The 144179-nt window shown below is 41.1% G+C and overlaps 4 protein-coding genes across 11 annotated transcripts; 3 read left to right on the forward strand and 1 right to left on the reverse strand.

The window, feature by feature from the left end:
* Positions 1 to 3776: 3776 nt before the first annotated feature.
* tmem184c (transmembrane protein 184C) lies at positions 3777 to 11433 on the forward strand. The gene is made up of 10 exons (XM_076294225.1): positions 3777 to 4458; positions 4553 to 4683; positions 4821 to 4857; positions 5266 to 5471; positions 6242 to 6316; positions 6663 to 6756; positions 8391 to 8503; positions 8673 to 8772; positions 9235 to 9406; positions 9585 to 11433. Exons 1-10 carry the CDS (start codon positions 4342 to 4344, stop codon positions 9875 to 9877), a joined length of 1338 nt encoding a protein of 445 aa, XP_076150340.1. The 5' UTR covers positions 3777 to 4341; the 3' UTR covers positions 9878 to 11433.
* Positions 10998 to 28314, reverse strand: prmt9 (protein arginine methyltransferase 9). 3 transcript variants are annotated; one of them, XM_076294222.1, is made up of 13 exons: positions 28054 to 28314; positions 27624 to 27823; positions 24974 to 25122; positions 24502 to 24738; positions 24089 to 24256; positions 23535 to 23637; positions 22291 to 22400; positions 21756 to 21948; positions 20567 to 20750; positions 17390 to 18092; positions 15555 to 15708; positions 13596 to 13718; positions 10998 to 13312 (listed from the first exon to the last, which is right to left on the reverse strand). In XM_076294222.1, the coding sequence occupies exons 2-13, from the start codon at positions 27819 to 27821 to the stop codon at positions 12893 to 12895; spliced, it is 2742 nt and encodes a 913-aa protein (XP_076150337.1). In that variant the 5' UTR covers positions 27822 to 27823; positions 28054 to 28314; the 3' UTR covers positions 10998 to 12892. The 3 variants fall into 3 exon arrangements, with proteins under 3 accessions (XP_076150337.1, XP_076150338.1, XP_076150339.1); XM_076294223.1 differs by lacking the exon at positions 28054 to 28314 and having other exon boundaries at positions 27624 to 27957; XM_076294224.1 differs by lacking the exons at positions 27624 to 27823; positions 28054 to 28314 and adding an exon at positions 25913 to 26059 and having other exon boundaries at positions 24974 to 25219.
* Positions 28315 to 32417: 4103 nt separating this feature from the next.
* Positions 32418 to 77386, forward strand: LOC143134110 (CD48 antigen-like). Of its 2 annotated transcripts, XM_076294228.1 has the most exons (8): positions 32421 to 32533; positions 45302 to 45601; positions 67574 to 67837; positions 68940 to 69103; positions 69220 to 69261; positions 69386 to 69478; positions 70800 to 70862; positions 74579 to 77386. In XM_076294228.1, the coding sequence occupies exons 1-8, from the start codon at positions 32482 to 32484 to the stop codon at positions 74630 to 74632; spliced, it is 1032 nt and encodes a 343-aa protein (XP_076150343.1). In that variant the 5' UTR covers positions 32421 to 32481; the 3' UTR covers positions 74633 to 77386. The 2 variants fall into 2 exon arrangements, with proteins under 2 accessions (XP_076150344.1, XP_076150343.1); XM_076294229.1 differs by lacking the exons at positions 70800 to 70862; positions 74579 to 77386 and having other exon boundaries at positions 32418 to 32533; positions 68940 to 69123; positions 69386 to 69472.
* On the forward strand, positions 70824 to 99113 carry LOC143134111 (SLAM family member 7-like). Of its 5 annotated transcripts, none has more exons than XM_076294232.1 (7): positions 70824 to 70898; positions 96395 to 96700; positions 97119 to 97364; positions 97458 to 97577; positions 97661 to 97698; positions 97908 to 98003; positions 98606 to 99113. In XM_076294232.1, exons 2-7 carry the CDS (start codon positions 96442 to 96444, stop codon positions 98711 to 98713), a joined length of 867 nt encoding a protein of 288 aa, XP_076150347.1. In that variant the 5' UTR covers positions 70824 to 70898; positions 96395 to 96441; the 3' UTR covers positions 98714 to 99113. The 5 variants fall into 5 exon arrangements, with proteins under 5 accessions (XP_076150347.1, XP_076150346.1, XP_076150349.1 ...); XM_076294231.1 differs by having other exon boundaries at positions 70832 to 70902; XM_076294234.1 differs by lacking the exon at positions 70824 to 70898 and adding an exon at positions 84791 to 85725 and having other exon boundaries at positions 97290 to 97364.
* The last annotated feature ends 45066 nt before the right edge of the window (positions 99114 to 144179 follow it).

Raw genomic sequence — 144179 nt, forward strand, 5'->3', positions numbered from 1 at the left:
ACAGGCCAGTAGACACACTCGTGCAGCCTGTGCCAGAGTCTGTTTGGCAGATGTGTCCAGGGAAACAAAAGAGAAACAAAACTGATTTTAGTTTAACATGTGTCAGGTTTCATTGGTAGAATTTGTTCCAGATCAGCAGTTGTGCACCATAATGACATCAAGAGAGAGTCCAAAAGTTACTTTGGTGATTGCTCCCCAAACCAAAATTATATGCTTAATGTCCTTGCTAAAAAGAGTATGTTATCAGTTTGACTGCCTTCATTTCTCAAGCAATTATGGTTTAGAGACAGTTTTCAGTGGCCAATTGTATTAAACTCAATACATTTGATAGGTATGTGGTATGTTAATAAATGTATGTATGTATGTATGTATGTATGTATGTATGTATGTATGTATGTATGTATGTATGTATGTGTGTGTGTATGTAAATATATATAAATTGATGGGTTGCTCCTGTACAACAACAAATATATAAATATTTTCTTAAAGATATGGCTAAACTCAACTTCAGTGGTGACTGCGGTTAAAGTCTTGCCAAAGATTCCAAAGGCACACTGCTTGATACAATTTAAAAAGCCTTTAATATACTGGGCTAACGCGTTGTGACTACTGTCTTCTTCAGAGTCTAAACACTGAAATATATAAATATAATGAGAATACATTTACAACATAAGAAGACAAAGAAGTAGTTTGGCTGATGTCTATTGATGATGAACAAAATTATTTTAGTTCAGAGGAATTTAGTGGGAACCTCTATCTTGCCAAAAAATGAATTCAATAAAGCTCAAAGGCAAACAGAAGACGGCCTTGGAGGGACACCACCAGTCCGCACAGAATGAAGAGTTCAGACAGAGCCAAGGCTGCTTTTGTCTCTTTGTGTGACAGGCCAAGCCACACTCAGGGAACCGCAGGGATACATAGCTGCAGAGACAGACGTTTCTCATCATCTCTATCACACCCTTCATTTGGTCACTTCACTGTCAGTGTAAACATATAAAAATGTAGTTGAAAATGATTCAAACGTATTCTTTGAGGGCTTTGTATTGTTTACCTCTAAGATAATAACATTAACAAATAAGTCAAGTGTAAGCATGCATAAGCACAGTTCCGATTTGGGAATTAAAGTAACTCAGACTTCCTTTAATTTGGTTTCCTGCAATGTATACTAATTATGTCCCACTTATCTCAAATGTCAAAAGTGAAGTGTGAGAAAATATCCATAAGGAGAGTGGTGGCTGCACATTCAACTGTAAACCAACAATTAGCAGCAATTATCAAGTATATATTATCCTGTATCATTGCTCATTAAGCCTCCCATCCTGTCCCTCAAAATGAGTTGGTTTGTTGCATTAAGTTAAGAAACATTTTTTGTTGATCTTAACTGACTCTGAGCCTGGTGTTTCTCATGCCATAGTGTTGAGATAAGCGCTGACCTTATCTTAAAGTTCCTTAAGCAATCTCCACACAACAATGGAATGCACTAGTGACAGTGTTCTAATTTCATTTCACATTCTTACGTCATAGATCACAAAAAGATCAGGTCCGCTGGACAAATCTGTTAAAAATCCTGGAAAGTTTCTCAGCTATTGGTACTGTCTATGTTGTATGATGACTCTATCACCTTTGCAAGGAGATTTCAGAAAATGCAGGTTGCTCTTTATTTGGGGAATAGAATCCATGCTGATTTATCCCAGAAAATTTAATCAAATTAGGAAAATATTTATAATTTATATTTATAATAATAATAATTCCTAATTTTATATATAACCTGATGTGAATACAAAATGTATCCAAATTAATTGGATAAGAAGACTTTCTGACACAGGACTCTAGTAAAGGTTTACAAGAGTTTTTATTTACTTTAACGTTCAAAGGTCGTCTTTTTAAACTTGAATTTTCCACAACCAATCAATGTAGGCTATTTGTCTCCTTTTGTCTTTACAAACATCAGTTCATCTTGGATCAATGAATAATGCATTCCATCGCTTCTTATCCCTAGGGGAATGAATGAGCAGTGGTCGTCATACTGCAAATGCACAAATGTGTTTCCAGTTTTCACAAACAGAATGTCTGTTTGTCTTCCCTGCCCCAACATGGGAGGCTCCTTATGCCATTTTGTAGCATAGGCCCTTGCAGCCATCCAGCAAAGAGGCCTGATTGTGGCAAGAGCATTCCTAATTTATAAAAGCCAAAAGGATCAATTTAATATTCATGAACAATCTGTCCCAGCCCAACCAGCTATTTCTGTGACTGTGGGGCAGTATGATGACAGAGCGTCACAAAGGAAAAAGTTATGCCTCACCCCATTGTGAAATTAATTCACCATCTGAACAAAGTGCACCTATGGTGTTGAACACCCCCAAATCAATAAACAAGATCTCCACACCCTCCCCAATCATCCTCAAACCATGCTTGATGTGTCTGTACTCATGTATTGAAAACTTTAAAGAACATGTCCTTGGCTGGGTTGGACGCTGACTCCTTCCCAGAAAGCTGATGAAAACAAGCTACAGCAAGCTGAACATTGTGTTAAATATGGGTGATGACTGCATAAAGGTTCATCATATTTGAAGAAACATTCTGGTCTTATGGCTCCACCAACCATATAAAACATAGCCTGTTATAACTGTTATAAGGTGCTCTTCTGACAGATATGAGAGCTTGAATCTGGTGTTAGAAAAGTATCTGAAAACATCAGATCAGATTAAATGCGTTTCACAAAAGGTCAATTTTGTAGCCTCAGTAGGCTAATTTTAAAGTACTAAAAAGGTTAAAATACTGTTTATCTAACAGTATGAGCTTGCTATTTCTATGGAGCGTTATGCTGAGGGAAGGCCTATATATATCTGGGATACACAAAATATTCTACACAAAACAGGCTGTCTAGGCCAATAGTAGGCTAAGCTAGGCGATCATCAGGCACGGCGTTTCATGATGCTAACAACATGTTTGGTGATAGGCTATTCACAATATGTTTGGATAGCCTAGCTTCTGTCATAGTGTAGACATTAGGCTATTTATTTGTGGTCACAGCTTTATAAAATTACCTTTCACTGGTTCTCATGTGTTAGGAATCTTAATTAGAAACATTTACAGGCTTACCCTTCTATAAAAAAAAATCTACTGACGAAGTACAAAAAAAGAAAGTAAGAAAACTAGACCTACACTTAATTTATTTCAAAGGTTATGCTGCTTTCCCAAATCAAATGTCCAGCCAACTGCAAAGTGAATGAGTGGTAGACTAGCTATTTTATTACCTATCCCTAAAACGTAAGATCATGGCACTAACACTAACTAATTTGGAATGTGTTAGCCTCCCCAAAATAGTTATAACATTTTTAAAACCGTTTAATTCCAGCTCCTCAAAAGCCCACTGAATTTAGAGACATGGACTTGGGATGCCATCTCCTGGTAGGAGCATCAACCTACAACATTGCATCCGTTCAAAATACAGTCGAGAGCAGGCCGGTCTCGCGTTTAAAAACATATCGTATCAGGTATTTGTCATTGAAAAATAAGTTAAAATAAGTGAAGTTAAAATTAGGTTTCAAACGTAGGGCGTAGGCTACCGGGTTTGCGAAGTCACTCAGCTCAGGATATGATTTCTCGATAAATACCTACACAAAAGAAGCACATTATTTTTAGTTTATTTTATTTTAAGTACACACAACGTTGAACAAGTATACACTTACGTTAAACAGTCTGGACTACATATTGACTGGAAACAACCCTTTTTACAGGCATTGGTCACATCCAATCAGATTCAGAGAGGCGAGGCATGAAAACAGGAAGTTTGTGGCTAGTCGCAATCTGAGAAACTTTGTTTACATCTTGTAAGACTAGTTTAGTAAGAGCCATTGTCAGTTAAAGCAATCATTTTCTGGGATCTGGAATTGCCTTTTCCATATTTTGCTAGACAAAACTATGATACAACGGTAGTGTAACTGGCAAACGTTTAGCTAGTCCAGGCATTGTCACACAGCTGGCTAGCTAGCTACTGGAATGGAGTAACGTAACGTTAGCGCCTGAGATCAGGATTTGTTTACAATGAATCAGCTGACTAACCTTAGGTAGTTAGCTAGGTGACTTGCGGACTTCATTCGTTGATAGGTTTAAGCTTACCATGATGAAATGCAGATATAATGTAATATTTCTTAAATAAACCTATTGCGTAGACGAACAGCATGCGTCTGCAACATTGCTAACGATTTAGCTAACGTTAAGCGTCAAACGCCTAAACTAGCTCGCCAGCTAGGATTGTTAGCTTGCAACTTATTAACAGGTAACTTATCGTTAAATGTACCTTCTGTTAGTTGCCTGGGAGATAAGCTTTGTTCAATAATGCCATGCACATGTGGGAATTGGAGGCGGTGGATCCGTCCCTTGGTAGTGGTCTTGTATATTTTACTCTTGCTTGTGGTACTGCCACTCTGCATATGGGAGCTACAGAAATCAGAGGTTTGTCTGAAACATCTTTTTGTCATTGCGTAGCTTCACTTACATGAGGATATCTAGCCTACTGGTTGTGTCTCATCCCATTTGTTTTCATCAGGTCGGCACACACAACAAGGCATGGTTCATCGCAGGTATTTTTGTGTTCATGACCATACCTATATCACTATGGGGAATCTTACAACATCTGGTAAACTACACCCAGCCGGAACTGCAGAAGCCAATAATCAGGTCAGTCAGGCCTACTCCACCCTTCATATAACATTCAACCTGTATAATGTCAAGTTGAGTATAAAATTATGGAAGGGCATGGATGGAAGAGACAGTGCTGTCCAGCTTATCTCTCTGACTGATTTTTTGCCTTGCAGGATACTCTGGATGGTTCCTATTTACAGTCTAGATAGTGTGAGTATATTTTCTGTTGGATACAAGTAATTTTATTTGGATGGTTCCTTAATAAGTACTGTACAGGCATGTTGGTTTTGTTCGAAGTTATAAGAGGCCCACTCATTGCTAATTGGATACTGAACCATTGAAAGCACATGATCCTCATCTGCATTATGTGGTTCACTGACTGAAAAAAGGTAGAGGGCTGTAGTCTCTGAATATGTTTGCCATTCTACACTAAATATTATAAACAGGCCAAAAACACATATTAATAAACTTATAATGAAAATGTGCGCACAAGTCTTGTCTGTAATATAAGCCCATTGTAGAGAGCTTCCTCCACTTCATGAAATGGATAGTTTTGATACCATTCCCTGACTATATATATGTTTAATCCTTTTCACTCTTATCTTTCCTGTCTTTCAGTGGATTGCGCTAAAGTACCCTGGTATTGCTATATATGTGGACACCTGCAGAGAATGCTATGAGGCCTATGTCATCTACAATTTCATGATCTTCCTGCTGAATTATCTTGGCAATCAGTACCCCAGTTTGGTCTTGATGTTAGAGGTTCAGGAACAGCAGAAGCACCTCCCACCTCTCTGTTGCTGCCCACCATGGCCCATGGGAGAGTGAGTCCTTTACCAAAATTTGGTTGTACAAAACAACTTTTGTATGTATCCCCATCAAACTGCAGATCATGCTGTAGGTTTTACTGTCCATAACTACTATTTATATGTTGCAAGCAGATTGCACTAATGCACATCACAGAACTTAGATACAAAGTATGAGTACAGAGTACACAGGAATTTGACTTGGTGATACAGCACATCATATAAACAGATATTAAAAAGAATAGTTTAGAACTGAGAACACAGAACTTGGACTACTCCCTTGTAGTTACACATAAATACATACCGGTAATCAGTTATTTCACTCAGAACATCAGTAGTGTTTACAGCATAAATGTGGTTGGATGTAGAAAGTTTCCAGTGAAAGTAGCCAGGTCTAAATAGACTCTAGTCAGGCGAACCCACTAATGAGAAACATGCATGCTCCTAATTCAGAGGTATTTTTGACATGGAACATTGTGTTACGGATTAAAATTCTTGACACCAAACCATGAAAGACATAACCAAGTCTTGATAATGTAGTAAATACTTGTTTTAAAATGTAAAACTATGTTTGAATTGACAAAATAAAAATTACAAATTACAAATAAATATAAAAGTAAAATACAAAATGTTTTAAAAAAAAAAAGAAAAACATCACTCCCTTTCAAAACGGGAAAGAATATCAATTTCTGTGTCACTGTATGAGCATAATAACACAGTCACAGTCATGCTCATAACTCCTTCTTACTCCACATCTCACTCCACATTCATAACTCGTCTTTCTACAGGGTGCTGCTCCTCAGATGCAAGCTGGGAGTTCTACAGTACACTGTTGTGAGGCCAGTCACTACAGTCATCGCACTGTAAGTTCACCTTTAGGCTCTCGGCCCCAGATTTCATGTTTCAGTATTTAGATTAGGCTTAGTCTGCTGTTGGCAAGTAAACCACAAACAGCTTGATCATGTCTATATTGGGTTAGAATGGTCAATTTTGAGCGGTTAAGAAACTAAACTAAAATAAAATAAAATAAAAAGAAGCACTTGACTGATTTGTCATGCTAGTCTGCTTATTATGTGTAGGTTGTGGATTATACGAGCAATTATTACTTTGACTAATTTTGCATAAGTATGTGACACAAATCAACCATGTATCTGCTGGGCCTTCATGGTGCTTCTGACTGATATCTGATTGGCAATTTCTCTTTTGCAGGATATGCCAACTTTGTGGGGTCTATGATGAGGGGAACTTCAGTTCAAAGAATGCATGGACCTACCTGGTTATTGTTAATAACCTTTCCCAACTTGTAAGAAAAACGTTTTTGTCCAAATAATATCATATCAAAATTTGTACTATGTACAAAATGGACTGTACATGTTATTTTACTCATTCAAAAGAAGCAATCCTCATTGTGCACTGTTAGTAGTGCAAATAAATTATACAACCCCAAAACAGAAAAAGTTGGGACGTTGTGTAAAATGTGAATAAAAACAGAATGTAATAATCTGCAACTTTCTTAAATTTATATTTCGTTGCAAAAAGGACAGACAACATATCAAATGTTGAAAATGACAAATTTGACTATTTCATGGAAAATATATGTTAATTTCGAATTTGATACCAGCAACATGTTTTAAAAAAAAGTTGGGACGGGGCTAACAAAATGCTGGAAAAGTTGTGTAATGATAAAGAAAACAAAAGGAGGAATATTTCACAACTAATTAAGGTAATTTGGCAAAGCACAATCAATTCTGAATGATGTATGGTTTTGAGCAACATATAATCCCATATAAATCCAGGCAATGTATTTTCCAGGGAAGACCTTGAATATGTCAGGAAAACAATGCCACAATTAATTCTGCACATATCTAAACAGTATTTCTCCATAGACGATGAGTCCAGGTGCTAAAATGGCCTGCGTGCAGTCCAGATTTGTCAAATTAGGTGCATAATGGAATGAAAAACATGACTAAGAATACCCCATACTGTTGAGCAACTGAAATCCTATATCGGGGAGTAATGGGACAACATTTCACTCTCAAAACTCTAGCAACTGGTCTCCTCAGTTCCTAAACATTTACAGAATTCTGTTAATTGAAGAGTTGAAGCAGCAGAGTGGTAAACATGCTCCCGTCCCAACTTTTTTTGAAACATGTTGCTGGCATCAAATTCAAAATTAACATATATTTTCCATGAAATAGTCCAAATTTTCATTTTCAACATTTGATATATTGTCTATGTCCTTTTTGCTGATAAATATTGGTTTATGAGACTTGTATATTATCACATTCTGTTTTTATTTGCATTTTACACAATGTCACAACTTTTTCTGTTTTGGGGTTGTATGTTGCATGAGTGTTGAATCAGCTTTCCCAAGTTTTTTAACAGTATTTAGTGTTTCTAAAAACCTTTCAACAGACCAACTAGTTGTTCTATAAAAAGTACCAGTGCCCCCATCTGGTTCCTGGTCAATTTGAAGAGGTCCTCCTGCAAAAACTTCATATCTATTAGTCACAACATGGTAGTAATAACCACTTAGTGACAACTGAATAACCATTGCAAGGTGTCAGAAGCACTGGCTGCAATGAACCATGCCCTGGAGCGCACACTGGTCCTCACCCTGGAGGGATTCGTAGTGGCCAGTAGATTTGTGTGTGTGTGTCAGTGACTTATCCGCTTGAGTGACAACTGCTTCTGTTAACACATTATGACTGAATATAACCCAGTGTATTTCTACTTTAGGTTGTGTGCCTTTACACAATGTTATTCAACTTGGTGTGTAGTCTGAGCTCACTTCTGTAGGTGGGCTTGCTTCTACTCATTTCCTGTTACATTTTATAAGCAACTGCCGGCGATCTTTAGAATTTCAAACAAGCTTATTATTATTGAATTACAAATCTTGAAACAGCATACGCATGTTTTTTTCTTGTCTGTTTCCAGTTTGCGATGTATTGTCTGGTGCTGTTCTACAGAACCCTGCGAGAAGAGTTGAGCCCCATCAAACCAGTTGGCAAGTTCCTGTGTGTGAAACTCGTGGTGTTCGTGTCCTTCTGGTGAGCCTGACTGAATTTTATTTCAGTGCTGATACCGGATGGCTGAAATTATTATTTTAATTTGTTATTTACATTACTGATTTAAGGGTAATCAAAAGTAAGTTGCTTAGGTAAAACTCTCAAACTATTGTGTTGCTCTAAATATGATTCCCCTCTCTCTTGTTTAAAGGCAAGCAGTTTTCATCGCTCTCTTGGTCAAAGCAGGGGTGATTTCAGACTCTCACACATGGGACTGGGACAGTGTTGAAGCTGTGGCCACTGGATTACAGGTGAGCATGTAGACCAACGTGGATAAATATACATGCTCAATTACGGAATTTGGCCTTGCCTTTCTTACAAACTATAATACATTATCATCTATCCACACTGCCAATGATAAGAGTAAAAAGAATAGTTTCAAATATTGATATTTGTTTGTTAGAACAATGTTTACACAGCATACTATAATAACTATATGAAGAATGATATCGCTGTGAAGAACTTTCAGAGTCATTTTGAGAAACCTGACAGGCAATTATAATACATCAACTGTAGAAATCACAATGAACATTTGTGTGAATGTTCATATATTTGTAGTTACGGCTGTCTTTATAATTATAGTTCTTGGTGTGGATGTGCTTTAAAATTCTAAATTGACTAGAAATCAAGAAAATGTGAAGAAATATTATGTCCCAACATTCACACCAATGTCAATGATTTTGACTTGAATATGTTGCGGTTTTGTTTCTTAGGACTTTATCATCTGTGTGGAGATGTTCTTGGCAGCCATTGCACACCACTTCAGTTTCACCTACAAGCCTTATATCCAAGAGGCAGAGGAGGGCTCCTGTTTTGACTCCTTCCTGGCTATGTGGGACATCTCTGATATCAGAGCTGACATATCCGAGCAAGTACGAAACGTTGGTGAGTGTCCTGCCTCCTACATGACAAACATAATGTTTACCACACTTAGCTCGTAGAATTGTGTATAGACCTGCTCTGTAATATCTTGACTTTCTTTAATAATGGTAGTGATATCAGTAGTGTTTAGGATGTGGTTCTCCACAAGCCCCTCTTAAGCAGAAACCGTGTTGTTTGTCAGGGCGAACGGTTATGGGTAGGCCCCGGAAGATGTACTTTGGTGAAGAGCCAGACGAGGATGAGCACAGAGGGCTGCTTTCAGCCGGCTCACAGGACCCAGTTGAAGCCTCCTCCACTCCTGCATCTCCAAAAGGCCGATACCAGGGCCTGGGGCGCACCCTTACCCCCCACTCACTGTCTGCACCTGCCAACCTGAGCACCGCGGCCTGGGACGGTGATGTGGATGACATCACACCCACCCAGCCCAGAGATTCTGCTGAGTCACTGAATACAGATGACGCTCCAGTGACTTAGCTAATTGTCAGCTAGATTGCTACAGTTGCTAAAGTAAAACAGCCAACGTTCATTAGCCTCTGTAGCTTACACACACACACACACACACACACACCCTGTAAGGGTAGCTAGTGTGTGCCAGGTCTGCCTCACTGACACACACAGTTCTAATGCAAAAGTAATGGCCTCTGAAATGATTCTCCAACGTGCTAATAAGTGGCCAGGGCGTTTGTGTGTGACTGACTGCTATGCATACTAAAGCCAGAGGGTACAGGCTCCTGACATGAGACCATGATTTTCCTTTGACTCAGCTCTCTGGCAGACATGACCAACTCAAACCTAAATATGAAACAAAGCACATTCTGTCCAGCAGAATCCACAAATGGCATTTCTAATGGATTTATCTCAGAGACAGCTGTTTGAATGTTAATGTGTCTGTTGTCCTCATGAAGCAAACAATGGTTTCAATATTTTATCTTGAGTTAGCCAAGTTACCTTTTTTTTACATTCAAATGTATCCATTTGACGGAATTCTTAGTTTTTATCAGTTTTATCACAATTTTATGTGTGTGGCTGGATGTCCATGACCGGTTTTTCATGTGATGACTATCTGATAATCTGGACCTGCTAATATTTTCTCAAGCCACCATACGCTCTCTTAACTGTAATATACTGTACATCCCCAGTATGTACACTGGCATATACATGTGTGTTCCACTAGATGACCTGGTCTACAATTCAGATTTCACACTACACTGTATTCATGATGAGAGGTTAAATATATATATTTGGGAGACGTACATGTAGTGCAGACACATTAAGCATAAATGGAGGCCAGCCATATTCCTGTTTCATGCGAACTCATACATGACAAATGTACACCACAATAGTGTTTGCATGCTCATGACAGACATTACAGAGATTACAGGAACACATGAAATTCACCTTCTCACTGTATTCTACAAACCACCACAGAAAAGTTAATTTATTTCCTGCACCTTTTATGTGGTGCTATCATAAAATCATGCATACTGCCTAGTTTTCTTTTAATACATGAGCATGTACAACCCAGCTGTTTTCTTTCCTTCTTTCCTCTTTTAAGTTGAACTGACAGCCAAGTGTCCCTCGATTCCACTGGCTATTTATGTTTTTTTTTTTTTTTTTACAAATTATGGAAAACCAAAACCTGGAGGTTCCATATTTCTTAGTTTTCTGCATTAACATTATATGTTCTGGACCATCTCAACTGACGTTTTAACCAAAGATTTAGTGTATTCACCTGTAGTTAAGTTTCTCTTCATTTGTTGCTCAATTTGCTGTAATAAATGAAGATGTACCAGTTTGGACATCCAGAGTCTGTGCATTGACTTACAGCTTAGTAGAAGAGGCTGCTCATATAGCTGTGGGCTCATGTTGTGCTCAAGGTACTACTGTATCTTCTCACTTTTTGTTTGGTAGCTCATCATATTTGCAGTACTGATCATATAAAATGTGATGTGTTTACTGTAATCATGTGCAGCTATGTTGCATTGCCTTATCTAACAATTGTAAAACATTAAATATTACAGGGAAATGGATTTGTAATCGACCTGTTTTGTTACTGAGCATCACTGTTTGGTTAGGTTTAATTAACATTACTGACATAGATGACCGTTAAATACTAGTGCCCTAATGGAAATTAGTTCATGATTTTATTTTAGAAAATATTCTCCTTTTGAAACATTCCTCCTCAATCTGGTGGTTCACAGCACTGGTTTGATTAAGCATAATGACTAAATATCTTGAGGCCACTTGGGCTATTCCGTGTCAATGAGATAAGGTTGTCGCTGCACCATCTCAGATTTTGTTACAACCTTGTCAGTCCCAAAACCAAGGTTTGTAAAATGTTTTTTTTATCTTCATCATCTTAGTATGACTGAACCATTAAGAGTTTGTACGGCATGCAAAAAATATATTAAAGGAATTATAAAGGGTATTTGATATCAACCACTATGTTTTCTTTAAATCCCAATAGTTTATTGTTATGTTGTAAAGATATCTGAGTTTTCCACATACAATGGGCACGAGGATGAAACAAGGGAAGGTTGTGTATTTTGGTCATTTTCAAAAGTCTAAAATGGTTTGTGGGGTGGTTAATAGGAACTTGAAAATCTCTGTAAAAGTAGCTCAATGCCTGCACATTTAGTATCAATGTTGGTGCCATTGATAATTAGATAGCGTTCCCCAGGAACAAGATAGATACAGTGTGTTTCTCTATGAAGGAAACATGGTCCAATATTGCGACTTCCACTAAATGAGAACGTCAATTAAAGGATTCAGTATTGAACTACCCCCATATAGATTTTCAGGTTCCTACTAGCTACCCCACATGCCATTTTTGTTCTGTAAAAAAATGACCAAAAAATGCAACCCCACCTAATTTAATTCACAGTTTCCCCATATCCATGTTATGGGTACCTCAAATATTGGCACAACATTAATAAAACATTGTATTTGCAGACAAAAAACAGATTGATAATCAAGCAGGCACAATTGTTCTATTATAAGTTTTACCCTGAATATCACTCTTTTTTGCACTTTGTTCCAAATGTAGAATCTAGGGCCTTATATAAAATCAATAGCCATGCAGTACAAAGTTTTAATGGTCCTGCCATCCTACAAAGTTTAGCACAAGCTAGAAATAATACTTTAAGATATTAATGCCCAAACAGGGCATCCAAGATCTAAGGGCAAAGAAAACATGAAAACAGTCTGAGACAGTGCTGCAACTATTTTGGTCAGATTTGACATGGAATGAGCCACCTTCTAAACTGGGGCGAGTGCTCTCAAGGTGTTCTACTGCTCAGGGAAAGTCAATGAACTGCTCATGAAGTAATACAAAAAAAGACACTAATGTTATTTTTTTTTGTTTTGCACAAAATGTCTAAGCCTCAGTTACACAGTCCCACAACATTCAAACAGTAGTCCTACGTAGCTCCTTTGATCTATCCAGTAAAATCTCCTGGACCTGATTCATCTGTAGGGTCAAGACTAGGATTAAGTGTTTGGAGGCATTGAGTTCATGAAAAACCCTTCCAGCCGACAGGAATCTGTGACAGCAGCTCCCCCTGTTGTGGGTGAGTATGTGAGAGTAGAGCCCTCCACCTTAACGGCAGCTACGGCAGCCCCCTCCTGTTTTGCTGTGTCCATGGCAACGATGTCCTCTGCCCTGCTGGCCTCCATGGCCACGGGTCCGTCCTCCTCCTTGGTGGCGTTGATGGACAGGCTGCTCTTGTGCAGTTGAATAGTGAGCCTGACCGTGTCCCCCGCGGTCACACACAGAGGGTCCTGCAACACCACAGCTGCCTGCTTCCAGTGAGACTCCTGACTGAAGGTGCTGACGCTCCACTCTTCATCCAGGTGAATCTGATACCAGAAGGGGATGGCGGTCACTCTGCCCGAGGCAGTGACCCGCACCTGAGTTGGACACATAGAACAAAGGGGGTTGAAATGAGGGGTCACCACGGCAACAACACACATCATTATTTGTTAAGTGAAAAGATTAATTGCGGAGGGTTTCTACTAATCAACTTTTCAGACACAATAATGCATGATGGCTTTTTAAATAGTAAGAATGAAGTGGAGTAGAGCTTGACTAAATACCGTCTGTAAAAAACACAATGTCTAGCCTGTTGTTTATTGACAGTTTCTCACGCACACAATCTCAACACACATTTTTTCTCGGTCTCTCATCACTCACCATTATTTCTCTGGCTGGATAATTGTTGTGTGTGTTCATGAGATCTAGAGTGAAGAGCTCTGCAGGCTCACTGAGGTATGTGCACTCCAGAGTAGAAAGATCCAGAAAGACATGGATAGGCACCTGCAACCCAGAGGAAGGATCAGTTAGTGTCTGTTCCAGAACAGCAGCATGACGGTTGAAGCTCTCATCTTCATCGGAATAAAACTCTGATAATTGCCATCTTCTGCACCAGTTGCATAGACTGTACTAAGACTATTTTATTAGAGGTCCAATTCCCTAATTCACGGGTATAATCGCAAGGCGCAGCCACAGTGGTTAACCCTCCACCTGGGAACATTTAAGTCCTCCATAAAATCCGAACACCTTTAGAAAGTGTGCACAGTTTGCAGTAATGCGAGGCCTGTATGGACTGCTGTCTAGAAAATGAGGAGTGGTAATGAAGCGGCACAACAGCATGTCCCTCTCTGCACAGAGAACAAAGGAGCTGTCAGGAGTAGGTGCATTCAGGAGCACAGAAGCTTTTGATGTGACTAATGTAATGCATGCTGATAGATGCAGGTAGAGGTTGTCCTATGCTGAGCACAGTGACGTTCTCCCACGCTGACAGCCAGTCGCATTTGGAGAAGTGCCCTCGACTGAGCACTTCAAAGACGACATCTGTTAAAACAAACGGCCGTCCCTCGAGTGCCTATCTGAAATTAGAACACAAACATGACACACACACACAAACGACAAAAAAAGTGTGTGCTCAAAAGGCTTCTCAGTTCTTCTGATACAGATGGAACTCCACATGAAAGTGAACAGGAAAAAAAATCATAAAAAGACGAGGCGAAATGGTAGAATACCTCACAAACTCCAACAACTGAAAACCTTGGTTTAAAAGATGTCACTTTAAATGTACGTGAATGTCACTCTGCTCCAGATACCATACTGCCTCTCAGGAATAAATGAAAAGAAAAACCTGTGGAATATACTGTAGGTGAACCTTGATGGAGTGTTATACCAAAGAACAAAAGTCATTTTGATTCACTTTGATCTCACAAATTAGCTTTGGTTTTGCCAAGGGGTGCTTCAGTGATTACGGGCATCGCCATGTCGCCGTTATATTTAGAAATGACCCCAGCCAGGCCAACGGCAGTGGCCCAAGGTGTCAATTACTGTATTAGTGTTTGGAAAAGACCCTGCTGCTCTCTGCACAAAATCAGCATACAGCAGGGCTCTTCTTGGGAATTACTAGGCCCTGAAATGCCACTTGCTATTGGTGGATATTTAAACTTCTCTGTTCTTGTGGCAGATCATTTCTAGATATTCTCCCATACTTAGGGTTGTTCAGCAGGTCCTGAAGGCTACATGGCAATCTAACATGACTTTTTGGACCTGTTTTGTCCTGACAGAAAACAAATATCATTAGAGAGACCACAATTGTCATCAATGGAACATATTTAGACCTCCTCCAAGCTGAAATGTATACTGACATGGTGGTAATAACTGAAGGTACACATGCTGAAAACCTTTGCTATAGAATATGCAGAATTTACTTTCTTTTTGACAAGTAAGCAATCTGGCAGTCTTGTCTGGGAAGAAATACTTGGCATACAGTACAATAACAGGCCGATGAGATAAGATGCAACTTTGTAGTACGGTGCCACAATGAGATATTGACCTGTATTATTATTCTAGCTGTAAGTATATAGATTTTGCAACATCAGGTTTTACTTTACTGTAGCCCAAATGCATCATTATTCAACACAAACATGCAATAATGACTTTCTAAAAGAAATGTGCCTAAAACAAATATGAGAGCATGGCCTGAATTAAAGTGCCTTCATCGTTTCCATCCATTTGAAATGAAAATAACAAGCAGACAGTTAACTGATTATCTGATGACTGATGGCAGCATCTGATGTGGTTTTTAAGAGTCTGCATCTTGTACCCCTAAGATTCAGATAAACATACTGTGAACTGGTTGATGAAGGGGGCGATGTTGAAGCCCAGTGTTGGCTCTCTGCCCTGGACTGCACTCTCCTGGAGCAGCATGTCGGACTCCACCAGCAGCCCGTAGATCACGATGCGCTCAGGGAATATACGGCCACCGTCCTCCAGCAGACACCTACGGAAATCACCACACGCTTCATCAACAGATGTGCACATGTAGAGTTTTCCAGCATACGGCAGAAAATAATAACTACATAGTGGAATAGCATAAATGACTGCCAGATTTAAATTACTGTCAAACTATTTAATATTAAATCTTTAATGAACCAGGGTATATACAGAAATTCTTAAGTTGAATTTAATACCTTTTAATACCTTTTTTAATACTTTCACAATATTTTTTAATACCAACATGACTTCGAGCTGCAACTAGTAGAGAATGCTGGAGAATGTGGGCCCCATGTGATAAAATACTTTTGGGCCTGCATGCTCCCCGTGACGAAAATTTTGAAAAATAACCCCTTAAATGATGACTTCTGGGGAATTTTGTGGAAACTAATTGATAAATTGACTTAAAATATATTATATTATAATATATTGATATTGAATACAGCCTATAAAAACCTACACAGGTTGTTATATTCAACTAATTTTAAGCAAGTCTATTGGGACTTTGATCTCATCACATACTACATCAAGGGAGTAAGCCTATAGCTCCTGAGCAAGCTTTGAATAATGTAAAGGTCACACCTGTTAAACTAAACTTAACATGACATTTACTGACAGTAGAACATTTTAAATCTTATAGCCTAAACCTTATCTTATAGCCTAAACAAAGCAACACTGTCAGACCTATGTTTTACCTCTATTCTGTAGTCAAGGCAGGGGTAGCTCATTGCAAATAACCCCCTATCTACATCTGTTTACAATGGTATATTCTTGTTTTTTTTCCCCTTTCATTTAATTATATACTTGTTTGAATGAAAAGGCCTTCTGCCTTATTCTGCCTTTATGGGGACTTTTAATTTGAAAAGGGGTTATTGTGATACTGTAAGTAGGCCTAGTTTAGGCTATGTCTGCTACTCTTACAGCCTGTGTCATTGAAAATGCGATGGCGCAAATTATTACTTTTTTGGATGACAATGACAACTGGTAGCGTAGACATACTGATAACTTTGATAAAGCCTCAATGACGCATATTTATATGGAGAGACAGTAGCCCTACGTGGCCAATGAGCCACTGAGCCAGGCAGTAGACTCTTCCACCTCTTACTACGTCCGCACATTCTTGTTTGCTGGCTAGTAGACTCCATACATTCACTCCCATCCAAGTGACATCTATTGTCAGACTTGGCAATAAGCCTCTTGGCTGTTGCCAACTAGCCTAAGCCAGTCTTTGATCTCGAGTCCTCTAACCAAATGTCCGAAAAATGAAATTTTCCCATGACTTCGTCAATAGTAGCGAACTTTTGGCAACAATTTTGGCAGCAAGCTAGCCGTATATCCAGTGAGTTTGAGGGGGCGCTAAAAGTTTTTACCGCGAACGCACACTGACATATCACTCAGGTCCTCGCACATATAATTAATATAATATAAATAAATTCACACGAATTTTAGGAGATAGGCCTGCACTTAACACAAATGGAAAACCTCATAGTTAGTAGTTTGAAAATGTAATACCTCATCAGATGACGTTTATTACCTTTTAATACTTTTAAATGGCCTTAAATTTGGCTAATTTCATTTACTACCTTTTAATACCTTTTACAACCCCGCAGACACCCTGTGAACAGCCGTATTAAATTCTCCAGTACTTGTATTTGTCAAGCCCAATGCATCAAAGGTTGCATCAATACCTGGCCAACGTGGCTTTCTCCATAAGCTTCTGTCTAAGCAGCCCACAGGTCTCCACACAATCCAGCACGATGGCACTCCACAGTTTCTCGGTGGTAGGCCTCTGAAGAACAGCTGAATCATCCTCCACGTGATTGAGCCAGAACTCCAGTGCCCCCACGGGCACTCCGTTGCCCTGCGCTAGCAGGCGCAGGATGGTCTGGTGCTGCTCCTTCTCCACGGAGCTGTAGGCCCGCACCAGGCCGCAGCCTGACTCAGACCCAGCAGCTAGGTGAAGACCGAGCTGAGCGGCGATGAGGGAGATCAGGGAGAAGCCCTCACTCACGTCCAGCACGTACAGTGGTTCTGAGCCCTCGGCAGTGACCGGTGACCCGCTGCGGGTCTCTTTGAGACGAGTCAGTAGTTTGTTCATAGCTGCCTGGAAGTTCTGGTGGTAATGTGTGTTGTTGAGTAAAGCGAGTTCTGAGCACTCCAACATGAAGGCCTCCAGGGGCCCCTCGGGGTCCGTCTGCAGACCGGCCAAAGCGCTGCACAGCTCCACCTCTGGGTTGGAGGCCGAGTCCGAGCCCCAGACGTCTCCTCCCTCCCAGCTGTCCAGTCGGAGCACACAGCCGTCCCTGACCACAGCCACGCAGCACAGGCGCAGGTACGCATCCTTACACGACACCTCCACCAGCAGCCGGTCACCAGGCTTTACTGCACAGTCTGCAACACACACACACACACACACACACACACACACACACACACACACACACACACATATTGACCTATTCATGTTTCCATGAAAAATATCTACAAAATATCAATATAATTATATCACACTACATACTAAAGACGCCATCCACAATTCAGCCAAAATAACATCAACAGCATATCAACTTAGACCCCTCCCTTCCGTGTTGCTGAAGCAGCGTGTCGATTGGCTGTAATTGAGTTTTGGGCACACCCTGGATGGACAGCTAGAGGAGCCATTTGCTGTATTTGAGGCAAGTGCACTGGATTCAAATAGACTGAGGTAGAAGCTTATCACCAGGAGGGTCCAAGCAATTCACATACAGTAACTCCAGAAACTCGTGAATATGGAGAGAAATTTAGAAGAGAATTACGACTACCACTTCCACTACCATTACTACTACAACTAATAATAATAATAATAATAATAATACTTTTATAATGATTTAATTCGTGAAAAACTATGTATAGAAATATATACTTAATTTAATTTCAAGCCTGAAGTGACATCTTGGTTAACTATCAAACTTTGAGGAGACAAATCCCAGGATGATTTTCTTCAGCAACTTTTTATTCATGAAGCTGAAAACTAGATCTGGCACAGAACAAGAAGCTTTGCCTTCTCCAAAAGGAGACAATAAAAGAGATAGGAAAGGGGGGGTGGGAGGCTGGGCTGTAGGCAAATGAGATTTGGGGCACTCAAAGTCGACTCCTTAAGGAATAACATCTGTTCGCATTCTGGCAGTGCTGTGTGTATGTGTGTGTGTGTATGTGAATGTGTGTGTGTGTGTGTGTGTGTGGCAAAAAAAAAAACATTTGTGGAAAATGCATATTTATGCCACATAAGAATTTCATGAACCCTAAAGACTGTCACAGGCAGTGGTGGTGCACATGTCACCACGTAGAGGGAAGAAAACGGATGTCAGTGATCATGTGTGCTGGGGAGGGAGAAGGAGGGCTGCTAGAGATTCCCTTGATGACGCCGCTGTCAATTAGTGTGAGTGTGACAGGAAACAGGAAACCTTATCAAAGCCTTCATCATAATGCTTGCCTTCATCTTCTGCAGCTTAGGCTAATACATGAGCATCTGTTCAGCCCAGTCAGAGCAGCATTAGGCCTCTATGGCTTCTTCTATCACTACAGCTCAATGCAAGTTAACAGCAACATCTAGATTTCTTAAAGAACATGTATGTATAAACAGGTATATATGTATACATACACAGAACAACACATTGCATTTATATAGCACTTTTCAAGGCTTTACATATAAACATGCATTAAAAAAACACACACAAAGACATTACAAAAATAGTAATTCAACAAAGAGTATAGCTTCCACCACAGCCTATACCTTACATACATTATACAAAACCTACAAAATCACTCATTGGTATACAGTGTGGAGTGTTGAAGTGACCAGAGGGTGTGGTCTCCACTCCAAAGGGTGTTTGTAGGGCTCATGGCCTGCACTAGAGCAGAGCGCAGCATTGGGTGGTTGCTAGCAGCAGGCCTCAGTGTAGGTCTGCACAATTAATGGATTTTTAATCAAACTCGCAATTTGAACTTTGCAATGAGGTTTATGCCAAACGTCAGAAGGCTACACCTGAAAACAGGTCTAATCACATCCGCATGTACATTGTACAAAAGCATATGAAGACCATTTTCCAATATAGCTTAAAGACTACCCTGACCTATATACACTTATTTATCATTATTTTTGCCGTCCATGTGTCAGAATCAACATTATCGCTCAACAAACAAATGTAATCAGACCTGCTTTCCGGTGTAGCCTTCTGGTGTCAACATAAACCGCATTAGCTAATTGCAAAGGCTGAGATTAAACGTGCAGCTTGCAACTCTGTCCCAATGATCTATGATTTTTATATTCAGGTCTTCCTCCTTGTGTGACAGCAGGTAGTGAAGCTCACCCAACAGGTATACTGTTCACTGTTCACTAGGCATGCTCACTAAACAGAAGTGGTCCCAACAAAGCAACATTTTGAATATTGAACTGAAGCTTGACTTTCAAAAATTATATCACAAATCAAATTGCAATCATAATATCTTTAAAGCAACACCAAAGCACTTTTCCTCTGTCGCACGCACGCTATTTGTTTATCCAGCACCCGCTTTGCAAATAACGATGTCCACAGACAAGGTAGAGTATGTTGCATGATTTTATGAAAGTATGAGGTATTGCGACATTAGAAGCAAGTTAAACGTGTAGTTTCTTATGTCTCATTCCATCAAACTACAGATCCGTTACCCGATCTGGCAAACTTGCATAGTGCGGTTATAGCCAATAGAGGGGCGCGAAGCAAATGCAGAAGTGCCATTCACCCTGTTACGAGTTGATGAACCACAGAAACAAAAAGCTCTTTGGTGTTGCTTTAACCCAAATGGTGCAGCCCAGTGTGGTGTGGGCAGTGAGGGAGGTGTCTCACCCTGTGGGCCCTGGATGGGGTAGATGGCCTGCTCCCAGCACGTCTTCTCCTGAGGGGCAGTGGACAGGCTGTTCTCCTCATCCAGGTGCAGTTGGAACCAAACAGCCAGGGCGTCCAGCACACCCTCCTGGGTCACGGTCAGACTCAGCCGGCTCACCTCTCTGGAGCACAGGCCCTCCAACTCCTAAAGGAGATCATAGGCCACAGGGGTTACTTTCCTAGGACATCACCTTCAGTTTAGTTACAGCATGAGCATTCTTTTTCAAAGGTCTGTGTGTGTGTGCCACATTATCTGTCGAACCGTTGGCTTGATTAATTTGAAACTTTCCAGGTGTCTCGCTACGGGCACGAGTAAGTGCAGTGCCAAGTTTGACATTGTTTGGGTAAGAAATGCATACGATAAATATATTGGTATAAGAAGCACACGGTTGGTTTTCAGCGCAGGACCAGAGACAGAGAGGGTAAGCAGAGTTTTGGCAGCAATGAATCAGGGCACAGCATGGGTCAAGATGTTTGGATGATTATCACGTCTGACGTCAACAATGAAGATTCCATGTACGCAGTTTGCTTGCATAAAATGATTCCATGGATTTTGCAACAACACGGCAACAAACACGGTTACTCGGTGGCTATTCAAAATGACGTAAAAATGATGTGCTATAAACTGACACTTTGAATAGCCAAACGGCGTTTCAGGATGCCACAAAGCTAGAATGACAGACAGAGCGACATGTCACTTTTGCTACCAAATACTGATTCTGAGTCACATCGTTGAAATTTTCAAATGATGATGCATCTTTCTACAAAATAGTTTGTCTTCTATATCATTAAGTTATTCAATAGGCTAAACATATAGCCTTACATCAAAGCTTTAAGCTTATGTCATTTCGATCAGCTACAGACAACAAGTGGCAGACAGAGCGTGTCACTTGAACATGTCACTAGTGATGGGAGACTGTTGAGTCACATCATTGCAAATCTCATACATGAGATGATATATGATTCCCCAAAATGGTTTGTCTTTTTTTATCAGGAAGTTATTTAATAATCTTAACAATAAACATATAGCCTTAACTCAAAACAGCTGTTAGTAATTTTGATCTGTAAAAATGTCTAAATGCCTAAATTCTGCTTACTAGAGCTGTAGCTGCCTGGCTGCTTTAGCTGTTTGGTCAGCAGTAAACTGCACCTGAGGGTCGTTGAAATCGATGTCCAGTGCTCGGAACGGGCTGGTGAGGGGTGTGTATCCTCCAGGCAGCCGACTCAGCCTCTCAGTGGTGTAGGGCTCAGTGGAGTCATCTGCATCTGCCGAACAGCTCACAGGGCTGTGGATCTCCCCCACTGCATCTAGAGCAAGGCCACCCACCGCAGACACACAAAGCCTGCATACGTGCGCACACACACACACACACACACACACACACACACACACACACACACACACACACACACACACACACACACACACACACACACACACACACACACACACACACACACACACACACACACACACACACACACACACACACACACACACACACACACACACACACACACACACACACACACACACACAGCATTTTAGCATTGGGGCCTAATGACCAAATGGCCACCAAGTGACAAGACTTGCCTTAAAGGATTTTGACCTGAGGTACATCAACTAGTAGAATAAAGTACTGGCTGGCTCACATCTGGCACGGACACCCCCACCCCCAACTCACCTGTGGTGTCGCCGGATTTCCTGGCACTGCACCGCCATTCCAAAGACTGTTGCTCCTGCAGGAATGACACGGCCTGTCTCCGAGGGGCTCGTCGGGGAATCCTGGGAATTCTATAGGACACATTTAGGGTCTTCAGTTACAGCATCACATCTTTTCAAATGTACATTCCTGTTGACCAAGAATATGCACTTTTCAATATTTCAGTTAACTAGCAAATGAAAAAAGGTATTTTAGTACAGCAGGCAGTCTTATATCGGTCAATGCAGAGAAAAATAAATGTTATAAAAATGCTGCTAAAATACTTTCAGACCATGTAAACCAAAATGGGGGGATTTGTTTGGAAACACCTTGTATTGGTTAGAAAACTATTCCTGAAAACAAGTGAAAAGTGTGAACTGTGTGATACTGAATTGTGGAGCAGATTTTTGGGCTGTTGTCTGGCCAGTCCTAAAAAGGGGTATTGATGATGAGATTTCCAGGCAGGCCACACCAGGCACGTAACTGAAGTGTTCTGTTCACAAAGTGTACATTCGTATTTGTGGAAACGGGTGCGCACATCCAAAATATGTTTTAACAGGTGCCAGATAACACGTGTCAGAGAGAGAGAGAAGGAGATGGTCTGCACACTGTATATGGGCTCCAAGAAATACTTTATTTATTCTAAAAAGGCAATGTTTCAATCTGAACAGATCTTCATCAGGCCTGATGAAGATCTGTTGAGATCGAAACAGAGATTTAAAGTCCTGCCATGTATTCCTATGCACTTAATTTAATATACTTGCCAATATTATCTCTACTCATTTGGATTTGTCTGGCTGGTGACAAACTCCTATATTTATTTTTGGTTCACAGGGTTTAAAAAAAAAACACTAAATGTTAATAGTGCATCCATGGATGCTTTTACAGTTCTCCCAACTATCCACTAGATGGAGCTGTTACTCAGGCCGCACATTTCTCTACTTAAGGTTCTGGGCTTATCAGTATTAAGATGGAAATACTCAATTGTCAGGATAACGTGTAATAGAGCATTTTATTACTAATACGTATTATGACGTTCTCCAATGAGTGAAGTTTCAACATGAATGAATGGGCACACATAACATTACAAATAGAATTTCCCAAACTGAAAAAGACACTGGTAACCATTTTCATTTTATCAACATACACACACAGAGACATGCAGACACACACACACACACACACACACACACAGTGTTTTAATCTTTTCTGCACATAAGGTTTACCTGAGGAGGCAGAAGGAGGTGGTTCCAGGCGTGAATTAAAGTCTCAATGATGCCTTCGCCGAACAGCCCTGCATCTACAGTCTCAGTGACAACTAATGACACCCTATGAAGAACATAGTAGTACAACATAAGAATGTAGGTTGAAGTAAGACTATCGTGACAAATGAATATGACATGTAGTCTACAGTTATGTTGATTATACAGAACTGATCAACTAGAGCAGAATATATTTTCTGAACGGCATTAATGACACCAAACAGGGAAAACAACAACTAAGTGTTTTTTGTTTTTTTTTACTTGTGCTAAACTTAATAAAATGGTGTTTTCGGGGTCTAAATTCTCAAAAGCATTAGTATATGTAAAATATAGTAAAGGCTTGTCTGTCCCAACTGTTTTGGTGCATGCTGCAATAAAGACACTGTATGTTGTAGTGTTCTTGATATGGTACAGGCTGAACAGCATTTATAAACAACTCCATTGTAACTCCACTAGAATTTTACAAACTGTTGGAAATGGAGTTACGCATAGCTGACAACAGAACCTCTAAATCCTACCTTTTGGGAATGTCTTTGGGAATCTCCATTTCCAGAGACTTCATGTGGAGGATTTTTATGCTGCCTTCCATGTCATTGGCAGCCACCACCTCACAAGCCAGCTCATACATGGTCTTGGACAGCTCACATGCGTACACCTCGGCTGCTCCAGCCTTCTTAGCACACATTCTGAATGCAGAGGAAATTTTACAGTATCACACACGTTCTACCAGTAGTGGAAGACAAGGAAATATATTTTCAACACATAGACAGACACCACTTTACTGTGAGGACATTCGTCTATGATATAAAAAAAAAAAAAGACATTCTCCTTTCTGCTCAAAGAAATATAATTTCTAGTGCAGCATTGTCGTGTTGAGAGACTACATATCTTTATTACCAAATCAAATCAGAGTAGCACAATTCAGTCTAACCCTAGTATGCCCGTGCCAGCGCCAATGTCAAGCACAGTACTACAGCCCCCACGCACTGCCTTCTGGATGGCCAGCTGGTACTTGTAATTTCGCCCACGGTCATTGAGCATCAGGAAGTGCCACCGCTCCACAAGCCAGTTGGCCACACGATAGAAGTTCTCTTTGGCCTCAGGGAAGTCCGGTCTCAGTTTCAGCGCTTTGTGAAAATGGCCGGCAGCCTCGTCTCTAAAGCCCATTCTGTGTCAGTGAAAACAAAGTCAATATTTCATCTTGCTGCCTTACACTGCCATGTGCATACAACGCCTCATGATTTATGTCCATCTCTGGAGAAAAGTTCTCCGCCTAGCTTCACTTTATTACTATCGCCCTTTACTTGAGATCAGGAAGTCCTCTATGGCAAACTAAGCTGTATAATATATTTTGTACATATTTTCTCCCTTTATTGCAAAGTGATATCCAATGTTAAAGTTACCTGAAGAGGTGCTCCCCCATACTATTCAGGATGACCTCGTCCACAGGGAACAACTCTAAAGCTTGCTCATAGCAGTCAAAAAGATCCTGAATCCGCCCCAGTGAGTCCAGCTCCTCTGCCCATTTGAAAAGAGTAAACCTAAAAGATTCCTAAAAGACAACAGAAAATGATGAGGACTGGGGTGGCAGGAAAGACAAATCATCTCATTTAGTGCCCATCAGGTACACAATACTGTAAAGGTGCCACCTGATAGCAATAAAATGTATGGTTAAAATGGATAATAATTTAACTTCAAGACTACTTTTAGTTAGCCATGTAACCCATCTTGGTTTTAAACAAAGACACTATCCCCTCCCCCAATGGAATGCTAATGTGCTGGTTTAAGGCCTATCAATTACACAAGACAAAGGATGCTTCCTTGATATAATGTATCCATGTATCATGAAATGTAAATGTATTCATGTCTGGTATCATTTTGATAGTCTCATTACAAGGATTGTAATGATGTGATTGTGAGAATGTTTGGAACATTCTATAAGTGATATTTCTGATATATAAGATATCTCTCCTCATGCTATTCTGACAAGAATTCATAGGTGTGAAGTGGGTGTGAGTAGGTGTGTCTGATACCAACTGTAGAACCAATCAAGTGGGCTTGTTCTTGGCGCCATTTTGTTCTTTGTTTAAACCATTTAAAAGTAACTAAACTGCAATGTTTGTGAGATCAGATTTTGGATTGTCAGACTAAGGATGTAGAGCGGAAGAGAGTAGTTGGCTCTAGGCCAACCTAGGCCTTTTAGGCCTGGGCTAGGCCTACATAGACCTTTTTTTGTACCCTCTTTGCCTGTAATAGAATAAACTTGATTCCTGAGTTTTTCCTGAAGTTCGCCAGTCTAAGATTAATTTTAAGTAATTATTCACCTACAATTACTTTCACACCACAATGCCAGCCCATTAAAGGTGCACTATGCAGGTTTTGACTCTAGAGTCTAGAGCGATATATTTATATACTGTAAATAGCAAACTTCTCGTGATATTGATATCGTAGCTGCCCTCATATGGCAGGTTCTTTATTGGTGTCCCAATGGATGCGAGGTGCTAAAGTTCATATTTGGGTGCTCTTTGGTTAAAACATGAATAATGGGTAGACTCAGTTGAGACACTTTTTGCCCACACAAAATAGATACTGAAAAGAAGTGATTTTCCACATGACATTCCATATGCCATTTCCTTAGTTTGTAGACTAAAATATTATCAATCAATAAGTAGTTTATATTTACCACAATTAGCTCATAAACATAAAGTGCATTTTTGTCTCGACTGTGTCTCAACTGTACCCATATTGAGTAGGCCTACAGTTGAGACAGTACCTGGTACAGTTGAAACACCCATTTTTAATGATGTATAGTTAACTAACCGTTCATTGCAAAATTGAATAAATAAAAACATAGCAATTGCAAAGTGTTTTTTAAATTCAGTGTAATTTAAATTCATTCATTTCATTTACATTAGCGTTGGTTAAAAAGGAATACTACATGAACAAAATATGTGACACAGGAAGGCACTGCTGATATGATGCAACACCTTCACCAGCCATCTTAAAAAACTTGTATCCTTGCAAAAGAAAGTCATACGGGCATACTGTCCTGGTCAGAGATAAATTGCCCCACCCACCCTCTATTCCACTGCTTTGAGTTAGTTACTAAGACTGGCTGAGCAAATGAATATCATAATGCCTGCCTTATGTTTCAAATTGTCAACAGGCTGAACTCTCGATTGAGTAGTCTTGTTCCCATCTCCAGCCCCCAGCACTCATACCAAACGAGAATCAAACCGCTCATATCAGGAAAATGTCGCCGACATGTGCGCGCCAGTATGAGTGTTGCCTGTAGGGGGCCGCATATCTGGAACGGGATTGATTATGGCCTCAAGGTGTTGCCCTCTATCTCCAACTTTAAAAGAAAACTAAAAAATAATACTAACTTATATCTAATATAAACTGTTTTCTCATGGACTACTATGATGTGTGTATGATTGAATGTGTATGTTATGTGTTTTGGTGCACTCTTTGCGTGCATTTACTCATCACTGTGTACACTGTGTACACCATTGTCTGTACCACTACCCTTTCATGAACCCTGGGCCCCCACCTATAAGCTTTCCTAGCTTCCTTGGGGGACCCATTCACTCTACCCAATTGATTTTGCATCCCAACTGTATTATTGTAATGTTTGAAGTGGTATTGTGAATAAAAAAAAAAGAATAGATATGGCAAACAGTACAAATGGAATGTTCAAGTAATAATATCAATACAATGTGTCTCAACTGTACCCCGCTGACTACCTCACACACTACCAGCGTGAAAATGCCATAATGCAAAGATGAAGTGCCTTTAAGCTGGGGGGAAATATTGTCCAGTGTTCAGAAAGTTGTTCAGTGCAGCGTAAGGTAATGTATTACATAAGATAAATTAAGATGTACACATGAATAGGGATATGTTACTAGAGCTGTTTAGGTATTCTATGCAGACCAGACCTGACATACAGTACTGCATGCAGGGGCCCTTTGAATGCACCCGGTCCCCTTCAAATGTTTGACCAACACTGACTAGATGCAACTTTTAGACAATTTAGGTTTTTAAACACCTTACCTTTGCAAAATCTTTCAGCAGAGGCTCCAGATTAAGGACCAAGAGGTAATGGACATACGCCGTGCCATAGTCTTGATTATAAAGGCACTGCTGAGCACTCTCCAAGGATCGCGACACCAATTCATTCCTTGCGGAATCTTCTCTTGGGGCCCGCCGACTGCGTCTTGACCGCTTGGGACGCGTCGTTGCGTTTGGCATTTCTGCAAAAATGTGTTATGTAGATAATATCTGCTGAATAGATAATCAGCCGCATGCATGCTAGCATTGCTTGCCAAAATAAATAACGATGCATGTGCGTGATTGCACATCGACTCTATAACGCCAACTGACAGTTAATGCAGAAAAAAATCACTCACACAACACAATAACCCAGTCACCGACCAAATGCTTACAATAAAGATTGCTAGCTAAATGCAATAAATTAACTTACTGTATGTTTCTTCTTAGCTGGTTGCTTTAACGTATCTAGGTTAGCAAGAGAGCTACATGTACTAACGTTACAAAAGACAGTCGCCTGTTTAAGTGGTCAAACATTGTCTCTTTAAATCGGGCATGGTTTGTAAAGACTGCATGCGGACATTTGTTATGAATATATTCTGTGTATTATGTTGGAGCTTCTTCGATTCAGGTAATAAAAGGCTGAAACAGCATGAGTTTTATTTGCATGCAAGCTAGCTGCAAGGTTCACTAGTCCGTGGTATAAATACATCCGTAAAGAAACAGATTTCAATCAGTGACTAGTTCCGACTCCAATAAATAAATAACACTAATTTCATTTCAACAGCCAAAATCTCGGACAATAATAAAAATAACAACAACAACAATAATAATAATAATAATAATAATAATGATGACGATGATGAAGCACTTTTCAAGCATTGAGCATAAATTGATTTAGCCTATAAAGACAATAAAATAAATAAAATATATACAGCAAATTTAAGAAAGAAAATTACATAAGATTAAATAAAACCCTAGTAGCTAGTCTACATGCTGGAGCAGCCAAAAGATGAAGGTTGAGGCAGAGATGGGCAGTATTTCTGATACATGTATTTCAAATATGAATGCAAAAGTTGCCGGCAAATGTTTTCACACAAGTTTTCTTAAAGAAAGTTATGTTTGACACCAGTAGAATCTGGAGCTGAATGTATCTTATGTTATGCTTTGAGAAGAACCATGCTTTGTGAATACCGTGGCACAACATTCATGTGCAACCGATGTACACAATAAAATCAAATAAATCCAGCAGGTTTTTTTTTTTTCAGTGTGGCCTCTGATGATACTCATAATTCATTTGAATTAGTCATTGAGCCATTGTTGCTGATGCAAAGTAGACCATCTATTACCGAACATCAAGAAAGTAAATTAAAATGTTATTACGAGTCATTAAAGGGATATCCATCATTTGGGGAATTACACTCATTTTCCACCTCCCCTTGAGTTAAACTATTGATTTTTACCTTTCTCAAGTTCATCTAGCTGTTGTTTGAGTCTGGTGATACCACTTTTAGCTTCAGCCTAGCATAGATCATTGAATCGGATTAGACCATTAGCATCTCACCTGCTAGCGTCACGTTTAAAAGTGACTAAGATTTCCGGTAATTTTCCTACTTAATACTTGTCTCTTCTCAAGTTAGAAAGTGTAATAAGATGGAAAATGAAAATGAAACGTGGCGGTTTTTTGGCTGATTTGACATGGAACTATACTCTCATTCCGGCGTAATAATCAAGGAACGCTGCGAACGTACCATGGGCACAGCAACACAATGATATCACGCAGCACCTAAAAAATAGTCCCCGTAGGCTAACTTCCAGCAACAAACTTGAGCTGCAGCAGGCGACTTGGTTAGTGACTGGATTATTACGCCTGACGTTGCTTGCTGCAGACATTGAAGGAAGTACAGCCTGCTCTGCCCTTTCTTGTAGAGTGCTTCAGTGTTGACTGACAAGTCCAGTTTATTGTCCAGGTGTATCCCCAGATACTTGTATTTAGCACCTCCACATTGACCCCCTCAATGGCGACTGGCAGCAGAGCGGGCTTAGATCTTCGGAAATCCACCACCATCTCCTTGGTCTAAGCAGTGCATGTAGGTGGTTGAGTTTGCACCATAGCACAAAGTCCTCCACCAGGCTCCTGTATTCATCCTCCTGCCCATCCCCGATACACACAACAATCAGTCAGTTAAAGAAACTTCGCCCTTGGAAGGCAGCCGGGCCTGACAGACTGTGTCCAAGGCTGCTCAGGGCCTGTGCTGCTGAACTGGGGGAGCCACTGAAGCACATCTTCAACCTGAGTCTCCATCTCGGACAAGTCCCAACACTGTGGAAGACATCATGTCTCACCCCCGTCCCTAAGAAGCCACACCCAAGTGAGCTTAATGACTACAGGCCTGTCGCTCTAACATCACACGTGATGAAGACAATGGAGCGACTGGTCTGGTGCATACTCAGACCCCAAGTACGCCATGCACTCAACCCGCTACAGTTTGCATACGAGGAGAAATAGGCGTTGACGATGCCATTACTTATCTCCTACACAGGACACATTCTCACCTAGACAAGGGGAAACGTGCTGTGAGAATCATGTTCTTTGATTTCTCAAGTGCTTTTAACACCATCCAACCCCTCAGGCTGGGAGACAAGCTCTTGCAGATGGGTGTGGATGCTCACCTGGTATCCTGGATTACAGATTACCTGACCGAGCGGCCACAGTTTGTCAGATTGAAGAACTGTCTCTCAGACACCATGATCAGCAGCACCGGAGCTCCACAGGGAACTGTGCTCTCTCCAGTCCTGTTCACCCTGTACACATCTGACCTCTGCTACATGCAGTCATGCCACATGCAGAAGTTTTCGGATGATACTGCAATTGTTGGGTGTGTCAGGGATGGGCAGGAGGATGAATACAGAAGCCTGGTGGAGAACTTTGTGCAGTGGTGCAAACTCAACCACCTCCAACTCAACACTTCGAAGACCAAGGAAATGGTGGTGGATTTCCGCAGGTCTAAGCCCGCTCTGCTGCCAGTCTCCATTGATGGGGTCAATGTGGAGGTGGTAAATACCTACAAGTATCTGGGCACACATCTGGACAATAAACTGGACTGGTCAGCAAATACTGAAGCACTCTACAAGAAAAGGCAGAGCAGGCTATACTTCCTGAGGAGGCTGCGGTCCTTCAATGTCTAAGTAAGCTTCTCAGGATGTTTTACCAGTCTGTTGTTGCCAGCGTCCTCTTCTATGCTGTGGTATGCTGGGGAGGAAGCACAAAGAAGAAGGATGCTGGGCGACTAGACAGGCTAGTAAAGAAAGCTGGCTCGGTCGTAGGAACCGAACTGGAGTGCATCACTTCAATATCAGATAAAAGGACCCTGAGCAAACTCGTCAACATCTTGGACATTGAATGTCATGCACTCCACAGCACTATTATAAAGAAAAAGAGCTTGATCAGCTGGAGACTTCACTCACTGCAATGCACAACTCACAATCTGTGATCGGTGGCGGGGTCTATTTGAGGGAGCCGTGAGCGCGCACTTATCCAGGATAGGTTTCACCTGGCTTGATGAATCCGTGTCTGCTCATCCTGGCTTGGTCTTTGTGCAACCAATTAAGCCTGTACACTCTTGTTTTGGATTCATTAAGCGCAGCTCAGTAACTTATCCCGGATGTCTTAATTCTGCTTTTGTGCAATAGGCCCCTAGACATTAGACCATTATCATAAAGAGAAAATAAGAAAATAACCATTGTTATCCACTGTGGCACGGCCATAAAATCCACTTATAGATATGACTCTGTGGCAACAACAAAAAAAAGTTCAATCCATTTCTCATCCAAGTTTGCCGACATATTTGCACATACGCCTGTGCACTCTGTGCAAGCTAGGGGAGCAGTCGAGACCAGTCGAGGCCAACACCAGCCACACCACTCATGTTACTCTCCACCAGGTGGCGACATCGTGGTCTCATATTGTTAGGCCCAAGTGATGATGGATTACTTCAAAAATTCAAGTTTTTGGACTTGGAGATACAAGGTTTCCACCCTACAGCAGCGACTGGTCTTGTCTAGCCTATCCCTATAATATCTGGCATAGCCTATGTTAATTTCAAGGGTTTCAAATGTATGAAAAAAGTAGGTCAATGTTTCCTCTCACCACATAATCATTTCATAACCTACAGTCAGCCTTTTGCACAATAGGGGAGTGCGGAAACACACCTCACGCCTTTTTCCCCATTGCTAAGTCTCTCTTTTGCTCACTCTTTAGTAGTGAGCTCCACTATTTTTTCCATTTCTCTTTTTTATTTCTGATTATTGTACATATCTGTCAAGACTGTTCTGGTGGTGCCAACCAATGACTATATAAAGGTCATTGGTCCCAACCCATCATACGTTTCTCTTAGCATTTGTTTATTTGTATTCATTGTTTAATGTATTCAAACTAAGATATAAAACAGTAGACCTATTGTGTAACATTTGTAAGTACGATATAAGTGTAAGCTGACTTTTTACCACATCTCAGAACAGTCTTAACAGATATGTCCAATAATCAGAAATAAAAAAGAGAAATGGAAAAAATAGTGGAGCTCACTACTAAAGAGTGAGCAAAAGAGAAACTTAGCACTACACAACATGTATTGTCATGTCTTGATGTCACGGTTACACTGGCGACTACGCCGCATTACATGGGACCTGTGTTGATGTTGTGTATGTCTTGTTTGTTATAAATTCTGAGTATAAGGCCTGGTGCTGCTATAGAGATCAACGCCACTGCAGCTTACTGCAAATGCATAACTTCCTCTGTCTCCCCCACCCCCATTTAGAGGAAACCGTTATTCTCGATTTAGTTAGTAGTGGTGTGTTCAGAATGTCGATGAGGATTTTGTGCTGTCTCATTCAGCTGGCCTTCGTTCATACAGGTAGAAACATTTAACTAACTGATGATTGGCATTATCTGGTACACTTAATTTTGGGGTGTTGTGTTATACAGTGTTTTTTTCCTTAAAGGACTAGGAGAAAGAAAAATAATTGTGTGTGAATCACCTTCACAGCTATAAATGCCCAGTTTTAGGGTCTAGGCTGCTTGCTTTTGATGCTTTCTGTACATATCCCATTACAAAAAATGACTGCAGTTTTTTCAGTAGTCGTTCTGTTATACTACAGTAGATAGTGCAGTATTTTCATGTCCAAAATACTGCATTTCTGCTGTAAAGTACAGTACTATGCAGTACAATGCCGTTTTGTTGTGTTCAAAATACTGCACAAAACTGCAAATATTTCATCCAAAACTGCAGTTTTGATACAAAGAAATCTGCAGTTTGACAATTGAAGTAGGCAGGGGCGTAGCCAGGATTATTTTATAGGGGGGGCCAGCTGGGTCCAGACTTTTTATTGGGGTGGCACTTGGGAATCAAAACTACTATTTGAAAACTACTCAAAAAGTTTTGAAGATTAGGATAGCCTATTTTAATAATGGCAATAAATTGTGCAAAGCCAACACTGATACACAGGTCAGTTTGTTGGCCACTCCAACATATTTTCCATAAATAGGTCAATGCCAATAAAAAATATTATGATAATGCACCTTACTTAATCAGTTTTACCAGTTAACTCAAAGAACAATAATAAATACTACAAATATTGTATGTATTTGATCTCATACTGATGGTGTGTGCCTTATGGAAAAAAATGCCATTTTTTTTATTTAGCCCTATGGCTACTCTATTTTTGGCCATTCTCACTACCTTTAGTTATAAGCAGTTATCCTGGTCATTGTAAGTGCCATTGACACAGTAATGAAAAATGCCCTTTCTGCACTCCATATCTGTGACACGAACTGATCTGACCTGTTCTGTGTGTACACTCATGATGATCCTAAAACAACCTTTTACTGCATTATCATGAACAAAGTGAAGGCAAAAAGGTGTTTCTTTGTAGAATAAATTGGGATGCAATGTCTCGAATTAGATGCCATGCAGGAATTCGCTAGGATCTTAAAACCGGATTATGAACATGCTTTGCCATAGAGAAACACATGATAGCGTTGGATTATGAAGGTGCTTTGCCACCACAACACACAAAAACGTGGGGTAAGTCGAGCTATATGAAGTTATTATTTTGATGTAATTTCGTCTGTTTTATAACCCAGACCGACGTACTTGGTACCAATAGATAGCCCTGTGTCTCCTCTTTCTTCTGATATGCTTGCCATATCTATGCGATCACGGGTTCGCGAGTAATTCAAACGAGAGTAATGGGTGCGCAGGTGAACTGTAAATATGAATCAATTTTATTTAATTACATGATATTTATTTTTATTTTCATACTTGATCGCACAGGCAAGTGTTTAGTCTCGTTGGAAAGCCCCACTTCTGCTCTGTCACGCAATTAAGGTTTCATCTCGCTGCAATGAACAGTTCCGGAGCAATGTAACAAAGAATTCAGGCAAAGCAGCCTGCCTCTGTCTGACCAGCTATGGGATCAGATTCCAAAAATAATTACTGTCTGTATAAATCGTCTTGTAAGTAAACTACCAGTGCTTTTTCAAAGTTCTCAATGTCTCGTTTTAAATGTCAGGGCCCTCGGAAGTCTACCAATGAAGTGTGGAGATACATTGAGCCTCGTAAATGGTGTAAAACAGTGATTTATTTGCATGGCTATGCCGATGCCGAGGCACCACTATTGACCGCCTTGTTGGTAGCATCGCTAACTAGCGCCAGATTTCGGAGTGCAGGGGACAAGCCGAGATGGGCTATGAGACATAGGCTACGTTCACACTCGGTATCATGTTTCAAAACACTTTAGGTCAAAATCACACCGGAATTCTCCTTTAAGTAGTAGGCTAGCCTAGTCTACTGTCAAGTGTTTTTAACAGATTACTTGAATTGTCCCGCTGCTGCTGCTGCTGCACTAGGCCTACTCACAATGTGATCAGAACCGTGGGCTACACTTCCTGACTGGGCCAATGGTCGTAGATAGCTGTGCAGTAATTGGTTCAGTCCCTGCTTTGCAAAGTGTTGTCGAAAACGGCAGCAATTCTTTTTCAGCAAAACTTTTCAGTGAATGGAGCTGGGGGGGCCTTCTTCTTCTTCTTCGTTCATTTCATGGCGGGTCATATCTTTCGTTATATACCGCCACCTACTGAGGTACTACACAGGAGTGTGTAAAATGAGCGTTGGCAATTGAGATCTCAAATCATAAAATAAAAAAATAAAAAATAAAAAAAAATATAAAATTACACTCTATTAATTATACCTGAATCAATTAGATACCTAATGAGATATCCAATTCTTAATCCTTGCATTCCTTGTTCCTGTAATATATTGTGAATGTCGTTTTTCTCATCAAGCTCTTTCCATACTTGTCTAAATTGTTAATATTTCTTACAGTAAAATAAAACATGAGTGACATCCTCCAAGACCTTACATTCAGAACATAAACCATTACTTATGCCCATTAAAGATAAAGTAGAATTAAGGCCATTATGACCCAGTCTCAATCTGGTTATGACTACCTCTTCCTGTCTGTTAAGACCTAGTGATGTAATTCTTTTACCTCCAATACTACTCTGATTATTATGATAGTATCTGCCTTTGCTCTCTGAATCCCATTCATCTTGCCATCTATGTGCAATTTCTGCTTTAATAAAGGCTTTAGCATCCCCTTTGCCTAATGGTGTATGAATTTGTATGATATTTGATTCGAGGGCTTTTTTGGCTAGTTTATCTGCAATTTCATTACCAATAATTCCATAATGCCCTGGTACCCAGCAAAACTGAATAACTAACCCTAGACTAACAATATTTAATAAGAGGTACTTTACTTCTAAAATCAGATCTTCACGCATAGAATTACCTGTAATAAAACTTTGAAGTACTGCCATAGAGTCAGTGTAAATAACTGTTCTAAGAGGTTTAACCTCTTCAACCCACCTAAGAGCAGTTATTATTGCTGTCATTTCAACAGAAAATACTGATAAATAATTACTTGTTCTATATTTATATTTTTTATCAAATTCTGGAATATGTATACCAATACCACATCTGCCACTAGGATCTTTAGAACCATCAGTGAATATTCTTAGATACCCATAATAGTTGTTCATATAATTTAAACAGGCATCAGTGAAGCTTTGTTTGGTAGGATGCTCATGCTTTTCTGCTAGTAAATCAACATTAACTTTTGGATCCGGAAGTAGCCATGGGGGAATGCAGATTAATGCTAATGCTGGGCCATACTTGATGTCTCTTAACCTATAGTCATTGATTAAACTGTTAATGCTCCAACCAAATCCACAGGACTTCTTTGAGTATTCCCAGCAATCATCTAGTACAGACATAGAAGGGTTGTTAAAACTTCCCTTTAACCTGACCCAGTAAGTCAAACATAATTGATCATATCTTAAATTAATAGGGGCTTCCTTAGCTTCTACTAATAAGGCACTAGTAGGGGTTGATTTAAATGCGCCTAAGGCAAGTCTTAAGGCCTTATATTGTATTCTCTCAATTTTCATGAGAGAGCTCTTACATGCGGAACTGTATACTATGCTGCCATAATCAATGGATGATCTTATTAGTGCTTTATACATGTTAATCAAGGACTGTCTGTCAGCTCCCCAATTATGCCCAGTAACCATCCTCATAATATTAATTACCTTTTTACATTTAGTTTCAATATACTCGATGTGATTTTTCCATGTAAGTTTGGAATCCAACCATACTCCCAAGTATTTAAATTTTTCACTTACCTCCAGTTGCTGATTATATAGTAAATATTTATGGTATTCATGAATTTTCTTCCTAGTAAAATACATCACCTGTGATTTTTGAACAGAAAATTTAAAGCCCCAGTCAACTCCCCATTGTTCAAGAATGTTAATATCCTTTTGTATCTTACTATTAACATATGAGATGTTGCGTCCCCTTCTCCAAATGACAGCATCATCTGCATATAGTAGACCATCATAATTATCCCCCAGATTCTCATATATATCATTAATCATTATGTTGAATAAAATGGGACTGATAGCACTTCCCTGAGGAATACCATTTTCAACAATGCATTCTGCAGATACTGCATCACCAACTTTGACTCTAATGGAGCGTTTAGAAAGAAAATCAAGTATGTAATTATACATTTTCCCATTAATACCTAGCTTTTTTAACTTAATCAATAGACCTAGAATTGTTGCCCCTTTCCAAATGGTTGGTAAATTACCTTCATTCCATACCTTATTAAATAGACTAAGGATGTTCTCTAATACATTGTCAGGAAGTTTCCTGAACATTACATAACATAAATTATCACTCCCTGGAGCAGAGTATGCAGTATTATTCAGTGCCCTTTTAAGTTCTGACATACTAAAGTCTGCATCCATAATAGACATATTTTGTTCTAATTGATTTAAGACATTCTTGTTTGCTTTCAATACTTCTTCTTTCCGTTTCTTAAAACGCTCCTCTAGATGGCTACCCTTGTGAATATCTGCGAATGCTTTATTAAGCATATTGGCTTTATCAATATCTGAAATAGCATTAATCCCCTCTTTCATTAGGACAGGGATATGAGGAGGCTTATATTTACCCACCATCTTCCTAATCATCATCCATACTTGATTTAGAGAGGTTTCCTTTCCTATTGAGGAGCAAAATTGTCTTCATGACTCTCTCTTAGCCTCCTTAATAACTTTCCTGGCTATAGCCTTCTTTCTTTGATAACTAATAAGATTGTCCATAGTTAGTGTCCTACGCAATAACTTAAAAGCTCTATTCCTGTCCTTAATGGCTTCTGAGCATTCATCATTCCACCATGGAACATTGATTTGTTTCTTAAACCTTTGGCTAATAGGAATACTTTGGGAAGCAGCAAGTAATATAGAGGAGCTCACTATTCCATTCATTTCATCAATTGATTGCTCATTGTCTATGGATAGGCTTCCAATCTCTTGACATAATTCCACATATTTCTCCCAATCAGCTTTTTTAAACACCCATCTATGAGGTATATAACCTTGTTCTATCTTAAAGCCAACATCTATTTGACATGTAATTGGGAAATGATCACTACCTATACTAGTACTTTGATCTACTGTCCACTCACATCTGCTAGCAATGTTCTTATCTACTAGAGTAAGGTCAATACATGACATTTAATTTTTATAAATATTGAGTCTAGTGCCATAACCATTATTTAAACATACAAGCATTTTATCATTCATCATTTCTTCAACAGCTTCGCCGTTCAAGTCTGTCTGTTTACTGCCCCATAAACTATTGTGAGCATTGAAGTCGCCACACCAGATCTCTCTGTGGCTTTTCGTAAGAACACTTTTTAATAATTCATTAGTAAGTGCTTTACATGGATTATAATAATTAATGATAGTAAATGTACCACAATCTTTATTAAAAATTTCAGTTATTACACATTCATGGTCTTTAGATTCAATGCGTTTGTACGCTATTCCTGATTTAATAAATGTCATACATCCACCACCTCTACCTTTTTCTCGGTCACATCTGATGCTATTGTATCCTTTTAGAATAAAGTCAAGGTGTGGCTTTAGCCATGATTCTTGGATACATATAATTTCAGGCTTCTCGTGTAAATTATGTATATATCTCTTAAACTCTTGACCATTAGCAATTACACTTCTAGCATTCCATTGGAGAATAAGAAGTACCATTAAGATTTTACTTAGTATTTTGACCAACATGTTTATTCATCATCTCTTGTATCTTACTTGTTTGTGAGCTAAATCCTAAAAGGTCATTGGCAGTATCCACAATTAATTTGATCTTATCATTTCCCGTTGTGAGATCTGTTACTTTAGTAATGACTGTACAAATAAAAGCAAGAAAGTCATTTTTCTTTATCAACAAAATGTCTTCTGACATCTTTTTAAATTCACAACATTCTGTCTGGAGGCGTTCAGCTGTATTTACATGTTGAATTTGTTCCTTATGGCTCCTTTGATTCTCTCTACTGAATGATCTTTGATGATTATCAGATGATCTCCCGATCGTTTGCTCTATCGGACAAGGGGGGATAACAGCGTTAGCTGGCATAACATAGCCTCTTTTCTCTATTTCAATTTTCTTAACAGCCTCTGCATAAGAAACTTTGTGTGAAACTTTATATTTCTGAACTTCTCTAGCCTCCTTGTGCTTTTCACATCCACCATAGGCTGCACTATGGTTTCCTCCACAGTTACAACATTTAAACACCGTTTCTTGATCGCATTTGCCATACTCATGTTCTCCCCCACATTTAGCACATCTTGGTTTTCCTCTGCACTGATTAGCAACATGACCAAACTGTTGGCAATTGAAGCACCTTAAAGGTGGAGGAATGTATTCACGCACTGCATAAGACATATATCCCATTTGGACTCTAGATGGTAGATTAATCTCTTTCTTAAAGCATAAGAGAATAGACAAGCTTTCAGTTTTCTCTTTACCTTTTATCAGTCGTTTGGCTTCTGTAACACCGTGTTCTTTTAAACTTTCAATGACTTCTTCTATTGTCACTGAGATTGGGATTCCAGATATTACCTCTCTATTCTTAGATGCCGCCCCTGGAATGTGAGAAGTTATCTTGAGATTATTAAGTGATGTTTTCTTAAGAATGTTGCTTTGTTGTTCTTCAGAATTAGCAAAGATCAGTAATCTCCCGTTCCCCATAAATCGTGCATGGTTAATCTTTCCAATGTCCTTCTCTATTGCTTTGGTTATATGAATTGGATGTAGATCTGGTCCACCTTTTTGTTCAAACACTATAACCACTTTCCAAACATCATCCTGATTTCTCAAAGGCTTGCTAGCTTTGCTTCTTTTCGTTACTACTGAAACTACTGAATCCCCTTCGCTGTCTGATCTTTGCCTGGCATTCTTTCTGGTGACTGTTTCCCAAAACATATCCCCATCATTAAGCATTGCGTCTAGACTTAAAGATGCAAAAGAACCGTCAGATGTCTCAGCCATTGTTCAATTTACATTCACTGTGTAGTTTACCGTAAGCGTTCAAACTTTCCGTAGTGTTTTCCACGCTCTCTCAAACGCCGACAACTCCTTCCTCCTTCCCAGCTGGGGGGGCCAGCAGGGTGGCCAAGCTTTGACCAGTGGTGGCCGTGCCCCCCCCTTGCCACCACGTAGCTCCGCCCCTGGAAGTAGGCCTAATCCAGTTAAGAGTCTGGCTGTGCTTATCGTCCGGGACCCCGAAACACCGGGGCACATGAAATTTGGTGGGTGTAGCCCCACTAAATTTTTACGGAAAATTTAGTTTGGTCCCCGGGGAACGTCTAATAAGGGTAGGATGATTTTCACTTGAAATGTAATTCCCATTTCTTCTTGAAGCCGAAATAAATCTGAGAATGTTTATCGGATATGCTTGGTTTTTAGGCCTACTGCAGGTAGGCTACGTTAATCTTATATACGTTATATTAATAGCCTAGGACGTAGGTAAAATAATGTTACCGTTAGCATTGGTTGAGTGATGGAGGCCAATTTGATTATTGATGTATTTGTAGAAAAACATAAATGCGGTTATAGGCTATACCAAGCAAATTGATAACAGCACTAATTGTATCTTTCGACTGTCATCTCATTCTCTTCTGACCATAACCTAGGCTACTAACAGGAGCTAAGTGAGTTAGCCACAATACGTTCGCTAACGTGATGGTTTTCTAATGGAAAATATATAGCACTACCTGAAAGATAACCTGTCTATGATGCATCCTAAACACCGGGCTGGGACATTTCTGCTCAAAGTCTCAAAAAGCATCTGAGCAAAGATTGTTAAGGCGGAGCAAGATACTTCATCAGGAGCCACTTCCGGGAACCCGGATCGCACGAGGGGGGGTCAAAATCCCCCTTTATGCAGAGCAGAGGCAGCGACTGCTCCATTGAAGTCTATGGGCATAGCTCAGAATTTTACCACATATGCTAAGGTCTTAGTTCTATAGAGTTAGGAATGTGAATTTCGGGCACGTTTTCATGATCCTCAAACCCTTGTGAACATTTCAGGTACATTTTTAGCAGTTTTGAGCATTCCAGTCTGGAGAAAATTGACTTTATATCAGGTGTGCGCCGGTTATTTATGCCGCTGCTGTTGGCGGGTTGCAACATACGCTCATCAATACGTCATCGACACGCCTCTTTATGCAGACAGGATTCGATCCCCATTTCGTGCCCATAGACATGAACTACGACGAAGTATCTTGCTCCGCCTTAACAATCTTTGATCTGAGTCAACGTTCATTCCCAAACACCCACTAGGCTACTTCAATCCTCTATTTTCAAAGGTGATTCAAGTAAGGAAGAACATGACTCAAAGTAAAGTAACAAGGACTGAAACTACATAAATTTGTCAAAGTGAATAATTTGTCTCAACTCGCCGCAATGTAGATTTATTAACGCACCTGTGATGATGATCTACATCTCCATTTAAACCAAATGTTTTACGGCTTCTACACACAGTTGCGTTCCGTCAACGCATGCCAGTGGGTGTTCCCGACGGTAGCTATGCAAATGACTTGAAGTATAACCGTAATTTGATTGGTTGGTGCAATCCATCGATTGGCTTGATTGGCCGGTGCCGTCTGTCGGTGCAGCAACAGCTGAACTTCTCAACGCGAGTGACGGGAGAAACGCAGTGGTGGCTAGAAGGGATACAGCTAAGGGTTACAGTACCGATCCACTTGCACGACCCGACATACGCATGGTGTCGGCGCTGCCTCCCCTCGTTCAGTCGTGTGTGGGCGTTTCGTTTAAAATGTCAGTTACCAGCTCATGTTTTTCCACAAATGGACCACAATTTTAGGCATGTACTTAACAGTAGGGGAGACCGGGGCTGGTTGGAACAAGGGCAGGTTGAGACACTGTTAATATCCAGGCTACTAGAGGGAGCTGCAACAAAATTCCAACACTAAACTGACGGCCTTATTGAGTAGTAAACTCACGTATGTAACTGGTCTCCAGGTCATTAACCCTTTAGGTGAGAACAACTTTTTGATTTTGTAGTGTCAAAACTTAGAATATGCACCTCCCACTAAATACATCCTAGAAGGGTAATAGTTAGGGATATATAAAAAATATTCATTATAATTGATTGCTAGGGGACTCATCTATAATTTAAAATGAAGTTTAAAAACCTGAGGTGACCGATATTAGCAGGCTAACAGCATTGGTGCAAAAAAGTTTGACCTAATGTGGGCGGGGCAGGTTGGCACACTGATTTTGGGGTTGGTTGGCACATACATTCTCTATGGCTATTTTGTGACAAATCTATAAACTTTGTATTTTACATATAAAAACATCATCAATCTTTATTTTAACATTGTTATTGTAATTACTGAACATAGTTTTACATTTTGAAGCATTTCAGACATTTTTAAACATTTGAAGTAAAAAAAAATCGGTAGGGACCAAATTGGTCTTGACGGTGGGCCCTACTGAAGAAAAACACACAGAAAAGAAATTAGCAAAGCCCTACAGGTAGTGATATAGATGAGCACTTCAAACAAAAGCAAAAGGAGTACTGCAAAGGACTATAACATAGGTGTTCCAACCAACCCCGACTACATGTGCCAACCAACCCCGTGCATGGGGCAGGTTGGAACACGTGCACAACACCACCTTAATCATATATAACTCAAAACAAGGGATCATTTGTTGACATTGAATGTATACATTTTGTAGCTGAGATCCCAAGCTTTCAGTTAATCACAATTTGACCATTTCAACGCATTGTAAGACGGAGAAATATAACCGAGAGTGAAAAGTGTTCCAACCAGCCCCGGTCTCCCCTATACAACACATTAATAGCCTAAACAAACTATGCAAGCCATTTCGAAATCTTGTTTTATTTAAACTACTCAAAGCAATCTCAAATCCTCACCAGAAACACCAACAGTCAATATATTCGTCCAAATCCTAGTTTCGTTTGTTTTATGGACTACTAGGTGGTCGTGGAAGAGATCGTTAAAACATTATTTGTCTTGTAAGCGGAACCAAAGTTTCACAGGCACCATTGTGGTAGAACAAAGGACCTACAAACTCGTCCTTTCATTGGAGAGTCGCCTCGCGTTCAACGGATTCATTTGCATAAAGCTGGGCATCGGCCAGCTTTTTGACGCACAACATTATTTCAAATGCAGCGCTGCCTTCCCAGAATGCTTTGCGGGCGCGTTAAAGTCGCTTGACGTCACCCATAGGACTAAAGTGGAATACGACACGACAAAAAGAAGTGTCGTGCAAGTGGATCGGTACCGTTAGGGTTAGGTTACTTCCTGTCCTGATACTGTTTGTTTCTATGGAGATTTTCACTATCTGTTACGTGACTTCCGTTCTTAGCTGTATCCCATCTAGCCACAACCGAGAAACACGACGCAACGGACCCACAATTCAGTTCGGCAACGGATGACATAAGCCCATGTAAAGTGAATGGGATGCGTCTCCAGCACTGCAACGCACGCAGCTGTGTCACACGCCCCTGACGGCTCCCACACACAGCTGCGTTCCATCAACGCATTCCAGTGGGTGTTCCCGACGGTAGCTATGCAAATGACTTGAAGTAAAACCGTAATGTGATTGGTTAGTGCCGTCCGTAGATTGGCTTGATTGGCCGGTGCTGTCTGTCGGTGCAGCAACAGCTGAACTCCTCAACGCGAGCAGCGGGAGAAACGCGACGGACCCACAATTCAGTTCGGCAACGGATCACGTGAGCCCATTTAAAGTGAATGGGATGCGTCTCCAGCAACGCGATGCACGCAGCTGTGTGTGGGAGCCGTGATCCACTAGCATGCGATGCGAATTCCCCAAATCGCGATGCTACCCTCCATGAAGACGCTTTGATGGGCGTTTCCTTTTGTAGATGTGTGGAAACGGCAGGGCAAGAGCAGGTAGCCTAGTAAAACAACCAAACAAAATGTTTTCCTCCACTATTTTGAAATTACAGAGGGAAAGTCACATCTATAAATTAGTTTGCAAGTTGGGCGGTCATTTCAATCATGAAGTTGAAGGATTCTAGCCACACATCATACAAACACGGGAATGTAGACACTGCTATTATTTTTTTCTCATCTGACATGTTTCTGTACGTTGGCGATAACCACACTACCGGAAAATTAGGTTTTGTTTAGGCTACGTGATGATGGACCTCCCCTACGTTTTGCTCTACTATTGGATACTTGCCTGGCGATGGACGGATTAATTTGCATAAAGTTAGGGATTGCTGAACTTTTTGATGCGCCGCAGCCACAGCACTCGTCGCACCGCATACCCAGAATCCTATGCGGGTGCGGAATTCGCTTCTCATAGAAATAAATAGGGATACTGCGTCGCGGTGTTTGCATCGCGTGCTAGTGTATCAGGGGCGACACAGTTGCGTTCCGTCAACGCAAGCCAGTGGGTGTTCCTGACGGTAGCTATGCAAATGACTTGAAGTATAACCGTAATTTGTTTGGAGTTTGAGACCCCTGGTGTAAGAGAAGCAGGATGAGACAGACAGAGCCAGAATGCAACTGGCTACACACTCATAATACTGCCAGACAGCATTCAAACCCCTTCCACCTCCCACAGTCTGTTTCACATGAGTTCTCTGCCAGTGTAGCAGAAGTAAATGTTTTCCCCGTCCCCTTCAGGCCTTGGCAGTAGATAGCTATACTACCAGGACGATGAACTTTAAAGCCAGGGCTGTATGTGGAAAGGCTGACCTGCAGCGCTGGCGCACGCGCCCACCCGTGGATGGTGATCATATACGTAGCTTCCTCTCTGGGAGAACAATGCTGGTCATTTGAATTGTTTGCCACATGGGTGCTTGTGGTTGTTGTTGGAAGAACATGGCTTTATTTATAATTCTAAGACTTCATTGCTTCTCTCGCACGCCTGGCCTGTTGGCTGTTGATAACCCGTTGCTTTTAAAGTGAGCAAATGCACATGGTGTCTGACCAATGTTTCCCTTGAGTTATTTGTTTTTTTGTATTAGTTCAGTTCAGGCTGTGAGAGGGCCATCCGTGGTTTGTCTGTCTGTTTGTTTGTTTGTAACTTAGTCTATATCCGTGGTTTGACTGTTATATTATATTCTTTTGTTTGTTAATTTTGCCTACTGCTAAACTACCCATGCCTATGATACCTAGTGGTGTACTGTGTTGCCTGTACTATTATAGATTATTTCCAAGACAAATTTATCTTAAGGTAGACAACAGAATGACATGGCAGGTCAAGGAAAGCATCAAGAAAAGCAAAGATTAAGAAATCGTTTTTGACATAGGCAACAAAGGAGGAGGAGACACTCAAAGTTTGAAAACTATGGATATTTTATGGATTTTATGGATGTTTTTTTTACTGTGATATGTCTGAAATAAAGAATTACACAATTGTTTTAGAACCAAAAACCTGTGTGCAAAAAGTGGAATTAATTGTCCAAAAATTTGAAGAAAATGTGAATAATGCGATAATGCGACATGCATACATGAACCGGTGATGTCTGCGTGTTCGTCAAGATCTTTCTTCATATTCTGTCGCTCACTGGTTCATGAAAATGTGAACCTCCGAGGGGCGGAGGCAGAGCAGAGCAATGTTTACAAGTAGGGAGGGCCTTGTTGAATATTCACTGATTTTATGCAAATATCACAAGTTGACATGCTCACCATCTAAACTGGCACACCGGCTCTGATTTTGTCTGTCTTACAGGGTCCTCTGTGTTCAGGCAAACTGGAGAATCTGTCACTCTCGAGTTCCAGCAACACCAGCAGCTGGAGAGGGAGAGTATAGATTTAATACACTGGTTCAATGGCCAATATAAAATAATGCAATATGCACCTCTAAGAGGCGTTGTTACAGTATTCATCCATAAAGGCAGAGTGGAGTTTAATAATGAGACCTTCTCTCTGGAGCTGAAGAACCTGCAGAAGAATGATAGTGGACTCTACAGAGGAGAGATCATTGCTGTACAGGGAGAAGTTAAAGTTGAGCACACACTCTCTGTTCTGGGTGAGTAGATGCATGACTTTCTTAAAGGGGACATATTATGAAAATTAAACCTTTTCAGTATTTTTACATGTGTAGTTGGGTAAACGGATGGCTAGTCTGGCTACCAATGCCAAAACATCAAAATAACAGTTGTTTATTTGTGGCTGCCTAGATCTGAAAACATGTGGTTCAGCAAGCCATCAGCTTCACTGTCAAAAGTTATGTCAAATCTACCAGACTGTTTAACAAATTAGGATGTCAAATACATCAGATAAAACAATTATAAATAAAATATAAAAAAAAACTGCATAAACGAGGCCTCTAAACGCGACTGAAAGACCCTGCAATACTTCGGGTAAGGATCGACGATGAATGGCAAGATTTTGCTAATGTTCAAGCTGCAACAGAAAGGATGAAAAATACATTTCAGGATCTTCAGCTATAGCTTAAGTAAGACAACAGAACTGGTATGAGCTGTCTCTTCTTCTTTTTCTCTTTTTCGCGACACCTAGACTCTGTCTGTTGCCTGTTAAGTAGAGACTCTTGGCCTAACCTTGAAAAGGAAAAATCTTCCATTTAAACAGGCTTACATGTGACCTTGTTTTATTGTTAAGTTAAGGAAGATAAGTTGGCTAAACTAAAACTGTAAGGAAACGTTCATTTCTGTATATGCCTATACATTTCGTTGACAAACTACTAGGCCTTACATTCCTTTTTTTAGGAATGCTTTTCCTTTCCTTTTTTATAGCACTACTGTCTCTGTTTAAAGTAATAGGCCTATAAAGTTAAAACATTAAAATAAAGATACAATGGAAAATAGTTCATTTATAGTTCAGTATTATCATTTTACATTTTATTTTCGGAATGAATGGAGAATTATAGACTCTTTTGATGGGGGAGAATGAGCTAATTCTTGAGCGTTACAACCTTTTAACTGGCTAATTGGACACTGGCCACCGGAAAAATGGCCAGCACCAATCAACGCCTTTATTGTATTTCTCCCATTTCTTTGTTTTTCCTTTGTTCACATCCCCTTTATGTATGTTTGTTTGTTTACTTGTTTTTTATTTTCTCTACTCTCTATTATGTTTGTACCGTCTTTACACCTCATAAAACACACTCTGGGAACACACACACGCAAAAAAGGCCAATCTTCACTTATGTTATAGATGGTTGAACCACATTTAAAAAGAATCAACTTAGTCTCTTGGAATACGAATGGTTTCAATCAATAAATTAAGTCCATTAAAGTTCTGACACATCTTGCAGATTTAAAAACAGATATAGCACTCCTACAAGAAACTAATTTAACATCTCAATATATTGGTAAATTAAAGAAAAAGTGGGTGGGACAGGTTTTTTCAGCAGGCTATAACAATAAGAGTAGAGGTGTAGCAGTGTTGATTCATAAAGAAATACCATTCCAAGTTAAAAAAAACTATAGAAGATTCAGAGGGAAGGTTCATCCTCCTAAAAGCAAGCCTCTTTAACAAACCAATAATAATTGCCAATATATATGCACCTAATGATAACCATCTCCCATTCTTTCATGAAACTTCTGTCAGCCTACAATAACATCTCAGTCATTCTTGGAGGAGACTTTAACTCGGTCCCTCAACCTTCTATAGATAAATCCAGTCACCCCTCCAAAAATGATTGGAAAATATCCAAAGCTCTAGTAGAACTGTGTAAAGGAATAGGGCTTGCTGATGTCTGGAGAATTACCGATATATATATATATTGAAATTGAGATAGAAACTACACATTCCATTTGAATGCTCACAAGAGCTACTCAATAATAGATTCACTATGGGTAACTCAAGATATTTTAAGCAACACCAATGACTCTAAAATTCATAATGTAATAATTTCAGATCATGCCCCTATCTCCCTGTCATTTTGCCATACAACCAACAATTTAAAATCTCCAAAATGGTCACTAAATAACTCTCTTTTGTCAGACTCTGACTTTAAGAGGATAATTACCAGAAATACAGAGCTTTTTTTCAAGGAAAACTTGACCTCAGAGATACGTTTTGCGGTTTTGGTACCATATGGGAAGCATATAAAGCGACTTGTCGTGGCTGGATAATTAGTTATTCATCTTACAAGAAGAGAGTGGCAAATTATCAGATGGAAAACTTGACTGCTATGTTAAAAGATCTGGAAAATAAGCATAAGAAATCACCTGCAAATGACCAATTATATAAAATTGGAACTAAATGCACTTTCTAATGAAAAACTTAAATTTTCTCTTTTTGAAAAGTAAAATTATGAAATTGGAGAGAAAACAGGTAAAATACTTGCTCAAAGACTTCAAAGACAAAAAACATCTCGAATCATTCAAGCAGCAAAATCAAACCATACCATTATAAAAGATCCTAAAGGCATTTACAAAAAAATCAAGGAATTCTATGAAGAGTTATATAAAAGTGAAGTTACAGCAACAAGCCAAGATTTAGAACGTTTCTTTAAAAGAATACATTTGCCAGCACTGTCCAAATCTCAAAAAGACAAACTGGATGAAGACATTACAAAATATGAAGTGATAAAAGCAATTCAATCTAGCAATAAAGCCCGAGGAGAAGATGGATTTACTACACATTTCTACAAAACCTTTGTTGATCTGCTGGCAGATAAACTTCTCCAAGTATACACTGAAGCAAAAGACTATAATGCACTTCCCCAAAATATGAATACCTCAATAATAACGTTGCTATGTAAGCCAGAAAAAGATCCATTGCAGTGTGGAAGTTATAGACCCATTCAGTTACTTAAAATGTAGACAATACAATTCTGGGGAAAATAATTGCAGGCAAAATGAAAGAAATACTGCCTTGCCTTATACATAAGGACCAAATAGGCTTTGTTCAAAACAGATTAATTGGTGATAATATGCGGAAACTAATGCACACTTTTCATTATGCGAAGACTCATCAGTACCCAGCAGTAGCCGTTTCTTTAGACGCCGAAAAGGCTTTTAATCGCATTGAATGGAATTTTTTGTTTAAAACCTTGGAAGCTTTTGGTTTAGGTCAAAATATTATTAAATACATTTCATTGCTCTATAGTAACCCAATTGCAAAGGTTTCCACAAATGGAATACTTTCAGAAAGCTTTTCTTTACATCGAGGCAAGGTTGCCCCTTATCACCTTTACTTTTTATTCTTTCTCTAGAACCACTTGCTTGCCAAATTCGATCAAATAAAGATATTTATTGAATTTCAATTAGAGATTTTTCTGTAAAAATATTCTTGTATGCCGATGATATCTTACTAACTGTACTAAATCCTGCCTGCTCACTTACATACACTCTAGAATTAATTAAAAACTTCAGTCAATTATCCGACTATAAAATTAATTGTGGGAAATCTGAGGCATTGCCACTTAACAAATCCTGCAATAAAGACTGTCTTGGAAATCTGCCCTTTAAGTGGTCTCCAGAGGGTATAAAATATTTGGGTATTACTCTAAATCCCGACTTTGAGACCATAGTTTCGACAAATTTGACCAACATCCTGAGGAAGATTAAAGATGATTTAGATAGGTGGAAGTACTTACCTCTCTTGCTCGCTATGGGGGAAAATAGATACAATCAAAATTAATGTTCTTCCTCGCTTAGTGTATGTCATAAATGCTCTTCCCATACCCTTTGACAAAGTTTATTTTAAGAAAATCAACTCTATATTCTATCTTCCTTTATATGGAATGGCAAGAGAGCGAGAATTGGTACACATGAACTATATCTCAGCCGTGACAAAGGTGGAATGGGCCTCCCAAACTTAGAGAAGTACTATATTGCCATAAACGCTAGATATCCCTTAAAATGGGGTTATAATTATACTGAATCAACAATTTGGGAGGACATAGAGTTCAAAAATGTTTTCAGACAACTACAAATTATTTCTAAAATGATTGTTGTTCAATACCAAATATCTGAGGAATGTGGATAATCCTATCATAAAATTCTCATGTGAAATAATAAAACTTCTACATAACATGCTACAATTTGAGCCACACCTCTCCCCAAATACTCCGATATGGGAGAATGGCGCCTTTACAGTTGATAAGAAAAACACTGCAAAATCAGGAGTGGGAAAGAAAGGGCTCTGTACACTGGGTCACCTTTTTTCTCAAGGCACTATTATGTCCTTTGAACAACTGAAAAACAATTTTGAACTTACAAACAACTGGAAAAGTGATGCTGTTACATCGTTAGAAAAGATCTGGGAGAAAGACAAATATAGATTCAGACAGTTGGCAATCAATCTGGCAGAAAATTCATAAGATATCAAATTCTGCACGCAATAAAACTAAAAATTTTAGGTTACTATAATCCAAGGAAACATGCACTTATGGGTTTACATAACGATGACAAATGTTGGCACTGTAACAAAGGGAAGGGAATCCGATCTGGGAATGCCTCAAATTACAAACATTTTGGAAGAATGTCATATTAAACTTATCTATGATTACTAAAGAAAAGATCTCTCTAGACCCTAAATTATGCATTTTTAATTATATGGACAATATGTACTGTATGTACCTTTCAAGAAAAAAACTGTATCTATTGGTCTGATGAGTGCCAAGAAGGTCATAGCAGTCAATTGGAAGACCACTATCAACATTAATGAAAGAACATGGCTACAAACATTTGAAACATTATTGAGTCTGGATGGAACCAATGTCTAACTCTATATACACAGGTACCCCAAACATTTGGCACAAAATTAAAAAAACAAATCTATAGTAATATTGCATGTTATAGTTAGATCACACGATAAATGCTGACTGTGATCTATGTTTCAAATGTAATAATGATCTGATGATCGCACATCTCATGTCTTACGTTAATATAATCAATGTCTATAGAAGAAGCATAGTCTAGGTATGTTTGTATGTATGAAGGCATCATGGTTCGAATTACGGGGGGTATTGAGGGGGTCCGACCCCCCTAGATGAGACTTGGACCCTCCCAAAAGGGATGAAAATAATAGTTTGGGGGGTACTGAAAAAAATTTAATAAAATGTAATGTTATCCAATATTGCATGTAATTAAATGCAGTATTTCCATCACATACCAACAATTCAGGATATAATCTAATGAAATACGATTTTCAAACCCTCACCCCCATTGGGCTGTACCATTTCCTTGGTACGTTCAGACTGTGTTCTTTGCTATGATATAATACTGACAAATTTAACCGGAGGTCTCCCCTCCACTCAGCAGCCAAGACCATCGCTGCTGGTTAACTTAAAAAACATTAGGCCTACAATCACACGCCATGTGAGGAGTTCCACTGATCAGGCAAATTTTTATCAGACTAATCAGGCGATTTATCAATTAGTGCAATTTCATTCTTAATGTCTTAACAAGAGGGAATATGCACTAATATTCAGGGAATTTCGCATGTACTGTAGATTAGTGGTTCTCAAACTTTTTTAAGCAAATGCCCATACACCCATAATTGCAACGTTACCTGCAGTTTGTTTGAAACGCTACGTGAACATATACAAAGTCAATTGGACCTGAAATGTCTTTCCTCGTTGGCATTATTATGACCGCCGCGCAGCGAAGCGGCGGTCATACAGTATAGGTTTAGTAAGATTTTTCTTTTTTTTTCTTTTTCGCATGCCCAAATTTCCGTCAAGGATTCCCGGAACACTGAAAGACCGGGGTACACGAAACTTGGTGTGCATGTAACCCCACATGGATAGCATGGAACCATCGTTTTTCGTTTTGATCTGTAGCCCCCCCGCTGGACTGGACCCCACGAAAGGAGGGTAGGGCAGACACAGTTTTCTGTGAATATCTCGAGAACCGTAGGCTTTAGGGCAGGGGTGTCAAACATACGACCCGCGGGCCGGATGCGGCCTGCTAGATGGTTTAATCCGGCCCAGACTTGTAGAGAATAAATTTCTGACTATGTCAAAAAAAAATCTCTAGCCCATTCCTGTGAGGAGTTATGAATTTTCAAAGAAATAACCGAAATGCTCAATTCAGCCGCTAGGCGCAGCCAAAAAACAAAAAAAAAGTTCGGAGTTGACTGGTCCTGTGCTGTCAGTTTGGCTACATTGTCGGGAGAAAAGCAGGCGTTGCGACAAAATTCAGAGACAAAGTGCAGCCTGCAAACGGAGGACAAGATGTTTGGGCATTTTATTGTATTTTGCACCAGGAAGTGTTGTGTTGTAAAACACTAAACTTGGATCATGTTAAAGTGTGGTTGTGCAAACTGTAAATTTAATCAGGTCGCGAGGTCTGACTCACCGTCAGTTTGACTGTTTTCTTAGTGATAATGGCATTCTGTCTGGCTTACCATACCACGCTGTAGTATGTAACTGTAGAATGTTATATCTGCATTGCATTGATGAGCTTTGATTGGCCCAATGAGCCACCTAGTCACGTGAGCAGGAGACCCCTGTTAGTTAGTTGGCTAGCGATGTTGGAACTGGTAACATGTACTAGCTGTGCAATGTTAAATAAAACTTCAAAAGAAAGCCTCCGTCTGAGCTATTCTACATGGTGTCAGAAGTAAAACGTCTACGTCGTACTACAAGTGGTTAGTGGAACGTTTGAATTGGGCCGTATATATATATTTGATGTTGAGTGAGACCAAAAGTAAAAGACATGGCTGATGGATTTCGCCGCCCAGATCCGCTGGTGTTCGATAACAAAATCGCGGATAACTGGCGGGTATTCGAGCAGGAATATGACATCTTCATAGCTGCAGCTCACGGTGACAAGCCAGATCGGACAAAAGCCTACATACTCCTCAATCTAGCGGGAAGCGAGGCTATCGAGAGAGAACGCACTTTCACCTATGCTGTGGCTCAGCTAGACGATGATGGCAACGTAGTCCGCCCAGCTGAATCGCGGGAGAATCCAGAGTGTTTGAAACGAAAATTCAGGGACATCTGCAATCCACAAACGAACATCACGATGGAGAGACATTCTTTCAACACAAGGAACCAAAAACCTGGTGAGACTGTAGAGTCATATCTAAGTGCACTTAGAAATAAAGCGAAAACGTGTGATTTTGGAGCACTGCAGGATGAACTAATTAGAGACAGGCTAGTCTGTGGCATCAACTCTGATGGAGTGAGGAAGATACTGCTACGAGAGTGTGAGCTAACGTTGGCAAAAGCTATCAGGATATGCCAGATTAACGAGCTGACTGAACAGCATACCAGAACACTAGCGGCTACTCCGCGCACCTCAACAATGAGCGTGGATGCGGTGCACCGAGACAAGAGATCAAGGTGCATCAGAAAACATCATAAGCTGCAGGAACTGTGGCCATGAACACCCCGCGAAAAAAGAACTTTGCCTCGCATATGGTAAACAATGCCATCACTGCAACAAATTGAACCATTTCCGTAGCCACTGCAGATCTGCATTTAAAAGCAAACAGCACAAGTCTGTGCACCAGGTTGCTCAAACCAACTCAGATAGCTGCAGTGAGGACTCTGAGTCATTTGACATTGATGGACTGTCACTCGTAGATAGCAGCGAAATAAATGCTTTAAATGAAAATAACAGGAATATCAAAGAATTGAACTGCAGCGTAAACGTCAATGAAAAAAAACTCAAACTGAAAATCGATACTGGCGCAAAGTGCAACGTCATCTCATTGGACACACTCAAGCAGGTCAGAAATGGAGAAAAAGTTGACAATAATAGGAGGGTGAAGCTGGTGGCATATGGAGGTACAGTGATAAACACTGAAGGGACTGTGCTGCTAAAATGTCAGCTGAGCAACCATAGATTCTACAGCCTACAATTCCATGTGGTAAACAGAAATGTCCAGACACTACTAGGGCTGCCGGCTTGTCTAGAAATGAATCTGATGACACTGAAAGATGAAGTTTTTCATGTAGACCTGAAAGAAAGACAAAACTCACAGCACAAGTGGTTTCATGAGTATGCCGACCTGTTCAGTGACGAAGTTGGCTCCCTTCCAGTTACATACCACATGAAGTTGGATCCAAATGTCACTCCTGTCGTCCGGCCGCCTCGTCGCATTCCAGTAGCAATGATGGACAAGGTGAAAACAGAGTTGCAGACCATGGTGAAATCGGGAATCATCACACCCATCTCTGAGCCCACATAATGGGTATCCTCAATGGTAGCCACACACAAAAAAGACACTGACAAGATACGGTTGTGCATTGACCCAAGGGACTTAAATGAAGCAATAATGCGCCCACACCATCCAATGCGCACGGTCGAGGAAGTGGCTGCCCAAATGTCAGGTGCAACAGTGTTTTCAGTGCTCGATGCCAAGAGTTCATTCTGGCAAATCAAACTAGATAGAAATTCCTCGTTTCTCACCACTTTTGCCACTCCATTTGGGCGTTTTCGCTATCTACGGATGCCATATGGCATCAGTGCCGCCTCAGAGGTCTTTCAGAGATCTATGGAGCAGATATTTGTGGGCCTCCCGTGTGCCATAATTGTCGATGACATCATCGTTGGTGGAAGAGAACTCAAAGAGCACGACGAGAATGTGCGGAAAGTGCTAGACAGGGCACGTAAGGTCCGGCTGAGGCTGAATCCAGAAAAATGCAAATTTCAGCTGAAGGAGGTTAGCTACGTTGGACACGTCTTCACCGAACAGGGGCTCAAGCCTGACCCAGCAAAGATTCAGGCGATCGCTGACATCCCGCCACCTGAGGACAAAGCTGCACTACAACGTTTCCTTGGAATGATTAACTATCTTGGAAAGTTTATTCCTAACCACAGCAACATTACAGCACCCCTACATCAGCTCCTGCACAAGGACATAGCATGGTGTTGGTCAGAGCAACAACAGGAGGCATTCGACACACTGAAGCAGTGTGTGGTATCACCACCTGTGCTGTCATACTACAATGTGCACAAACCGGTCACTCTCACATGTCACTCCATGTCGCCTCACAATACGGCCTTGGCAGTGCGTGCCTCCAGGATGGCAGTCCTGTGGCCTATGCCTCTCGTACCCTCACAGAAACGGAGCAAAGGTACGCACAAATAGAAAAAGAACTGCTTGCCGTGGTGTTTGCCTGTTTTAAATTTTATGATTACATATATGGTAAACCAGTTATCGTTGAGACAGACCATCAACCCTTGGTCTCAATCCTGAAAAAGCCTCTCCACACAGCACCAGCACGCCTGCAACGAATGATTTTGAAGCTCCACAAGTTCAATCTGACGTTGATCTACAAGAAAGGCAAAGAGCTCTACCTGGCAGACACGCTGTCACGTGCACCAAGAGAGACCACAGCACAACACCTCACAGAGCAGGAAGACTTCGAGGTGATGGCAGTACAGCGCATCTCATCCTCTCGCCAAGATGAGCTACGCAACCACACAATGGAAGATGTGTCTTTACAAACCCTGACCAACATCATCAGACATGGATGGCCAGAACGACTGAGCAGTGTACCAGCTATAGTGAAGCAGTTCTTCCCATTCCGAGATGAGCTTTCCGTGGAAGATGGAATAATAATGAAAGGGACAAGAGCAGTCATTCCACAAATGCTGCACAAAGAATACCTCACACTGCTACACAAAGGCCATCCTGGTGCAGAGGCCACCAAGCGACGAGCACGCAATGTGGTGTTTTGGACGACAATGACAAAAGACATTGATAACTTTGTACAGTCATGTAGTACATGCAATGCCTTGAAACCTCATCAGCCAAAGGAGCCATTGCAACTACATGCCGTCCCAGAGCTCCCCTGGTCAACAGTGGCAACAGATCTATTTGAATGGAACAGCCATCACTACCTCGTCCTAGTCGACTCATATTCAGGATGGTTTGAGATGGACCAACTAAAGAACATTACGTCACAGTGTGTGATTAACAAGCTGAAACGGCATTTTTCTGTTCATGGAATTCCCCACAAGCTATTATCTGACTGTGGCACACAGTTCACGAGTCAGACCTTTTGTGACTTTGCCAAAGACTGGGATTTCACTCACGTCACTAGCAGTCCAGAATACCATCAAGCAAATGGACTGGCAGAACGAGCAGTGCGAAGCGCAAAGCGCCTGTTGGAAACATCTAAAAGAGATGGGACCGACCTACTACTGAATCTGCTAAGTGTCAGAAATGTGCCAAGAGATGGCACCCTAGGCTCCCCTGCGCAAAGATTGATGTCCAGGGTGACTCGCACAAACCTACCAGTCAGCAAACACCTGTTGAAGCCAAAGCCATTGAACACTGGAACAGTCCACAATCATCTGTCAAAGAAGAGAGAGAACCAAAAAAAATTCTACAATCGTGGCAGCCAGCCTCTCACTCCACTCCGCAACTCCCAGGTGGTCCGACTGCAAACAGAGAAAGGACATGACAAAATAGGCATTGTAAAAAGGGGTGCCGCTGAACCAAGATCTTACCTGGTCGAGTCGGAGGGTAGAGAGTACCGCAGGAATCGACGCCATCTGCTGCCTGTAGCAGAACAACACCCTCAGGCCGTAGAGATTAATCCATCTTCATCAGCAGATCCAGCATCCGACAATGAAAACATCTGGAATCCACCCAGTGTCCCATTGTCTCCAGAGACACTGCCCTCCACGCACAATGAGCACTCACCTGGCCACTCCGGTGAGACCCTCATCCAAACACCTACCGAGTGCTCAACCCCTTGTTCCAGATATGGCAGACCCTTGAAGCCCAACCCCAAGTACAACACTTAATCTAACAGCAGTGTTCTGCCACTGATGTGTTTAGTAAAAAAAAACAAAAAAAAACAGATGTTACCATGCATTGTATGTGATATATGAATGTTTATGCTGTTTCTTAGCACATGTTCACAATGACTTGTCTGGTGTGTACTTGAAGACAGTTGTGATTTCTACAGGTAACTCTTTTAACAACAGCTGTTTATTCTGAGATTCTTTTAATGCATGTTTCCTGTTATTGGATGTGTTAAACTAAAGAAGGGGGATGTAGAATGTTATATCTGCATTGCATTGATGAGCTTTGATTGGCCCAATGAGCCACGTAGTCACGTGAGCAGGAGACCCCTGTTAGTTAGTTGGCTAGCGATGTTGGAACTGGTAACATGTACTAGCTGTGCAATGTTAAATAAAACTTCAAAAGAAAGCCTCCGTCTGAGCTATTCTACAGTAACCTAATCGTATCAGTTGATCGTATTGCTCATGCACTGCTAACTTATGTTTGTTAAATTCATTTTATTTTTCATACATTTGCACATTTACATTTTTAAGGCAGGATGTTAACTTTCTTCATAGCTCCCACTTGAGTTTAGTGTGGTGAGTTGGTTCAGGTGGTCAGATGTAAAAATGTAGGCCTATCCACTCAACTATAAAAATAAACCAGTTGTTTATGAGAGTGAAATGCATTTTATTTTTTAATTTCATTGGCCTCTCTGAATAAATGTGTAATAATCTAATATATTCCTTGTGATTATGTAGGCTACAAATGTAGGCTGAAGGGTAAAGCATAGCCTACTGAAAAAAACTAAGCTGGAGATTTGGAGTTGTCAAAGGATGTTTTGCAAACATGAGATCAGATGTGGCCCCTGAACCAAAATTAGTTTGACACCCCTGCTTTAGGGGGACCATTTTTTTTTTGTATGTTGAAGAAAGAAATCACGCTGAAAGGCCTATATGATTCTAACTGTCTCACTAAATTGCATTATCCACACTCAATTCTCACTGGTATCTGCTAGACAACAAGTACCAAAACATGATTAGTTCATAGATTTCACATGTAAAATTTATTTTATACAACCCCACCTCCATCTTGCCTGTTCATAATTCTGAGAAATTCTTGATTGTTTGTGTTATGTTTATGTTATGTGTGTGGGTGTGTGTGTGTGTGAGTGTGTGTGGGTGTGTGTGTGTGTGTGTGCGTGCTTGTGTGTGTGCCTGCGTATGTGCCTGTGCATGCAAGCGTACATATGTCTACTGTGTGAGTATGTGTCATACGTATGATTACTGTGAATGTATGTGTGTGTGTGTGTGTATCTGTTTGTGCACATGTGTGCACATGAATTGGGTTAACATGACCCCTGGAGGCAAACATACGGAAAAAAATGGTCATCCTAGGCCCTACAGTTCTCAAGATATTCACAGAGAACTGTGTCTGCCCTACCCTCCTTTCGGGGGGTCCAGTCCAGCGGGGGGGCTACAGATCAAAACGAAAAATGATGGTTCCATGCTATCCATGTGGGGGTACATGCCCACCAAGTTTTGTGTACGCCGGTCTTTCAGTGTCCCGGGAATCCTTGTTGGTGTACGTCACTAAATGTACACATCAATTATTTTATTGTAAGGCCCCCCATGAACGAAAGTACACAAAACTTGGGATACATTCGGAGGGTGTCATAATGATCCTACACTTTTAATTTCGTGCAGTTTTGACCTTGTCAGCCAGAGATATTGTGATGAAAACACCTAATTTTTTGCTTTTTAATTTTTAACTAGGTGGCGCTATACATGAAATAAGTGGTAATGGGTGGGTTGACATGCCCCCTTAAGACCAACATACATAAAAAAGGTGGACCTCCTAGGCCCTACGGTTCTCGAGATATTCACAGAAAACTGTCTCCGGCCACCTACAGGCCAGTTGGTGTATAGTAACATAAATTTATTTATTGTGTGGCCCCCCATGAACGGAATTCCACAAAATTTGGTGTGCATACAGAGGGTGTCATAATGATCCTACACTTCCAATTTCGTGCAGTTTTGACTATGTTAGGTCACAGATACCTTCAATTACAACACCTCATTTTTACTTTTACCTCATTTTGTGTTTAACTAGGTGGCGCTATACATGAAATGAGTGGTTATGGAATGGGTTGACATGGCCCCTTGAGATTAACATAAAAAAAAAAAATGGTCCTCCTAAACCCTACGGTTTTCGAGATATTCACAGAAAACTGTGTCTGCCCTACCCTCCTTTCGGGGGGTCTAGTCCAGCGGGGGGGGCTACAGATCAAAACGAAAAACGATGGTTCCATGCTATCCATGTGGGGTTACATGCCCACCAAGTTTCGTGTACCCCGGTCATTCAGTGTCCCGGGACTCATTGACGGAAATTTGGGCATGCGAAAAAAAAAAAAAAAAAAAAAATTCTGACTAAACCTATATGACCGCCGCTTCGCTGCGCGGCGGTCATAACAAGACACCTGATGAGATCTAATGTACTGCTTCAACCATCAAAATACTTGTGATTTTTTAAGAATTGTTATTTTCTGACCTTAAATTATAACTGATGTATATGATGTGATTCCCCAAGCAAAGAAAACTCAATAAAAAGTAAATAATAAAATCAAATATAAAGAAAATAACAAATTATGAAATAAGGAGCGACTACGCCTAGGTCTCGAACAGTTGGCTAACGTGCGAAGATGTTTGACCCTAGAGGTTATCTAGAGACACAGGTTATAGGCTACTTCTTGCTTAGGTTTTTAAAGAGTGGAGACCTTCTTACCATCCTTCAGTATAAAGTCACGCTGACCCAAGTCTTAGAAAAGACAGATGAATAACCACAGAAGAGACAAGTTATCTTACCCTCCTGCTGGAATTCGTAGAAAGACCAAGAAAAGACAAAAATACTGCTTGAAGAATTAGATGCCAAGGTTAAATAAGTTCTTTACTTTTCAGCACTTTGGTGATGATAACAAAATGCGGCGTAATATCCACTTGCAGGTTACAATGTTGTAGAAAATATAAAAAAGAGTAAATCCACAAAATAGGAAAATAGTAAATCCACAAATGGAGAAGAGATTACAATAAAAATGGTAAATCCACAAAATAGGAAAAGAGAATATAAGGAAAAAAAGTAAGTCCTCAAAAAAGGGAAAAAGTCAGCTGATTGTCTTCTGCAGTCACTCTCTGTCGGAGTAGCAGGTCTGATATCTGCAACAGGTTCCACGGAGTTTCGGTCCGCAACTCAGCCTGGCACGACGTCCAACACTTTGCTTCTCAACGAATTTCGGAGGACGAATTCTGACAACCACACGCGACATCATAAAGCAAAAACCCAACGAGTTGAAGGAAGGAAAAAAGAAGAAGCAGCCCCGATTGTCTAGTTCAGCCCTTATTTATACTAGGTAGACTTGACCTCCCCCACACATTCCTGAGACTAATCAATCCTATTTTCCCACGACAGTTTAGAACCTTCTAGAAGTTCCCACGAGGGCTGGGAATATTCTCACGTTAGCTGGGAATATGGCTGGGAATATTCTCACGTTAGCTGGGAATATAGCTGGGAATATTCTCACAATAGCTAATACATTCTAGAAGTCACTGATCTTCCTTCTCCGGGTTACATTTCGGAGATGATACATCACATTCAGGTTTACAGATAGTTTCCAGAGGTTACACAAACAGTTTACATTCAATGGCATTTTTAACCATGTGACACATTACATTTAGCAACATCCACTTTTACAGTCATCAAGAGAGATCGGTTACATTCTTACAGGTTACAAACACTTATGGCATTAACCTTCACACAATGCAATCTGAATACATTCATTTAAACAGTTTGAGGCACTTCATCCATTTCACAGTTTTGAGACCTACACTTCCTTTACATACATAACTCCCTAGACTTTACAAAGTCAGGCTACTAAAATACTTGTAATGATACATTTCATTCATCGCACTTTATTATTTATTATGAGGTCATTGTTTGCAGTTATGGTTCATTTTCCATTTTTTTATTCACATTCAATAATCATCAACTATTTCTGAGGTCAGGGTGATCTGGTTTAGTAATCCTGCACATTGTTCAACATCTGCTTCAACACATTCATTCACTTCCACGCTTTCAGGTGAACTTAATTCAAGATGTTGCAAGGTCATTGGTTTAACATTACGATTCAATTCCTGGTCAGTTTCTTTCCTAATTTGTCTAATCATATATTCTAGATCAGAGAGATTACCTTGATAGCTAGCGCTGAATCTAGCCTTTCTGCGTTTTCGCCTTGTAAGACGTATTGGTTTTGTGCTACTGCTCTGTGGTCCATACGGTCGGTGTTCTGGCAACACGTCAATACCAAACATGAATAGACTATCATTTCAAGGTCAAGGTGGTCAAGGAGAGGCCCAGGAGTTAGATCTTCAGCAGGGTGACGAGAACCAGCCAATCTGGTAACAGTGACCCTTAAGTTCAAATGTATGTATAAACAGGGGTGCTTTGATTGCAAAGTCTTTTGCCAATATGAGACTTTTCCACTGGTTTAGGTATGCAAATTGCCAGCCTTACAACTTCATAAAACTATTTCAAATTGTAGAAAGTGATCAAATATATCATCTTTATAACACTTACCAATGCCATTTTTTAGTTCAGTATTCTTCCATGTTTATATCAGGGTAAGTACGTTTATTTAGATTGTCATGTCATTTTTCATCTCTATACTGTTAAATTACTCTCATTTATTCACTCACTTCAACATCAGGTTATAGTTTTCTTAAAAAATAGTTAAATTACAAATGCTTCACTCACTAGCGATACAATAGCCTATATAGCCAATAAGAGCTAAGTGGTGCAATTTAATGCCAACATTACATCACATAATTTAATTATTGAAATTTAATGTCAACCTTTCAAACCCACCACACCTTCTGGCCCTGCAGCTGCATTCTCACACCTTCTTGTTGATCACAACTAATAATGCACACTGTGATCTCCCACACTCCTCCACCCTCCCTACCACCAACATGGCCCTTTCCTACATCAGAAAACACAGAACCCTTTCTCTAAGCCCCATATTCATGAAGGCCTGTGCAGAAAAGCTATGCGGATTCTGCAGTGTCTATTCATCCGAAGCCTGTGGCAGGAGAAGGTCCGGGCACTGTGGAAGACACAAGTACCCAAGAAGTTTTCTCCATTTGTCCTCAATGACTATAGGCCAGTGGAATTAACATCCCAGGGGAGGAGAATAAATCTGAGAGACAATGCACAGTTTACATTCAATTCTATTTACAGTTGTGCTCATAAGTTTACATACCCTGTCCCAGGGTTTCCGTTGTCCGGTAATTGCCGGATATTGGCCGGAAAAAAAATTCCGACAAGGTCCGACAAAATTAAATCTCTCAAATTGTCCGGAAATTGGTTAATAATCCCGTCCCCCTAACACAATCTGAATTTGAGAATAAACCTAAAATGTAGGCCTATACTAAAACAAGAATACGTCCTTCGGCTATGTTTGAAAAGAACAGGCTCTACCGTTTGAAAGTTATTAAACAACATGCATATGCTGCATTTAAAATAAAGTGTATGCCTAAAACGTCTGTTAAACAACGAACGAATGAGTGACAGTGTTTCCCATACATTGACTTATTTGTGGCGGCCCACCACAATATCAACATTGGCCACCACACAAAGATTTTCCAGGTTGTACTATTTCAATTGGATGGAATTCTTTCATTGTAGAGCTATGTGCATCTTTGTAAAGCCTCTCCTTGTTTCTCTGTCTCTCACCAAGACACTTGTCATTTTCCATGTAGACAAACCCATGGCTACACATGCAACTGTGTACTGTTCCCAGAGCATGCTATCTGTGTCTATGATCTGCAGGGTTAGGGCCTCCTCGACGAGGAGATTGCTTATCCGCAGATAATTTGCGGCACAATCTAATGGTATCATTGAACCGCGGACATTTTCCAGAATAGGAAATATTTCTTAATTTAGTGTATCAAATAAAGAGGCATAGCATTAGGTGGTAGTGGTGTAAGTGTTCATTCAATGTGTGTGCGCATCTGTGCAAGTGAAACTGTTGAACCACTGGAGATAACATGGGTAGCAGCAACAAACAATGTAGCCTATTTAAAACAACGAACGAAGCGGATTCTTGCTGTAAATGAAAACAGCATAGAGACTGGTTAGATTTTTAAATTGACACTAGTTAAGCATGTTTAAGTTAGGCTAATGAACATGTTGAATTCTATACGGCCTGATTATATAATTCTTTAAAAGATAATTCCGGTGTGATATTGACCTAAAGTGTATTGAAACATGATACCGAGTGTGAACGTATGTCTCATAGCCCATCTCGGCTTGTCCCCTGCACTCCAAAATCTGGCGCTAGTTAGCCGATGCTACCAACAGCTTTTTCAATGGTGGTGCTTCGGCATCGGGCTAGCCATGCAAATAAATCACTGTTTTACACCATTTACGAGGCTCAATGTATCTCCACACTTCATTGGTAGACTTCCGAGGGCCCTGACATTTAAAACGAGACATTGAGAACTTTGAAAAAGCACTGGTAGTTTACTTACAAGACGATTTATACAGACAGTATCTTCACGAAGTTTAGCGTTTGCAGCCATCTTGAATTTAGTCACGATAAGTCGAGCGACGAGTAAGAATGAACAGGTATGATAAGGGATCAGATTCCAAAAATAATTCAGTGGAAATGCATGGATTCCAGTTTCTTCCAGTAGCAGCAACTGGAATCCATGCTTATGGATTCCATGGCGAAACGGATACGGAAGCGGATACGCAAAGGGACCGCCGCGGTGTCTGATCGGATCCGTGAGCCGGCATCGCGGCGGATACGCCGCGGTGTGCAAGTGGACACAGTTTCGGATCCGATTTCTGGATCCGTTACGGAGTTCACCGTACCTCCGCAGCGGATGCGTTTCATAGTCCGTTTGCTGTCTGGGTAACCTTGCATGCACTCCCGCGACTGTGGTCCAAAAAATATCATGTGTAGTACCGTTGGAAAGCTCTGTTTTTCCTCTATCACGCTATGTGATCTATATATAGACACTTCCTTTGTATCAGCAACCAATCACGAAAGTTCAAAGGCGAGTTTAGGCTGAGAATGGAATCTCATTGGCTGTCTTTCAAGGCTTTTTTCTCAAAATGAGTTTCCTCTCCCACTCTGAGCACGAAAACTCTTGGTGCATTCATGGCACTTCGGAATGACAAGGGCCGCCACCGTGGCTACTTTGTTTTTCCCACAGCAAGTGTTCATGCGCTTTGCCGTCGGAATGTGTGACAAACACGGATGTCACATAGGGTGACCAGATGAGATTGGCTGAAATTCGGGACGTTTTTTTTCCGCGGGGGGGGTTTGTAGGCCTGCATAGACTATTGTAAAAGATAATGAATTTTCAAACCTGTACCAAAACACATTTTTATTCAAACATCAAGTCTGCCTCACAATACAGTCATTGTGAAAAAAATAAAAATAAAAAATGACTGCGTAGTGCAAATCAGACCTTTCAGAATAAGGATAAAAGCCTAACGCTAATAACAAGCCTTGCCAAAACTATGGGTCATTAAGTAAGAATACAAAATAATTGTTAGATTAAGTAGATTAGCCTAGGCTAAAAACGACATCGGACATTAGGCCGAACGTATTTTTTTTGCACACATGACGCCTCCCCTCCGTGAGAAACACCAAACTCTCTTCTACACACTTTGCAGAATGCTTTCATCTCGTCGCTTAAGGCTTTGTGAATCCACGGGTACCTCCACCCACTCCTCCCGGTACCTGCATAGACACTTTTGCTTTTTAGCAGCGTGTTGGGGTTCCGGTACATCAGCCATGTCAAGGAATGAATGAAAATGAGCTAAAATCAGTGCATATTCGCGCCTAATTATAGAACGTCAACAAAGTAGCCGGGGCTGCATCCAGACACTTAACTGCCGTTGGGGGCTGCATGCAGTCGACTCAACCTCTCTACGGACAGTTTTTAATGTTTATTAGAAAATAACTACTCAGTATTCTGATTGAGTATAATTTTCGGGACAATTAGGGCAGGATTCGGGACAACTGCTTGGATATCGGGACTGTCCCGAATTTTTCAGGACGTCTGGTCACCCTAATGCCACAACAAAGGTTAAAACATACACTCACTCATCCTAAATAAACAACTGTATTTGCTTAAAATATAGTTTAAGACGCTTGTGAAAGAAAGATATGCAGCTTTCAAGTGACAAAAACGGCAAATTCCTAAGTTCACATTAAACCTGTAGGCCACATGGACTACAAACGAACTACAACGTGACGACAAAAGTAATGACGAGCCCCTAACTGGGCAACTCTGTTAGCAAAATCTAGCCCCAGTTTCCGACCTCTGACTCACACATTACGTGACGTGAATGATGTTTTCACTCGGAAAAAGGTTTTTCCGAAGCCCATGAACGCTAGGTCTAACCTGACTCTCGCCAGATGAATTTCGTGCCGCCTAGCTCCACTCATCCATCTGGCATCGATCCATTGGAGTGGTGCTTCAGAAGGCTGGGCCTTATTAAAAAATCCTTGCATAAGATTGGATAAGCCACTTGTCCGTCATCTATTGACATGCTACTTCAACCACTCACATCGAAGCCAACCCGTGACGCTGAGAACAGTCTCACATTCGCTTCTACGCTACGTAGCATCTATGAAACTCCCGCCCTGCGTCCTGATTGGCTCTACCATACAATCTTGTGCTGAAATCACTTTCAATGGAACCGATCCCAGATGGATGTGAGTGGAGCTAGGCGGAGCTATAGGCGGAACGAAATTCATCTGGCGAGAGTCAGGTTACGAAAACTCCACTTCAGAAGCACTTACATACACCAAACTTTCTAGACTTATGCCTAACTATATGTAGAAGATTTTTACAAAGGGGTTTGTTGATATATTATTCCTAGCCTGACTTACATGACATTTTATGCCTAAAAACATGGCAAAAATAGATTTTTTGGGGGCTATTGACATCATATTCTGATTTACAGGATAACAAAAGTAGATATTCATAAATCTCTCTGTAAATTTTTCCCCATCTAATATCTGAACACAAAGAAAACATAATTTTGAACCTGGCTGTATCCAATGCTCAGGTTTCGTGCCTTAAAATGTATGCAAATTAGCACATATTTAATTAGATAATGCCTAATTTGCATTTGTAAACATTAAATTACAGAAATCTTGTAATATTAATGTAAGTAATCAACTGGGGAAGTTTCATAGTGATATCTGCTTGTTAAAAATGTTACCCTATTCACCTGTAGTGTCTCGCCTTAAGCTTCATAGCCTGTCTCCAGTTTTCCTCAACTTGACTAATTAAGAAGCGATAATAGGATATTTGACCGGCATATCATCAAAATGTCCGGAAAACGAAACCATTTTTTTCAAGTGGAAACTCTGCCCTGTACATACACATGCTGAAGTTGACTAAAAAGTGTCAAATTGATCTTAATGCCTTATTTAACATCATGAGAAAAAACCTTTAAAGGAACACGCCACCCAAAATCAGTAGTAATATATGTTCTTACCTTAACTTTCACGAGTTGAGTCATACCTCATACCTCATGCACTCAAACGCTCTGTCGCGCGGCTCGAATGTGTTAGCATGTTGCTATGCTAGCGGGCTCTGCCGTGGCCGTAGAGAGAGGAACATAGCAGTATTCAAACACCTCCACGTTTTCCCTACTTAAATACAGTTGCACGAGTAGTTGATAAAAATGTGTACGTCACACAACATGAAACGTGGCGATTTTCCAAGCGAATAAACAGGAGAACTACAATGTGTGGCGCAATAGCACTTGGGAGTACTTCGACCTAGCGTGGTAATATTATTAACACCTTATTGTAGATCCTATCCACCACAGAGTTTAGAATCCATGCTGGATCGACCCTCAGCCTCTCCCTCCCCTCTGAGCGAGAGAGAGGCACACATAGATGCGCTGATGGGCTATTATTTCAACCATAACTGCATAGCAAAACTTATCATCCATCAGCCATCCATCAGCACCAAAGTTTGTTGACCAATTTTCAAAACTGCACCCGCCCACCATCCGCTGGTTGTTTTAATGTAGGCTATATGGGTGATGCAGCGCTGCTGACGTGAGGCTAGAAAGCCCTTGCCTGTTCTAGAAAGACTGATCTTATGCAGCAAATATATTAAAAGGCAAAAGTCGTACATTGGCTAGGCCTATCCCCAGAATATCAGCAGCAAACTCAGTCTCTGTCGCGCAAAACAGTCTCCAAATAAAACGCACATCGGCCTGTTGCCTATTCTGCCATGCAGCTTGTGACAATATATCGTCCATATATCGTTCTGGGTGGCGTGTTCCTTTAAGGACACCAATTTTCTTTGTGAATGAATAATGTATCGTAAATAAATAAATGTTCTACCTCAAAAAAACAGGGGCCATAAGTATACACCCCTATGCTAAATTCCCATTGACGTAGGCAGATTTTTATTTTTAAAGGCTAGTTATTTCATGGATCCAGGATACTATGCAGCCTGATAAAGTTCCCTTGGCACTTTGTAATGAAAATAGCCCCACATCACCACATACCCTTTACCACGATTGGCATGGGGTACTATCCATAAGATATCATCTCTCAAACTGTCACGGCCCACAGACTCAGGACAGGGAGGTAGAGTTCCAACAAGATAGTCTTTATTTCAAAGGTAAACCAGAAGTGGGTTGTCAAACCCAGGCCAGTAACAAACAGAAGCTCCAAAGAGTCCAAAACACAGAAGAACAGTAAACTTCAGTAAAAGTCCCAAAACACAGAAGATCGACTTAACTAACTCCGGGGGTGACTCGAGGGGTCTGATCAGGAGGAGGCTGGAACAGGCGAGGGGAATCCAGGATGAGTACTCCTTGGGTGAGTCAGGCTGGTGGATAGCACTGTGGTGTAATCTCTGACGAGGCCAGACAAAGACTGAGGGGAGACTGGGGTTTAAGTAGGGAGTGAGGCTGATTGGGAACAGGTGCAGGTCAGTAGTAAACTGGGGAGTGTGAACGAGTGAGGGGAGCTTCAGGAGAGTGAGCAGTGGGTGTGGCTGGAACAGAACCTGGTGTGACTGTGACCAGCTACAGTATTAGGCTAACTGAAATAAAACCATGCCAATCTCTAGGTATGGTGAAGTTGAATTTAGTCAACTTTAGCGTGTGTATGTATAGAGTGTAAACTTATGAGCACAACTGTATATATATGTATATATAATTTCGAGAAATTGAATGTTTGCTAACTAGCCTGTGTGGATGTGTGTGTACACATTTTTGTGTGTTTCAGATCCAGTGGGGGTCCCTGTCCTGTATGTTGTATCTAACTGGTCCAGCAGTGACTCATGTAATGTGACAGTGACCTGTAGAGGTCATGACCTCTCTCTGAACTCCACCTGTGATATCAGAACCTGCTCTATAAAGGAAGAAAACTCCATAGACTCCACCCTCTCACTCTCTGTCAGAGATGCTCTTATCAGCTGTAACTATAGCAACATAGTGAGCTGGAGAACTGACAAGATACAGATCAAACTACTGTGTCCTTTTTACGAAGGTAAGCATGAGATTGATTAGACTTTAGACATGGGAACATGTTTAATTTAGTCTAACTGTAAAAATGAGGTGTGTTGTTGGGTGTGTGCGTGGGCACTGAATTATATATCACACTAAAATATCAGCTCATAATTTTCCAAGACTTATAGTAATTGACCTCTTGCCCAGGGGTTTGACTGACAGCCAGTCTGACCAGTCAGAGGGTGATGCCCCTTTATATGCACAATTTTGTCCAAAACAGTAATCAGACAGCATAGTATGTTATAAGGTAAATGCAGGAAAATTGTGAAGGCAACATGGGCTATATCTGATATATAATATCCTTGTGCGCTTTCTGACAAACTGAGATTTTCAATCTTGAATGAAGGAAGTGCATCCTTCATTAAATAATGCAACCCTAAAAATATGGTTTTGGCTCAACAAGAGGTCATGACATGAATTAATAATCTGAATTGTAATCAGTCCCTCCTTTTCCATAATGTCCCGACCGTGTTGCCAATTCAGTCTAGCCTACTCAAAGCATTGAGAGTGATGGACATAATTTCATTCTACTATAGTTTTCAACCTATATTTTTCCCCCACGACTTTCTATCTGTGCTGTCAGTTCAGTCACATACAGTACTTGAATCATAGGGAGAGACATTCTACACATTTTCACCCTAAAAAGATGGTGTGGGTGGTTGACCTTATTCAGAGGTCATGAAATCAAATATACTGTCTGCTGAATTGTTATCACTCCATTATTTTCCTTCAATGTAAATGTCCATACTAGTTAAGAAAGGCACATGAACAGTCTCTAAAATAAGGGCTTCCTTAGTATAGCGTCTTTGCACGTTCTTTTAAAACATGCATCTTTTGTTCTCTCTCGCTCTCTAGGTAGCCTGTCCAACCATGCTCCCTTTTTAGTCACCTATTCTACTCAAAGGAGAGAGAGAGGAAGATTTTCATTCTTCTAATTTTCACTCTATTAGTCCATTCTTAACCACACCTTCCCAATTGGAAGAGCCCATTCGAGAATGAGTGCGTCTTTAGTGGCGATATCTGTACCATCTGTCAGGGCAAAGTTGAAGACGGACATGATAATGAATTTGTTTTCTTCGCAGAACAAACTGTGGATCATTCAGAAAACTCAAACATGGTTATTGGGATTGTTGTACCTGTTGCACTCTGTGTTCTGTGTGTTCTTTCTATGGCTGTATGGAGGTGGAGAAAATCAGGTACATGGAGGCAGATAGAAGCCTCACAAACCACGTATGCCACGGTTGAGGTAACAACAATGTTTCTCAGGTCCATACAATTATTCATTGCCAATTAAAATATGACTTCTTTCCTATTATTGAGCTGCATGCTGTCAATTTCTGTATTCCGTCTGTCCATCTGTAGCGTCAACAAAAAACACCCAGTGGAGGAGAAGCAGCACATCAGGTTAATATCTAATGTTCAAATACATTATTTGTAAATAGTGTATGTAATATCATATGCACATATACTGTACATGTAATAGGCCTACCACAACACAATAAGCTATATTGCTATGTGTGTGCTACAGGGTTCTCCTCTGACCTCAAAGCCATCGCCCAACACACTCTACAGCCCTGTAGTGCACCCCCTTAAGCCTGTCTCAGCTGGTGAGAACCAAGAGGTAAGGACATGCTGCAGACCTGTGCAGAACAACTTAAAGTTAAAATATGAAACTTTCTCTTGCCCACAACACCAATAGAGTTCCTCGGGTAAGAAGAATATCATCAGTGGTTTGTAATAGTTGTTCATAAACATCAAACGTAAACAAAAGGCACCAGGAGAAGGGCAACTCCAGCAAATGGATTATCACAGTTTTTCTCGATTGCTTTGATACACTTCCCAGTGAAACTGATCCACTTGATCTTTTTCAAAGACTCCATACTCCATCGGATTACAGTTTTTCTCGATTGCTTTGACCTGCTTAGGGAAACTGGGACCCACTTGGTCTTCATGACCACATTTGCATTGGGTTCACACAGTTCTCACACCCTTTTGCAAAACAGTTAACACAGGCGTCATTCAAAAGCCCCAAACTCTATTGGTTTTCCCATGCTAAACAAAAGGAAAACATCTTTTCACAGGTGGTATAGATTCCTTGCATAAGTCTGAATCTCTGATACACCTGTGTGAAACTCCTTTGCACAATTCTTCAATCAGCAATCATTCATTATACATAAGAGATGTCTGTTCTGTGTTGCTATTTGCAAGTATGGATCTAATGCACATTTAGACAAAGTACTGTATTGCCTATTTGGTGGAGAAACAGTACAAAAGGTGTTTACTGTAGGTCTATTTCGATGATGTTCGAAAAATGACAAGTTGTAGTTTAATGGAATTTACTGTATCTTGGTGTTTACTGTATGTCTTACATGTCAATGACAGTTACATCTTGGGAGGAATGAATACATTATTTTTTTATTCAGTACAGTCTTTTCACAGTTTTTTTCTGATACCAGAAAAATGAGAAAGTAATCGAACAGACATAGCAAAAATGCTCATTTTGAGAACTAGATTTTGCATTTTGTTGTCCAGTGTGTAATGATTGATTAAAGAGTGTTTTTGAATTGGCAACAAGTTGTAGTGTTTGAAGGCAAGATTTGCTTTTGCTGCATGTTTTAAGTATTTTGAGAGAGTAACAGCCTTTAACAGCCTTTTGCTTTTGCAATTTTGTCCAGAGTGCTTTTGTTAACTGTTTTGAGAACGTGATGTCACAGGTATCAAAACGATCTTTTGATGGCAAAATCTGTTTTTGCTGCGTGTTTTAAATGTTTTGGGAGTGTTAGAGTCTTTTTCAGGCAAAATGTGTCATTTTGACCATGAGTGCCACTGTTTCGGCCAGTCTGTTAACTGTTTTGAAAATGTGGAGTTTGAGTTGATTTCTGGTTCTATAATAAACATTCAGAAACATCACTCACAGTGCTACTGTGCTCTTGTGTTTACAGAAATTTCCAGTTCAAGAGTCTGATGTCACCATCTACAGCACAGTGAATCAGACTAATGCTGTGGTGAGGGAGACATAACTTCTCAGTGTCATAAAAACTGTAGGTGTGTGTAAAATATATACATAGATTCGGATATAAAAAATAACATTCTTTTTTACCATCACAAAATATACATTTGAAGGTGGGCAATTCCGCGCAAAACGGTCACATCCATAGCGGCAACACAATGCCATGGTATTTCGTTGGCATTATGGATATGACAGTTTTGCGTGGAATTGCCCAGGTATTATTTAATTGGTTTTGCATCTTGTTTTAGGTCTATGTGTACTAAGCGGTTTTACATTTTCAAATATAAATCTATGGAGTCCAGGAAGTGTTTATACTGATAAAGCAAATTAGAAAGCTGGGGAATATGAGAACATTTTCTTTTACTTGCTTTATAACGGTGTTATTGTAATTAGGTAATGCATGCAGATTTTTACATCAACAACAAAAAGCTCAAATGGAGAATAGTGTTACAGTAGTTCAGGCAGGCAACGGAATCACGCCCAACAACTGGCTAACTGCTCAGCTGGCATGCCCAGCTGATTGATCAGCTGATCACTCACTGTTATTATGGTGGGGATCCTTCAGGGCACCTTTTTTAAGCTGCCATAGCCTGCCTACTTTTGACTCTTTCTCTGCAAGCCTTTTGGCAACCCACCTCCACCCCATCTCCTCATACATCTGACTTATCAATGTTTAGTTGTTGACATTGATGTCTGGTCTGTTCTGTACCCTATGGGGGGTTTATCTGGCTGCTCTCTCTGCCTTAGGCTTTCCATGTTTGCACACGGAATGGCAAGGAGCTCCCAATACAGGGCCATACCCCCAAATGACATTATGCAAATAGTAACTAGATTTATTATACGGCTCTTCACAATGCTAGTAGAACGCTCCATTGACTTGAATGGGATTTCCCAAAGTTCTAGCGGTAAGATATATTCATGTAATTACCGCTGCAAACATATAATTACCGCTGTCAATGGCAACGGGTTTTGTGCTTCTGACCCGTCTTTCATATCACTACGCAAGGACTGGAACTTCATTCAAACGTGAAAGCAGACGGTTGATCAGCTGTGTTCTAAAGAATGTTTGATTCAAGTTCAGCAGCGTGTGTTGTTGCGAACTATTTGTTTCTCAGCAAATGCCACGATGAACGGTAACAAATAGGCTAGGTTATGTAGGCTGAGTGGTATCGTGGGGAGTTTATTATTTCATTTTGGCAAGTAGCAAGCGGGATAATGTATAGAACGCCGGTCATTACTGTGAAAATAAGTCCCTTCAGGGCGGAACAAGACCCCTCCGCTGCGCGTCGGGGTCCGGTTCGCCCTGTCGGGACTTATTTTCCCAGTAATGACCGGCGTTCTATACATTATCCCTTACGTACGGCAGAGCTGTACACAATATGATCGCCGGCCAGTCCTGCACATTCTCTTAGCAGAAATAAATCACGCTTGTCAATTCATCTCATCTCCTACTCCATCCCCTACTTTTGTGTATGTAAATGAGTGTGTGCATAGTTTGTTTTTATGTATATGTGCGCTTCTGTGTGTGTGTTATTTTAACTAATGACATAGAAAACATCCCTAATTGCATTCACATATTCTAATGCACTATGCAAAAAAATATTTCCAATCGTAGCCGAAAACAGTGAGATGCAAGCCTTCCAATCCACTCAGAAATGTAATTAGGTTACTCTCACGTCCTTAAAGTGGCAGGCACTCAATTAGACTTACACACCACCAATACAATGTAATGACATTAAAGATAAGTGTAGCCTATTAGTTTACAAATCAATATGAAATATTGAAATTATTAAATACTTAGTTGGGTAGTAGTAATTATGCAGATCACAGAATATGAATTATTAAAAAGATATGAACTTAATATGAATTCCAAAATATATGACACATATATGAAACATACAGTGGGTCCCAGTTAAGTTTGGACGGGTTCCTTCAGGAATCACGCACCCCATTTTCTCAGCAGAAATGGCACAAACTGCAGTTGACACAAACAACCACAAGGTGTCACTTTGGAGTTCTGCCACTACTATTTTTGATGCGATCTGACTTACTGCTTCTATGATGCAGTTTCCAAGTCAGTAGAACAATCAGAGAAAGCTGAGCCATTACCAAACATATATGATAATACAATAGCGTGAGTTTATATATCTTATACCCTATTTGTCACGGTTACTTATAGATTTGATAGTGTAACGATAAGCGCATGAGACTTTCAGCGGGGGCACGGGAACTTGATCACGGTAGTTTAAGCTTACACTTGACAATGACATGACATGATGCCATCTTCTTAGGGGATGGCTGTTTTTTTTGGACAGTTCTAAAAGAGGTAAATACTGCTTTGTGAATTACCCTAGCCCAGGGGTGGGCAAACTGCGGCCCACGGGCCGGATCCGGCCCGCCAAGCACTTTCATCCGGCCCGCCGAGCATTTCATTTGGTTATCAGGCTGCTCGCTATTTTTCTCCTGCGATAGAGATGACGTTGGTTAGCTTTACTGCAAACTGCTTTTCACTCTCCTTAGAGAACGTTTACAATGTCAATGTCAAAACATCATGTTAAATAGAGATAACATCATGTTAAACTAAGTTGTCAAAACATCATGTTAAATAGAGATAACATCATGTTAAACTAAGTTAACTCTTAGTTATCTCGTTTGCAGCAGATCTAACGTGAACATTATGCGATCCATTTAATTGGGAACGCGTCTGCACTCACGAGAGGGAGAGAGAGACGCAGGTTCCAGCTGGCTTGTCATTGTTGATAATTGATATCTCCTTCTTATAAGAAACTTTTAAAAGGAAATCATGAAAGCAACAGTAGTTCCCACTACTGACCATTTAAAAACTGTGAGAGGGCCCAGCCATAGGTACAGCACTATAGCGGAGCAGGGAGAAGATCATTGAGAAATAAACGTGAATTAAAGCGACTGTATTAAAGCGACAGTGCACAATTTATACATTTGTTAAACAGCATAAAATTAGCATTTTTAAGCAATTCATATTTTAAAACAAATACTTTCCATACTAAATTATAGGTTATAAGAAATTTAATTTTTATGTGTGTGTTTTGGTGGTGGTGGTGGTGGTGGTGGTTGGAGAATTGGCTAATTTTCAAAACCCAATGTGGCCCTTGAGCCAAAAAGTTTGCCCACCCCTGCCCTAGCCAAAGCATTTCTTCATTTAGCTACAAATAAAGTACTAAGATTTTTTGTATTCTCAATAATAAGAATAAAGACCCTGTGCGACGGGTGGGCAATGGATCAAAACAAAAAACAATGGTTCCGTGTCATCCTTGTGGGGCTACATGTCCACCAAGTTTTGTGCAGCCCGGTCTTTCAGTGTTCCGGGGAATCGTGAAATAGGATTTATCAGTAGTGTAAGTGCATTGTACTAAGTAAGCATTTGTTTGCACAACTTGCAATTCATATTCCAGATTAGTCTGTAATTTCAAGGCAATCAGTTTGCATGCTTTTTGGGTTAACCAGCAGGTTAAGTAAGGCTGTGTAGCAAAACTTCAGCAAAACTTCAGCAGTTCAAGTATAGTTTACTTGATTGTAATGATCATGTTTACTCATGTTTACTTTTCTATCTCAACATTAAATTACATTACTCATTTTAAGCAAGTCAAAAGCCAAAATCAACAAAAGACTAAAATTGACTTATACTTACTAAACATGTTTTTTTAATTTCTGCTGTTTATGTTTGTGTTGCAGTGTGTAGTAAACCCCATCTACAGACAAGTGGAACATTGGCCACACACAGCTTGAGCGGATTACACTCACCAGAGCATACTTATCCAATAAAGCCTTCATTTGGGAATTAACTCTTTTAAATGAAGCTCATAACGGACGTGAATTCTCAGGGAACATAGCACTACAGTATGTCTTAGAGCAGTGGTTCCCAAACTTTTAACAGGCATGTACCCCCTGAGACATTAAGTACCCCCAACACCACCAATTGTTGACAAGTTTTTTTAAAATTGTTTTATTAATATTTATTTTTTATCAATTTTGTCGAGAATAGTGAATAGGATCATAAACATATGATACAAATCTCATCAATAGTCAACATATGATAGGCCTACAAATGTGCTGAATATAATGATTTTAAATAGATCTGCACCTAATCTCACACACAATCGTCTTGTTGAATGCAGTGATCTTATCTGCTAGGTGCTTGTCTTTGCCTTGTAACTGGAGATTTAACTCATTGAGCTTTCCAAATATATCGCTAAGATAGGCCAGCTTCGTCAAGAAATGTTCATTAGTCAGCGTTTCTCAAACTGTGGGTCGCGGAGACATGCCAGCCAGCGAACTGACGTGAAAAACAGGATTTTTAAAAAAATTTTTTTTATCTGTAGCCTAGGCCCAGGTAGCACCCGATGTGCAATGGACGCACTGTGTTATTCATAGGGAAGCGCTCGTGTCAAGGCAGCTTAGTTAGTCCCGACCTGAATGAGATTTTGAACGAGGTTGTGAGTGGTGAATTTCATCAAGACCCGGCCCTTAAAAGCGTGTCTATTCTCCGCACTTTGAGAGGAGATGGGAGCTGACCAAAAGGCTGTAATGTTTCACAGCGAGGCAAGGTGGCTTTCCCGAGGTAAAGTGCTGTCGCGTGTTTGAGCTCCAAGTCGCCTCTTCTTGGAGGAAGAGCGCATGTTTGAATCTGCAAGCACGTTTACCAATTTACCCTCTCTGTCTCCACTCTCGAATATTTTGTTAATGCGGAGAAAATAAGTTTTTAATGTGCAGTGCAAATGCGGAAGTTAAGTTACCAACGTGGGATAGAGAAAACATTTAAAAAGGCATATGACTTAGATATTTTTTCGCGTACCCCCTGAAATCAGTCCACGTACCCCAGTTTGACAACCGTGGTCTTAGAGCAACACACGATTGATATAATATTGATAATTGATATAATTTTAATTTCTTGTGTGATCTGCCTTTTCTATGTGTGTTCATCTCTGAACTAATTGTGCCTTGTGAAATGAGGAAGGTATGTGCCCACTGTGTGTGTGTGTGTGTGTGTGTGTGTGTGCTTTGAAGGTACAGTCAGCAATTATGCAGGAAGTCTTGTTTTTTATGTATATGTTTATATTTAAATTTGTTAGCAGACGGTTTCGTACAAAACAACGTACATTATATTTTAACCAAGGATCACCAGAGAGTTGGCTCACCCCTTCCTTCGGTACTCCACACAGGGTTTCGTTTTTTTGTTTGGGTGTTACGGCTGTATGTGTTGTATGATGTATGTTTGTTCCAGTGCTGTTTGTCCCTGTTTTCTCCCCTCCTCTCTACCTCTGCTCAGGTGCTCTGCTTGTAATGACCTTGATTGGCAGCACCTGGCTTGGTGATTCATAGGGAGTTAAAGGCTCCAGGATCCAGTTCCCGAAGAGAGGCTTTTGGTGTGGGGACTGCTGGCTGTCTTGCTGTCTCTCAGCCTGGGATATTGTCTCGTCTTTTGATTTGGACTTTGTGTCATGTAGGGATGTAACGGTATGAAAATTTAACCTCACGGTTATAATGACCAAAATTATCACGGTTTTCGGTATTATCACGGTATTTTTAAAAGTGTGTTCAATATGTTCAGAAAGCACTGATAGGCCTACACAAGCTGAAATAGTTTCAAAAAGTGTCCTGTTTTTCATGTTTAATTGGCTATGTGCTTATCGCTTAACTTACCCTACCATGACTTGGAGGTTGCTATTACTGTTATTTGGATCCAATGAGTGAGACCAGGCTTGGAATTTCACCATTCTGGGGGCAAGGCCACTTGGCCTTCAGTTGGGCATATTTGGTGTATATTTGGTATATATCATGTGTTAAACAAAAGGTTCGTGAAGTATTGCACAGAGAGGAATGGGTAGGGAGATGGACGCAAAACCTTCAGTAGAATTTATGATTAAATTGAATTATATTACTTACTTTTCTCGCGAACCGTTCACCTCAGCAATTCGCGGCTAACATCGTTTAAAAGCTGAGAAAAAGCTCTTTCATGTGATACTTGTGATGTCTGTGTGATGAGTGGGCTACTTCGCGAGTAGTTCAACTGAGAAGAATGGGTGAATTTAGACGCACTTTCTTTCTTGCGCTGTCACTTTCTCCACTGCGTAAAAGACTAAATTAATTTGCGCTGTGAATATTTTGACAGGCCATAGGCTAAATAAAAATCGCTATTAGTAGGACGCAAAGCAGAATATTGAAAGAAGGGCACCAAGGCCACCGTGGCCTGTACCTCTGATTTTCAAAGGGACATCACGGCCAATGCAAGGGGCAACAACGTGGCCGCCGTGAAATTCCTACCCAGAGTGAGACCAAATTAAGTGTTCAAAATAAAACTTTAGGCTAGCCTACTGTGTTCTTCTGATAACGTGAGTGGAATGGATTTAATGTGGACGCGAACATAAAAAGACACAGAGTGGCTAAATCATACAGTGCAAGTTTTGCGGTTAAAATGTTCCGCCTTTTAAAATCAGTTGTATCCTAATCCAAATAGCAGTTAAAACCATCAATTAGACAACAGAATCAGTAGGGTACCAAATTTGCTTCATTGTACCAGGCCTACTGTATGTCAAAAGCAGGCTCGGATGAAGCTGGGAAGGATTAAACACACGGTTTCAACACCGTGGTAATCAACCGTGATAATTATGATATTTCAAAAGAAAACGGTAATTGTTATCGTCAACATTTTTATCACGGTTTATCATTATACCGGTAATCGTTACATCCCTATGTCTCATAAGAGTAAAACATAATGATAGTATTGCACACTGCACTGTTTGTAACAGTGACTTTAGCATTGCTCATGGCGGGTTAAATGATTGCAAAAGACTTGTTGAGGTGAGTTTAACAAGTGTAATTTCATTTGCATATTACTCAGGCCTATACTAGATGGCTAGTTGCCAAGGCTACATGAAAAGGCCAAACTACCAAAATCTACATATTTTACTATCACAATTTCTATCAATAGGCCTTCCTTATTTGGTGTACTGACTAGACATTATTGAACAAACATCTGCATTTCAGTATCTAAGTAGGTTAGGTTGGGATGTCTGCTATACATTGTTGGCATTACTGTTAAAATGCACTTCCAGTATAGTGAGTATTGGCAAAACCGGTTATCATTTTTATGTTGAGGCGGTGGGGGTGTTGTCGGCAGCTGCTGAAAGTAACTAATAAAGTAACTTGTAATCTAACTTAGTTACTTTTAAAATCAAGTAATCACTAAAGTAACTAAGTTACATTTTAAAGAAGTAATCAGTAATCAGATTACTTTTTCAAGGTAACTGTGGCAACACTGTTTGTGTGTTACTGTTTTGTTTGTTTAGTCACAGCTAATTAATGGTTTTGTGACCTTTTGTGTAGGATATAGTCACTCTACAGATCAGTGGATCTTTTTTAAGTGGGTGTGGCTTCCCAATTTTGTCAGGTCACTGTGTTACAAATTCCCTCCAGTCATTACAGTAACTTGTAGATGTGGTTGAAGACCACATGGTGTCTATTTTGTTGTGGTAGTGGCAGATCACTTTGGTTGGGTCTGTGTTGCTGTGGCAGCCATTGTAGTTGGTCTACTTGTGTTGACCCTTTTGGTTGTGACTGTTGCACTCCACTTTTGTGTTGGTCACCTTTGTTGCTGTTAGGCCTGTCACGATAACAAATTTTACTGGACGATAAATTGTCTCAGAAATTATTGCGATAAGCGATAATATTGTCGTTCTGAGAATGTTCCTCGGGAAGAGGAAGACGGCCCACTTGCTGTGTTTTTTTTTTCCCAACTGGGAAAACTGCAGCGGATGATTGTGTTTTAGATGCATATGCGTGTTTGTTGTGTTGCCGCTTTTAATTGCGACTGTTTTCCAACAAATGCGACACACCGACTCGCACACGTTCAGTGGTTCACCACGGGCATTCGGTTTAAATCCGAAATGCTCCCACACTGCAGCTGTCGCGTTAGGCTTAGAAACCAATTCCATCTTTTTTGTCTTTATTAGGCGTAGCCTACTCGAACTCGCGACTAGCTTTCTCTATGCTTAGTGCCTACCGGTATACTTCTCACGCGGCTCTTTAGCTGCACTCTGTGGTAGGCTACGCCAGTAGTCCCGCCTCCCCACACACCATGCGACTGATAAGTGACTGACATGAGGGTTCACTCATCGTTACTCTAAGGCCCGAGAGAGAGAGAGGGAGAGAGAGAGACGAGGAAAACAAACAAGCATGCAAATGGCATTTATCGCGGCCAGACAAATTATCGAGCTAATTTTAATTATCATGCGATTAATTGATTTATTGAATATCGCGACAGGCCTGATTGCTGTATGTGTTACAGGAATGCAGTAATGTTTGTTTTGTTTGATTTTGTTATGTTCTGTTCACCTCATGGTAGGTACCCATTTTGTCTGGGAGTGGCAACTACCTCTATGGTTACTTATTTTGCTGCTCAGTTGTAGACCTAGTAGCAGCAGTTTAGTTGGCCCTTTTGTAAGATCTTGTCTAAATCACCTTGGCCCTAGTTAACACCTTTTTTCAGCAGCAGTCCCAGATTAAGTTTTATTGCAAAATGTTTGCTGAAGACTTGTCTCGTTCACATGGCGATTTTTGCTTTTGATTTTTTAAGTGTTGTTGCATGCCAGCCATGTTTGTTGTCGCCATTGGTCCACATGACCACAAGCTGTGTGGTACATTTTGTTTAGTGAACTAGTTAAAAGTCTGTGCCTTGTGTAATTATAAAACATAGCCTTCAGTACATTTTGTTTTTGCAATTTGTGAAGTTCCAAGGTGGGACTAATGTATGTTTGTCTGTCTTTCATACTGGTGGTGGTTACATGTTTTATGCACTTTTGTAGCTCAGGCTTAGTTAGTGCAGGTTTAAGAAGTGGTCCGGAAGACTACTCACAACTTTTTATTTACTCGGGAGTCAGGGAAGCTGTGCTAAACCCGAGTAAGGAAGTGTGAGTCCTTTGTTTTTGTTTTCCTGTTCTTTTATTGTAGCCGCCATGCTGTATTATTGGTTATCATTTTGGTGTCCTTTTAACCATACAGGCCTTGTGAAGAGCACCGATGAATTGTATCATGCAAGTTTTAAAGCCTTACAATGAATAAATAGATAGGGGGTACTTTTTAATAGTTAGTTTTGATGTATGTGCTACCATGGATTTGACTGTCCTTGTGAATTCTGTATGTAAAACTATGTATTCATTGTTTTAAGGGTGGGGGTGTTACGGCTGTATGTGTTGTATGATGTATGTTTGTTCCAGTGCTGTTTGTCCCTGTTTTCTCCCCTCCTCTCTACCTCTGCTCAGGTGCTCTGCTTGTAATGACCTTGATTGGCATCACCTGGCTTGGTGATTCATAGGGAGTTAAAGGCTCCAGGATCCAGTTCCCGAAGAGAGGCTTTTGGTGTGGGGACTGCTGGCTGTCTTGCTCTCTCTCAGCCTGGGATATTGTCTCGTCTTTTGATTTGGACTTTGTGTCATGTCTATGTAGTGTTTTGTTATGGTTTATCTTGATGTAATAAATCCCACTGGTTGGGTACATTTTAAAAGGTGTTCTTGTTATTTATTAGGATTTGGGGTCAGTGGTGGGTTTTTGTTCACCCCTAAAGGGCCACGTAAAGGTGGGGTGTAACATTGGGGGACAGGCTGCCCCCACTTTGTTCCCAGTTTTTGGAACCTGCCTACAGAGACTGGGTTGTTTTTACAGTGTAGGCCTACTCATGGAATGGGCAGCTAGCGGATCATGAGGAGATAATTGCTAAGCGTACAATCGCTACAACTTTAACCAAAAGAAAAGAATTAATGTGGAGTTTATCGTTTATTTTATATTTTCCATGCACCAATAAGTGAAAAGTCTGTAGTCTGTAGTTTCATTGCTTCTAAGCATAATTCTAATTGCAGATGGCTTGCCTTATCTTATTAACGTTAAATCTGCTTGCCATGGATGCACACACTGCCAGCAAGTTTATCCAGTGTGTTAGCAAATGCTTCATTAAATTGTACGTGTTCCCCCTTAACACGCAATGTTACTTATACCGGTGTTGGAGTGTTTCGATTCACAGTTCTAGGCCTGGCTTCTCTTGAGGCTTCTCTTGGCTCTCAATGAAGGTGGTCACATTTTCTCTCCCTCTCCTCCCCTAAATCTTCCCTGGTTTGCTCCTTTATCTCGTCTAGTCTACTGTCTCATACTTTGAGAGACTCTCACTGCTCTCCAAACTAAAAATCATGGATTTGATCAACTGATCTCAACGCAATTGACACCACCTGACTGCCCTGCCGCAACGTTTGCAGCTGGCTACTTGATGGACGCGTGGGAGAAGTGGCGGGTCGTGTGCCTGGCAGCTCTTTCTGTGAAAGACATTGAAGATATCTACCTATTCGGAACCATGATAAAAGGTCTTTTGCTGATTGGATTAGGCATGGTCCTGGTTTATCGAGGAATTCAGAAAACGGTGACAGCTGTTCAAAGCCCCATAAGGCTGCCCGTCATGATTGAAACAGTGGACAGAGCAGCAGTATCAAGCAGTTGATGGATACCAGGATGGATTTTATGGATACTAGGTTGGATAACATCATGGAGAAGCTCACTGCTTTACAAAGGCAATTGGATCAGAATGGACTAAGAGGGTAGTCGTGTAAATTGGAATGCCCCAAGACCAAACAACTACAATCTTATCTGCTTTCGGCCCCCCTCAACCAGCACTGGCCTCGGCCAAGGCCGCTGCTGGAACAACAACTCCCCCAAAAGAGCACTGCAGTGAGACGCTCTTGCGTTCCTTCCCCCACTTCTTACAGACACCTGCTGATTGTGGTCTATCTGGGACCTGATCAAGGTTGTCTCCATAGCAACTTGCTCTGTTATCGCTATGACAATCCTGCGGACTGAGGCACTGAGATTGTGATGCCAGGCCGGAGTGACTCTCCAGGCCTACACATACAAGAACTCCTAAACTCCTAATCCATACTTATCTATAGCTCTGTGCAGCAGACACCACAAACAGCCTCAGCTGATCACACCTATCTCACCTCCTCTCCTACCAGTCTCTATGCTGCTGTGAACTAGATGTAAAAACAGTGTTTATCTACTATGCCTTTTTACCATAATCATTTATATGTTTTAAATATATAGTATCACACATATAACGCCTCAGGTGAGCGCTTTTGAATTTAATTCAACCGTATTATATTTTTATTTGGTCCTATTTGGCATAACTAGGGGTTTGGTGTTACGTAGGACTTTAATACAGCAACGTCCATAATCTTACAAAAACATTTCATTGGGTGACTGTTTATGGTATCTGCTGCTTGGCTTATTTGCTCACATTTCTACACCTTGACTTTCACACCTTCAGAACTGTGACTGTAAACAGCCTACACCTCTTTTTTTAAGAACTGTGGTGAGCTAGTGGTTAGTAACAGGAAATAGACTATGTGCACGAAAGGCTGTGCACATTTCCTGTGGAGCGTTAACTGCATTGTAATGGCATCTTCTATTATATTCTGCTCCGTAAAGAAGGATTTATACGTGTTAAAAGCTGATTCCCTAGTGCAACACCCAACCAGGTCTGGGTAGACACTAATTACATAAACAATAGTGGCATGTTCAAACACACCTAGCTCCACCGGAAGGCCTTTCGTGCATGTAGCCTAGTATCGCAAGTTGACCTCCTGTGAAACCTATAAGCAGCAGCTGTTCTCATCTAATCTGTTTCTGTCTTTCACTTTAATTACTTCTGTCAGGGCTCCTACACACAGTTGCGTGCGTTGCAGTGCTGGAGACGCATCCCATTCACTTTACATGGGCTCACGTCATCCGTTGCCGAACTGAATTGTGGGAAACGCGTTTCTCCCGTCGCTCGCATTGAGAAGTTCAGCTGTTGCTGCACCGACAGACGGCACCGGCCAATGAAGTCAATCGACGGACGGCACCAACCAATCAAATTACGGTTATACTTCAAGTCATTTGCATAGCTACCGTCGACATGCGTTGACGGAATGCAACTGTGTGTAGAAGCCGTCAGTGCCCGATCCGTAACGCTTGCACACGCGCATAGCCTACCTGTTTAGTAGGAAACCTATGCAGAACAACACGCAGTTTATGTATAAAGTTTACTGCAAAGCTGCTTAATGATCTGCAAACATAAGCTGCCAGTTGTTCTGCTCCTCGGTCTCTGTTGGCTAATGTCCAGTCATTAATATTTTATGCTGATTGTATAGCATTTTTAGTATGTCCATCTCTCGCTCTGTCACACACACGCTCTCACTCTCAAGCGGAACAACAGGCAGTTTATGTATGCAGTTTGTAACACTGACTCTTGTTGTGAACTGCCAGTTGTTCCACATGGCCACCAAATGTTTTACTATGGTTTAAAAATTGCATTTGTGGTACAAATCGGGCAGGCAAATTGTTGAACATCCTAATACGTAATTATGCGAATGCGCAGAATAAATTGGACAGGTGGTGCGGATCAGGCACAGACAACCTCGTTGCTGCACAGCTCTTGTGTCTTTCCTTTCCCCTGAAATACTCAGTTTGTAATCCAGTGTTACCAGAGAAAAACCTCAGACGTATGATATTTTTATCAATTCTGCCACAGCACAGCCCCTGCCTGCTACATGTTCACAGATACAGCTTGGAAAAAATGAAAAATACACTGCACATTTTTCTGATGTCATCCTACGGTTGCTGACTGACATTTAAATGATTGTCAAATGGCTCTTTTGTCCTGCTTTAGATTAGGCCATTAGCTGGAGTGTCATGTCCACTATGGTGTACTAAGACACAGCTCCCTCAACCACCTCCCCTCACTGCACTGCACTCAGGGCACTGCACTTCGGTGCAATCCTTATTTGGATGTAAGCAAGCAGTGAAATGGCGCCATCTGGTGGGTGTGCAGCACAATAGATAAAAGGCAAAAGTAGCGCCATGAAATATTTATTTTAACAGGAAATTATGGTTGAAAATCTTGTTGTTCCCACTAATTATTCATCTAATCTATCTGACATATTGTGTTTTTCATTTTAAACTTTGTTACTTCATAAATTGTGATGTATCATCAGTGGTTAAAGTGGGATTTGGCAGGTATATAAGTATATAAGTATATATACTCTTTTGATCCCGTGAGGGAAATTTGGTCTCTGCATTTATCCCAATCCGTGAATTAGTGAAACACACACAGCACACAGTGTACACACAGTGAGGTGAAGCACACACTAATCCCGGCGTAGTGAGCTGCCTGCATCAACAGCGGCGCTCGGGGAGCAGTGAGGGGTTAGGTGCCTTGCTCAAGAGCACTTCAGCCGTGCCTACTGGTCGGGGTTCGAACCGGCAACCCTCCGGTTACAAGTCTGAAGTGCTAACCAGTAGGCCACGGCTGCCCCAAGGTGGGGGAATCCTAAAATCCAGTGTCGGTGCAACGGGGAAAAATGACTCACCGTTGGACAACATATTATTGTGGTGTAGCAATACTTTTTGGACAAGAATTGCTAGCTTCTTGGTCACCTCGGTTCAGGCGAAAAATTAACTCACCATTTAATTTAACAATATCATCGCGCTACATCGTTGGTATGAAAGAATATATTTATTATTAATTTATCTGAGGTGGCAGAACTGCGTTCCTCCCCCCCCCCCCACCCCCCCCTCACACACACACACTTTAACCCATGTGTATCATTAAAGGGATATTCCACCATTAGGGGAAATACACTCATTTTCCACCTCCCCTTGAGTTAAACTGTTGAGTTTGACCTTTCCCCAGTTCATCCAGCCATTCTCTGAGTCTGACAATAGCACTTTTAGCTCCAACTTATTGAATCAGATTAGACCGTTAGCATCTCTGCTATATGCTAACGGTCTAATCTTATTCAATTCAAGTGTTATGTATTGTGTGTGTGTGTTAGCGGCTACCCTTGTGTGTTCTTTGTGAACTTCTGACTTAATAAAAAAGCATTGCCTTGTCAACGTGTGTCATCAATCGCTACAGGAATATCAAATCCATGTGGGAATTGGACCGCTAATACTGTAAATTAAGCTACTCGCATGATAACCTGCCATCAAAACAATATGTCAATTATGTGCTCAAACTAACACCACTGACTTGTGCCAGCAACCATTTCACTTTGATAATAACCTACATTTGGTGTCATCTGGTGCACATAATTGACATATTGTTTTGATGTGTTGAATGGAAGTCAATGGGAGGCGCCACCAAACAACTGCTGTTTACAAGAAAATGCAATCTTTGTGAATGTACCCGAGTCAAACTTTCGTTTAAAAGCATAATTACGTCGGAAGCACCACTTTTAAGCTTGACCATATCGTCATTTTCGGGTCAAATGGCCTTTTGAATTGGAGTTGTAGGGGCACTACTATTTTGATGCATGACTATTTTGAAGGCTCGACACAACATCAAACTTTGATCGAAGTATCACCAGTGTCTCTACACATGAACTCAAGCATTGAGAACATTGTTTATGTACAGTTTACTAAAAAGTAAGGTTTTAAACAACTCACTTCTTGACTGGCAAGATGGCGGCGAGCACAAAAAGACCCTAGGTTGCATTTTGGCGAGAGTTAAAGAAGTTGAATACTAATGGGAAAATGCTTCTGTTACCTTTTGATGTATTTTGTATACTTTTGATGTGTTTTGTGTTTCGTTATGGGATATTCCTTTTTCTCAGAACAAATATGAGCCCTGAAACAAAACCTTAGTGATCTGTGAATCCACAATGTTACAGGAAGGAAATAAAACTCATGTTGAGGACTGATTCATTTCTGTAGTTCACTGCATTGCACTATGGTGTGCAGAAGCATGAGATCACCTTGGACTTTGTTTTTGGTGGTTCAGGCGGTCTTTCTTCATCACACAGGTAGACAAAATACTTTAATTTACAGCTGATTTAGCTTAAATTTATATTTAGTAGGCCTACATAATAAGATAGCCTAGGTCTACTGCAATTAGTGTTCAGTATAGATTCACATTAAGATGTATGTTTCTGTAATCAGAATGGTTATACTTGGATTGGGTGAATCAATTCTCAATATTTAACTAATCTGCTGTATCAGTGTATTCAGATATAGAGTAAAATACTGATGTACTCTGCGGTACCTGCCTTGCTTTCTAACATTGTAAACACAAGGCACTAAACTCAAGAGGCCTAGATCTCATAAGCAAATTCAATTCAATGTATTAATACCATGAATAAAGGTGACAGCAACTTTGGGGGAAACTCTCATTTGACAGAATATTTAGCAGAACCCAACTCAACTTATTAACTCACAGTTCACACCCCTGGGTTGATTGGTTCTATGACTAAATGGAAATCTATCCACATGCTACTGTGATGTTGGTATACATTTCCTAACAAGTCAAATACAGTATATAAATATTTACATGGATGCCCTGATCAAGGGTTTGCATTTTGTGTGTACATGTTGCTGATTGGATCATAAACAGTCAGAGTTAAATTGGATAGCCTAAATTAATAATAAATATACTCTTTCATACCAATGATATAGCGTGATGATATTGTTAAAATAAAATAAAGTGTTACCTTTCAAGAAACCTCAAAGTGTTACCTGCAAGAATAGATGCACATGCTTTTCGTACAGTTGCACAATTTTCATTAGGGCCTAATTCAAAGAAATGCCTATCAAGGAAGGTGCATGCTAGACAACCCAGTGAAATGCTCTTGAAGGCTGTTCTGTTGGTGAAGTTTTGTTAATGATTTGTGATTTTGTTTTTGATGGTAAATGGGCTCTGTGTTCTGGCTTACTTTAAGTCGGTAAACCAGTTTCCTGTCCGTTGACATTGCTGTCAACAAACACCTGAAGAGGACTTGGTTCAAATGTCAGCTATTGGTAAATACAGAGGAAGCATGGCTTCCCTTGGCCACTGGGAGAAAAGGTCACTGCATCAGTCATGTTTCTCAGTTCCTATGTGGCAAAACTCATACATATTTCCCTGTAGTTTTTCATACAAGATCTCCTAAGGTGTTGCTGCTTCAAGCTAAAAGTGTTTCTTTAAACATAATCTTCAGTGTCCCGCCGGCGGGACGGTTACCCCCCTCCCCCCAACATTCTAAATCAATTGTATGCACCATATTGCTATGTAGCATAGTAATGTTATACACCATTTCAAAGCTTTGACTTTTGGGAATCCAAAAATGACAATGTGTATAGTGCTTTACATTCTCAGATTAATCTTATTATGTCTCAATTAAATTTGATCCAAAATGCCCCCCTCCCCTAACCTGACCCTAGCCAGATGAATTTCGTTCCACTTAGCTCCGCCTAGCTTCACTCACATCCATCTGGGACCTCTTCCATTGAGAGTGATTTCTGCAACTGATTTTATGGTACAGTCAATCAGGACGCAGGGCGGGAGTTTCATAGATGTGACATAGTGTGGAAGCGACTGTGAGACTGTTATCAGCGTCACGGGTTGGCTTCGATGTGAGTGGTTGAAGTAGCACGTCAATAGATGACGGACAAGTGGCTTATTCAATCATATGCAAGCATTTTTTGATTAGGCCCAGCCTTCTGAAGCAACACTTCAATGGATCGGTTCCAGATGGATGAGTGGAGCTAGGCGGAGGGAAATTCATCTGGCTAGGGTCAGGTTACCCCTCCGCCTCCTCCCTCCGCTTTTGGTGCTACCCTGACTTCTGGCTGCAGTGTAGCTGCAGCACAATAAGTAGATGCAACATATTGGGTACTGAAATATTCACAAGAATCCATAGAAATTAAATCTTCATGTTGTATTATCCAATATTAGTTGTACAGATGTATAGTCTATCTCACACTCATTGAACCAACAAAGTAAATGCAAAAATAGAGACTTTTTTGTAATTATTCCATATTTTGTGTAGTCAGTCTATATCAGAACACCTGACATACAATCTAAATAGTCCACAAGAAACCTCAAAGTGTTACATGCAAGAATAGATGCACATGCTTTTCGTACAATTTAGAGGCAGGGTATTACATTTTGGCACAGATGGAAGGAACATTTGGACTTATGTATGTTTGTTACAAGAGTGGGAAAAGTGGAAAAATTACAATAAAGTCTCCTGTAGAAGCTGTCAAGTGATATCCATTACAAGTTGATGGAATGCAAACTATATCTATGTTTTATTGAATGTCAGTTTTTGGCAGCTGTGAGTTACCAAGATCATTAGCATCCCAGAGGGGTATTTCACAAAGGCAGAATTAATAAATAGTTATATATCTTATATCTAAGATATATCTAATGTTATGTAGGTTATCCTATTATACTATTTTATTTATAGTCCTATACTTTTTACCACAATTATTATACTATATCTTTTGCTATTTTATCTATTTTATTGTTACTGTAATCTTGGCTTCACTGAAAATGAGGACTACCCTCAATGAACCTCCGAGAATGAATAAAGGTTGAATGAAAGATACGTGATAAAGCCAGGCCTGACCTAGTATTCCTAGCTCAACAGGTTTCATTAACACCAATCCAGAAGTAGGACTGGGGCGAGCTGGGCGACTAAGTGGGCAGCTGTGGCCCACTGGTTAGCACTCTGGACTTGTGACCGGAGGGTTGGCGGTTCGAGCCCCGACCAGTGGGCTGCGGCTGAAGTGCCCTTGAGCAAGGCACCTAACCCCTCTCTGCTCCCCGAGCGCCGCCGTTGAAGCAGGCAGCTCACTGCGCTGGGATTAGTGTGTGCTTCACCTCACTGTGTGTTCACTGTGTGCTGTTTGTGTTTCACTAATTCACCGATTGGGTTAAATGCAGAGACCAAATTTCCCTTACGGGATCAAAAAAGTATATATACTTATACTTAAGTCAAGCCAGGTGTAACGGTAATTCAGGATACATGTGCATTCTCGTTTTTCCTCCAAAGAACCCACAGTTGAAATAAAAAAGACATGGAAAATAGCATCTTTCACACAAAGTCAACAACAGCTTTTGATAGACTAACACTGCATGAAAAGTGTGGTTTTCGTCAGTATGCGGCACTGTAGATTGTCGTGGAAGTTCAGGTTAATGGCTGTTCACTGGCAGTTTGCAGGCAATGCCGAAAACTACCATGAATTGTCAGAAATTGACGTGGGCCTTGCTTGGCAGTCGCCCCCCCATGACCCCCCTCCTCCTAATTCTAGGGGAAGCTTTAACATGTAAATGAAAATGCTGTGAGCTATACAAATGCAAATCAGGGTAGCAGGGGGAGTGAACTGTCATGCTGGCATGACTGTGGCCTTTGGTCTTGCTTAAACAGTGGATGTGTTAACCACACAACTCCCAGCAATAGGCTCAACAGGCAGAAATGACAAGTTATAACAATGCAGTGACAATTATAACAATGCAGTTTTTTTTTCTTTTTTGAATGGGCTATTTTGTCTACCTGTGTGATGAAGAAAGACCGCCTGAACCACCATTTCTGTAAAAAAGTGAGAGTAGGCATTGTCAGTATCCGATTCATACCGCCTACCCGATCCGTTCTGTGCATAATTATGCAGTTGAAAATGTAATACCTTCCCTGTCCGATTTGTACCACGCATACGTTGAAACACTTGACAGCCAAGCGGAACAACGGGCAGCATATTTTTGAAGGCTACACTTTATGCAATTTGTTTTGCAGTTCACAGCAAGTCTGTTTTTTAAAGATATTTAAGACAAGTACTTGTTGACACTGATCCAAAACACGTAGCGATAAACATTAGAACTAACTAAGGCTGGATGTTAGCCTGGTCCGGACAGAGCGGCAGAGCGACACAAAAACTTCAGGCAGGAAACTTGTCAACAAACATGTTGGTGGTTTGTAAAAGTACCAATTTCCGCCCCTTTCGTTCAAAAATTCTAAAACAAAGAAATAGAAAAGAAAAGTTTTTTTAATACTTCAAAATAACATTTGATAAATTAACCTAACATTTTTCAGTAGCCATAGGTGTGTAGATTTGAACAAAATCTGGTTTGATTCTTAACGGGAGCATTTACTGCCTTAAAAATCCGATTTTGTTTACCGTGCTCGGAGTTTGATGCTGGGCTAGTGGGTGCCTTATTTCCGCCCACTCACTCGGCACATCAACGGTTAGACCGAGAATTCTTACCCTGGAAATCCAGAGTTCTCGCGAGAGCACAATTTGCATTGTCTCTGCGAGACACTCTGGCAATGAGTAATGATGAATGATGAGGTAGGCCAGGGGCGAGCTAAACAGATGACGACAGCGCTGCAATTAATCAGTCAGTAAACATTGGTCGTAGTGTTATCCAATTGCGTCGAAGTCCGGAATCAGTCAGTAAACATTGGCCGTAGTGTTATCCAATTGTGTGCAGTGAGATTTTCAAATGCATGCTTGGTGCCATTTTGTTTCGAGTTGGGCCATTTTCATTATTCGTGGCCAGACCCTTATTTTTTCTAGATTACCAGGGTCTGGATTTTCCAGGCTAGAGAATTCTCATTGTGAAATCAAAATTCCACTGGAGGTCCAAGAGGATTTGAACACGCAACATTACAACACTGTTTACAGCTCTTCGAGTCACGGTAAAATGTCGTTTTTGGTACATAGCTAATTTAGATACACATATGGGGTGGGTGCTTGCGTCTCTTTAGGGATCCGCCATCTTGGTTTTTATAGAAATTAATATTAAGTGACACATGCACATAAAAGACTGGAAATAGGTGACGTTCCATAGCATTCATTGATCAGCGTTCAAGAGGTTAAAAGGAATTGGATTGGCGGCCGTGAGAGAGACTTTGCCGTCACTTCTCTATCGTCATCGTGTTAAACCCATCAATAGCGCGCCAGGTGGATAAGCCAGTTTGTGATTGGTCCCTGCAAAATTGTAAGGGAAACAGGAGAGAAAGATGCACAGGTTTCCAGCCTGAGCTGCAGGGCGAAAAGAAATCGCCGGCAGATCAGGCTGGGTTTACCCAGCCTAGGCTAAATTCAGACAGGATAACCAAACAATCCTAGCTCCTCTGGACCATTTCTCTCAGTTGTTCTCAGGGATGGATTACTGCACGGGCCTACCGGGCCCAGGGCCCAAGGGGTCAGGGGGCCCTGAAGCCCAAGCCTTTGCATGGAATCATTGCCTCAATATCAACAAATCAGGATGTAGGCTATGAATCTGATTGAATTTAGTTGACCATCCCCAAAATGCACCAGAATACAGGAAATCACATCAAACAAATTAAAAATTTTCTGGGGGAGGACCCCCAAACCCCCCCCTCCCACATATACGACAATAAGTGGGGGGGCCCTTAATACATCTGGGCCCAGGGGCCCGAAAGTTCATAATCCGCCCATGGCTGTTCTACGAAACTTTCAAGTAGGGCTATTCTAGAATAGAACACTAGAGCAGAGGATGTACGGTATTCAGACAATCCAAGCGCGATGTTCAGCAGCATGATTTCAACCTCTAGTAACAAAATGAGAATAGCCTGGTAGTTGGTAGGTCAGTAATGTAATATCCATTCTGTAATTAGGGATGCACGATATATCGGCGGCCGATATATTATTGGCCGATAAGTGAAAAAATGAAAATATTATTATCGGTCCGATAACAGAATTATGGCCGATAATTTGCGCCGATATTTTTTAAAGTCCTAATTTAGGTCTACGTAAGGTCCGTCTGGCTACACTGAGCTACTTGAGCTTGGTTGGCTATACTTTTCCCTCAATATGATGTCAGCGGTGTGAATGTATTTCACCACTCTGTGGATATTGCGTTCATTTGGGAATCTGTGCATCTCAAAATCCTCTCGTGAATTATCCGCCATTTAACCTTACCAGAGCGGAGCTCAGCCCTATCTAAAGTCGTCTTGTGCTGATGTGTTTGCACTTTACCGCGCTGGTCGGGGAAACAAATAAACAAACTCGTTAGTGGGACGAGTACATAAGTAGGCCTAGTTCTAAGTTGTGTTTTAGTATTATATTTGCATTACTTTAGCTTGGATTTTGTATTATTACCTAGAAATATGCTAACCATTCCTGCTTCAGTTCCAGACAGGTCATCATAATAAGTTATTAAAACCTTCGGGGCTAACCCCTTTCATTTCTGCTGCAGCAGGTTGTGCGCAACAGAGACGGACATAAGATACATTCTGAGGAGTTGCAGCTTTATTCAGTTACCCGCAGTTGAAACTAAACCTAAGTTTCCCTCACAAACTCTGATTTGGTCGCTATACTGTAGTTTATTCCCAGCTGAGCCGTTTATGAGTGTTTAGTCCTAAATGAAAACGATTCATACTCTCTAGCCACTCACTCGCAATTCACTGACGTCAGGTTCACTTAAAGGAGCCACACATACTGTAGGGCTAGGCTACTGTTATGTTGACTGCTGTACTATTGAGGACTATTATGAGTTCTGTCCATCATTTGGTGGTAGGTAAAATTACTGCAATAAAATTATGCTTATTAAATGCTTTCCCCAAATCACTTTTCACAATTTTTTTTCATTTTTTTTCAAGAGTAATATTATCGGTTATCGTATCGGTATCGGCCACAACAAACCAATAAATATCGGTTATCGTTATCGGCCCTAAAATTCCATATCGGTGCATCTCTATCTGTAATGAAAGGATAACTGCATCTGGACTGATAATACTACGATAATGGGAGAGATGCCCAAACAGAGATGCTTTTAATGATCACCAGAGGAACAAATGGAGCATAGCGTTAGTTCTGCGGATTGACCAGCTGATCACTTGCTATTATATATTAGTGGAGATCATTAAGGGCGCCTTATTGAAGTTGCCTTATCCTGCCTACTTTTGCCGGCAAGCCTTCTTGGAACCCACATCCACCCCATCTCCTCCTCGTACATCTGACTTATCAATGTCTAGTTCAGTGTTTCCCAGAGTGTGCGCCACGGTCCACTGGTGGGCCATTAAGGAGTTGCAGGTGGGCCGCAAGAGGTAGCCTACATAATTTATTTTTCACTTCACATTTTATTTATATTTCACTTCACATTTTGTTACGCGGTTTCTTAGCTAAAACATTTTTTGTCACATACAACAAGCATCACCTCACCATCCGCTAGCTGCCTGTCCCCTGAATACACTGTAAAAAAAAATGTGGTCTCTGTGGACAGCCCAGGCTCCAAAAACGGCAACAAAAACAGCCTGGTCCAGGAAACATAACAAACTGTTCCAGCCAATCACCGACGAGATGCACATTCAGGAAAGTTTCAGTTGCATGGGAGGGAGGAGGAGGGAGGGGCGAGCTAGCGCTCTGTTTTGTTTGAATGTCAGCAAAAGTGACGTTACCAACATTGCTTAGAGCACCTTTAAGAGACCTAAATTGACCCTTTTCATAATTGATCTGTCCTCTCAATGTGAAATTGATTACTTGGTCAAGTAGCATTGATTAGCCCAACTTCGTTGTACTTCTATGTCTTCTAATGGCAGTTTATTGCACTGCTCTCTGCTACTGTCTGTTGTTCAGTTGTGAGAAATGCAAAGTATGTTTGCAAAATGCTGAATCCATCAGAAGCTGTACAGGTTTGGGTGTGGTTGGGTTAGGGTTGCCTAGTGGCTGGGGCTAGAGGACTGCTGTACACTAGCCTGACGAGCCAGACCCACATTAAAATGTAGGGTCTGGGCACTCACCGTTCGCAGTGCTCAGTCCCAGGGGCGAGATAATCGGTTGTCTTTCAAATTCCCTCTGCACGCAATAGGACAGCGCTATGAGTCCCATGCATTTCCCACCAGCGGAGCTAGTTGGCTAGTTCACATTTTTACCAACTTAATAAAAGCTTAACTTGTGTCACACTGTTCGCCAACAGCAACATCCATCTTATTTGTTTTCAAGTAGCGGGGTATTCAAGCCAAACCGTTGCAACTCTGCCATCAATCAATATGTTAAGCCTGCCTAATGACTCTATACACGATTTGATTGGCCTGATAGAAGTTTAATTTGTCGAGCTCACAAGCCAATGGAGAGTTGCTAGACTTAGCCTGGAAACCAGACTCTCTGACTTCGCAGAGAGTCTGGCCTAGATCCATAGGCGTACGTTTATTTCCGGGTGGGAGGGCACAGTTTGAGGTTTAAAATCATTGGAGTTCCTTTGAACCGCTTTGAACCAATCACTAATAACCGGCGTTTCGTCATACAGAGAAGTTTCTCTGCAGCACGCCCATAACAAGCACGGGTGCATCTTATCAGCAAACAATCACACGTTTCATCTGCGTAACTCTCGCCAAAATGCATCATATAGTGTTTTGTGAATGTACCCAATTCAAACCTTCATGTAAATGCATAAGTACGTCCAAAGCGCCACTTTTAAGCTTGTATGCGTTGTCGTTTTCGGGTGAAATGACCTTTTGAGTAGGATTCCTATAGGGCCACTACTTTTTTTGATACAATTGCGTCAAAATCGCTATTTTTCAAACACTATGAAGGCTCGACACAACATGAAACTTTGATCGAAGCATCATAAGTGTCTCTACACATGAACTCGAGCATTGAGAACATTGTTTGTGTACACAGAGTTTACTAAAAGAGAGGTTTTGAACAACTCACTTGTTTTTTCTGCTCGCTGCCATCTTGCCATCTTGCAACGAGTGAGTTGTCCAAAATCTTTCTTTTTAGTAAACTATGTGTGCACGAACAATGTTCTTAATGCTCGAGTTCATATGTAGACACTGATAATGCTTCGATCAAAGTTTCAAGTTATGTCGAGCCTTCTTAGTGTTTGAAAAATAGCGATTTTGACGCGACCATGTAGCCTACTAAACTACAGTTTGACTCGGGTACGTTCGTAGCCTTTTTAAGTGACAAAATCTATGACTAAAGTTTAGCTGACGATATAACATCCTACTCCACTGTGACTTCGTTCGTGACACTCTTGTTAATAGGCTAAACTATTATTCACATTTGCTCAAAGATTGCATAAGTATAAGCCCTTTTTACGCCCTCCCTACGTTGATGTATTCCAAGCGATCTGCTTCGGGGGCGGGGACGTAGTAATTGAAACACCATGCCTTGGTACGTAATCGCTCTCAGGGACGCCGTCTGTTTGCTGGTTGGTCCAAAGATTGTTAAGGCGGAGTCGGCTGCCCAACTGCCGAAGTAAACGAGCGCAAATCAACCTATTCCAGACGGAGTACTGTAGGGAAAATAAATCGACCGGAAGTACGTAGACAGGCCAAGGCCAGGCTATGCTAGACTAGCCCTGGCAGCAAATATAATTTGCTGCCGCTAGGGTGCGTCTAGATTTCTAGGCTAGCTGCACACAGGATGGAGATGGGAAACATGAAAAACGGGGTTTACCTCAACGAATTGTGGTAGGAGACCGTTAGGTTACAGGATTAGCCCTCCTCTGGACCTTGAAGGGGCACCAACACTGGCACCAGTTTTCAGGATCCTGTCTAGGTTAGCCAAACCCTCATCCCATCCAGGTAACAGGTGGAGAGCAGGTCTACACAGGCTGTTGGCCGGATGTATCAGAAAGCAGAGAACATACTGCTAAGGGGGAAAGCACCAATCCTTACATTGTATTCTTTTTTTAGAATGAAGCTGTTAATTTATTCATTAAAAGACACTTTTAATCCAAAGTGATATATCAATTATATTACAAGGCCTTGCTCAAATAGCCTAGAAATCTAGACGCCAGGGCTAGTCTAGCAACTCTCCGTTGGCTTGTGAGCTCCAGAAATCGAAACTTAATCAGGCCAATGAAATTGTGTATAGAGTCGATGATTGATGATTGATGGCAGAGTTGCAACGGTTTGGCTTGAATTCCCTGCTACTTGAAAACAAATAAGATGGATGTTGCTGTTGGCGAACAGTGTGACACGAGTTAAGCTTTTATTAAGTTGGCAAACATTTGAACTAGCCAACTAGCTCCGCTGGTGGGAAACGCATGGGACTCATAGCGCTGCCACTGTCCTATTGCGTGCAGAGGGAATTTGAAAGACAACTGATTATCCCGCCCCTCGGACTGAGCACTGCGAACGGTGAGTGCCCAGACCCTACATTTTAATGTGGGTCTGGCTCGTCAGGCTATTGCTCAAAGGCACTAGCCTGGAAAATCCAGACCCTGATAATCTAGAAAGATTAGGGTCTGGCAAAGAGCAATGTAATGGCCCAACTCGAGGGGCGGCAACAATCATGCATTTAAAAATCTCACTGCTCGCAATTGGATAACACTTGACCATGTTTACTCTAAATGATTTCGGACTTCGACGCAATCGGATAACACGACCAATTTGTACTGTCCTCCAACGTTGCAGTGCTGTCTTCATCAGTTTAGCTGGTTCCCCAGAATGCAAGGGGAAAAAGTAACGTGCATCATTGCTCTTTGCCAGAGTGTCTCGCAGAGACAATTTCATTGTGCTCTCGCGAGAACTCTGGATTTCCAGGGTACAAAGGCACAACGGCAAAGCCGGAAATTGAACCCACAACTTTTCAGGCTACTGCAAGTTAGCCCAGCTCCCTAACCACTATGCTACCACCTCCCCACCCATACATGAAGCAATGTGTCTAGTATTAGTAACCTTGTCTTACCGTAACACACACATCAGAAAACAGCAAATAAAGTGTTTCTGTCCTTCGCAGCTGGGTCTCCTGTTTCTGTGTTCAGACAAACTGGAGGATCTGTCACTATGGAGTTCCAGCAACACCAGCAGCTGGAGAGGGAGAGTATAGATTTCATTCAGTGGCACTTTGGCCAACAAAAAAGAATGAAATATGTACCCCACAAAGACACTCTTACAGTATTCACCCATAAAGACAGAGTGGTGTTTAATAAAGGGACCTTCTCTCTGGAGCTGAAGAACCTGCAAAAGAATGACAGTGGACTCTACAGAGGAGAGATCAGTGCTGAGACAGAAGTTCAGGCCGAGTTCCATCTCTTTGTTCTGGGTGAGAGTGAAACTTTCTGCATCTTCCAGCATATGTATCTAATATATCCTAAATAAAATGAGTGTTGATGAACAGGATGTGCCTCTGTAAGTACTGAGAGATGGGGCAGCCGTGGCCTACTGGTTAGCGCTTCGGACTTGTAACCGGAGGGTTGCCGGTTCGAACCCTGAATAGGAACGGCTGAAGTGCCCTTGAGCAAGGCACCTAACCCCTTACTGCTCCCCAAGCGCCGCTGTTGTAGCAGGCAGCTCACTGTGTCGGAATTAGTGTGTACTTCACCTCACTGTGTGCTGAGTGTGTTTCACTAATTCACAGATTGGGATAAATGCAGAGACCAAATTTCCCTCACGGGATCAAAAGAGTATATAAACGTATACTTAGATATGTGCCTGTGCGTGTGCTTGCTGTTCCGATCCAGTGTCTGCTCCCGTCCTGACCATCCTGTCTCAGACGTCCAGCAGTGACCTCTGTAATGTGACACTGACCTGTAGAGTTCGCAACCTCTCTCTGAACATCAGCTGCAGTAACAATATCTGCTGGCCGGAGGAAGAAGCCTCCCCTGACTCAACCCTCACCCTCTTTGTGACAGATGACACCATCACCTGTAACCATAGCAATCAAGTGAGCTGGAGAAACGCTACCAGGAAAATCAAGACTCTCTGTGGTAGGATGTGTTCACGGTCTAAATATTTCTTGCCATCTCTGGCTAATTACTGTTCATATGATTGACAATGTCTACATTTGATATCCCAATTAGATCAGAAGGTGAGAGTGTTTGAGATCGGAACTGTTATCCTGCTTATTGTGCTCTGTGTCTTTGTTCTTGTTGTGCCGGCCATTGTTTTGGTTCACTGGATAAAGAGACGACAGAAAGCAGGTATTGCTTAACAATCACTTGCACTTTCATTTGGGAAGTGAAAACAGAGAAATAAAGGGAATACCTTGTTCATGTTCTTACAGCTGAAGCTGACATACAATCAGAGTACGCCTCAGTACAGGTAATCAAACTGTAAATCATACAGAGTATGTCATTGTTCTCGACCCTCAAGGTATAAAATACTAATGATAACAAAAGAGTTATTGACATGAAAGTCATTCCATCTCCTGCCATTACATTAAAGTGTCCTGTGTTCCTGATTTCTGGCACCTCTCCCTCAGTGCTAATACACACTAATACTGTGTATGTGTGTGTCCTGTGTGTGTACAGACTCCTCTGCCTCCACACTCTGTAGATCCTACTGTCTACAGCACTGTGCAGGCCCCGAACCAGGTAGCCTCAGCCGTGGAGAGCCCCTATTCTCAGGTGCAGGAAACAAAATAACTTTCAAACACACTGAAACAGAATAACTTTCATGCAACTTTCAGAATAACACAATGAATCAGACGTTGTCTAAATATTGGGGGCTAAGGCACACCAAAGGTCAAACCAAAATGCCAAGGCACAACAACGTATAGTTACTGATTATGATGACTGTCACACACATTAGTAAAGCCTTAGCCAGGTGTTAATTATCATATGCCTATATTTTTTCCATGCATACGAGTGGTCATGCACTGCTTCACAGATTGGGATATGTGATTTTATTAGTAAATCTCTGACTACATAAAACTGTTTTGAATTAAGAAGCTCTGTTGTTGATGCATTTAAAAAAATATCTCTTTAGCCTATTTAGCCTATGCAAAAATTAGCTATTGCTGATGGTTGTGTGTTCTAAAATATTTATCACTGATATTTGTGAGTGTTGCAGTCTGTATTAATCATTGCTGATGTACACTATACAATACCACTATACCATGTGTATACAATACACATGGTATTTAGTTGGCGTTATAGATGTGACAGTTTTGCGTGGAATTGCCATGTAGTCTAAATTACTCATTGCTGATGTTGTGTTTGTGTTGTAGTCTGCAGCAAACCCTATCTACAGCACTGTGCAGCAGACACCACAAATTGCCTCAGCTGATCATGCCTACCACACCTCTCCTACCAGTCTCTATGCTACTGTGAACTAGATGTAAAAACAGTGTTTATCTAAATGCCATTTTGCCATAATCAATTCTATTTCCATAATGTTTAATAGTATTGGATGTAGTTATATATGTTGTATTATTACTATGGAGGCTAAAGTTGACTAAAAAGAGGAATATAAAATCATTTTTTGGAAATTAATCTTAATGCCTTAAGTAAAAAAATGAGGAAATATCCAACCTTTATGGATACCAATTTTCTGTGTGAATGAATAATGTATCGTAAATAAATGTTCTTCCTTAAAGGAACACGCCACCCAATGTCAGTAGTAATATATGCTCTTACCTTAACTTTTACGAGTTGAGTCATACCTCTCCCGTGTAGGTACGTGCACTCAAACGCTCTGATTTGTTAATCGCTGTCATTCTCCTGCCAACAAAAATGTGTTAGGCCTACGTTCCAAGTAGCAGTGCGTAATTCTGCTTCATAAAGTTGAACAAATACATTTGGTCATATAAATAGCCAGTTTATGGTCTACAGTGTAGTTGGTAAGTTATGGTAGGCCAACTTGGAGTGAATACAGGTGGAATTCTTTGTCTAGCTGAGTAGCCTGGCAGGTGCGCACCTTTTCGGCCGAACACCGCAAGCGCTAATGAATCTTGCGCTCACGACAACCACGTCGTTAACTTAAATAGGCCTAGATTAACATCACTCTGAGTTTGCATTCAAGCAAGCAAAACGATGATTTGAATACATCTGTTTCACTGGAAGGGCAAGGGGTAACAACAGGACAACACAGAGACAGGCCAGAATGCAGGACTGTTATGAGTATTACAGTAGGCTAATATGGGATATTCTACGGGAAACTATTAAAACGGCAAGACAGCAGGGAAACGTTAAAATGATAAACCCGGAAAAAGTTGGCATGTTAGGTATTTTTCGGTCCCTGTGATTATTTGTGAAATTGTGCAAACGGCCTTTTCAAGTCATTTGAGAAGGAAGGAGTGTAGCAAGCTCCCAAATTGACGCTCGTCTGAGAAATTGAGTTTTGGATAATGTTCAGCTTCGGCAGCTTTACAATGACTGAGGAAGCCTAGAGACGAGTCCATAGCAACAAGTTCATGTGTTAAATTTGTTATTACCCAGTGTGCTTTGTTGAATGGTCTCAATGCTTTATTGTTTTATTTCATGTGAATACTTACTAGAGGAGTAACTTTTCAAGTAGGCTAATGCAGTTGCAGGAAGTGTGCATTTAGTTTCCATATTGTGTTTCCACAACAATGTTAGGGAGTAAATCTACTGAAATGGCCACCATCTTGGTGAAGTGTGATGTGTAAGATCAGAAAGCAGAGGTTGATTTTAGGACGGTAGCATATGTTGATGTGTTATCATAGCGCGTAACAGCGTGGGCGGAAGACATCAACAATTGGCCGGGGAGGGTCATGTCATTTTTGAAAATGCTGCTGGAGGGTCGTTGTAAATTTTATAGCAGGCAGGGGAGGGTCATGCAACTTTTGATCGAAGCACTCAAAATCCCTCCGGTGATCCCGTTTATAAATAACGAACGGTCCCTTATGTAAAGTACCCCATGCCAATCTTGAGACTGCAAAGCACATTGAGCTGTCCTGCATATGAAAATGGGGGGGGGGGTGTGTTAATCACAAAATGTACTTGCGAGACTCTGTGGCTGCGCATTGTGCACCTGGTTCCTTATTTGGGTTTTGGGTTGACAGGTTTTATGACACAAAGGTTTAAGTTGAAAGTGTGATTGTGTATGTGTAGGGTGTATTTCATACACATACATCTGGCAAACTGAGAAATGTCAGACTAACAGAAAAAATGAACGGATCAGTGATTTTAAAATTAAGTTTGATGGTTATGCAAATTACAGGAGTTTTCCAGGAGAAATAACAAAATGGGAGGGGATTATCCTGTACCCAACAGTAAACAAGGATGTGCATCAGACACAGATAAACTTGAACATTTCTGCACAAACATTAGGGTACAGATAAGCATTGAAAAAATGCCTCGAGGAGAGACATATTTTAATTCAATTGAACTTTTTGAAATATGTTATTTTCAGAGGGGTCTGGAGTACTGCAGGACTTTGGTACAGCAATGTCCATTATAAAAATACTTAATCGGGCGGCTTTTAACAGTGTCTACTGTTTATGATGTCTACTGCTTGGCTTATTTTTATAACGCTTTCACTTCACACCTGTGTCTGTAAAAAGTGCACAGATCTGTCTTTTAGTTAGCTGAACAGGACAGTCTCACAAGTTGACCTCCTGTGAAACCTATAAGCAGCAGCCGTTCTCATCTGTTCTGTTTCTGTCTTTCAGTTTAAACACCTCTTTGCAGCTCAGCCTTTCCCCTCAAATACTCAGTTGATAATTGACCTCAGACGCATGATGTTTTTGATCAATTTTGCCACAGCACAGCCTCTGCCTGTTACATGTTCACAGACTCATATGTATTTACTGCACATCTTCAGTGGGCCCAGCCCGGACCAGAGGACCCCTTTGTCCTGATTTACATTTAGCTGGAGCTTTGTCTCCACTATGGTGTACTAAACTAGCAACACAGCTCCCTCAATCACCTCAGTTCAGTCTTATAGCCCCCCTCCCACACACACACACACACATACACATAAAGAGGAAGTGGTGTAAGAGGCAGTGTGCCTTTTTTTTAACTGATCTAACCACTTTCAGTCTCTTAACCCTTTCATTTATTTGCCGGTTAAGTAGGACGTCTGTGACGGACAAGACAGTTATGTATAATAATAATAATATTATAATAATGAGTACATTAATGTAATGAGATCATTATAAGAGTAATGTAAAGGCCATTTGGAGATATTGGAATCCCTATGGGTGGAACATGGGCCAGCGGTGTAATGCACCTCTTGAAAAATCAAATCATCAGGCTGTCATCCCTTCTGGTATGATTATACTAAATACAGAGTAACCATTTTAAATAATCATTGTGTTAATATTTATGACTATTTTAAGCTAATATATTGTTTTATATTTCAACATTTATATATTACTGTACCTTCACATTTCTAAATTCTACATTTTTATTGATCTTAAATTATGCATTTATTTATTGACTTTTGTTTTTGATGCTATGTGTCTCTGACATATATGGACATATATTGAAAGATATACTGGGTCTCTGAAGGTCAAGAGAGTTAACTGAATTGAACGTCTGTGACAGCACTGCCCTCTACTGGCGCTATGTACTTATTGTACTCTCCCTGGCTGGCTACATCAGAGACTTTCTAATGAGGAGACACAGCACTCAAAAAATCCTCCATAGAAATGCATGGGGCTAGTTTCTACACATATCACACCCCTTCCTAGGCAAAACGTCGACATGTGAATACATTAAGCCAATCATGTGGTGTGATGTGAATACATTGAGCCAATCATATGGTGTGTTGTGAAGACATCGTGCTAATCATGTGTTGTCAACTCGCCATTGGAGCAAGATTGGTGTCGTTAAGCCTTGCGCACGCGCATTTCTGCCGAATAGGATGCCCGATGAGTGCCCAAAAAGCGTTGCAATATGGCCGCCGAGTGGAGGGACTTGCCCAAAAGGACTTTGGCTACATGCATGTTTCATGATTTTAAGCATTGCTCAGATTATGGTTTACTGTAATTCAAAACAATTAAAACCTACTTTATGGTCATCTTCCACTCAGTACTCAATCATGGAACATGTTTAGTGTTGTCTTAAATTAAATAAATATATGTACACTCATTAATTTGCTATTTGCATTCATAGAGTCAGGACAACTTGTCCCTACACTCAAAAAATGATTCTTGGTCCTAATAAACATTAAGAAACAGTTTTGTAACTGAAATACATTAAGTAAAACATGTATTTATGCAAAACACATAAACATAATGTAAATGCACTCAGTGTCAACTGAATCTTAACAAATCAGGTAAACTTTATTTGACTATATCATCTAAGGTAGTGTGTGACATGTGTGTGACACTCCAGTACAGTAGGTGGCAGCACTGATTTCCATACAGTGTTTTTTATGGACTAACTGAACTAGCATCCAAGAGGCAGATTTGGTGGGCATAGCCTACATAGACATAGCCTACACGAGTGATACTCAACCTGGGGTCTGCGACCCATAGGAGTTCCACGGAGATACTGCAGGGGGTCCACCAAATTATTCACCTCCAATTATTTCATCTGAAGCATTTTTTTCCTCTTCCAAAAATAAAAAAATGTCCAACAAGCATAAATAGAACGTAGAAAAGATGCTTTATATTCGTTGATAAAATTACATATAGGCTACCTATGAGTCTTCATCACTGGGAACATGTCATGTGCAGCATCCTCTTCCAAAAATTAAAAATGTCCAACAAGCATAAATAGAACGTAGAAAAGATGCTTTATATTCATTGATAAAATTACATATAGGCTACCTATGAGTCTTCATCACTGGGAACATGTCATGTGCAGCATTTAGCTTTCTTGCGTCAAAACATGACCTCCATCTGCCCCAGAATATGTGCCCCTCAGTGGCACTAGGCTATTTTTGGGGGGCTCAAGCGTTTCAAGCGTGGCTTTGTGAAAAAGAGGACACTTCAGTGTGTGTGTGTGTGTGTGGGGGGGGGGGGGGGGTGTAAACAGACATGGTGACTATGTATGATAATGAGCTTGATTGGCCGGCCCAACGCTAACAGAAAAACACTGCCTCAAAAGACTATTTTGAACACTTCTTTTATCTTTTACAGTAGCCTAGCTCTATAATTTTGAACAATCTGTTTTAGAGCTTAATAATCCTGACCTGTGAAAACAGTTGTGTTGATGGGGACTGATGTGGATATGTTGTCCATTTTCGTATATCTATTCAATCATGTCTGGTCTATTATTAGGCCTACCTCTTTTCAATCCATTATTATTAGATATTTTTTCTGTAAAGAAATAGGCCTACATCTATCCCTTATGTTATGCCAACATATTTAATTCACCTGCATATAGGCTACAGTAGCCTATATAGAGGATTATTGACATCTGCTGTTGTCAGTGTGCAGGCTATCCCTTTAAGGCAGTTTAAAGAGATAACCAAAGTGCAGTTTCATACCCAAAGCTAGAAAGTTGCTAGGTCGGCAATCGTCCAGAGAAGGCCGCTCAGACAATGGCAGAAGTGTTCGTCATGTTATATTTTTTACAATCTATGGTTATGAGTTGATGTGCCATCAAAATGTTTTTCAGTGGGGGCACTTTTTTGAAACCTGGTCGCAGAAGTTTGAATTCGTTTAGACAGCGAAACCGCACATCCTGCTTGCGTATCGATGATGTCATCGCCACACCTCAGCTGCTCTGGACTTGCACTTATAGTATTGCCTAACAATACTAGTTTTCATACATGACATTACCTACGATTACACTCCGTAAGATAAATATCACAACTGGTGCTGCGCAGCGCCGATAGCTTATGACTTGGTGGACTGAACACTGTTTTTCCCGGTGTTTTTTTATGCATTCTAGCTACTGTCAGTGACGCGAGAGAACTTAAAGGAATTATCCGGAGTAAAATGCACTTTAGATCAATTTACGCATGATTGGGAGTACATACGTTGAGTTGACATCCAAATCATGTCATTCGGATGTGTTTTGAGAAAGTTCGATGTTACCGTTTTTAGTCAAAACTCGTTAGCGAGGAAGTGAGAAGGGCATATTATTTCGCCGCTACAAAATGCTATTTTTATACCTCTTCTACAGTTCCAAACAACATTACACTTACGTGGCAGTGAGTAGAGGGTCCCTAAAGCCAAACCGAAGTATCCCGAGGTCTTTATGTGGTTCGATAGAGAGTCCAGAATGAATTTCATCAAGCCAGTACCTTTCCGGAAATGTTGCCATCTTTAGGGGAAAGTCCGTAGGAGTCGATTGCCAAGTGTGCTCTGGAAATTCACAATTTCGTCGCCGTTTAAAAAAAAAAAAAAAACATAGTCCAGTCCATACAACTTCATTTCAATTTCAAAAGAAATACTGGACTATGTTTTTTTTTTTTTTTTTTAAACGGCGACGAAATTGTGAATTTCCAGAGCACACTTGGCAATCGACTCCTACGGACTTTCCCCTAAATATGGGTTATTAGTTATTAGGAAAGTGCGGTGTAAGTTTAGGCTACATTAATTTGTGCGTAGTGCCAGTGTCATTCATTTATTTTACATGTCTTACAACATATATACATGCATTCAGTCGAGTGAAATCAGATATAAGCATACAAATACGCTTAGAACTCACGTTAAGCCGATGGTAGCACACTGAATGCGAATGCGCGATTTGATGCAGGCAAAAGTATTGACTGTTACTAACGAAGGTTTTATAGCAATATTATAAATGTGGCGACAGAATAGCCTAGAACTTGGGTAAGCCTTGCGTTTAGTAGCCTAATTGCGGTGATAGCCAAAACTAATGTGAATCACGGACTATCCTACAACCAAAGAAAGTAAAGGTGATTATTAGGCCTACCTGCGTTAGCCAAATAAAGGACGGGACTGCACCCTTCACAAACCGTAAAATAAAGTTTATTAGTTTTACAGTTGACTACAGTTGACAGTTCACCATCAGTCCACACAAACAATTCTGGTTTCCTTGCACTAGCCATTTCGTCGTAGCCTATTCTGTCTGTTTGTAAAGCGCAAGTTTTGGTCAATTTCTGTAAAGAAACAGTGCCACCTATAGGCCTGGGGTATGAAGTAACGTGTTGAGTCGTGTTGAGATGGATCCGTTTGGACGCAAATATTCTTGATACGGTTCCAGGGAAGATGGAGAGAAAAAAGATCGGTTTGGTACGTGTGGACTAGGCCTACACTAAACAAGGAAGTTTGCGCTATTGAGGTGACTGACTGACCAATTAAATGTTTGAGATTAGGCTACTATCGACCAATGACTGTAGCTAAGGTCAGGCTCAACACCCACTCAATGCAAAGCGAACTGTAGGGGGAGGGCGTGACTAGTATGTGAATGAAAGACATAGATAGGCTATCCATGAATGAAACATGAATGAAAGAGAGATCAATGCAAATTCGCTGTAAACACATTTGAGGCTAGAATAAACAAAATCCCGGACTACTTTGAAATTCCGCCCGGACACACTTTTAGGTTTCAAAAAGAGGACATGTCCGGGCAAAAGAGGACGTCTGGTCACCCTAGCCGCTATGTAGGCTAAAGCAGGCACGGCGCCACTTTTCAACAGGCCCACCCAAAACTTTTCTTAAAAAAAAAAAAAAAAAAAAAAAAAAACTTTTAATATATTTTAATATAAATATAAATAAATATTAATATATTTTAATTTTGTCAATAATTATTAAAAAGCGGCAAATAATCTCATAATCTCATAAAGGATTGTTCACCATGATGTTTAAAGGTCCCCTGTGTAACGTTTTTAGTTGTTTGTTAACAAAATCAACATTTCCCATTCATAAATGTGGCCCCATTCATGTTTAATTACCACCACCACCAAATCGAAGCATGTCTATTGGCTTAGAAATCCTCATTTACATTTACATAGTGCAGTGTTGACTAGCCGTTTACGTGCGCCATTTTAAAATAACGGTGGCCAGCAAGGGACGTACAGCTCAGTCTTTGACGTCTGCATGCATAGAAAAAACATTAGCTTGGATTCATCTGAAGAGACGTAGCATTGCCGGACAATGCGGTCAGGCTGTTTCTCTCCACTGGCCGATACTGGGTCAGGTGCTGGCGGAACCACTGGGGTAAGGTCTTGGTCCTCAAACAGTGTGCATGGCTCCAGTTCCTCAAGTTCTCCTGTTCTCCACAGCATGAGGTCGACATGAACGGTATGTCACAGGACCTAAGCGCTTTATGACAGTAGCGGCAGTCCATTTCTCTTCTCCTCCCCTGAAATTTTTCACTCGGACTTGGTCGCTTTCCTGAAACTCTCTTAATTTCAGTCTCTTTGTCGTGATACAGTTTCTGTCTTGCTTGCTGGTGCTCTACAGTGCACAATATGTCGATCACCATCAATACTGATAGGCTACTACATGCAAGGCTATAAAACTGTGGTAAAATAGGTTTTGTTCTTTCCAGGGACTCGGATAGGATGTAATTGACTCACAGGCATACATTTACAGTTGGCTTTGGGTGTTGGCAATGCTGTAAAAAAAACAACAAAAAATCTGATAGGTGGATTATGGTGATGCCCGTGTCTAGGTTATGTCAGTAAATGTTGTCAAGCAGTCAGAAATCCGCTTAGAATAGGGGGAGGAAGGAATTTAATTTAACGTAGGCCTAATTGGCTTATGACTAATAATAAGATTGAGAGCAAACATTCCACGTATCAGTGTTGCATTAATCCCATGCATATTGTTTTGCCATTATTTTCAACTTACATCTCTATTCACATTATACACGCAGCGGCCATTGTGAACCAAAACTAGGCTATGGGGTACGCAAACCATTTCATTGTTGTGTTATATGCATCTGCCAGTAATTTCTGAGAACACATTAATGATAGTCAGTGCACCTCATGGCCTCCTTTTGGTTTACACATGGCCACTACGTGAATGAGGCAAATAAAAAGACTGAGGATGTCTCCATGCAGCTGTTATTGGCTAATCTGAGTTTGATGGACAGGGCTTAGCGATAGGTCTTTTTTCCCCAAAGACTTATGATGGTCTTGGCTCTGTATCCAAATAGCTTCAGGCAGTCCAACTGAAATGTCAAGTGAAACTTGGGCCTAGCCGAATGATTAAAAACAGCACAAACAAGATTGTTGTGATTCTTCATGCCCGAAACTCAAAATTTCAACAACAGAGAAATGAAACTGCTCTGACTGTTCTCAGAGATGTGGAAAAACATATTGTGTAAGAGCACATGTTAATGTAGTGAGTGAGAAAAAAATAAACAGTAGGCCTAGATACTACTACAATTAATTGTTTATTATCAATAGTCCACGGTATTGCAGTGATGAGCTGTGGGGAAACATATTGTGTAAGAACACATGTTAATGTAGTGAGTGTGTGGAGTGTGAGCACACTGAAAAACTACTACAATTAATTGTTTATTAGGAATCAATGGTTCACGGTATTGCAGTGATGAGGAAGTTCACAGAGCAAAGGGCACTGACAACGGCAACCAGTCCTACTGCCTCTATGCCAATAATTAACACAAATATATGTCAATGAACCACAATGTTCCACAACGATCAACAGATGGTAAATCTTTGGGGGTGTTTGTTTTCCTGCCTTTGTAGCATCCCTTTCTACATTCCACAGTGGGGAGAAGTACACCTTGTCTAAATAGCTATTCTATTTCCTTATTAGCTGCATACTTGAGGTTAAAGATATTTAGGCATATCAAGTTTCTCACATACTGGAGCTTCAAGATACTTCATTGAAAGTGTTGGATAAAAGTCAGCTAAATGACTAAATGTAAATTCTTGAATTATTCTTAAAGGGACACTAGGCAACGTTTTCGGGTTAATTACTCATCTACGTAAATCGGTATATGGTTAAATGACTCATTACAGGGCGAATGAAGACTCTCGTCCGCCCCTACTGCCTGTAGGAAGAATATCCCGCTTGCAAGTTCAGTGTATCCTACCCGCCGACTGAAGCAGGATCAATTACATCCTGCATCCAGAGCACAGAGGCAGGCTAACTAAACGCTAGCGATTGTTGCAAACGTGTGTATAATGGCAGAGCCGGCGAAAAAGCAGCGAAAACCCTTGACGGAAGATGCAAAGAAAAGGAAAAGAGCTTCAGACCGAGCGAAGGGGGAGTTTCGTAGATAAAAAGCATCAGGCTTGCCTGGTGTCCCTTTAATTCTGACAACACAAATTCTGATCACACTACATGAACATTTACATGTTACACACTTACATCCAGTGCTATTTGGTATTGCAGGGGCCAAATTGTTACATTACATGTGTTATTTTTAATCATTTAAATATATACATAATATTTAAATAATGTGTGTAAACAATGACAAAGATTTATGGTCAAATATGTAACTGTATTAGTTGTTAGTTTCTGCTTTCAATCCCTTTTTCACCTAACAAAACCCATATTTGTTGGCCATTTTTTAAAATTGGCTGGGGCCAAATCCGAGGCGACTATGATTCTAAATCTGATCAGACCCCCTTTGTGAGTTTTCATACCACATTTGATGATTTTATCACAAAGTGATCCATTTTTGTGCTTAACTGCCCCACTACCTGCTTTAGTAGTAGGCAACAACCTTGGCTGATTTGTGTGTGAAATGCCAAAAGGGACAATGAAATAGTTCTTAAGATCTGTACTTTGTTAGTTTTACTTGAGTAAAGAAGTTGAATCACTACTTATACTTTTACTAGTCTTTTTTACAGATGTATCTGTATTTGTACTTCAGTATGGAAAGTATGTACTTTTAGGGCAGTTCCAGCGTTATGGATGTGACAATTGGACTCATATTGGTAAACAAAATGCCTTAGAGTGGGGGCAAAATTAGTATCAGTGAATTAATTTGCATAACTTTTAATGTAACCTCTGTCCTCTGAATACTGAGAAATCCTCTAATTTCATATAATCAATTTCATCCTAAGAATACAAGGCATTTTATCAGCGTTATGGATGTGACATGAAATGGACACACTTTTGTGAGGGATTACAGGTTTTCTACAAACTCTGTGAATTTTGAAGGAAACTGCCGAAACTATGATATATGTAGCATGAAGGAGACTTGAAGGAACACAAAAAGTATGTTTTTGAAACTATGCGTCATTTTCGTAATGCATTATGTAGGAAAAACTGGCGTTATGGATGTGACGGTTTCACGTTATGGATGTGACGTGTCTGAACCAGTCCTTGACAAACTACATAAAAGACATAATTAAGTAATGAATTTTGATATGAAACAATTGAAATAGTAATCATGAAAAACTAGCGATGAAATTATTGCTTCCTTAGTGCCCACTAAGATCCACAGGAAGAATCAGGACAAGTAATTGAAAATATAAAAAATTAATTATTTTTTTTCTTTTACCGTCATCAATTTTGGTCAGTGATTCCCGGGTTACTGAAACACCAGGGAACATGATACTTGGTGGCCACTCCCCTAAATAACTAGCCCTACCTGAACCGTTGCACCCAAGTTGACAAAATATTTATGGTATGTTAGTCTCAAGAGCCCGCATCAACCTAACCCTACCCACTCACACACACACACGCACGCACAGTCGCACACATACAGACAGGCAAGCACACACACACACATAAACACATACAGACAGGCAAGCACACACACACACACACACATGCACAAACCCACCCACATAAATGCAGACACATAAACACACACACAAGCACGCATACGCATGTGCGCATGCAAACACACGCACACTCACACACACACACATAAACACACAAACACAGGCACGCACATGCACACTAGGGTGGTCCTTATATGGGGTAAAAAAAAATGTTGGGGAAATGTTCAACTCTCACCCCCTAAATGTGTTAGGATATCAATAAAAACACACTGTGCAAAATTTTGAATTGTTCCTACAATATCTAGAGGTAGCTCAAGGCCTTTGAATATTTCCAGAATTGCTAATTTTTGCAGAAATTGTACCATTTAAGAACGCACAACAAAATAAAATGCAATATTATTTGTTGGTCAGACTATATAATAAGGAGAATAGCAATAATAAACAATGTCAATTAAATCAATAGCCTAATGAAATAAACAATGAAAATGAGGGGGGGAAAAGCAATAATAAACAATAATGTCCATTCAATCAATAATATAAAAACTATAACATGGTAAGACTACATTAAAGAGAATATCAATAGTAAACAACAATGTCAAATTAATCAACAGCCTAATGGAAATAAAACAATATTTTACAAACCATAACGCATAAGAAGCGCTTAAAGAACTAAGTGCATGTTGAACAGATATGCCTTTAGACCCCTCTTAAATGGCCAAAAACTATCACAGGAACGGAGAGCACTGGGCAACTCATTCCACCAACATGGAACCACTGAGGAAAAGAGTCTTAAATTTGACCTAGCATTTATGACTGGTCGACACAACAGACACTCATCAGAAGACCGCAGTGGGCGGTTGAGGATGTATCTTGATCATTGAATTAAAATAACAAGGAGCAGATCCAGTCAGTGTCCAGGGCCAAAGGCGAAAGTGAGAGATTTAAATTGTATCATCATATTGTACAGTTGTACACCCGGGACGTCCTTTTCTCTTTGGGCCAAAAGAAAGTCTCTATCTTCTGGATTCTTGAGATGAATGAGTGCATCTTGATGTGCGATATCAAACAGGTCTCCTAACTGGTCTACGAAGGCCTCTACATTGCACTGCTGAGAATCAGAAGTTCTCTTGGCATTTTTCTTCAGCTTCTGCCATTTGTCGTGAAGTGTTTTGTGTGATGTTGGGGACGAACGGGAATCCTAGCCTTGTCCTAGAATACCAAGATTTCTTTGATCACCGCTGTTGCACTTTCATGCAGTTTTTTTCAATGTTTTATGGTAATATTACAACAAACATAAAACCTGCTTCTTGGAGGGTAACTTTGTTCCAGTTATTTCAGTCTCTTCTGATCCAAGTAACCATATAGCGGATTTGCTTCATGTTGCTTCAGCCATTGTCTCAAGTGTATATTGTCTATTGTGCTTCATTCACATTGATGCTTTGAAAGACAGATCACAACTAAAACAGGAGTTGCTATGAATTGCTCACAACAGCATATTATTGGGAAATACCGGAATCAGCAGATGAGATCAGCAAATCAGCATTGCAAATTTGAATGGACAATATGGAATTCCCATTTCAATGTGGTCACCAATAATCAATACACATTATCATTGACTGCATGGTCAAATAAGTCCATTGCTGCCATAAGCATATATTATTAAACAATTATACATGCTAGCACAATGTATCACATAATACACGGAAAAATCCTGAATATGCACACTGCACAGTATGTGTTAAACTTCAAAGGTCTTGAGCAACCTCTAAATATTGATTAATATTGATAAAACGTTGCCCAATTATTTTTTTTATTTATTCAAACATATTGGTGGGGTGAGAGCATGAACTTTCAAAAGTTGAAAAATAAGGACCACCCTAATGCACACACACAGACACACACACACACACAGACACACACACACACACGAAAGCAAACTCACATACACACACTCATTTACATGCACATGAGTTGCAGGAGTAGGAGATAAATTGACAAGCGTAGGAGTAGGAGACAAATTGACAAGCGTGATTTATTTTTGCGAAGAGAATATGCAGGACTGAGAGGCGGTCATATTTTGAACCGCTATGCGGTACATCTAGTTTATTGCTGCCATTACTTATGTTACTCTGTGGGTATGAGCTACAGAGGACCTGACACTTCAAATGCTGGCATATCGCATCATTTAAAATTAAACTGTGTTAAGCAGACGTGAATGGCAGGCTGAACAGATCTGCAACAGAAGGAGGTTGCTATGTTAACTCCAGCTGCAAAGTCAGCCATCTTCACCAGCTAACACGATAGTCCAGTTACTGTACAACAACAGTATGACAGTTACAGGAAGATAATAGCTCAGATTTTCGTTATTAGGCCACTTGAAAATAGGCTATGGCTAGGCTAATCACTGGAGGTATTTTAATATTATGTTTGTTTTGCTAATGCTTAGGCGAGGCCTCCCTGTGGTTTTGATCAACCTAATAATCTTTGAAATGTCAATTGTAAACACTAAGGTGACATGTGTTGAAACTGACATGCCACCAGAACAGACGTTTTATCGGCTTTGAGGTATAATAAAGTCTCCAGTCTTGTAAATTCACATTATGTAACATCCATAACGCACCATTAAAGGTTTGAAAAATAAGAAAGTGGCACAATTTGGTTATCACACTTTACATTCATATAAATCAGCTTTGCACAGACACTATGGACATTGTCGCATCAACACTGTATGTGTAGCATAAACTTTTCCTATAAAATGTTATGGATGTAACATGGCCATGGAACTTGCTGACTTAAAAACAAAAGCCTTACAAATGTAAGGAGTTGTGCTCTTAAAGGCAAGCAGAGCATAGACATTGCTCTACCATTCCCTTGTCAATCTGGAATTTGTCAAATGACACAATTTGTTTGTACCTTGGGTCCATTTATCCACTTTTTAAATATGTATAATATTACCATGTGAAAAATATTGTTTCTGGTTTGGTTGCACACCATATTTATGATGTAAAAAGAGAGTCATTCTCCATCAAATTCAATCAGAACAGTTACAAACAATACAATATAGACCTAAATGAAGATTTTAACAACAGTTCTATTTGCGTATGCACAACTTTTTTTTTCCATGGTAAGGATGACCTTTGCATGGAATTGCCCTTTACCTAACCTACCTAAATTGGTTTACCTACCTAAATTGCTCTTCCCAAAACTTGTATTACAAATGTATTAAATATTGTAACAAATCAGGGATTTGATTTTGAACAGAGTTTTATTGACTCAACACAACAACATGAACACATAATGCCGGGCCGACCCCGGCCCTTATGCTCCAGTATTCCACATCGGCTTCAGGCTGTGCCGCCAACACACACTAGCTAATCTTGGTTACTCTAAATAACCGTAGAACACGAACACAACTGGTTTGATGCATTAACATTTCAAACATTGCATGTTTCATCATTAACATTTTTATACCTGCCACACAGCACAATGGCAGTTACCACTCTGGAACAGTGCCTATGCTGGCACGCTACAACACTGTTATGTTTAAGCAATATAGCACGAGTGAGAGTGGGGTTGGTCATGGATATTCCCACGGGTGTTGTTTGGCCGTAGCCAGGAGGCTGAGTGGCGCAGGCAACAACAGCCGTGGGAATATCCATGACCAATCCCACAATCGCGAGTGCTATATTGCTTTTATACAACAATTCTACAACAAACTAAATAATCTGAAAACACCCCATTATTGTTTAAAAATGTTAATTTCGACATCGTTCTTACGCATCAAAAAATAGTTCCCTTTTCAATAGACAGCATCTTGGTTGCTAGGTAACCAACATTCCAGATCCCTCGTTACGGGTTTACATGTCTTCTTGAAAGAAATGTTGAAAGTCGGGCTGAAATCACATTCATATCTAGGTTTGCTGAATGCATGTTACAAGGACAATGGGCTATGTCATGTAAGGGACATGGTACTGCAAAAAAAACGAAAACATTGTCTACATTGCAGAACCACTCAACTTTATTAATTTATGGTGAATAAATGTTATATTACTGTGCACAGCCTGACGTGACGATGCTAGCACGTTAGCAGCAGTTAGCTAATTATGCTAACGTTAGTCTCCTCCAAGTGACAATCACATTATACACAATGCTGGCAATGCTAAGAACAATTAGCATCCTCGTTTATCTTACTTACATTGAGTTGACTGTGTGGCTTAATCCACAGATGTGGTGAAGCACTGTTTCGTTATGGTTTGCTAAGGAGTAACCCATTGCTTGAAATAGTGGAGAGCTGGGATGAGAACATTGTGTCAAATCTTCGCATTGTATCGCGGAGTGCGAACTTGGTATAAACATCTATATATATTCTGAAAGTACATGTTATAAGGATTCCATTTCACCCCCCTTTTACATATGCACAACTTATTGTTTTCACAGCCACACAATTTGAAGTTCAACAGTGTATGTCAATGGCAGACATAGTATATGACTCGGTACACACTTAGTATGGCCTGGTACCTACAAAGGCGAATTTGGTATAAATATCTATATATATTCTGAAAGTACATGTTATAAGGATTCCATTTCACCCCCCTTTTACATATGCACAACTTATTGTTTTCACAGCCACACAATTTGAAGTTCAACAGTGGCCAATGACAGGCCTATAGTATATGACTCGGTACAGAGTTAGTATGGCCTGGTACCTACAAAGGCGAATTTGGTATAAATATCTATATATATTCTGACAGTACATGCTATAAGGATTCCATTTCACCCCCCTTTTACATATGCACAACTTATTGTTTTCACAGCCACACAATTTGAAGTTCAACAGTGTGCCAATGACAGGCCTATAGTATATGACTCGGTACACACTTAGTATGGCCTGGCACTCACAAAGGCGAACTTGGTATAAACATCTATATATATTCTGAAAGTACATGTTATAAGGATTCCATTTCACCCCCCTTTTACATATGCACAACCTATTGTTTTCACAGCCACACAATTTGAAGTTCAACAGTGTATGTCAATGGCAGACATAGTATATGACTCGGTACACACTTAGTATGGCCTGGTACCTACAAAGGCGAATTTGGTATAAATATCTATATATATTCTGAAAGTACATGTTATAAGGATTCCATTTCACCCCCCTTTTACATATGCACAACTTATTGTTTTCACAGCCACACAATTTGAAGTTCAACAGTGGCCAATGACAGGCCTATAGTATATGACTCGGTACAGAGTTAGTATGGCCTGGTACCTACAAAGGCGAATTTGGTATAAATATCTATATATATTCTGACAGTACATGCTATAAGGATTCCATTTCACCCCCCTTTTACATATGCACAACTTATTGTTTTCACAGCCACACAATTTGAAGTTCAACAGTGTGCCAATGACAGGCCTATAGTATATGACTCGGTACACACTTAGTATGGCCTGGCACTCACAAAGGCGAACTTGGTATAAACATCTAACTATTTGTGTTCATAATGTATAATGTCTCACTGTGATAATGGGTGTATTTAGAGCGAGAGGTAGCCTAGGTTATTCCTTCAATTATTATTATGATAATGCATATCCGGTGTTGACAGGCGAGTTTCGAGATTTGAGTTCAGCATTGTTCAGGAGCTAGGTGATAATGATTGCACCTGGGAGAGGTAGGCTACATTCCCTTTATTATTATAATCACTATTGATAACGCATTATATACGGAACAGGCGAGAATGCATCTCGATCAGCAAGTGTTACTGGGTTTCGCCTGAGCGTTGTAGATAGATACCTTTATATGGCTCTGGGTTTCGCGATTTGATTTCAGCATTGTTCAGTAATAGGTGCTAGGCTACGCTCATTTTTAAAAGATGCATTTAATCCGAAGTCATGTCAGCTCTCTATGCAGGGAGTAGGGCTGTCACTTTTTATTTGAACATGACGTGAAATATCCGTAGTCAAACTATAAATAAACTATTCGGTTTTTAGTGCTGTGTAGCGCATTTCTACAGTCTATGATTAGTTTTATTTTATTGTTTGCCATCTCATTCAGTGCTACATGATCCAGGGTTCATGACCAAAGCAAGCCAATATAATAGCCAGTAGCCACAATGAGCCATATGCAGCCACCCTGTTTCGACAATCAGGTGACGTACAGAACGGCCAGCAGATAATTACGTCCCCAACTCATCTAAAATGTGGTGTCTTGAAATACTTTGGGTTCAACAACATAAAGTGACCGTTAAATATAATGTTAAAGAATGTATCTGTGGATAATTGTGGCTTTAATCGGTCGAAGTTGACTCCATTTCGTGGTGTCTCACGTAACTCAAAGCCAGGCAAGCTGAGGACAGGCGCTCTCTCTGTTCCATCGTCGTTATAACCAAACAAGTCTTCTTCTGTCTAGGTTTGTTTGTAGGTTTAAGTGTTGTTCTTCTATGTGGTCCACCTACTGGAGGGGAGTGTTTACAGCAGTTCCGTTTCACACATGCGCAGTCTACGCGTCACTTTGACGCGCGGTCTTAAAATTCGGTCGACTCAAAGACGCGACGCATGCTGTAAAAATGACGCAATTCTCGTCACGCGCTCACCAGTGCCGCGTGCGCGGGACGCAGACGCGGGAGCGTACCATACGCTTAACACAGTCGTGCTTCAGCCGACTCGGACCTCAGCCGACACTGCCAGCACTCAGCCAGAATCGGGCCGACTATGCTTGCTATCTGGGAGTCTGCAACCCAAGCTTATGATCTTATCTTACCTTAATAATTTTCGGTGACATTTATCCATTCATCAGTAAAGCCATATATAGACATGAATTGAACAATACGAGCTAGTTAGATATTATCCTGACTGTCATCAGGGCACCAAAATAATAAAAAAAAAAATGTATGTTTTGCCTGGCGAACCGAACCTCGTGTGGTTATTTAGGCTGCTAAGGTCGTTTGTGCAACGGAATTTCTTATAAGACTAGATGTACCGCATAGCGGTACAAAATATGACCGCCGCTCAGTCCTGTACATCCGTTCCGCGAAAATAAAGCACACTTCAATTTGTCTCCATATTTTACTCCATCCCCCACTCTTGAAACTTTTGTGTATGCTTGTTTGGCATGCCTGAGTGTGTGTGTGCGGCTGCACAGAAAGTAGCCTACTGGTGCTGAAAAGGTGAATAGATTGTAGAATAGCCAAAGAAGATGTAGCATTGTTATAAAACCTTTAAAATCTCTAAACAATCACAAGTAGGGCAGTTCATCACAGTTCATCCATTGCAACTGGATTGATGAAAGGTCACTTACACCTGTAGGCTACATTGTATTTGGGAAAAGCAAAAGGTATCAGCATAATGTTATTTATTTATTTATTTATTTACAAAAACATATCTCTCAGTTCCATGCCGTTTTCAACAGCTATCAAAAACAAAGGTCATTTTTGGATGGATGGATTTTTTTGTGAATGTTTCTTCTTCTACATAAGATTTTAGTCATCTTTCATCGTTCATGTCATACTTTATTGTCAATGCACAAATTAAGTAACAGTAGTCTGAAACGTTATTGTTAATGCACAAATTAAGTAACAGTAGTCTGAAACGAAATGCTGTTTTACTAGTGGTGCAAATAACTGACATGTCCAAATGGGCCTTGATGAAATGCGTCGCTAGACTGTTCATACACATTTTAACGGGCCAAAGTTGAAGAGCTGTTGTCCGTTATTGTTCGTGCAAATATAGGCTGATTCATGTTCCCTTGCATTGTGTAACTGAGGTCCATGGCTAGTCTGGCTTTCACCAGACCAAGCTCAATCTTTTAAGAAATCAAAAAATAAATAGCGGGCAGATCAGGCTGGGTTCACCAAGCGAGCCTAGTCCATAGGCACCCGATATTGTTCACGCTCTGGCTATTCTAAATGCAAAAATGCATCAGGGAGTTATGACAAAACTGTAACTAACAAACTAGATCCTAATAGAAAGCTGTTAGCTTCCTTAAGCTACAGGTAGGCTTATAAGGTAGGCCTATTTACAACATAAATTGTCAATAAGCTATGCTGGCGACACAAATAAAATCTCCTTTGGAAACCAATGGCTTACGCCTTACAGTATCAAGCGGACTTAAATTGCCATATCGTGGCGAAAAGTTGTAATAAAATTCACGCAGCTCCATGAGTCAAGGAAAGCGCGAATGAAGTAGCCACCTCTAAATGGGACCCACTACACAGTAGCTTATGGTGTGTTGCTAAAGCAGCCATAATGAAATGAAGGTGTCATTGTTTGGATACTTCACACACACGTGCTTTTTAATTTCACAGACTACAACTACCAAGCTGGAATCAAAGCACATCGATTCCCCTCTCACACCCTGCACGCACTTCAAACAAAATAAACAGGCGTCTCAGTCTCACGCATGTATAGGCAAAACTGTATCAGACCGGTGTAACGTTGGTAAATCTTCCATTGCACAGAATGATTTTTGTAGCATGTGCAACAAATGACAGTCGAAAGATACAATTACAGTGCTGCTATCAATTTGCTTGGTATAACCGCATTTATAGTTTTCTACAAATGCAATCAATCAAATTGGCCTCCATCACTCAACCAACGCTAACGGTACCATTGCCTAGGTCCTTATTGATATTATAAGATTAACGTACCTGCAGTAAAAACCAAGCATGTCCGATAAACATCCTCAGATTTATTTCGGCTTCAAGAAGAAATGGGAATTACATTTCATGTGAACATCATCCTATCCTTATTAGACGTTCTCTGCGGTAAACTATAGTCCTTGTAGGAAGCGGCCATTGTTATTCCAACCCACGTTTAACTTCCAACAAAATTACGTCTCACTGCAACGATGCGCCATCTAGTGGACAAACGACTACTTATCGCCAATACTGGAAATGCAGCCATGATGATGATGATGATGAATATTTATTTTGGCTTTCTTTTAATCCTACTGAATTTGTAATTATGTATCGGCCGTTCTAATACCGATAGTATGTGGGTGCCTGTGTGTGTGTGCATGTGTATATGTGTGCACCGCCATCTACAGGCCAATGAGTGTACAGTCACTAAATGTACACATAATCTATTTTTTTAAAGACCCCCCCATGGATGAAATTCTACGAAACTTGGCATACCCCCAGAGAATGCCAGGTCAATCATACACATAAAATTTGGTGCAGTTCTGAACATCTTAACTGAAGATAGGGACGATTAAAGCAGAATAATATTGCATTTTCATTTTTTACCGGGGGGGTGCAAATCACAAATGAGTGATTATGGGCCAGATTGATGTGGGCCCTTGAGACCAACATACCATAAAAGATTCTTCATCCTCGGTGCCACGGTTCAGGTAGTTATTTAGGAAAAACGGCTTTTTTTGCGGTTCGGGGGGCCCAGCACGGGGGGGGAGTGGACCCCGGGGACGAAACAAAATTTTTCCGTAAAAGTCTAGTGGGGCTACATACCCACCAAATTTCATGTGCCCCGGTGGTTCGGTGTCCCGGGTATCGTTGACCAAAAATTCAGGAAGTAGATGACGGGAAAAAAAAAAAAAAAAAAAAAAACTTTGACAATCCCTATATGACCGCTTCGCTAGCTTCGCTAGCGGCGGTCATAATAAGAAAATGAGAAAACCTTAAATACTTGAGGGAAAATGATAAGGAAACCGAAGTAGAATACTTAAATGTGTTTGTGCAGCCGATTTTATTTTAAGGGGGCCTTAAATCAGATTTTAAGGGAACCTGAACAAGGTGTTTTGTGCAACCGGCCAGTCTCTCATGTTATAACTATGTCTGAATATCCACCACGTCTGTTTTTGAATTAACTTAGCCTACCTGTTGAAATGTATTAGGCCTAGGCTACGACCGACGGCGGGTTCCCCAAGCAATTTCCCTCACGTAGCATTTTCATCATTCGCCTTTGATTTCGACTGACACTTCACTTCGTTCAAACTACGGGGTAGAGTGGACGCAGCATGGCTAGAGACACGTATGACTCATATTAATGAGACTTACCATAACCGTATGAATATGAATGAGAAGTCCCGTAGCACCCCGCAAGACGAAAATCATTCATTCAAGCCATTTACTCTGTTTTCTTGATCGCTCTGCCCTGGTCAAATGACATGGAAGGGTTTGTTTACTAGTAGTGCCAATGGAGAATGCTTCAGCTTTTGCCACCCAGAAGAATGTATATTGGTATTGTGACGTCATGGTAAATTCTCGTATAGACATTGAATCAGCATTACAATCCTGACAAAACCCCGACAGTGCATGAGCATAGATAGAGAGACATCGAAACAACATTGGTTTATAGTTTATATTGCCATAATCGATAGAGCATCGATACATAGTTCACTAAAAGATATTGAAAAGTCATGGATGTATGGTTTACTGGGAAATTTTGACGTGGTGATTGAAAAGTAGTGGATTTTTAGTTGACCGCGCGACGACGTTTGAACTGTCCGGCGGGAGATCATTTTGAGCAATAGTTCAGTCAGACCAACCATGTTCAGCTCTCTGTCAAGTTCGCCGCTCCATCTTAATGGTAAGCAAACATTTATTTATCTAACGATAATGTTTCAATGTGAAATTGTACTACAGTAAATTTGGCCATGTTTACAGTCTATGTACATCGTAGCCTACTGTCTAACTTACAAACGCATTCATGCTTGAGTCAACTTAGGCTAGCTATGTTATCGTTGCTGTTGTCAAATTAATGTTTTACGTTACCTTATGGCAGTTCATCATAATGTTATGTTAACGTTAACGTTACTCGGCAGTCTGATTTATAAGCCTTCCTCAACGTTAGTTGTCAGTAAGTTAGAGTTCATTATATTCATATGATTTACATAAAATGTTTGTTGAGTTTAAACTTTACTGTCAAAATGATAGGCTGAAGATGATGTGCTGCTGGCTAACGTGAACCAGCTAGCTAGCCTAAGTTGACTCGCATTTTGAGTTTGTAAGTTATACAGTAGGCTACGATGTACATAGACGGAATATGATTATTCTAAAGTTTCACTTGTAAGTAGCCTTCAGTTGAACATATTTATCTAACACTGTCTATCTTTCTTCTATTTCTGTTAGGTGCCGCTTCACTCAACTGGATGGTCAGGCTGACTGCAACCGTAGGCCTACTGAATGGATGGCAGGGAAGCACAGCACACGGGAATTTATAAATGAAGAAGAGTGAATAAATGCACTTGCTTTTCAAACTGATAACAAGTTGTCAATGGTTATTTATGCAAGCTTGTGTGGCTTAAACCAGACATACCTAGGCCTAGCCAAATGTATCCTGGCTGTAGATAAAGCAGGGTATGAATTTCCCAATATTTTGCCAGATTATAGTGGTTTACTGCGGTTTAATATGAATTGAAATACCATTGAAATCGCATTGATCTTTAGTTTGGTTGTAATTTCAACATTGTTTCAATATTTATTTTAATTGAAATACAATTGAAATCCCGCTGGTCTATAGTTAATAAATCAACATTGTTTCAATATTAACTGAGGGTGCAAACTGATGTTGAATCAACATCGAAATCCGACATTGATTCAATGATTTATGGTTGACAATGCAATGTTGATTCTACATAGTTTCAATGCCCGTCTGCTATCTGGGAACACTGCTGCCACTCCGACATGCTTTTTGTCAGACATGCCACTATTCCAACATGCTACCAATCCCATTTTGATTTACAACTACAATTGATATCCGCACCCACCCGCCACCTGATCATCATTCATTATAGACCATACGCGTAGCCACGGGCCCGTCTACTTGTCAGTCTTGCCCGTCCAATTAGAGGGCTTTCCTTCGTTTAAGTTCACCATCTAAAAAAGACGCACAAGTCAACACTGCGCTGAGAGCTCAAGAATCAGTCAAATCACGAACAGCTAGCAGCTCCGTTTATTGTCAGGTGTGATGATTGGGTTCTATTGAACTATTTATTTGTTTCTGATTGGCCGAGAGACATTCCATGAGTTGGAATCATGCTGGAGGTATTATATATAACTGGAGAGAGTGACTAAGTCCTGCCCCCATTCATTTCAATGGACCATGCTAGGCTAGCTACTTCAACCAAAAAAGTTTGAAATTGACCGCAGCCATATTTACAAAAATGGCATTTCATGGGTGTTCGTTTCCGGCACCAGCTAGAATTAGCCTATTAGATTTCACGTTACAGACGGAGACAACATAAGGTACAACAGTATGTCGTTGATGAAGATTGGACATTCCCTCAGAGGAAAAGAAGTTGTTCGGGAATGCGCTTCATCACGTTATAAGCGCAAATTTATTAAATTGGTTGGGATAACATATTGGGAATGGTGGTAGAAGTTTGCCCTGTCGCTGAAGTCCTAGGTTATTTAATGTGATGTTCATATGTGATAATAAATAACGCGAATCAATATTGAGTCACTTTAGGCTACACAAATAATGAACCCTAAATGCTATATTTGGACAGGTTGTATTACGCAATAGGCTAGCCAACAAAAATTACTAAAATTAAGTAGACATATGGGATGTAAGAAACTTGTGGATAGCTGAAATATTTGCTGCACCCAGTGTGCATTTGCAGCTTGTTAAACCCGGTTAAACCTAGGCTACATTTGCAGGCAGACAAAATGAAGCCAACGCAAGTTGGACTTACCGATAAGCGCACATCCCTCGGGTATTGTGGTTCGAGCAGGCAAAGAGTCTGCAACTGTTGTTGGATATTTGGCTTTTGCCTCGACTGGCAGCCTGGTCATTTAAATCAAATGCATAGCCTAATCATGTCAATGTTGCAAGAAAGCAAACTAAATAAGTAATTGACATTTGTTTCATTTTAAATCACTTGGGGAGACAGGTTACATCCAGATGTTGTGTTGTCATGGACTACAGGTAGGAACTATATGAGTTACAGGTACACAACAGGCCGCCTTGTTTTCTCGATCGATTTGCTCAACGTGCACACATAAAAATCTTTTTGCTCCTATTATATCACCTAGCCAGGAGCAAAAGTATCGTCACTCGTAGAAGCAGATTCGAGCACTTGTATCAATTGACTTGTAGTCGTGCAAGAAAATCAAAGCGATCTGTAGAATTTTATTAATGAGAAATTATTTCACAGATGCACAACTTATGATGCATTAGTTCACATTTGGGTTTACAAATGCACAAATGTTGTGCATGTTCTCAGATTATGAAACACAGATGTGCAAATGTGTTTCGCACCAACTGCGCTGCAACGATTGGAGCAAAAGTGTCGAGTGCGTGACTCTTGAAAGTTGTGACTCACAGGATAGGATTTGTGTACCTGTAAAAAGGATTTGTGAACCCGTAGCCCCTATTTTGTGTTAACAAGATATAAAAAAATATGTACAACTTCAACTTTACTGTTACACATGTATGACTTTAGTGTGCACATGCAAAATCTGCAGTTAAATGTGCTCGCCACTTTTGCACCCAATATACCTTCATAGAACTACAGCCTGTGCGTTTTTCTTTTATTAACGACAAAGTCCGGTATAATACAGACTAAACCATGTAGGCATTAAGTCAAATATCAGTAGCTTAATCCAAGTAGTTAGTTGTTTTATTTGTCGTCGTCCAGAAATCCAAACCAACATGGACGCGCGAGGACGCTCGTGCCCAACACTAAACTCGTGCATGAGCTGTCATCTACCAATCAGCATGTGCAAACTGGTGCCGGAAGTTGCAACCATGTAACGCCATGTTTTCAAAAATGTCGGCAACCCAAATGACATGCTAACTGGCTGAAGCTATCCCTTCAAATCCTGACCCCCTGGTTGGAATATCCCTGGACATTTCAACTCAGACTTTGCACAGCTAATAATAAATCACTCCACGATACAATGCGAAGATTTGACATAATGTTCTCATCCCAGCTCTCCACCATTTCAAGCAATGGGTTAGGCCTACTCCTTAGCAAACCATAACGAAACAGTGCTTCACCACATCTGTGGATTAAGCCACACAGTCAACTCAATGTAAGTAAGATAAACGAGGATGCTAATTGTTCTCAGCATTGCCTAGCCTGGCGGGCCATCCTATATCATTGAAATGTATAGTCTGGAATCGAGCCATTCACCTCGCTTAATCCAAGGGGCGGGCAGAGAATTGTCTTTCAAACTGCCTAGGCATGCAATAGGCCAGCGATACGACCATATCCGTATCCGGTCGGCAAAACGGCAAATACATCCTTCTTTGAAAGGAATGACTTAAGTGCATTATGTTGCTCAATTTTCAAAGAAAAGCACAAGTCCAACTCCTCCAATCGCCAACGCCGATTCAAACAACCGCTCTTTGTTCGCCATAGCCACCTTCCTTGTTGTTCACCGTCGCAGGACTGTCGTCATCCTGTTAAGCCCACCTTAAGACTCTCTAACAAAATAGAGAGCTGTGATTGGATGACGTCCACGGCGTCAGCCAATAGAAATCCCTATGGTTTGATACTAGACGTACAGGCTGAGCAAATTAATTTGCCGCCGCTAGGGTGCGTCTAGATTTTTAGGCTAAGCATTGCCAGCATTGTGTATAATTAGGCTTGGGTATCAAATATCGAGTATTGGTTGGAAACGGGACCATCTTTGCGATTTCAACGAACGTTCAAAAGTAAATTTCGATTCCTAGTTTCGATTCCCAGTCCGCCGACCGGAAGAAGAAACGGCTGAACACCAACGAAGAATCACATAGTTCATAGAATTAAAATTCATGGAGAAGGTCAGACTATTTCATTCAAAAGCAGGGTTCCCGCGAATCCTTAAATAGTCTTAAATACAACTGAATTTTCGAAAGAGAGGTATTAAATGTGCGTATGGGACCGCCAGCGAGTGCAAGAGAGCGAGTGATGTCTCAATCCAGTTTCGTGTATTTAAAACGCAATTGTATAAGTGACTAGGCTACGGGAGGAAGTGTAGTGGTTGCAGAGTAAGGATGTTTTTCACGGGTGTGGTTAAAGGTGTGAAAACGGTAATAATACAGTAGGCCTATGTATAAAATAATATGCCTGACGTTTTCGTGGTGTAGCTGAGGCCAGAGAGATATACAGGTAGCCTACATGGAATGAGGAAGCCTACGGTAGAATGAGCGGGAGAAAGAGCGATAGGTTGGCCATACGTTCGAATTTAGGCCGGACATATTGATTTTAAAAGCCCTCTCCGGCGTCCGGCGCAGCCTCAAGCCGGACGCTCATTTGTTCTCCTTTTTGGAGTTGCGCTTGGCATCTTAGCATCGTTTCACAAACTATGGACGCGAAGACTGCTGGTCAAATTATGTGCAGTGCTTCGCAATCAGGAGGAAATACTGTATATGTTAAGTTGATCTGTTTGCATCTTTCCAGCGTGTGTTGCTGGCCTAGCCTAGGGAAGAAAATGTTATAATAGCCTACCTGTAATATCTGCCAGCAGCTTGCTTGCCAGCGTTTCCCAGTAGGCTAGGCCTACTTCGCAAAAGTTGTGAACTATAACCGCATATTTTTTGAATGTCGGCGACTGGCTACATAAAAAAAAACGTGCGTTCATAATACGTGCGTGCTTGAGATGAAACCAGCAGTTTTCAGCAGGATCATGCGAGGAGGACCTGTCTCTTAATTAATTTAAAACAAGTCAATGGTTTTACAATGTTTCAGTCAAGCTTTGGTTGGTTTAGAATCTAAAAGTTAATCTTTACATTTTGCATGCCAGTTGTATCTAAACTTTAGATACAACTGGCATGCAAAATGTAAAGATTAACTTTAATTTGCTGTGCTGCATATTGGACAATAGATGCACATAGTAAATTATATAAAGTAGGCTTATTAAAATATGTAAATAGCTTAGTCTAACTTTGAAAAAATATTGAAGGGAATCCAGTCCAGTGCACAGGTGAAGAACAGTCAGCCTCAGCAGTAAGCAAAACCATGTAACATGTACAGCCAGCTTCAAAAGCAAGCACCCCAGACCCTAAAATTGAGCATTTATAGCTTTGAAGGTAATTCACACACAATTATTTTTCTTTCGCCAAAATATATTTGGTAACTTCTGTAGACATCCAAAATGGGGTGGGGGTTAAAATTAGTAGGAAAAAATAACTATGTCATATAAAGACAGGTGATATTTTTGAGATATGTGCTTCCTAGAGGCATTTTTTAGTAAAAGTTGGGAACAGGACTTTTTAACATAATTAAGGTGTGCTGAATCCAACTAGCCCTGTTCCCAAGCTGAATTTTGAGTTTATGACCATCGAATTAGCATAAACAAAATGGTTGCCAAAATGGCGATTTTGGGCACTTTCATTGGGCGGATGTCATTATACCATGTAAATTAATTCATATGGTTCACAGAAATCTCCCTTGGCCAATAGATCAAGGATACAGGCTGTGAAAAAAAGAAAAAAAATCTAGTATTATGCCTATGTTAATTACCTGAAAAAACCTTTGAAAAATGTAATTGTTAAAATGTTATAACTGAGCAGGCACACGGTATTTGACGAATGAGACTTATGTTTTTTGAGGGTCAAGAAAGATGTGTAGTGATGATATGTAAAGTTTAAAATTGTGGCCTACTGGTTAGGTCTTCGGGCTTGAAACCAAAGGGTTGCCGGTTCGATCCCCGACCAGTAGGAAATATGTGGGTGGTGGAAAGGTTGAGCACTAGTCTCCCATGCCCACATCCACGGCTGAAGTGCCCTTGAGCAAGGCACCTAACCCCTCACTGCTCCCCGGGCATCACTGTAGCAAGGCAGCTCACTGCTCCAGGTTAATGTGTGCTTTAATGTGTGACCCTGACCCTGAACACCGGCGTGTGCTGAGCCCTCCTTTACTCCCTCTTCACCTACAACTGCATACCTGTACATGGCTCTAACACCATTGTCAAGTTTGCAGACAACACTACGGTGATTGCTCTCATCAGCAACAATAATGAGACAGCCTGCAGGGAGGAGGTCCAGCACCTAACATCCTGGCTCTCAACACCAAGAGGACCAAAGACCTCATTGTGGACTTCAGGAAGTCAAAAGCTAGCACACAAAGCCCCATCCTCATCAACAGGACTGAGGTGGAGCATGTCACCAGTTCATGTTTCTGGGTGTCCACATCTCTGTTGACCTCTCTTGGACCCTCAACACCTCTACCTTGATCAAGAAGGCTCACCAGCATCTCTTCTTCCTGAAGAGACTAAAGAACACAACCTCTCTCCTCAGATCCTGGTGAACTTCTAAACCTCTACCGCTGCACCATTGAGAGCATCCTCACCAACTTTATCACAGTATGGTGGCAACTGCTCTGCCTCCGACTGAGGATGGTGATAACTGCTCAACGCATCACTGGTTCCTCACACCCCTCCATCAACGCCGCCCCCCCGTGCCTCCTTGCCTGTGCCTGTTGAGGTGTCCAGGGGCGTAGATTTGCGTGGGGACCGAAGGACGTGTCCACACCAATGTCAGATTACGACTGAAATGTCCCCACTAATATTCAGGTTGAAATGGGGGGAAAAGTGCTCACATGCGCTACACAAAGAGTTAAATACTTTCTCACTTTGCTGCAGATCATCTCGTACAGATCGTGTAATGTGCAGTAGCCTATAAGGGTAAATCGTGCTGATTTGAAGTTACCTATAATAACTACCAGAAAGCCGCAGTCTCCAGCGCTGCGCTTCAGCTTCACTTCACTACAAGGCATATGAAGTGCGTCCAAATTCACCCATTCTTCTCTGTTGAACTCCTCGAGTAGGCTACTCATCACACATGTGTCACATGAAAGAGCCTTTTCTCAGCTTTTAAACGGTGCTATAGCCACTATTTGCTGTGATAAACAGTTCACGAGAAAAATTAACTTCAAGAGATTTAATAATTATTCTCTGCGCCCATCTCCACATCCATTCGTCTCGGTGGAATATCGTAGGCCTACACACTCTTCGCGCAACACATGACAAACCATATATCAGAATAAACAGCAGACCTTACCGAACACAAAGGTGTAATGCATTCCTGTGTATAGTTAGCTGTACCAGAGTAATCCGGTTTTGAAATAAATTGTAGAAAAATTCAACATGGTCTTTCGGCTTTAAGCATTTCTTAAAACTGAGCTGTGTTTACATCGCCTAGATATCTGTAAATATTAGAATCAGAGAATATACAGGCAGCTCATGGTTAAGAGTTGTCAATGTAGCCTTAATGATTCTTTTCACAAAATGCTAAGCATACATGTATTTAAGTTTCTTAAAACTGAGCTGTGCTTTTAATGGGTCAATGCATGATTTCATAACAGACCAAATAGAAAATAAATGTTAAATATAGCCTACATATGTATACATATTAAAATCAGATTATGTGCTACACAGTATAGATCAAGTTGGACAGTAGCACATTTTAATCATGGGTAGTTGGACAGAAGCACATTTTAATCATTTTATATATCTATAGTGGCTGGTGAAAGAGTTGAGTGGCTTTTCCTTTTTTTTCGGGGGGATTAGTGGGTAGTGTCCCCACCAAAGCTCAGACGAAACCTACGCCCTTGGAGGTGTCCATGTGGATGGCAACCTTCACAGGGACAACAAGGAGGCGAACATTTTGCCCCTATCCCACCCATTGTATTCTATGTATATTTATAAATGTACACACTTTATTACACTTAAACATAGCGATATTCTACTGATATTTATACTGTTCATACTGCACATACACTTATATATTTTCAGTACTCTGCACAATGACAATGAAGTTGAATCTAAGATAATCTAATCAAATGAAACATGTGACTGCTGGCCATCTTTCCCATTTGGAATGAAGGATATGATGCTAGCTTGTTAGTTAACGGTTGTTCATGATTAGTTCAAAGGAACTCCAATGATTTTAAACTCCAAACATGTGTCTCCCCACCACGAAGAAGATGTTTACCAATGAAGTCAGGCCACACTCTTTGCCAAAGAGGACCGTAAACATAGTCAAGAGTATAATAAGGTGATAATAAGGTTAATTAGCATAATACTAGTTTTTTTTGCATTTTTATATTTTTCATAGCCTTTACTTTTTATTTATTGCCCACGGGAGATTTCTGAGATGCACAGATGTGAACAATATTAATTTATTTACATGGTATAATGATGCCCGTCCGAAAAAAGTGCCCAAAATCGCCATTTTGGCAGCCATTTTGTTTATGCTAATTAGATGATCAAAAACTCAAAATTCTGCTTGGGAACAGGGCTAGTTGGATTCAGCACATGTTAATTATGATAAAAAGTCCTGTTCCCAACATTTACTAAGAAATGCCTCTAGACTAGCGTTTCTCAACGGGGGCGGTACCGCCCCCCTGGGGGCGTTTGAACACCGTCGGGGGGCGTTGTGAATGAGATAGCTGAGAGGGGGGCGATCAGGCACAAATGGGGGGCGTTGATCACTGATATTTATCATAATGTTTAAGCATTACATTTGTTTGTTTTGACACAAAATGGAATGATTTGTGCCTGGTGGCTCAGTCTAGTTTCCTCCTTAGAGCGCTCCGATTCGAACCCGAAATCGCGACATTCATATCCACGATACTGTGTCGCGGTGTGAAAAGGTAGAATCGCGACACACCCTTTCTAGTGTTTCACGCACTGCTTTGCAGCTTACGCGGCCGCCAAAGCAACCCACATCTCCCGCTTTACTTATCGGTAGCCTACGTTGTCCAAAAACAAATAAATAAATAATAATTTCATACCTTTCCTTGCTTTCATTGTAGACTATGTGTGCAACTTTACCAAACAGTATAGAAGTAAACCCCCTCTCCTTGCCCCGCTCTCTCTCGCGCTCCCTCCCTCTCCCTCCTGCTCAATGAACACGCGCGACTTAAATAAAACATTCACAATCGTGAAAGCAAGGACCCATAGAAGACGACTAGCTTAATTACTATTAAATCCGCTTAGCATCATTAGCTATCATTGCTGCACATATTTGTTTAAAACTCTTGCATTGAAGTTGACTGATCATCTCAATACCAACGTTTCCCAAAAGGGCCTGTCCCAAGGAGAACAAGTATTATCTTGAAACTTAAACACACATGGGGAAACTGAACAGTCCAATCAGTAGACTATGATAGGCTAAGCTAGCCAACTATGCTACTTTGTTTACAACATTTCCAGGCTTCAATCAGACAGCTGAATTAAAGAGGTAGAGTTGTAATAAAATAAAAAAATAGTAGGCCTAGGCTATAGGCTAATCTGCATGAAGTGTGCTGTCATAAATATCATTCAGAAAAATATAAAGGATATAAAATAAAAGATATATTATATTGTAAACTTCTGGTGTTCTAAGGGAGACTATTAAAATGTTATTAAATAAAAATACTGGTTATTTAATAAAATGTCTAGCCCCCCCCTCCCCCCAAAAAAAATGATTGTGCAATGTTTTTCCCTTATTACTAATGACCTGAAACAAGTAGACCACACACAAAACATAAATGAAGTATTATCAAGAATTTGATCATGTTCCACAGATCTGGCCAAAACAGCATTCAAGCACAAAGCCTTGGCTACTCACTCGAGGTCTTATCTCAAACAAAACCTTAATTTGACTACTCATAGACCACTTTGATTCCAACACTTATATAACCATTTGTTATTATTATTATTATTATTATTATTATTATTAGTAGTATTATTATTATTATTATTATTATTATTAGTAGTAGTAGTAGTAGTAGTAGGCTAATAAAAATAATAATAATAATGATAATAATTATCACCATCATTAGGCAATTATGAGCATATCAGTGGTCTATATCTTTGTGTGTGTGTATGTTTGTGTGTGTGTGAGTGCAAGTGCGTGTGTTGGGTGGGGGGCATCAGGAGATTCATGATGAAGTCAGGGGGCGTTTGTTCAAAAAAGGTTGAGAACCACTGCTCTAGACCCATATACAAGGACTTTTTCTTGAAATAGCACTTGTCTATATATATCTTTTTGCCGTGGTATAGTCTTGAGTTTCATTTAGATGTCTTGAAAAGGTCTTAAAAGTCTTTAAATTTGCACTTGGAAAATGTGCAGATACCCTGAGAAAGACCGTTGGTTAGCTAGCTCATTTAAAATATCCTAAACTTTTTTTGACCCTGCCTCTTAAAAAAATCGGAATTGAAAATCGTTAGGAACCGGAATCGAAATAAGAAATCGGAATTGGAATCGGAATCGTTCAAATTCAAACGATACCCAACCCTATGTATAATATGATTGTCACTTGGAGGAGACTTGTAGATAACTAACGTTAGCATAATTAGCTAACCGCTGCTAACGTGCTAGCATCGTCACGTCAGGCTGTGCACAGTGTAACATTTATTCACCATGAATTAATAAAGTTGAGTGGTTCTGCAATGTAGACTATGTTTCCGTTTTTTTGCCGTACCATGTCCCTTACATGACATGGCCCAGTGTCCTTGTAACATGCATGCAGCAAACCTAGATATGAATGTGATTTCAGCCTGACTTTCAACATTTCTTTCAAGAAGACACGTAAACCACAAAGAACCGTAACGCTAGTTACAAATATAACTGTGGTTATGTGAGTAGTGGATGACCGCAAGGGCAGTCTCTTTGTAGTGGATATATCTCTGTTGCGCCAGCCAGACTGAGAGTTGTATACCAAAAACGTCACTCTGTGACCCGGCGTGTGACGTCACCGAGATTATATCAGCTTTTGTCACACGGCAGCCTTCCTCAGGTAACTGGTCTCTTCTCGCATACTCCGAGTGACCAGAAACCCTGGCGGTCATCCACTACTCACATAACCACAGTTACATTCGTAACTAGTGTTATGTTTCGTAGTTCCTGACTGCCAGGGCAGTCTCTTTGTAGTGGATGAAGAATATCACAATGTCACGAGAAGCACTGCTGAAGCTAGGCAGGGGGTAGATGCCACATTGTAGAAGCGGCTAAATGTACATGGGGAAGACCATGTTGCGGCCGCACAAATGTCAGACAGAGGGATCCCCTTGAGGGCTGCCCACGAAGCTGCCCCGCCCCTGACCGAATGCCCTTTTACAGGTGCCGGCAGTCTACAGGGTTCCTACACATTTTCCATTTCAAAATTCCATACTTTTTCCATACTCAAATTTCAAAACTTCTAGGTAGATTTTTCTGAACATGTTTTCAACATTGCGGCCACTTCTGGTTTGGGATAACGGTAAAAAAACAAATATAATATGCTACTATGTTGCAGAAGCTTGTGACAAGACCTAGAGATGTACACATTTTGCCATTTTAGATCGATAGCTTATTCTTAAGTTATCCCCGAAAAACTCACACTTTCCTGTTTCATTATTTTTGTTGAGGAAGTTCTGTGTTGGAAGGTCCACTGACATTTTTAGTTCTCTGTAGACACAGCATAGCCTACATATGATAGAGACTTAGTTCACTGCTTGCAGGGGCTTCAGAAATCACCTTATGGCCTCTTTACACCAAAAAACAAGATTTGGGAAAGATTCTTGAAAGATTGGAGTCTTTTGAGTAAAGCTTGAATTGGGGGAATTAGTTAAAGACTACAATCTTTCAAGAATCTTTCCCAAATTTTGTCAAAGTTGTTTGGTGGAAGACAGTATTTTTGGTTTGCAATAATAACTTCTACACAAGTCCACAATGGTGTATGGCACTTGCATAGACTAGCGATTCTCAATTTGGGTTTGGTGCCATGGTCCCTTTGTGGGAGAGACATTTGTCTGAGGACCCCCATCTAATTGTATCTTGACAATGTTGACTGACAGTTATGCTACACAACAGTAGGATTGGTTCATTATGACCTGACTGAAGTGATTAGTGCTGTAGAGGTAATAGTCTGGAAACACAAATATTTCTCCATACCCATAACCTGAGTCTACGGTTAACATGATTGTAGGCCGACTCTATCACCTCAATAAACCAGTGCGAGAGCCTCTGTTTGGAGAGTGGCATTCCTCGTTTGGCCTCAGAAAAACAAACAAACAACTGGTCTGAGCGGCGAATCTCAGCAGTAGCGGTAACATAATATCTCAGCGCCCTAACAGGGCACAGCAGGACCTGTCGAGGGTCACTGCTGTCTGTGTAGGCCAATAGCTCAATGGACTGGTTGATAAACCCAGGTGAGAGAACCTTGGGTAAGAATGTTGGGTTAGGCCTGAGCCTCACACTTGAATCATCCAAACCCCAGTGAAGGCACAAAGGGCTGACAGATAGTGCATGCAGTTCACAGACACGCTTGGCAGATGACACGGCAAGAAGAAATTATGACTTTAAGGACAACCATTTAAGAGAAGCCTGGTCCAGGGGCTCAAATGGCTTACCACAAAGAAATTCTAGAACAGTGGGAAGATCCCAGGGTGGCGGTCTATTCATTCTAGGTGGCCTCAGTCTCCTTGCTCCTTTAAGGAAGGCAACCATCAGGCGATGCGAGCCGAGGGATGCTCCATCAATCAGGGCACAATGGCTAGAGAGGGCAGCTACATACACCTTCAGTGTAGATGGAGATTTCCCAGATTCAAAAAGCGATTGAAGGAATTCTAACACTGATTCAACAGGACAGGACAGCAGGTCTCTGTGACGATCTTTACACCATTTCTGAAAGATCTTCCATCTCCCATCGTACATTGCACGGGTTGACAGTGCTCTAGTGTTAAGGATTGTGAGTCTGACCTCAGGTGTGCATGACATTAACTGTGGGTTGGCCCCAGGGGCCACAACCATAACTGGAGGAACTCCGGTCGTGGGTGCCATATCTGCCCTCCTAGTTGTGAGAGGAGATCTGTCCTTAGAGGAAGCTCCTAAGGTAACCCCTGCTGGAGGGACAGCAGCAGGGGGAACCAAACTCGTGACGGCCAACGAGGGGGCTACCAGGAGAACCCTGTGTCCCTCCTTCTGGATCCGATCCAGCAGGGCGTGTATGAGAGGGATTGGTGGGAAGGCATAGAGTAGCCTGTCCGGCCAGCTGTGAGCTAAGCCTTTCAAACTGTCAGTTGTCATCAACTATGACTCCCGCCAACTGTTTCCTCTGCCCACAACTGTTTCAAAATAAAAGTACTCACTACAATAATTCCCTATTAAATAACCTAACCATTTTCACTATCCAACTATTTAACTGTTCAGCCATTCCAACTGTCAGTCGTCATCAACTACAACTCCCGCCAACTGTTCCCTCTGTCCTCAACTTCAACTTCAAAATAAGTCCTCAATACAATAATTCCCTATTAAATATTTTAACCATTTAAACTATCCAACTTTTTAAATGTTCAACTATTCCAACTGTCAGTTGTCATCAACTACAACTCCCCACCAAACTTTTTTCTCTATCTGACCTCCATCTTTTTACTTGGATTAGATTTTAAACAATATTCAACAATATTTTATTCAGCAGCCATTTTTCCGTTTTCATGCACTCGTAATTCCCAGGAATTACATTCTCTAGTTTGTGTTTGCTTTCTTAAAGAAGGCACTGGGTTCCGCTGTCTGAGCAGGCGGTGTCCAGGGCCAATCTGGCTAAAGCCAGCTTCATAGTGCTCTGCAGGGAGGCTATGGGGCCACCCCCAATGTTTGCAGACGTTAGAGAGTCATCACTAAGGTCTTGGGACCGTGTGGCAGGTTCCATACCAGCTGGGGGCGCCTATTGCACAGAGAGTGCTGAATTCTCAGTGCATGCAGGGCTATGTTGAAATACAGCATTTGATGCAGCTGTAGATAGGATATCATAATCATCATCTGCCTCAGATGGGAAATGTTCAGGCATGTCAGGTGAGGTGTCAAAAGGGCCTGCGCCTTTAGTCAGTGACATTAACATAGATTTTATTTGCTCCATATCAGATGAAAGAGATTCCACCTGCTGGGCCAAGCCAGATGTGGACTTTTTCTTTTTATAAGCCACAGTGGGGGTTTCCGCAGAGTGGCGCTTAGTAGTCTTTCTATCAAGGGCAGCAGGCAGTGTTGCTTCTGTGATTTTTTTGATGACCGCAGTAGCCTAGCCCTACAGTATGTGTGGCTCCTTTAAGTAAACCTGACGTCAGTGAATTGCGAGTGAGTGGCTAGAGAGTTTGAATCGTTTTCATTTAGGACTAAACGCTCATAAACGGCTCAGCTTGAAATAATAAACACTGACTTTATTTAGGTGAAGATTCAACACATTAGCAGTCATTCCCTTTGTCCATGCCGCTATAAGGTTTTACGGTAGAGCTAAAATTGGCTCATTACTCGTTACTCAATGTGTCAGCTCTCTATCGTTCGTGGCAGATGTAACCGAATATGAATGTGAGACTTGCCTTTCAGGGCACGAACAGTCAAAAGCACAAACTTTTAGAAATATCCTGGCGTCATTTTACGGACCAGGAGAAGTTTTCCATTGACGTAGCGCATTTTAAAAGTAGGCCTTTACACAATCTGTGTACACAGAACTTCCTCTCCCCTTACCCCCAAATACATTAATTATATTCTATAGTGACACGACACCTTATGACCGTCACAGGTATTAACTACGGGGCAGAAAAAGACACTCACTCAGTTGATGAAACTGGACATAGTCAGTAATCCGCTTCAAAGTCACGCTACCGTAAGGCTAATAATAGCTGTGCCCTCACACTATCGCACATGACAATTTACTTGAAAAGGTGATTTTCTCCTCTTCTGGACTTAATTTTGGATTTAATATTGTAAATTTTACCAAAGCGTCTGGTTTCGCCTTGCAGGGTCACATATTTGTTTTGGCATAGTATTCACCAGTCAACAATTTAAAAAATAGAAACTATTGTCATAATAAAATATAATATAATTAAAAAATAATGTAATAAAGGGGAGACAATTTGCAAAAAAACAAAAGCACTTTAGTTTTGTGAACTTCTTACTTGATTTTTCTTTTTTGGGGTCGTCCAGCATCAATCTCTGCCTCTGACTGAAGATCAGTCTGTTGCTCTGCGAGTGGCAACCTTGTGTTTCCAACCTCGCCTCGTGATAATTATCTGTTTAAAACAGAACTCAATTTTAACATTATGTCACTGATCTTTTAATAGTTTATAACTTCTATTCACTCACTCACCTGTGTATAGCACACGGACATTATACAGGGCCCAGGTGTTGTCTGGCTCCTGAAAGTTCTTGATGGCCCTCTGCAACCCTTCTCCTTTATAAGGGGGCCACCGACAGACTCCCCCATTGACCCAGGTCGCTGGCACCACCTCAACCTCATCAAAATCATCAAAGCTGACAATGTGATACATAGTTTCCTGTAATGACGGAAAAAACATTTTATGATTTCTATAGGAAGTAAATAACATCACAACAATTAACACCAACCTAATGTGTAAAATGTATACTAACATAACGTGGTGGGACCAAGTCTTGCACATTGACAACTTCTTGAAGAGACTCAGGAGGCTTTGACTGATCAAAATCCTACCACTGCACTTTGGAGAGTTTGCTGACAAGCTACATCTTTATCAACTATAGAAACTGTTCACTCAGTGAGGCTCAGACAGCAATAAGAGTAGCAGCCACAGAAAACAATAATTTACAACCACCTCTCAGCATTTCAGGGCCTCTATCAACAAACAAAGCTTTTTGGCATGTCTTTTTAGGTAAAACCATGTAATCATGTAACTGAACTATGTAAACCACGTAACTGAAACTGTAACTTTATTGTTTATATAGATAGATAGAAAAGATCGAAAAGATAGATAGAATTTAACAGATCATTCAAGATGTAAAAGAGGGAAAACAACAAAGTTGTCCTCAAACTCACGTGGAAGCCTGACATATTTTTTTACATTTCTGTCATTTTCTGCACATTGAAGGTCTGGTGACAGATTTGAAACAACTAGGATGCCCAATTCAGAGGAATTTAGTGGATAAGTAAAGAAAATCTCATTTTTGCTGTATGCCCGATACACTACATAATAGACCTCTTCAAATAAAAGTATATTTTGAACTAAGACAATGTCATTGTTGATCCTGAAGCAGTTGTCCCCATGTGACGTTTTCATCACAACACCATCATACAAAACATGTTTAAATTGCTTTGCAGTAGGGTATAGAAGCACAGGCCCCTCTTGGTGTTCCTCCCTTGCTGTAAATGTATGCTTCTCTAATGTCTCAGCACTGATGCTGGTCATTTCCGACACACGTCTAATTACCTGGGCCAAAGGACTGTGAGGTTTCCTGACCATTTTCTTCAATTTACCCAAGTAATTTTCAAAAGGAAACCCAGATATGAGGTCTAAATGACCATGAATCTTCACGTCTTCATTGAGATGGACTAAGCCATGAATGTTGTAGACAACAAACTCGGCACCATATAATTTTTGGAAATGCTCCACAAATGCGCACAGTAAAGATCCAGCAAAGTCATTCATTACATGACATAACAAGGGGCTTGCCAAAATATGTATGGCAACTGACAACAGCATGAAATTTTCATACACCTCAGCAGCTAAAACATTCTTTAAAACAACTGGACCCGTGTACAGTACAAACTGCCTGAGTTCAGTTGCTTTCCACCTTAATCTTTCTTTTAGTTCCCTTGGCTTTCTTGCAAACTCTGCAGACACACCACATATTCTTCAAACTGAGCAGTTTCTCTGAGATAAGACTGGACTGTCTAGCGGAAATGCGGCAGCGTAGAGGTCCAGCAGTCCCCATCCACAAGTCAAACAGCTTACGAACCACACCGAGACAAACCAAATGCATGTAGTCGTGGGGGAAACCACTGACCATGCCAAAGTCCAATTCTGTGAGGGGTGAGTGTCCTACATGATGGTCCTCATCACTACCAGCCTTGAAAAGCTCATCAGTCCTACGGGCAGCATACATATCAGGGAAAGTCATGCGATGACTGATGTAAATACCTGACTGAGTGCATTTATCGCACCCGGAATACCCTGTGTGAGACTTGATGGCTTTAATGTAAGCTCTGTATGGAGCATCACACATAACTGAACCGACTTTAAGAAAACACTTCTTCCCACCTATTACAAATCCATCTGCCAACATCCTCAGCTCATTTATAAGAGCACCCAGGTACTCAGTCAAGGACATTGGTTTGGAATTCCCACAGAACAAAGCAATCAAAACAGGTCTTCTCATTGGGTCTTCCTGTAACATACCCAAGATGGGCCAAAACTGCAAAGAGGAGCTTTTGAAAAGTGGCAGGCCATCGATGTTCAGTTGTATTTTAAATAGATGTGAGTCATGGACTTTGCTTGACAATTTCTCCAAAGTTTTACTAAGTGCATTCATGATTCCAAAATAGTAGAAAGAGCCACCTGCTAAATTTTCCACCATGTAATGTACCTTCGTTTTCAACAAATATCGACCATCCTTTGGTAGACCAGGGTGGTAAATGTGGTGGAAATTATCCACTTCCCGAAACCTCCAATCCAACTAGCACTCTGATGTCAAAGACCCGAAGGAGAACACCAAGACGAGAAACGCTGAAGACTGTTGATCCTTTATTCACCGTATTGCAGTGAGAATACAATCCAAACAGCGTCAGGACTGAACCGTCAGGCAATAGAGTGATGAGTTGCAGCTGCTACCCCGATGAGATCTGATCTGAATGTGCCTGAGCTCTCTCTTTTATGCTCTCAGGGGCCTGAGAAGCGTTCCTATCACCAGGAACGTCACCAGGCCCCTTTTAGCCAATCAGAACGTTTTGGGACTTGAGATATTGGTGGAAACTCCTTCTCATACAAACATTAAAAAATGTGTGTTGCTAGGCAGAATACATGTGATCAAGTTCTATGTGTAATCTGTTGCCAGGCAGGGTATGTTTTGATTTGGTTCTATGTGTCACTTCAACTTTGGTTTCACTTCCCCTCTCTGGAAGGTCCCTGCATCTCCTCTTCTGCTAGCCCCTTCTATTTATGCCCTTCTGGTAAGCACCTTTCTCTCCCAGGCCCTGTTTTTACTTTCACTCTTAGCCTTTGACAGTTCAGTCTCATGACTTCCAGTAAATATTGCATAACAGTTGCACAAACAACACCTTTATAGTAAATGGAATGTTTCTAATAAACCAGCACACACACACATAAGTATTATTATTATGTCTAGATAAAATCACCACATATTCCCCCCTTTGAGGCTGAATTAGCCTCACTATGCAGCATAAGCAGTATTTAAACACAGGAGTGTGTCATGACCCCTTATATATCGTCGCGACACCTCAGGCTAGATGCACATGAGCAAGTTACAGGGGAATAGCGTCTATTATTAAAACCTAATAAAACATCAAACCTTAAACCTTATGTGAGTACCAATAAGAATGTGTCGGCATCACTGCCCTTATGTGAGTAAGTAATAACAGTGGTAAGCAAACCCCGAACGCCCAGATTAAGTGACAGAAAGGCCAATTACTCGTTAAGAACGAGTTGTGAAATCTCCCCATTTATTGACTAAAACAAATGGCTGGGACCCGAAACGGATACGTCCCCAAAAGTGGCCTGAAACCCATATATTTCAACCAGTCACTCCTTGCACACGAGGTCAAGTACAACCCCATGCTTCATGGCACTCAACGCACTAGGTATAGTTTTAGGCATTGGTGCAGCCTAATCCGTCACTCATCTATACCCCACTCGGGCGCATGGGTCTTCTGCAATCCTTACGTGAATACGAGAATGATAAATCAAGAACCCTGGACGCCCAGACTAAGTGACAGAATGACCAATTCCTTGTTATGAACATGTGGCTAGGACCCGAGACGGATTTGTCCCCAAAGCGGCTAATGTGCTAGTCACTTTGAGCATAAAAGAAATTTCATGCAACGGCCATCGGTGCCAAATCGGAGTTACATAACGACTTCATGATCCCATTCGTCACTCACCCGTCCTCCTTCCAGGTATATGGCTCCTTAAGTAAACCCTTATAGAGATATATATGGCCCCTTTCTGGCCTTTATGCATCAACCCTCCCCCCTTTGTTACTCGCAACGTCATCCCCCTTTTCCTCCGGATTCCTCCGGGCATTCACACTAGCGTGAGAACAGGTGGGCGCACCGGCCGCAGGCGCGCTACACCGAGGGGACGGGCCGCCATGCTCTGCCTTAGGTTGCCCCTGCTGGCCAATGGGGTCGTACCCGTCTTTGAGCACTGACCGCGCCACACACCTGCCACACCACTAGGCGGGCCAGGTCCGACGTACGGTAAGTTGGGGCGAGGTGAGCACTTCTAATAGCAAGCTTTGGTTACATCTATCCAGGTTTTGGATGGCCTTGCATTTGAGGGCTAAACCTCCACAAATCTTAAGTTACCGTCTATGAATAGCGAAGCACTAGCTAACATGTAAAAGATATAAAATTGAACCAAGATTACCTAAGGCGACTCATTCGTATCAGGTCACAGCCCATAATCCTACTCCCTTGACTCTGTCACCTGGGCGTGCAGGCATGTGTCTTGTGAATTACCTGTCAGTGTTGTGTATGTGAGTGTAAGTCAGTGTGTGTGTAGAGATGGGTGACTCGCAGGATCCCACCCCTACTCGCACATATCCGGGAGAGGAAACTCCGGGGGAGGAAACTCCTGCCCCTGCTCCCGCTCTTGCTCCAGCATTCGAGCGAGGAAGTCACTCTCCATTATATGACCTTCGTTGAACTCTTCTTCCATTATCCGTCCCACACTAGTCTGCACTAAAAGAATCCTCTCACTCTCATCCTCCTCGCCCCAGGATATTGTTACATTTTGGACCACTAGTTGTCTAGCAACCACCTTGGAGCAAACCTTTCCACAACATTGAGTAATACAGCAAAACATTCCTACCACTAAGGCTGCTCCTAGCAATAACTTCCCCAGAAATGCTATAATCTTACCCCCCCATGACCCAAAGGTGTCCGTTAGCCACCGGGTTACAGGGGCAAAGATCCCTGAGACATCCGGGATTTCATCAAACGTCAGTCCTTTTCCAGAGTTCTCGTGGGCTTCCTTGTTTACAGCCTTGAGTCTTTTCATTGCGTTTGCGAAGTCGTCCATGTTCTCGCCATCACCTGGGACGTACGTACAGCGCGAGTCCGTTCCAACGATCGCGCACACTCCACCTTCCTTTGCTAGTATCCAGTCCACTGCTATCCTGGTTTCCATTGCCATTTTTGTGGTGGCGTTCAACCTCCTGTCAAACGCGTTGAACGCGTCTATAGTGGCATTCATGAACCGCAGGGCGTTGTAGTGGATGTAGTTGATCCATTGAACGTTCTTGGCGATGCCTACGGATGCTCCGTAGAAGGGGAGGGCGGCTTCAAATCCGGCGAGTACCTCGTCCCGTGCCTTGAACTGCCTCGGGACGTTGTGGGGTTGTCCAAACATGTCCATATACACTCCATCATCAGCATCTCTTCGGCTTCTCCTCAAGTTCCCTTTTATCGGCGTTTGCTGGTTGGCCCCTGGGCTTGTTGAGTTCAATGTTGAGTTGCGTTCTGACCAGGGGACTATGTAGGTTTGCTGGGCCAAGATGACCCTAGCACACTTTCCTCTCCAGTATTTTGGAAGGGTGTTTCGCAGTCCCCATCGTCTTCCACAGGCCCACCATAAGTCTGCCAGCGGAATATCCTGTTCGTACATCCAATTCACGCTCAGCATCGTGGTGTTTACTTCGACTCCAATCTCCTTCCCGTTGTCGCTATTCTCCACCAGGCGGAAGTAGAAGTTGTTGAGTTCGTGGACCCACTTGGCTGCACAGCGTCCTTCGAATGCTCCTACATCCTCCACACCTTCCTTGACTGTGTTTGCAGTGGGGTGTACTTCAAAACACTCGAACTCTACATCCCCTGGAATCTCGTAGAGATGATGGGTTTTCTTTGTCACCCTGGTCCCCATGCCTGGGTAGTCCTTCCTGCACCTCGCCTCGTTCTGCTGGAGCTCGTGTGTTTTCCCTGTCTGTTTTCCGGATGATGGGCCTATCTTAGTCCATACTTTCCGTAGCTCCTCGCTTCCCAGTCGCACAAGACATCCAAACGGGGAGAACTTGTCTTCCTTGTATTGCTTTCCTGACTCTTGGTACACTGCATCCTCTTCCCCGGTTCCTGGTGCTGGCAGTATTGTCAGTTTCGGTTTTACTGCCGAGCACACATAACATCCTCCTTCTGGTTTCACTGTCTTTGCTGTGTATTTGGCCCATTGCATCCATGAATTGTTTTCCCAGGCGCCCAGAGCGCCCGTGGATCTTTTCCTTCTGTTTTTGGCTTGAGTCCCATTAGCCTGTTCCCTCTTCAGGACCTTGGGAAGTATGGGAAGTATGCTTGTACTATTTACATTCTTACTCTCATTTTTGATTGAGAGTCATTGCATTGCCCAGCACCGGGATGTATTCGTTACTCCCTGATGCTTCTGGTTCTGGTGTGCATATCTCATCTCCTGATCCTTCTATGTACAAAACATTATCCGTTTCTAGGGCACTGCCGTTGAGCAGCTCCTCTCCGTCTCCTCGCAGAGCGTTATTGAGGGTGGCAGTCTGCACCCCCTCCGTCGCTCTCGTCGTCCTCTGGGAGGCCCTGGAGGGGCCAGTCAAGGGCCTCTTCGAAGCCTCCCATCCAATGGGTGCCGGGGGAACCGTCCCAGTTGATCCTTTGGAGTATTCGTCTTGTTTCTTGGCTGGTCCCTGGGCGGTCATCCCCGAAGTGGGGGGCGCCCGTGTCGTGCTCTGAGTCCGTCGGCCTCTCCACAGGCTCCGCAGGAAGCCGCGAGCCTTGCTGAGAAGGTGTCCGCGGGGGAGGCGTAAGAACAGCGGGTAGTCTGAGTGCGTCGAGGGCCTCGGCAACTTCTGTGGCAGGTGGCTGCGCTCCACTTTGGTCGTCCGCAGGGGCGTCGGCTGGGTATGGATAATCCCAGTCGGCGTAGAAGTCCCCAAAGTCGATGGTGTCGTTCCCTTGCTGGTGTGATGGTGGCGATGGCGGTGCTTCTTCTTCCGGCCTCGGCGCTTCTTCGTCGTCGCTTCCTGCGAGGTCGGGTGTGTCCGTGGCAGGAGAGCGGGCTGTAGGGTCGGCTGGTGGACCACCGCTGGTTGAGGCTGTGGCAGGTCTGGATACTTGGGATTCGGGAGTGGCTCCCATCTCAGGTGGATGTCGCCTTCTCCTCCTCGAGCCTGGCTCGGCCCCAGCATCGCCAGCACCTGTAGGCACAGATAGGGGAGGGAGAACAGCAGGCACCCCAGGTACATTGCGCCCAGGGCCATCAGCAGGAGCCGGCAGTATCCTCCGCCTCGTACTCCTACGCGTACTTGGTCCTCCCCTGTGTTCCCCACCACCATCATCTGTCTGGTGGGGGTCCTGGCGGGCTCTGGTCCCCGTCATCGTCCTCCGACTCCTCTGGTCTTCTTGCTCCTTCTGGTGGCACCGCCCTGTAACAAGAGTTAAGGTGATACCACAAATCTGATCCTTGCACTCTTACCGCCCGGGGGGTAGCCTGAGTCACTCTGTAGGGCCCTTCTGCCCTGGGGTCGAGACACGACCTCTTAAACACCCTCAGGTACACCCAGTCTCCCACTTGGATCGGTCCTGGCTCAGTCCTCCGCTCCCGCGCTCTCTCTCTTCTCTTCTGTTCGTTGAAAACTGCCCTGTGAACTTGAGAAAGCTGTTTAATATAACTGCTCACTTCCTGTTCTAAAATTTCCAGCGGGGGCCTCTGATCCCCTCTGAACCGTGGTGTGGGCATTGCCCGCCCCGTCACCATTTCGTGCGGGGTCAGATGCGTGGTTCGATTTTTTTCACAACGCATTTTCATCAGCGCGATTGGCAGCGCGTCAACCCAATTTAGGTTTGGTAGATTTGGATCGTCGTGCGCGCTTCGGACGATCTTCGCTATTTTATTCTTCAGCGTTCCATTCGCTCTTTCGACCATCCCCTGAGACTGCGGGTGGTAAACACAACCAAACCGAGTCTTGATGCACAGCGCCTGTGCAATCTTTTTCCACGTGTTGGCCGTAAACGCTCTGCCATTGTCGCTGCTGATTATTTCTGGGATCCCAAACCTGGGTATCACCTCCCTCGCTAGGAATCGAATCACCGTTTTCTCGTCCTGCCCTCGGCTTGGACAGGCTTCTACCCATCGTGAGTAGCGGCATATTATCACCAGTACGTGTTTGTATGTGTTCACCGTTCGACCCATGTCGATGTAATCCATTACCAGGTGTTTGAACGGTCCCTCTGGGAGCGGCACGTGTCCCAGGGGCCGTGGTCCTATGCCTATTGTTACGTTGTTTCTGTAATTGTGTGTGGCACAGGTGTGGCAATTTCTTAACACGTAATTGATGCTATCTTGAAGGTATGGGGCCCAGAACCCTTTGTCAAGTATCTGCCGCTTGACCTCCCCCCTTGCGCAATGATC

The sequence above is a fragment of the Alosa pseudoharengus genome, unplaced genomic scaffold (assembly GCF_046254945.1).
Source record: "Alosa pseudoharengus isolate Yale_2024_CS ecotype anadromous, Long Island Sound unplaced genomic scaffold, YU_APseudo_1.1 YU_APseudo_1.1_scf_2, whole genome shotgun sequence".
In the NCBI taxonomy this organism is placed as follows: domain Eukaryota; kingdom Metazoa; phylum Chordata; class Actinopteri; order Clupeiformes; family Clupeidae; genus Alosa; species Alosa pseudoharengus.

Excerpts from the sequence above, each read along its gene's own strand:
- tmem184c (XM_076294225.1), top strand. The coding sequence starts at position 4,342 with ATGCCATGCACATGTGGGAATTGGAGGCGGTGGATCCGTCCCTTGGTA. Across the intron at positions 4,684-4,820 it reads CTGCAGAAGCCAATAATCAG|GATACTCTGGATGGTTCCTA; the intron begins GTCAGTCAGGCC and ends TTTGCCTTGCAG. Across the intron at positions 5,472-6,241 it reads CCACCATGGCCCATGGGAGA|GGTGCTGCTCCTCAGATGCA; the intron begins GTGAGTCCTTTA and ends GTCTTTCTACAG.
- prmt9 (XM_076294222.1), bottom strand. The coding sequence starts at position 27,821 with ATGCCAAACGCAACGACGCGTCCCAAGCGGTCAAGACGCAGTCGGCGG. Across the intron at positions 24,257-24,501 it reads GCTGGCACGGGCATACTAGG|AATGTGTGCTAAGAAGGCTG; the intron begins GTTAGACTGAAT and ends CTCTGCATTCAG. Across the intron at positions 23,638-24,088 it reads CCCAAAGACATTCCCAAAAG|GGTGTCATTAGTTGTCACTG; the intron begins GTAGGATTTAGA and ends TGTTCTTCATAG.
- LOC143134110 (XM_076294228.1), top strand. The coding sequence starts at position 32,482 with ATGTCGATGAGGATTTTGTGCTGTCTCATTCAGCTGGCCTTCGTTCAT. Across the intron at positions 45,602-67,573 it reads GCACACACTCTCTGTTCTGG|ATCCAGTGGGGGTCCCTGTC; the intron begins GTGAGTAGATGC and ends TGTGTGTTTCAG. Across the intron at positions 69,104-69,219 it reads CCACGTATGCCACGGTTGAG|CGTCAACAAAAAACACCCAG; the intron begins GTAACAACAATG and ends GTCCATCTGTAG.
- LOC143134111 (XM_076294230.1), top strand. The coding sequence starts at position 85,653 with ATGGTGTGCAGAAGCATGAGATCACCTTGGACTTTGTTTTTGGTGGTT. Across the intron at positions 85,726-96,394 it reads GGTCTTTCTTCATCACACAG|CTGGGTCTCCTGTTTCTGTG; the intron begins GTAGACAAAATA and ends TGTCCTTCGCAG. Across the intron at positions 97,365-97,457 it reads GAAAATCAAGACTCTCTGTG|ATCAGAAGGTGAGAGTGTTT; the intron begins GTAGGATGTGTT and ends TATCCCAATTAG.